General features: G+C 42.2%; 2 protein-coding genes across 2 annotated transcripts; one reads left to right on the forward strand and one right to left on the reverse strand.

Moving 5' to 3' along the window:
• Nucleotides 1–1265: 1265 nt before the first annotated feature.
• Nucleotides 1266–88537, reverse strand: tbc1d22a (TBC1 domain family, member 22a). Its single transcript, XM_068755065.1, has 15 exons — nucleotides 88388–88537; nucleotides 87875–87931; nucleotides 86618–86801; nucleotides 86149–86398; nucleotides 82995–83177; nucleotides 65513–65583; nucleotides 56948–57076; nucleotides 55056–55118; nucleotides 54519–54584; nucleotides 50929–51043; nucleotides 36107–36213; nucleotides 27731–27806; nucleotides 24223–24350; nucleotides 15452–15547; nucleotides 1266–2462 (listed from the first exon to the last, which is right to left on the reverse strand). The coding sequence occupies exons 1-15, from the start codon at nucleotides 88447–88449 to the stop codon at nucleotides 2334–2336; spliced, it is 1716 nt and encodes a 571-aa protein (XP_068611166.1). The 5' UTR covers nucleotides 88450–88537; the 3' UTR covers nucleotides 1266–2333.
• Nucleotides 88538–90535: 1998 nt separating this feature from the next.
• On the forward strand, nucleotides 90536–119883 carry cerk (ceramide kinase). The gene is made up of 13 exons (XM_068755474.1): nucleotides 90536–90683; nucleotides 101478–101612; nucleotides 102723–102845; nucleotides 104991–105116; nucleotides 105778–105844; nucleotides 107627–107772; nucleotides 110473–110547; nucleotides 110716–110868; nucleotides 111302–111407; nucleotides 111868–111950; nucleotides 114467–114672; nucleotides 117435–117640; nucleotides 119775–119883. Exons 1-13 carry the CDS (start codon nucleotides 90536–90538, stop codon nucleotides 119881–119883), a joined length of 1683 nt encoding a protein of 560 aa, XP_068611575.1.
• The last annotated feature ends 24296 nt before the right edge of the window (nucleotides 119884–144179 follow it).

A 144179-nucleotide genomic window follows, 5' to 3' on the forward strand; every position in this document is an offset into this window, starting at 1 on the left:
TTAGATGCCATAAATTCAACGCTTCCCCCCCCCCAGAAGGATCATACCACCCACACATTCTCATATGTCACATATAGAAAACGATCTACTGCCATGTTTGAAATCTAAATGCCCCATTTTATTGTATAGCTAATGGTGACTAACGTACCCAGAAACAGATTTGCACATCCATATTTTTTCTTTTCTCAAACTCCTGTCTGCAGAACAATAACATCCTTCAAGTCCACCTGAGGTCAAAAAACAAAACCCTCGGATCTCCAGTCAGGCACAGCTTAACAGGCGTGTCATTGTAAACAGCACAAAGGAACCAAACCACAAACAGGAGAAGACATCTTTTAAAATGCTGACTGAAAGAATACATCTCATACCATAAAAATAAAAAATAGAGCGAGGAAATGTAGGCTATTATTAAATTAAGTCCAGTTTTTCCATGACGGAGAGCGTTGGAGATGAGGAGCTTGCATTAAAAACAAAATCCCCATGTGATCAAAGAATGACGGCGTCTCGAAAGAAATCACAAACTCCTGAAACCCCTGTCCCTCTTCTTCCATTTCCCCTCCACACACACACACACACACCATCTTTGTCATGTCATAGATGTCTCATTACTCTCACCACACCGCCCTTCTCCCAATATCATAGCAACATGTTGTTACTGGCTGTAAACAGAGCAAAGTACGTAACAAGGAGGGAAAATAATCCTTGTTGAGCAGCAGGTCATCTGCAGATAGGCCGTAGCTAAATAAACTTTCTATCTGTGATTGTTCATGTTCAGCTATATGCACAAATTACATTTGGTTTAAATCCTTTCCAATAGGGGTTAGGATTTATCTGAATTTCTGGCAAAGGGAGCAGTACTTCTGAAAAAAGGTGAAGGTACAGATTACTTTTTTTTTTTTGAGACACTTACGCTCCTAAATAAAAAGAGCACTTTGTTTTCGAGTGTGTCTAATAAAATCTCCAGGATGTCACAGCTTTTAATCTGATGATATGCCCTGGATCAACTTGGAATCTGTGCAGAATCTTAAGAACAAACTGCACACAAATAGTTAATAGTTACTGCGTTGATCATGTGACAGCGGCTGACGCTGCCGACGCACAATTCAGTTAAGATGGACCAAATATGAGTTATTACTTTGCTATAACTCATAATAACCTGCTTCTTACGTGTTCATAGGCATTAAGATTGATCAGGAGGAAGGACAGCATGAAAAGCACAGACTGAGCGCAGACGCTTTTGATAGTGTGGAGCTTTTCTTCGCGGAACATTACAGGACTGTGTTTGAGAAGGAGAGAGAAGCATAAAGTAACAATCAATAATCTTAATTAAAGGCAAAAATTGTTCAGATGGGATCTTCTGTGCAAGAACAAATTTAAGCTTTCCGAATCGGAATGCAGATTTATTTATTTTTTTACGACCCTATGAATCCATTTGTTTCGCACCACGGTAAGCACACAGTCAGTGCATCGTGTTACCGAGTGGATTTCTGGCTCTCGCCACTTGTGTGTTCTGAGGTAGTCCTTGTTTCAGAGTGGCGGGGGGGCCCGGTTCATAGATTTTTCTCCAGTGGGTCTGAGGGGAAACCTAACAAGCTGTTTTACTCATAATGGCCAAAAGGAGCCTATCTGACTGTGTTTGTCTTACACTCTACGTTGAAGATTCATGTGTCTGGTTTATGGAAGGAGATGCCGGTCCACTCGTGGACTGATGCAAACTGGCACAAACCAGGCGGAGGAGGCGCCACGGCCCGAAGGAGTCACGTTCCTCCAAGCTGTGCTGTAACAAGGAGAGAGGGATGAAATATGTAAACCGGCGAGCGCAACGCCCTTTCTCCATCTTTTCTTGTCTTTATAAAACAGGAAAAAGGTGACATATCTACCTCTGGTAAAGAAAACCAATGCACTGCCATAGCACTGGCAATACCAATAAGTGCGTTTTTTGTTTTTTTCTGATCCAAGGCCTGCAATGATGAGCAACGTGTCCCTTCATCAGGTCTGAGGCTGCCAGCTGGGACGGACTGACCCCCCAACAAATAGCTGCAATGAAGAGGATTCAGCTCTGGACTGATGGAGTGCACGTTTCAGAGCTAATCCAAGAAAAGAAGAAAAAAAAAAAAGGCTCCACATCAACATGTTCGAATGTTACGCCCACACGTCCTCTCAGTGGTTGATTCAAATCTCTTAGAAGCAGAAAGGCCCACTGGGCGATACAGGTAAGGGAGGTTTCAAGGTTCTTCCGCAATAGAATTCTTTGAGTTTACCAGAAGACTGCAAGACCAGAAGGGAATGGGAAGGGGGGGGGGGGGGGGGGTGACTGCAGGGAGCCACGCTCATCATCTCTTGTAGTGGTTGGGCGCATCGGCGAACGCAAACTTCAACCTGTACGCTTCAGCCAGCAGTACGCTCACTTCTTCATTGCCCCAGTGCATTGTGGGAAGGTTCTGCAGGAGGATCATCAAACCCTGTTGAGAGAAAAAGAGAGGAAAATATAGTTTGGGGAATTGCATGAAAAATAAAAAAGGCGAGAAATCAGTTTTGAGAGTTGCGAAAAACAGAAGTATTTCAGAAGGAGATGAATCCACGCCCGTGAACAACACAAGACGAGGAAAGACGGGCGCGTCACAATAGTTCGTATTTAATTAGACCACAGAGCTACATCCCACTTTGTCTTAACAGCAGGAATGAATGAAGACAGAAATGAAATTGGTTTTGAGCAACCGTACAGTCCTTAATTATCTAAACGCAAAAAAAATAAAAGGTGCAAAATCTCCTCGCATCACGATACACAGGTGCCGGGGTAGCAGACCGGTGGAGCCATGCGTCTATCGCTTTGATTTCCTTCCCTCCTCTTTGAGCGACACAGATGTTTGGGTACAGGGGAAAAGAAAATCAGGAGAATAAAGTGTCAGGTTTAATTCGGCGGAGCTCAAGCCTTTCCCTCGATTCCTGTTCAGTACATTACGATGCGAGTAAGAAGACAGCCAACAGTGACACCCCCCCCCCACACACACACACACACGCACGCACAGGTTCAATCTCACTGGCTAATGCCTCCCCTCTCAAAGGGGAATGAGACTGTTAGCACTGAGACAGGCTGAGTCTGCGCGCGAGTACGTGCGTGTTATGGATCAGCGTCCCGGGAGCTTTCATCATCCGGGCTGAAATCATTGCCGTGACAACAAGGTTTACAACCAATCATGGCGCTGATAATCACAATGAAGGACAAATCACGTCGGGTCGTCTGGTGTCAACAATCATCTGACTCCTGAGCAGGACGCTGGCATCTCGGAGGTTAGCGACAGTGTTGCAAAAAGTATTTTGACACCGCTGTAAAGTATTTGAATGTACTTCTAATGAATGCTAAAGTGCTTCTAAATCTTTATGCATATCACACTCGGCTTTCTCCAACTGATTACAAAGTCAAACTACACAAAACTTTGAGCGGGCATACACACACACACACAAAAAAGCAGGAGCACTTTGTATTGTTTTACCCACCCAGGTATTAAACTTGAGACGCTCCATTATTTTCCCCTCCATGAACGTTTTTAATGAGCCATCGAGACGACCCATTAAGACTTTTCAACAAACAGCATTTGTATTCTGAGCGAGGGTGGAAGAGAACAAGGTTTTTTTCTTCTTCAGTTAATTAAGCTCCAGCCTGGCATCCCAGCCTGATTTTAGAGATTACTCGGTGGCTGTTTCACCTCCTTCTGAATAACGAAACTCAGCTGCATCTCAGTTTTGATGTGTAAGAATATGATATATATATATATATATATATATACCCTCTCTTCGTTAAATTGTAGCCGGTGATTATTTCTTGGCTGACAATCCGGAGCCTCCGGCCCCAACAAAGTGCACCCCCCCCTACTGCAACAATATAAAAAATTATAATTAAATAAACTTACGAGTGTTTAAAACATTCAGAGAGCAACCGCCTCCAGAGTCGTCAAACATGAAACAAGCCACTTTATATCACTCTCATTAAAATGTTTGTTCAAGAGCTTAAAAAAAAGAATAGACACCCCTTCCAGGAGAAGACCTGCACCCTGACTTTGAAAAGGATGATCTAATGATGTACCCCTTTAGTTTCTGTGAAGGATGAAGAGAGAAGGGGAGCGGAAGAAAGAGCAGGAGGCAGCCCGATCAGAATTCAGCTCGGCTTCCTCTCATCTGTATTCAGTGGAACATCACTTTATCAGTTCTCTCCTTTCAACGCTCACTCCTGTCTGCCGTTCACACGTGCATACACGCATTCACAATCCGCCAGCGCTGCTTACGGCTAAAAGGGATGCATGGGTGCCTTCGTCTGCTGGAAATGTGCGTTTGTGTTGCTTGCGTCTTCTGGGGCGAGAACAATCAAGGTTAAAAAAAAAAAAAAAAAAGAAGGGAACAATTCTTGAGCTGCAGATGCCTTGCTAAAAAAAAACATGGCAGGCTAATTAAGCTGGATGCTAAAAGGCAATAACAACGAAGGAGCTTGGCGTGTTTGCCTGTCTGAGAGCACACAGTTCATGAGTATGTACGCTATGGATTTATATGAACGTGTGCATAGTATTCTCTGCATCGCCCTCGTAGCCTGAACGCCCGCGGCGAGACATCGTGTACATCCCCTATTGCTGCAGGGCCTCAGGCATGTCAGGAAAGAGGAACGCTTCCCTGTGAAATAGCAACAATTCAGTTCGCATGCTCGCCGAAGACAGCGGAACAGGAATGCCGCCATACTGTGTCGGTTTAGCTTGAACAGGTTAGACTAGATCAGGGGTGGGCAAACTTTTTGATTCGCGGGCCACAATAGGTTCCAAAATTTGACAGAGGGGCCGAACCAAGAACAGATGGATGGAGTGTTTGTGTGAGCTAATATAAATGACACATGAAAGCTATTGCATTAAAGGATTTGGCCTTTTACAGGCAGCATTACAGGGAAAGGTCAAATGAATGAGGTTTAATTAGAATACAATTTTATTTAATTATATCATTTGGACAAGTTTGGCGGGCCGGATTAAAAAGACCAACGGGCCGCATATGGCCCCCGGGCCTGGGTTTGCCCATGTCTGGACTAGATGCTACTTTGTGTGCAATGGTTGACTTCTTAAACGCAGCCCTGTGTGGACACCGTTGCAGAGCTCTACATTCAGGAGTACGTTTCAACGATGGCGTGGCATTGCTGCAATTAATGGTTGCACTTAGCGATGCAAATATAAAGCTGTATAAACAAATGTCAGACAAAAAACGCCATCAATAACTTCAGCTATATCGCTCTATTACTCAACCTGAGATCGACATACACTTCTCATCTGGTCCTAGCTTGTGCTCGTCACACTGTGCATTGGATAACAACAAACGGTCGTCTTTCTGAACCCAGGGGGAAGTCTTTAGTCATTTGACCTCTTTTTCCTGCTCCAAAAGGCTGCTTTTCATCTTTGCAATTTGCTCTTGGCGAAACCTGAATAGAACTCCAATGAGGGTGTTTGGTAGGTCTGAACCTTGGAGGAGCTTCCTTATTCATTCAGAGATGTTCCTTGAAATAAGGACAGTCCAGTCAAACACTACCTGGCTTGTCGTTTGTGATGTACCAGACCCGTCCATCCTCTCTGTGAAGCTGCTGAGGTGGAAACTTTTCGGCAAAACCCTCCTAAACCTTTTCAACACCAATTGTTGTACTCCAGAAGAAAGACCTCCCACAGTCTAATCAGGTGTTTCAGCCAACAGGCGACACACCCAAACGAACGGCGTACACGTGAGCACACTCGCATATGCTCCGCCACACAAGTACGCACCCTCGGTGACTGAGGAGCTTCATTAAAAGCATAATTCTGTGTGGTAACCATCTGCTGGCTATCACTTCTGTTGGGCTAATGACTTTAATACGGGTTTAATCGCATACATCTCGCTGTCAGAGGGGAATGCTGCAGTCGCTCCACTCCACACAGGTGGCAACACTCCACCCTGAGAGGCCTTAAGTGTCTGCATGAACGAGCACGAGAGTGTGCATTTGCACAATGCATGAAATTCAATGTATGTTTAGTGTTTGTTTGGTGTTTGTGGATAGTTGTGCATGCAATTAGAAGCCAAGAGTGGAATGCAAGCTTTAAAGACGTGGAGTTGCATGTGGAGATGTATGCATGCGTGTCTGCTTTGCTGTTAGAAACCAGTGAAAGAGATGATACATCAAATTGACACACAGGCAAGGCATGAAAAGAGACAGAAATGTGTGTTCAAGGCAAAAACTGTGTACATCGAAAGCTTTGGAGTGAGTGTGCTTTCTCAGTAATTCAGGAATGAATAGGAAGAAATATCCCACAATATGAACACATACTTTGATTTGTCTTTACTGTATATATCGAGCAAAAAAAAAAAAAGCCACACCTCTCCGTCTCATCTCTCAAACACCTGGCAAGGCATAAAGTGGTTGATGGTTATTGATACAGAGATCTTTCCCTCAAAAGCAGAATGAGAAAAATGGTTTCACAGACAGACAAGGCCACTGTCAAGTGGAATTTATTTGCTGTTCCTCTTTTTATCGTTTTAACCTGCATGTGGCTGGAGCAGCTGATTTAATGCGCTCATATCCTGAGTCAAAGACATTAAGACACTTATTTTTTTTGTCAAGAAGGTGTTTGTGAACACACAGTTAAATGTAGGTGACCGTAGGAGGTGAAGCCTCACACTCTAAAAACTATGAAATGTAAATGGAGCTGCCTGCTGTAAGGGCATCTGCAGAAGTTATACACGTAGGAATACACACCCTCACACCTACACACACACACACACACACACAACCCCCCCCCCCCCCCATAAAATGACAGATCACTTTTTATCAGTCCATTCTTGTGAACTAAGCAGGTTTTTGCTGGTCCAATGAGAGGGTGAAGAGTGAAGTGAGTAGAAGGACCTGCAAGGTGCCTTTCTGCCTCTCCAGTAGGGACAACTTCACGTCCCTGCAGCAAGCAACAAAAGCCCTGGAGAAATTAATGGGGCAGAGATGATAGGTGTTGATATGCACACAAATGCCCAAAGACAGACGTGCGGACACAAAATGGAAAACGCCCGGAGTAGTTCTTGTGTTTCCTTGACGTGTAATCATTCCACCTTGGACCTCCTTCAACTGGCATGAACTTGCACATAGACACACCGTTGCACACATGCATGCACACCCTTACACGTATGTGCTAATATACCTTGGTAGCTGATACTGGTAATAGTGTTTCCCAGCACCCTGAGGTGTAATGGCCCTCGGCACGGCTCTGTTGGGGCCATTAGCTTTCTGTAGCTCGTATAATTACACAAAATGTGGCACTCTGGCGAACAGTAGGTGCTAATGCAGGTGTGTGAGTACAAAGTAGCTCTGTGAGGCTGACACATCTCTGCGGCAGCTGCCTACCGTGTGTCACTATGCGTGTCAGTAGGGTGCGTGAAGTGGGGGGGTGACATAGAACACAGGGCTAAAGACATGATATCATGCTTAAATGCTTATTGTTACTTAATGCTGCACATCATTCTGGAACCATTCTGTTTCACAATATTCATCGGTAGAAAATTACATCTCCGCAGAATAATTTTGCAACAGACAGCTGCCCATCAGTAGGAAACGGATGCATGCTTAAAAAAACGGCCCTCAGCAGAGCACATAACTCCGCCAAGACGCAGCAGGACTATCAAGATTGCTCATCAGTTTAGGCAATGTGAGTAATGTAAATATGAGTGTTATTGTAAAATCCATACAATATGCTCCGAGAAAAAAATAAAGAACAAATCAAAGTCATAGGGTTTAAAAATGTTTGTTCATTCATGAGAGAGAGGCTTTAACAGCTGCCTGTCGGAGAGGTCGGGAGGTTCGAGACATCTAAAGCGCATATTGAATTCCCACGGCGGTAATCCGGCTTTTCTCTGAGGAAATATTTTAGCAGCAAAACATAATTTGACAGAATTGCAATAAACAAAAGTTAAAGACAACAGCTGTGGCGTGTCACAAGTTATGTTTAGCAATAGCGGCTACATCTTGAGGCGCGCTCATGCTAGTTTGTCGCAAGACACTGAATCCAAAAGTGATAAACACGGTTCATCCCGAGCTGCCGTAACAGAAAATCAATGGGGCCACTGTCTCTGTCCAAGGTGCTGAACCTGGCATGATGAGACGCTGCTGCTTTGAAGCTGTGGGTGATTTGGTTCAGTGCCTTGAATAGAAATAACACCCCAGTTTCTTCATCACAGCACTGCCAAGACACACACACACACACACACACCTATTTCATGTGGCTTCCTATTTATATCTGGGACATCTGAGAGGGAGGTGTTTAAGGCTGTACTATATTATCAAGTTTATCACTCATACTCACTAATTAATAACAATAAAACTTCAAATCCACAAATGGACCATTGATGCAGCACTCTCCCTTCGACAGTGGCAATCAGCCCCCACAATACAAGCAGTCATGCATAAATATTCAAATTATTTGATTAAACTCAGGTACGCACTGCTATGAATGACAAAATGTTGTGTACAATGTTTCACAGTACTTTGTAGGATTCAAATGGACGGATGGATGTCAGCTCTGCCTTGGGAGTCTTTTAAACATTTATGCCGTGTAGCTTCTGCTTCAGCACAAACAAAGGACTGATTAGATGCAAAAGGAGTGTTTTTATAAATCTGGAAGCGGCTCTGCCTTTATACCCACAGAGTGACGGAAGAAAGAAGATGCTAATAATGAATTAAGACTGCGCATGCGGATACATACATGATTTGAGTAACATTTATGTTTTCGGCTTGGGGTTATTGTTTCCCTTAAGGGTGTATTTATCTTAAACGGAAGTGAAATATATCTTACTGGTAGAGTCAGCTTTCTTATTTCATTTAGATATAGTCACTGTAATTGTCTTGCCAAATAACATTTCCAAGACATGACTGTGTTTGTGTCACATGTTTCATTATACTAGTCTAGATTTAGTTAGTGTGTGTTGTTTTCAAGTAACAGAGACACTGAGAAACACATTTGTGTTCTTGCCAACAATTAACAATTTTGGTAAGCATGGACCAAAATGTGTGGGTGTTATTGTGCTGAGGTTATTATTTCGGACAACCCATCCTCTTCTACATCTTACAGAAGCAACTATTTTGTTGATTTAATTTTAAACATTAAATTATTTTATGAGACAATAAACGTATATTTCTCTGCTCTCCACAGTTCAGTTCCGTGAGCAGAATTTATCTTGTGCCAGTCCCCCACCAGTCAGTGCCTTCTTCAATGACACGTTTTTCACCTTTGCAAAAACGCAGCCAGAAGCAACAAGTATGAAAACATTACTACTGCTCCTCCGTGTATTCAAGCATTCACAGTATTTTTTCACTCTGCTTGTCGTAGTTTCACTTTTCAAGACCTTCAACATCAGAGTTCAAGAGTAGTCAATATTTTAAAAATTGCCCATTAGCAAAGAAAAGTCTTGAAAATGTCCAGTTTCACAGTTTCAAACATGCAAGATCAATAATGCAAATATAAATAAACTGCTAATCCGCTGCAGAGCATTTCTTTTGTTTATCTTTCTTGATATATGCCTTGATTCAGGGTTAAAGAGATCTTCAAATTAACATTTTAAATCAGATGCTCCAGTCCATTCCACAAATCCCCATTCCTCCTCCTTCCTTAAAAATATATTTCATCTTCACTTTTGCTTGCCACTCCTGATTGTTTATTCCCAACATGTGGGTTCATACTGATGTTTATTTGGCATTTTTGCACTAATTTATGCACTAAAGGGCATGCAGTGGGCTTGAAAGCCAATCATCCCACACAGGATTGTTTGAGGTGATAAATGCTTTTAATAGACTACTGGCAGTAGCAAACCAGTGCATTGGTAAACCAAGCATGCTGTACCACATCTGACGACTGCAGACTTCCACACCGATTCGGCACATGAGTAAATGGGATTTAATTTAAAGCTCACTTGAGTGGTCAGTAATGAAGAGCACGTAGGTGAAGAGACACTAGTGAAAGACAAATGTCTCAGAATAAGAGCCAAGTAATTCCTTATACAGTATTAATTCTGATGCTTTCCTCAGATTTGTTCCTATTGTTTCGCACAAGTAGATTCATTCAACAGATCGAGAGCAGCACTCAATCAACTGGGTGATTATTAAAAGTTGTTTACCAGGGGTGGTCTTGTCTCATTTTCAACACTATTGTCTACAGTGCCATCCATCAGAGGAGCTGCAGAACTCTGAGTGGTGCACTTGATTCAAGCCAAGTTTGGGAATAAAGTCAAGGGAGAAAAATGAGGACATCTGGTCATGATGAATCTGTGAAAATGATGGAATTAATCAGAGCAAGGACCCTGCCTTTTTCTGGAAATTGTCGGGCGGTAATGTTAATGGGTGCCATTAAGCTATTAGTTTTGCACACATATGCAGTGAAGTGTTTCAGAAGAGCCTCCATGGAAAGCAACAAGCATCCACAGTTTAGGTGGCCATTCTCTATATGGTCATTTCTATTTTTACAAGTTACTACACAAAGTACATTTCTAGTGGAGGGTTCTATGGACTTCACTGGTGACATTTCCTCTGGCATAACATTGGTTAAAAGCGATGTGCACACTGAAATAAGTCCACTTAAATGGGTACATATCCAATCATTTGTCTTGATGTCTGTCAAGGACATGCTTTATTCTGATAATTCCACAGAATGACCCGATAACAGACTAAGCGGTTTAGAAAATGAATGAGTACTTAAATTACAGTAAATCTAACTAGCAAGCGAGCATTTCCCAGAAAGTGAAACTGGAACGTGCTTAAGCTAGAAGTTGAGGACTCACTTCTCTGTATAATAGAACAATTAATCCTAGACAAAGTTGTGTCCTCAGTCAAAATGATTGAAATAGAGCTGACATTTGTAGAACACGTTGCTTCCACTGGAGTGCCCTCCATTCCTTTTTTGTCAAGGCAGCCTAACCCAAGACATTCTCCACAGATAACTGATCTGAGGACAGACGTTGATATTTAAAAAAGGTCCACAGTTTTTCACACACCATTAATTAAAGTGAAAGCAAACCTTTGTCTCCTCCTTTCTATCCTCTACCTCTCATTTCCCTTCCTCACTCCAGCTCCTATTTAGCACCAGATTACATCATCTTTGATAAAACATGTATTTTCTTGTATTTGGAAACTACCGATAAGTGAGATAGTTGCATTGCAAAAGCAGGCACTGTTGACTAATTTTTTACAAACTTTTGTGCAACAACCCGAAAGAACCCTTGTGTACTCAAATTTCAAAATATAAAAAAAAACAAGAAATAAACTTTACATAAAGTTCAAATGTAGAAAATACAAAAAAGCTTAAAATATTATATTTATATCACATATGCCTAAACTGCTATGTAGAGTTAGCAAGATATGCTGTGGTGCAAAAATAATATTATGAACTAACAGAAAGAGAGACAGACATATAATAACTAAATCCATAGTAATTTTTTATTATTATTTTATCAGGGGTCAAATAAAAATATACTTAACAATTTTAGATTTCCAAGACTCCAGTGTAGGTCCACAAATGAAGCTGCAGGTTTCGCTCAGACATTTAGTGGCGTTAGCACAGACTGTTAGGAGATGTTGCTGACTGTGCTGTCTCTACTAAAAACAGAGCATGCCGGCATAAAATCTCGCCATTTGACACAGTCTATGAATGTGGGAATAAAATGGTTAATTATTGCATGTTTTTTTTTTTGTTGAGCATATGCTTTGATTGACAGAGGAAACGCATGAAAAACTTAGCCATGCAGTTCAGGTCTGCAGTTAGCTGAGGCGGAACGGTGAAAGGTAGATTGCTTGGGGAGTGCCATGTTCCTCCCCGCTTTTCATTTAGCAACCCAATCCAATCCCAAAACTAGGAGATGCACAGTTACTCTTAAACTACATTCGATAATATTGCATGAATGATTCTTTTATGCATAAAAAATAAAAAATAAAACTATTAAAGATCTAATAAGTCAGTCATGTGGTGTCATGCAGTTCTGCTCCTCACATTCTGCATTTTATATAAAAGACAATAAGCGACACTTTTTTTTCTCCCCGAGTTGGAAAGCTGCGCTGCACACATTCAGGGTTGTGCCTATTAGCAGACATCCTTTAAAATAACTTGTTTTTTTCCCCCAATACATTTAAAAATATGCATTTTTCAAAAATAACTCCACAGCATTGAGAAGTGGTGATAGCTATGAGAAAGTAGTAATGTATCAATACAAGTAATTAATTAATACACAGGTTTCCATTACATTACTGTTAAAACAAAATCAAACACTTTACTGATTTGTCACTCAATAATCGTGGTGTGACATGCAGTAAGCTTGTAAAATAATAATAATAACAATAATTCCTTTCAGGAATGAATACAACTAAACAAATGTTAGAAATGAGCAACACAGGAATAAAGAAACACAGTGTCTTGAAATTTGAAATAGAGAAAAAACAAAACAGTGACATAAACACGGAAAAAAGAGATGATAACAATGCCACGAGGGCTGCTGGCCAAAGCGTGCGGAGATAAGAGCCATTCAACAGGCTCTGAAGAACCTGGCAGCCAACGTTTGAACTTCAAGGCACAGTGGATCAGAGGCAGAATTCTCTTGGAATTAAACCACTAAATCTGAGCAGAGCAGAATCCTTTACTTCTTCACTTTCCCCAAAGACTCTAATCTGATACTAAAAAGATATTTACTTGGTCAATTCATGTAAAAATTAATAAAAAAATCTTATATCAAAGCACTATTAGGACGGGAAAGAATAACAAACCAGTTTGGGTGTTTTAGTAGATTAATATCTGAATGTTGTATGAATGAAAAACAATACAGACAAACTGAGCCAGATTACATACATACGAACAAACCAACCTAAAAGACAGGTGTGCAGACCACTTCTCAGAAAGGCACAATTAAACAAGTGATAGAGAAACATTTTCCGTTTACTGTGTGTGTGTGTGTGTGTGTACATGATGTGACTGTCGTATTGAAGGGATTAATGAGATCCATTATACTGACAGTATTTATTGAATTTAATTTCCCCATCCCTTCTGTCAGAGTTCCCATTGTACTCTTACTGTACAGTATTTGGTCTCTTCCCCATCCCTTCTGCCAGAGTTCCTGTTGTACTCGTACTGTATTTGGTCTCTTCCCCAACCCTAATGTTGCAGTCTTTGTTGTACCTTTGTGTCCTCACAGGTTTTGGAACAATATAGGCTTCAAAAGAGCAAACTGGTGTGCACACATCCAACAGTAGAACAGGCTGCAGGAGAAGAAAGAAAAAAGGTCGGCACACAACATGTGCTTCCATCGAGACACTTCTTTTCAGGGATAGCCTTTGTTATTCCAGCAACACAATGCCAAGTCTCAGTCAGCATTCATATTTACACAGCATCCTGCTTTTTGGAAGCACAACTAACACTGCTTTTTATTTTCTTTGAGAATCCTCAGTCCTCTACAATGACTGCAGGAACATACATACATAACATTGCAGTCAATTGAGGTTAAAATCAGTTCAATATCTTGGTTGATTATTGAATTTGACACAGTCATGTAGGGTGGGGACCTCTATTTAACAACCGAATTACATCTGGATTGGATACTGTCACATTTTTTTAAATGGGGGTATGTTTCGATTTAGCAGGATTACGGAAAAAGTGAGTGATCCGGAAACCTGTCTGGATACAAAAAAAAAGCATGATTTTCCAATTTAGTCAGAAAGGGGTCCGATATGCTCTATAATGGAAAATGTCTTCCGGATTCTAATCCAGAATAACGGCAGGAAAAAATATGACATTTTAACATTAAAATCCATTTGCGTATTCAAAAATCAACAATTTAGAACCTAGACCCAGATACGCGGTTGAAAATGGATGGATGGATGGAATTTAGAACCTTTTGATGATGATCCAGATCACTATGTGGACTGTGTAAATCCAAATATGAGGGGAATGAGCTGCTTGGCGAAGGTCTGTGCTCTCTGAGTGGTTTTCTACTTCTGAATGTATCCATATAGAGTGTATTACATATTTAAATTGGACCAAATTTGAAACTGCATTTCTTCCTAACCCCAGTAGCTCGAAGAACACAGAAGCACAAACTCTGATGCATGTCTCAATAGGCTGAAGAAAAAAACCCAAGCATCTTCAGATAAATCAGAAATGGAAGAAAAAGTGATGATTTCAAATGTGCTTGAACTTCAGTTAAGATGAGAAAATTAGTCGCTCCATGTCTCATTTTCAAACTCAGACAGTCTCCAACATCTGTCAGTGTGTATCGGCTCTAATCAACTCCATCTCCATCTAACGCTCGGATTCTAAAGATCTGTAACCGCAGCCTGCTGGCACTAAGGATTTATTCTGAATCACGACATGAAAGGAGTGACATAAAAGATTGTGTGATGGCACTTACTTAGCTGAAATTGTATTAGCATTGAACTCTCTTGTTCAGTTTGAACCCCAGAGGCCAGATGTCTGAGGTGAGACATTCATCATTCAAGTCAGCGGTAATATACCTCGAGAATGATTTTCATAAATACAAATTTACAACTTGAACTATAATCCAGGGTATCATCTAAAATTATGTTGTCCTTAAAGAGGGCATATTCTACCCTTTTTCCACAAGTTAACACAGTTCCCAGACACTTGTATGAAATATCTGACAGTCTGTGGTCAAAATAGCAAACCGATTCTGCCATTTGCTGCCTCGTCTCCACGTCTGACTTTGTAGTTTGTTTGGTGATCTAGCCAGTAAGAGTAGCGATATTGGGGTGGGTGAAAAGTGTGGCTCCAGTTGTGGTATTTGTGTCAAATGTTCCAGTTTGCAAGGTAATAAAAATAATACAGCTGGCCACAGTGCACAGCCATGAATGAAGACCAAGACAAAGGCACGCTTTGAGCTATACGATGATGTTAGCTTGATAATCACCAGCTGGACACGTGTTTTACTTGGTATTGTCTGTGATACAGCAGGTCTATTTGCTCGAATGCCTAATCTGTTCTTTTTCATTCATCTCTTCTTTAATTGTAACTTTTTTTTAAAAGTTTTCTTTAGGTGGGCACTGAAAAGAACAAACAAAAAGAGCAATACAAAGATCACGAAACAAAGGGACCAGCCCAAAGAACAAAGTGGATGTTAGAATGAGATGATATACGAATGTGCTGCGACTGTTAAGAAGTTGGGTCCCCCAGCGATCTGGCAACCAAAGTCACCTTCTGCCAGCTGTCTACTGTCATCTACTAATGCACTCACAATGACTTTTGAACCTCACAGTTAATGACCAGGGAGGTAATGGAGAGGAATATAGGTCAGGCAGCTCCGCAACTGCAGTCTGCTGGACTGGGTAGATGCTTTTTTTGCACTCATCTCAGGATAAAGCTTGGTGGAGAATATCACCACCACCAGATGGAAACATGCAAAGTTTGTCTTTATGCACACACATTACCTGAAAATCCCGTTCCTCTAGAATTTCTTTCCTCCACCTCACCAGGAAGGCAGCACACACATAGAGGTGGAAATGGGAGAAGCCCTCAGGTTCAGCCTAGTGAGGGAGAGATCATAGGCTTGATTTATGACAAGTCTAGCATTTCATCGGCAATAAATTAAAAAGGTACCATCATAGCACTGTAGTTTTGTAGAAATTGAAGCCGAAGGATTCAAGCGAAGCGTGAAAGTACCGTTCCTTTTATGTTCGATTTATGAATGAAATGTCATCTCACTTTCAATCCAAACATTTTAATTTTCAGAATGACAGAAATGAAGAAAGCTACAAATCCCGTACTCTCAGCACAGCCTTTTAAAAATTTATTTCAGGCCGGCTCACTTTTTTTTTTATCACCAGGCAATGAGAGAGATAATTCAATATGAAGAAATGAAAAGGTTAAGATGTTACTTTTTCTATTCATTTTTTCTTTCAATGTCATGTCACAGAGAACTACCAGGCCCTTTACATGCCAGTAAACAAGGTGCTCCCATAAAGGTGGAATTCAGTGTCCAAATGTGTGATGTTTCTTTTCGTTAGTTAGCGACCCATTAATTGTAAATTGTACAATGTGGTGTTAAAGAAGCATTGCCACACTAAACCATACTCTTTATACTACAGGTACTCTTTTTTTTTAATATTTTTGTTTCTTTAAAAACAAACACAATTAATTCTATGTTATGCTCTGAAATTACTAAAGAACCTAATGTAAAGCAGTCATGTTTATTCCTCACATTTCCATTTACAGGATTCCAAGCTGTCGTAGTAGTCCGTCCTATTTTGAGTATCGAGACATGCACGTTGCTCTTTAATCACCATATTCATCTGTGTACATCAATGAGCAATAACTCTGCAGGAATGAACGGAAACGGCCTTTTCTGCTGTGTTAATTGAATTCCCCTTGAGGGAAGACAGAACGAATAAATAGATGAAAAGAGGATGGACAGATTCAAACACTGAGCATCATCATACTTGATTCTATTGCCGTTCATTCTTGGCAAATCCTCCGTACAGCTTTTTGTGCACCTTTTGATTGGGTTTCCTCTTGTTCTACTTATCATTGAGATGAATCCATTTTCAAAATTTTAAAGTGTGTGTTTCTTTGAGTGTGTATAAAAAAAAAAGAGAGAAACTGAGGACTACAAAGAGCAACAAGCATCGCATTGAGAGTAAATTCCTTTTATTTAAAAAGCAGGGTGTTTGTGAACAGTGAAGCGTAGCGTGATGTGTGCTGTAAAATGGCAGGTGACTGGCTTGTTAGTTTAACCCTGCAGCTCCAGTCCAGACAACAGAGGAAAGCAAACACACAAACACAGATAATTGAGTGTACTTCTGGCAGACCACAATGTCTACCTCTCACAGAAGATTTGTACAGATTGAATTTTTCATTCTTTCATTCTCTGCCTCTTCATCTATCCCCTGCCTTCGCAGCTTGTCCCCATCAATTTATCAATCCTTCTTTACTATTTCTAATCAACACGAGGAATATTTCACAAAATATAAAGTGGCTGATTCCATATTGAAAAAAAACCCTTGATTTTCATAAAATCAAAGATTTCAGTCAAGCATTCTTGCAATTGAGATACATTTAAAGTTGGTTCCACAATGAATTTCAAATCTTTTGCGTCTCTTTTGTTCAATGGAAGCCCGGCTAATGACACCATATGTGAGCTGCTTTATGTGGTGAAACCCATTCATTTAGTATATCACTGTGTTTCAGGGGGAATGCCTGTGGTTCCATTGCTTCAGTAGTCAAAGTACATATTGATTTAGTAACACTATGTATGGGACAATTATTCAGCTGGATTATTATCAAAATGTGTGCGCATGTATTATCTGTTAATATAATATTGTTGATAAATTGGTCTTTAGCTGACTGATAGTGAAGCTCTTTTAGGTATTAATCAGAAAGCTTATTCCTGCTGAAGCAATCAGATTAGTTTACGGGAACGCGTTGAGAACTGATTAATCGTTTAAGTCATTCGTCAAGCAAAATGCCAAATGTTCCTTCTAGAAATGAAAATTTTCCAGTTCCTCATTTAACCTCATCGCACCCTCAAAATATTAATATCTGTGGGTTTTGGACTGTTTGGGACTGTCAACATTGATCTCCGGCTTTCCGATCACCCATCACTCTCTTAGTCCACCTTCTACCTTTAATTTCACCGGTTCCGCCCCAACTGTCCCCACCTAGCCCCATCCCACCACTCAAGGCTTAACGCCTTCCTCATCATTATGATTTGCAAAATAAAGTTTGTCATGTGAGTCAAGGTGACTCTGTCTAACTTGTCTCTACCTCTTTTCCTTCTACATTGTTATGTTTGGTCATCCCCCACACTCCCACCCCCCGCGTCAGGGCAGCCATATTGGCTGAGGCAGGCGAGACTGCCTGACAAGCGCTGCTGATCAAGGAACAGAGGAAAAAGGGAAGTGGGAAAAAGCAGTGAGGGAAATAGGGTTATGGAGCCAGCAGGAGAAGAGCCAAGGGAAAATATGATGGGGAATGCATGAGAGACGAAGAAGGTGGGAGGGTAAAGGTAAAAAGAGTAGGCAAAGGGAGTGTGGAATATCAAATGAAAGCGAGAGGCTTTATTGCAATGTCAGAGTGTCTTTAAACTGCTGCGCTGGCTGTGCCACTAGTCTCATCCCTCCAAAACAAACCAGCCTGATGTGGGACTAACTTGATAGCCTGACAAAACAACTTCAGACAAGGTGAAAAGGTGACAGCACTGGGGAGTAAAGCAACATGAAAAATGAGCACACTTAAATCAGTTTAGACTTAAAGGGGTAGCAGTTTTGTTATTTTTTTTTACATTTATTCAATTCTGCATAATGCTACATGCAGTGGCGTCATTATTGATATTAACTATAAAATGATGTCCTTCAGTAAGTTATCCCCTTTGCTGGCAGTGAGACATAGCGCAGAGAGGAGAAAAGAAAATGTCATAGTAGACAGAATTTATAGAGGAAAACTAGAACACTTCCATCCCAAACTGTGCTTCTCCTTCTCCCTGCCTCTCCATACACATTTTAATTTGGAGAGTATTAAAGTAAACCAAAGTCCATCCATCCAACCATCTATCATAACAAAGATATATGAAAATAGAACTTTCTGAAGCTGTTCAGCATCTTTTTAAATTTGACAGAATTACTTTCATAGGTTCCTATGAGAAACAACACAATGAGAAATTTTGACATTATAATGCAACCTGGTACTGTACATTAAATCTGCCATAAATGCTACCATGGTGACGTGTAATATTATGTCATATTTATGCTGCAAGTGTGACAGACCGACAATGAAAGAGTGGGTGTGTGCATTTGAGGATGTGGACTTTATCATCTGGGTCCTCGGCCTGCATGACGCCTCAAGCTTCAAAAACGTCTAGTGGTGAAATATAATGGTTTTAAAAGCTTTCTATGTAAAACCAAACCAGGAAAAGCTGGGTCAAGTACATAGATGTAATATTTTACCTATTATTTAATATGTTGGTCAATAAGAAAAAGCAAAAATGGTACATAATACAATACTCATCACTGGTAAATTACTAGTAAGATTCAAATTGTATGGTATTTAAGTTGAAGTTCAGCTTTCATGCAGCCACAAATTTAAGGCATATTTTAATAATATCTGCTGTGAGCAACACACAGTGAACGTACGAAATACACAGCTGATTCCCTCTGCTTTATAATAAAAAAGAATTCCAGCAGGAGCTGACACATCTGATTACATCTTACACAGTGTCTTTTTTTAATATGCCTCGAAACAACACTAAACAGCTCCCTGCCTCTCAAACTCAGCCATCCATTTAGAAAAGGACCATATTTCACAACCTTAAAATGTCACAGTATCTCATGGAAGGCATACTAATTCCGCCACACTGAGCTACTTGCTAATTTCATGCTCCATGCAACAGGGATAATTTGGTCTCTGTCTTGTCCAACTTGTATGTATGTCTGCTGAATGGAAGAGATGTCTGTGAAAGTTCACTCATTTTTAATTCTCCTTTTTCCTCTTCTGAAGATAGATAATGTCAAAAATAGGCAAAAAGTGTAAAAATAAATAAATGGAGAGTGAGGCTTAGGGTTAAATATACCAAAATGGAGGGTAGAAAAAAGAGAAAAAAAAGAAAAGATAATGAGCAGTGACTGCAGATAGAAAGGCAGAAAGAGATGAGAGAAATGAAGAGAAGATGGCCTATGCTGGATCAGGCTACTGAACAGATGGCCACGCCACAGCGGAGATGTTAGAACACTCAGGTTAAAATCTCCCCTGGAACACACAGACAGGCTCAGTGGCAAAAGGCTGGTAATAAACAGGTCTTCCTGTTTATTACCAGCATTTGTCAGACACACCACTCGAGTTTTCGGTGCTTTTTTTCTGTTTTATTGTGATTGAATGCTGTCAGGATGTTCGTCTAAAATCGTGTTCAGAAATCCAGTTTGTTTTGAACACATGTATCAAACCAAAGGCCGGTGGAAGCGTACCCTGAAAAGAATAGCATTTGCACAATATAATTCGATTTGACATTATAAGTATAGTGCACATATACATCTTGTTGAAGAGTTTGGACTGATTACATTGGTAACTTACGACCCAGCCACATTTCAGTAGATGGAGAACATTTGGCTGAGAGGCTAAATAAGAATATAAATGACAGATAGAGTGTGACTCTCATCTCTGTAAGAGAGGCTACATTTAGCAAATGTCTATGCAGATGACATGCACATCTTCCCTGAGGAAATATCCCATCTGCAGCAACAGTCAGAGAAGACAGCTTGCCTCCAGCCAGCATTGAATTTGTTCATAAAAGGTTAAACCTAAATGAATTATTTATTTATGGGGAGAAATGACAGAATACAAGTCATGACAGGCAACGAGTGTTTTTTTTTTTTTTTTTTTTTTACATCAGCTGGCTTAGTATTTGCTGATAAGATAAGATTTGATCAGCTGTTTATGACAGACCAACATCTCTAACAGAGCACAGCTAGGTACTTTTTGTGACAGACCAAGGCCGACTTCTGTCAATGAGGAACTAATGGAAGAAATAGCCATGTACTGCACCATGACAGGAAGGGACTTGGACAAAAGCAAGCACAAAAGACCACAACAAACACTTTAGGATGTCTTAATGGAACCACTCTAATAGAGGATGATGTATAAGGCTTACAGTACTGAGCAAGCAAGGCCTTGTGATTGTGAAGGATTGACCACTGAGATAGAGTTTGGGAAAGCGCTGATGCCGTTCTAAGTAGTTTTGAATGGGTTTGGATGAGATGCATATCCAATTAACTGAAGTGGCCCAAATCTCCACTGGGTTGCATGTTGCGTTTTGTCTTTCAGAGGTGTCATCTGAATGCGAGTGTGACTGAGAAATGCAAAAAGATAAGCAAAAGATAGTCAAGCAAATCTGGGAGTTGAAGGAAGAGATGAAGATAGAGAACGATAAAAGAAGTGCTGAAAAGCAAAGAATAAAAAAAGAGCGGGTGCACTTGACATAAACAGCACTGTACCTCGCTGTCAGCACTACTGAAAGTTTCATGAGTGGAATTAGTCTAATATCCCACCAGGATAGAACAGGAGACAGGGGATTGTGACAACTCCTGCCAACTAAGGTGAATATGGGTGTTGCGTGTCGTCTGTAAGGGCGTGTGGGAGCCCTGGTTCGAACGACATTGTTAAACATCAAATATTTAGAGGATGTATTACAAGTAGAACGTGCACTCAGGTGCTGTCAAGTCACTGCAGAGCAACAGCACTGTTGAATCATTTATTCCTTGTGTGTGTTTTAGACTAAGTCGACAATGCACGCCTGAGTGTAGTCTCTGCTGCTGGGTACAATAATAAAGATTTAAGACCTGCTATGACATTGGTTTTCTTTGCTACATCCAATAAATCCAATCCCATTTCATTTGTTTAGGGGTCATCAGATACATATAAAAAGGGTCTGATGGATTGTTAACATAACCCAGTAGGACTACTCTAAAGGAAACATGACAATAAGCCTCAGTCACATGTGGCGTCGCAAAATCCGGCGGGCTAGTAGAAGGGGTCAATTGTTGAATTTTGAGGCTGTACATGCGTCTCGAACAGCGAAATCTCATTTCGACAGCGCTCTTTTAGACGTTTTGACCAAATGTTTGTTAACCCGACCATATTTCACTTGCCTCAACCATTTGTTTCCTGAATGCTAACCAACAACTTTTGGATGTCTAATATACCGGTAATCAACAGCATGAACACTCCAGGAACCGCAACAAAGTTCTAGAATTAAGTAATCAGATGAGCCTGTGCTATTGAAAGGTGTGAGATAATAATAATAGTAATTCAGTTGATAAGGACATGCATTGGATCAATCCAAAAATCATGTGTGAACAAGTGAGTACAATTCAAATGTAAGCTGTTACTTGAAATCAAAAGTTCCCACTGTTCTCTCTTCTAAATGTAGGTTATGATATGCAAATGAGAAACAAATTGTAATCAAATGTCAGGACAAAGGCTTCTTTTCTATGATGATGTGAACTCATTTGCAAATCAGAACCTTTTATGCTGTTCATTAGCATGCTGTTGTGTCTGTCTAACTTATTTTCCTCATTGCATTGTGTTTTATTCCATCTCTCTTCATATCATAGAGACTATTCTTCATCCGATCTGAGCCACTTAAAGAGACTACACCTTAATATTGGCAACAATATTAGTAAAAACTTTTATATAAAGAGCATGTTTCAGCATGACATGACCAAACCTTGAGCGTTCTCATTTCTCAATTACTCATCCTGTCAATCATTTCACCAAAAATAACTTACGGTAAGTAACAAGGGAAGCAATCCGAAGCAATGAGTCAGAGAAGCTGCCAGTGCGGCAACAGGACTCAGCTATGTGAAAGGAGAGTCGGCACTATCTGCTGCGCCACGCTCTGAAATGTGAACGCTGTACAAGTACAAGATGTTCCTCTAAAATCTACACTCGTATTTCCAGGTTCATTACCACTGCATCACCGCTGACCCAGCAGTTTCATACCATCAGAGGAAATCCTGTGCTAGCACGGATCAATTACTGCAAGTAGGATTATGGCAACGTTGTTCCTTGGAATTGAGAAATTTATTATTGAAAGTTTTTTGCATGATTCAAATTCAATAAAGCATTTAAAAAAAGATAACACAGATTCAAAGTTTCATGAAGAAAATTGTCATTTTTCAAGTGTATCAGTTTCAATAGTGCAAAGTCTGCTGAACTTGAGTTTTAAGTATTAACTATAATTAACAATACTTTTGTAGCAACTGCAACAATTTTAAACAATCACATCAAACACAAACATAAGAAGGGAACGTTTGAGCTTTTATGGGTTACGAACCTCTTAGTTACAAATATCTAATGTGGCTCAGAGTTCAATTAGAGTTCACAGATTCATGTGGTAATATCCATCTGAACTATGTTTTACTCAAGTCTGTGGATAAAGCCCTTTGTTCTTCATATTTTATGGCATCTTTCACCTTTTCTCATTCTACCCCTCTCACATACCGGTACACATTTCTGCAACTAAGTCACATATACAGTGGGCTGTTTAATTTGACTGAAGTTAATCATTTATGCTGTCAGCTTTGTGCAAATGATGGTTTATTATGCCCTCATTTATCTTCCACAACCACTTCAGATTTGTGGAAATGTCATAGCTAAGATTTATGGAAACATTAGATTGAGTTCTACAATTCAGTTTTAATAAGAAATGACAGGATGTGTGGAGGCAAAAAAAAAAAACAATTATGATATGAATTACAAATAATTAAACTATTAATCGACCAAGTTATCTCATTAGGCAACATAAAGGACTTGCTAAGATGACAACAGACTAGGAATCATTTCGTAAATTCAACAGCCTCAGTTGGACCGACAAACTATCCTATCTAATTAAACACTGTAATGTAATGTATCACACACCCCCAGCCTGGACCTGGAACATCTACACATGTTCCAGCATAGACACACACACCATAATCAATCAACAGCAGACATTAACGTTTCTGACAATGCAAACTGGTGTCTGTATAAAAAGTAGGTGCTAAGCTCTGTGCAGCAGAACAAGCAAGTTGGCACATCTTTGACTGGGCTCAGCTTCCTGGTCTAGATGACACTCCTATATCCAGTCAAAATGAAGTTATAGGCTTTGTTTATATCAATATACAAAAATAGAGCACTCAGATGTAAATAAATGTAAATAAAAAACAATTCAAATAGAGCTATAAATCAAATTGGAAAAGGCTTTACCGTGTGTGAAAGGGGCAAATTACTTTTTCTTCAAAAATATGATTGCTAAATTAACTAATGATTTACAAACCCTTGCCCACCGTTCACAGATAATTGGTTTTCTGCTCTTTAGACCAGGGTTATAAACATCAACTCAAGCAAACACAGGGCATCCAGTCATCACGCTAAACTAACTTCACAGAGTGCAGATTTGTCAGCTGCATGACTGTGATGAGTTTGAGCTGCAGAGTTAAGCTGAACTATAAGCTCTGGATAATTAGGCCTATCCCACAGAAAGCTGTCATAATTAAAATCTTCAATAGCTCATATTTTCATTAAGTTGTATCGTGACACTTGTTTTGGCCGAAATTCTGAGGCTGTGAAAGCTGCCGTTATCAAAGAGCGCTGCTGTTTTTGAGATCTCACGCAGAGCCAGTCAGAAAGGAGCAAACAATGGAACGCACAATAGCTGCGCTCTTCGTGTGTCTACCTGGTAGGTGTCCCACAGTCTTATCGTGCAGCGCAGAGGCAGCTCCCTCATCAGGAGGTTGTTCATCCAGCGGAAGGCAAACTGCAGGTACTCCACCTCGTAATGATGCATGTGGCGGTGCACAGATTCTGTCAAAAATAATGGTCACAATTAAAACAAACAAACAAATTACACATAGACAAAGGTTCTGCTTTGGGCATATTTCCTGTAAAGAACAGCAAATAAAATGAGACGCAGACGTTTAGAATTCCTATTATGGCGACAATAACAAGTGTGTACAAAAGATTAAGTCGATGTGCACACAACCATTATGTACACAAGAGGTAATTACAGACATCAAAATGTCGGAAAACAGCTACGTCGCAAAATAAGATTCATTGTTAAATAAAGCTCTGTCCAGTGACAGCCTGAATGCACATACTGTTATAAAGGTGTGTTAAAAAGGTATAGAGATTGTGTCCTTTTTTTACTTGACTTTATTGCTTCATTATGAGCTGATTAAAACTACATTTAACTTCATTTCTTCCAAACAAGGCTGGTCAGAGCAAAGATTCAATCCAACCGTGGGCAATAAATTAACTGTTTTTATCAAGAAGTTCAATGGTGATTTCCATATTTCACAAGCTCAAAGCTGATATCACCTGAAAAGCATATTGTTGTGTCATTGTGGTACCAATATCTCAATAGTTAATTTAAGTCAAAAACTATGCATGTAAATGTTGGATTTTTAAAAATATACTGGGCACTCTTGCTATTAGGGACAGTTTTCTCTGCAGATTATTGCATATTTGGTACAGACAGAAGAGTAAACTCAGAATTTTAGTTCATGTAATGAATGAGGGAATAAATCTTATAAATAATAAGCATGACTCAATGTCATGTCACAGTCAACACATTTAAGATTTAATTTTTGGTTCTAGTCCTTGAAGAGGTTTTTTTTTCCGATGCAACAAACAGAATATCAGAAGTGATGTTTACAGTAGGATATTATGAATTCTTCTGTGCACACTCATTTGACTTCTTTAGCATCAATCACAGGGGGGAAAAAAGTTTCTTTTTTCAGCTCAACTTTCCAAACACAAATATAATTTCCTATTAGATGGTCACATTTGTCTCATCATACCCATAAAATATGTTGTTGTTGTTGTTTTCAGCAAGTATGTTCTCACTTCCAGCAAGCCATACAGGAGGAAGAGCAAACGCTGCATCGGGCTGTCTCAATATGAGGATTTAAACATCAGCGTTGTGATGACATGTACCCAACCGGCCACCAGCGAAGAAGAATGAATGTCAGCTGAGACTTCCCAGCATATCATGGGGCTGTGACACAGTTGCTGCCTTTGTTCCTTTATCTCTTCTTCATAAATATTTTTGTATGCTTCTTTACATAACAAAAGATTAAAAAAATACCACTCAGTATTCAGCGGCTCCCTATTTCATTGTCGTCAAACGCGTGACACTCATTCTCTTTCACGCGAATCACAACAGAGTTGTAATGAAAGAGCTGTCAGAATCTTTGAGAGAAGCCAGGAACTATAGCATCCTCCTCCCTGACACTCTTAATCAGAGCTGACTGACAAGCCCACACCCACTCTCCCCACCCACGCAGGTACACACACAAATACAAAATCCATATTGGATCGGGACGACATTATGTAAAACATTTCTAGCTATGCACACACACGTTTGCCAGTCAAATGCACAAAGCTAACACGTGAAAGACAGTTGTCTTTCTTTCTTCTCGCATGTATGTTTAGCAATTTTGCACACAACCCACCACCTGAGTGGGGCGTGAAGTAAACACCGAGTGATTATGTCACACTCCGCGGTTCAATTATCACATGCTGCTGTTAAAGAATAAACAAGGCAAGCTCATTAATGGGAAATGCATCATGGTGACAGATCTGAGCTCGCTGCCAAACAGAGGGAGAGTGGAACAACTTAAAACAATGTTAAATCACACTAATGAACTTCCTTAGTCTAATTGTAGCGAGAGGAGAGGAGAGGAGAGGAGAACAGGGGGAAACCGAAGTGAACAACGTGACTTTTTAACCATTGGCTTCTATCCAGCTGGCAGAGTTCTCAGCATGCTGGGTAGGAGAGTCATGGGGGCCGATGACACCTCTCATAAACAACGATTGACGAATGAGTCTTGTCTTCCTTCCTACTGATGGTTAAAGTTTAGGAACCGGCCCACCATGGCAGCAAATCTGCTCTCCACAATGCACTGTAGTTGATGGCTGGTGAAGTGCGGGTGGACAGCAGGCGGTCAGAGGTCACACAGAGACTAGTGAGCAGCTCCCAGATTTCTGCCGATGAGGCCAATTGTGTCTGACTCTTTGGTTAAAAAAAACAGAAACAAAAAGAGAATTCCTGTTGCAAACCTTTTTTGCTTCCCTTGCCTACTCTTGAGGCTGTTTGTCTTTGATTTCATTTCATGTGCAGTTGATAATAAAAGAGCTTGATTTTATTTAAACTTTCTCATTTGCTCATTCCATTATTCCGATTGATCATGCACTTATTCTACTGAACAATGTGAGTCATTAGTGCTTTTATTTTAGTATTGTCAAACAAATTTAATGGGATGAAGTCTGGGCAACACAGCCTTGTTTGTCCAGCAGTGCTTGACATTTCTCCAACCACCCAACATACTTTGTGCCAGTCTCTGAATATAATTGACCTTTCACTAATCCTCGCTCACATTAGTTACTCTTACTACACGCTTTGCATTCTCATGAAGCACATGGTGCATTTTATAGTAATAATAGAATGAGAATTACCACCAGACATGGGGCTTTAATGATGTCAAATAGAGTTAGACGATGCAGGCTTGTCATTCCTGGTAATTTTGCTTGCATCAATCCAATAGCCGTATATGCTAGTATAATTTGCGAGAGTTTTATAGTGAGCATATTTCAGTGCGTGTACAGGTCTAAGGGGTCGCTTGGATGGGACCTTGCTCTTTACAACGAGTCAATGGCTGCTTCTCATGCTAAACACATTGAAAATACAGTAGAGATAAATAAAAAATAAAAAACTATTACAATTATATTTGTACATTTTAACCAAAAGAAAGACAGAAGAGGCAAATGCTTATTACTAGGGATGTCCCGATCCGATCTTTTGATCGGAAATCGGGCCGAGCTTTGTTTAATAAATCCAGCAGGTGCAGTTAAATTCCAATCCGTATCACGCCATTGTTCTAGGCTCATATTTACCCGTACGTACACACTCCACAGTCAGTCGGGGAGAATGAAAATTAGCGTGACATGAAGAAACTGTCATTCCATCATTAACGGGAAAGGTGCAAGAGACAAGTGTGAATACCATATTACCACTGGATGCCTGCATAATGCTATCAATTTAAACTATCAAATAAGATGGAGGTAGCGAGAAAAGGAGAGGAGAGGAGAGGAGAGAAGAGAAGAGGTAAAAATGGCAGCGTTGTGAAGAGAGAATAGAAAGAAACGTCATGGATGGATGAGTGGATGAGAGGCAGATGACTCACCATCAATCCTGCTGACCAGTTCTTCTAGGGCCTTCACTTTCCTCTGGATGCCTGGCTGGGCAAATGTATAGTTGTCCTGAGAAGCAGAAAAATCAGACTGTCCATCAATATGAAGTGAGCCTCCGCATACAGGGGAGAGTCTGCCATATTACATTTTTATATTTGAATAATCTGAACATCATGAAAAGTTACACTGAGAAGAAGGTGAGATGAATAGGGAGATTCCGTGTGTATGGAATGGGTCCCTACCAAATAAAGAAACAAAAAAGAAACATTCAAAAGGTTTTCAAATTTCACATTCTCACTTTGAGGATTCATTTTCAGGAATGGGGCGGCTCGGTGGCGCAGTGGTAAGCACTGTTGCCTCACAGCGAGATGGTCGCGGGTTCGTCTCCAGCTTGTGGCCATTCTGTGCGGAGTTTGCATGTTCTCCCCGTGTCTGCGTGGGTTCTCTCCGGGTTCTCCGGCTTCCTCCCGCCTCCAAAGACATGCAGCCTAGGCTGATTGGTGACCCTAAATTGTCCGTAGGTGTGGGTGTGTGTGTGGCTGGTTGTCTGTCTCTGTGTTGCCCTGCGGTGAACTGGCGGCTTGTCCAGGGTGTCCCCTGCCTCTCGCCCATTGACTGCTGGGATTGGCTCCAGCTTGGCCCGTGACCCGATAGTGGAATAAGCGGTGAGAAAAATGAAATTTTCAGGAATGTGCAGTAGGCATCATAAATGCTTACCCATTTCACACCTCATATACTCTACAGCTGGAACCAAATAGAAACAGTAAACAGAACTTTGGCTGCCCACCTTAGACGAGCAGGATAAAATATGTGTGGATGTGACCCTGAAGTCAAAGGAGAGGGTCAGCTCTTAAGGCGGCCTGAAGAAGTAATACAATAAATGGTTCTTCGCCTCAGCTTTGAAGTGAGAGATGATACTGAAATATTCCTAACCCTAACCCTCACCCTAATGGAGGCTGGTTAACAAAGCTTGATAAATAATAAGTGATAAGAGTGATGCAGAATGCAATACAAAAGAAATTAGCACATGGGCATATTGTGTGGACACACACACACGGATTAAATTTCCTTGAGGGGTCATTTTGGTGCAGTTGGAGAACAGCTGATGTTGCAAAGTATCCAACCGATGGAGAGAGAAAAATGAGAAGGAAAAAGAGAGGAGGCAGAAAGAAAGAGGGGGGGAGGTCATTTAGCAATAAACAGCTCTAGTTGTCCTTCAGGCTCAGCAGAACCGAGGCGCGCGTGTCCTCCTGAGTCCATCAGAGGCTGGCGGGGTAGAAACTGCGTTCACACTCTTTTTCTGAAATACCTCCACCAGCACCATCTCAAACCGCCATCATCCTTCAGTAGCTCCTTAATGTGCAATTACCTTTTCTTTCTACCACTCCTCAATTGGCACCTTTATCCTTCATAATTAATTGGTTCATGCTTGGTTTGATCTATCTTTGCCTACGGGATCCGTGGAGGGCAAATAAAATATATGAATTTGTGGACATATCTACGGAATCAAATTTTCATTTTCAACTTGCGCCTTTCATATTTAAATATCGCTTAGTAAAATGGCAAACATTTGACAATTTCCAAAGCAGAGTATGCCAGCTAAGGCCGGCTTACAGATACAGTACATTATATTTATATATTTTATTAGGGCCCACTCACCAAATGTGAATAATTTAAGGAATTATTATCCTCTCAAATAAATTTCCCTATTTGGGGCTTGATTATTCTCTAAATTTCTTGAAAGTTGCTATGTGTAAGTCCTGACCTGATCCTGAAATTTATGAATGAAAAGGGTTGCAAAATGCTCAGCCTTGCAGCTTTATTTTCAAATTGTTTTTACGTGAACCACAGAACAGAGCAGCTGATTGGAAGGCTAATTGGGATCCAAACAAAGAGTAAATAATGAATCAATAAAGACTATTTGTTTCTGTGGAAATGTCAGCAGAAAGGTAACAGCAGCTTTGAGGTGATATGCAAACATTGTACTAATGACTTAAAAAATACAGTCTCAGCTAGATAGTGTAATTAAAGAACCTTTGTCCAAAATCCCAACAATACTGCAGCAAAAGTAAGCAGCTCTTCAAGGCACCACTGGCCATGGCCTGTAAAGATTTAATGGTGCAGACATTTTTTTAAATAAAAAAATACAATATAAAATCATGAATGTGCACACAATTGAGAAAATCTTCAGATGTACTTTGTCAATATAGAGAAATGGATTTAGCATCTCAATACCTTAACCCAGCTGTTAGCCTGCTACTAAACACTCACACTCACTAACTACAGTAGCTTCCATTCAGTAACACATAAATTAGAGACAGGAAGTGTCTTGTTTTATTGCCCTCTACATTTTTACTCCACCACTGATTCATCTTTTCCCCTCCCTGAGGGGGTCACCCGGGCGCCCTCCTGGAGCCAAGCCTGGGGGTGGGGCACTTCATTTCCCCTTCCTCAAATTTTGACATTTCCAATCTTGCTCTTCTCGTTATTCCTGTCATTTATTTAATCAATTTCTAAGCTATTTCTTCTTTTGCCGTCTGTTTTCTATTTACATGGAATGTTATTCTACTGTGTTTTATTCCCTGGTGTCTCATTGTGTTCCATCCTGTACTCTGATATTGTGACTGACGGGTGTTTGCTTAGATCTTTTATAGAAATATATTTGTGATCAGCTCAAAATAAAAAAAAATATTCTATGTACTTTCATTGTTTGTTTGTAAAATCCAAAATGTTGGGACCTTTGATCAGCTGAAGCAACATGAGGAAATCAACTCTTACCGATTCATTATTGAACATGCTCCTTTGCTCCCACCACCTGTCCAACCATCCCATCTGACTGGGCCAGTAAGCGTAAGTGCCCTGAGTCAACCACAGGAACAAACAGACTGAGAGCAGCAGTCAGTCTGTCTCTCTTTCAGTCAGCTGAATCAATATCTCCTCTTCACCTCTTGGTTCATTCCATTAGAGAGCCACAATGACTCCATGCTGGACAAAGATTGCCTCCTATTGTGGCAATGGATGTCTATCAGCAAGCTGGACAGAACAAACAGCAGCAATACTATGGCGAGACACACTCAAGGACAGAGGTGGGAGGGACATAGAAAGGGAACGATGGAGAGAGATGACAGGTCAAGATAAAGGGTAGATAAAGGGCAATGATCTGTCATTCTCTGGTACATGGCGTGGAAGAGCAACAGAGATCAAAAAAAGTGATTGTAAAATAGAGATGACAGGTCGAGATAAGTTGGATACAAAGGTCCAGACAATTACAGTTGTTTGGAGCTACAAGAGAATTGGCCAAATGTTATAGGATAGGCAGCCTGCATGTTTGAGACAGCTCGTCATCCTGATGGTAAAGGACTCAGGACAGGTTGAGGCATAATCAACTACAGAGGATGGATATTAAAAAATATATATTTAAAATAATAATCTAATATTGTATTTTTTTGTCCAAAATTGTTACTCCATTGAGTCTAAATCTCAGCAGATCAATGAGGCAGTACTTCAACAATCTGGTGTCCTGAAAAAAAAAACATAAATAAATCCTCAGCCAGTATAATGTGTTGCCAAGTTCTTGTCATGTCAGCATACTGGCAATACTGTTCAATAGTGGCATACCTTTGTAAAACAATGTGATTTAACAACAGACAAGTTGAGTGGAGCTGAGAAGAGACCGGTTATCACAGTCCAAAACAATTACGGTATCCTAGAGAAGACACGTTATGGGTTTTTTAGAACAGGAAATCACATGCAACTTTTGAAGGTTTAGCTGTACTTGCTGCACCGCTTCGACTCACATGAGGTAACCTGCCTCAACAATGCTACGGTAACCAGTGTTTGAGGTTCTTTCGTTTCCTCATGCCACTTTCATTGTATAAATGTCTCTATATATCTTTTATTTGCCTGATTTTCCCATGTAAGCCTGGAAAAGCTTTCTTGAACAGTGACTACCTTTATTTGACAACCAATAAAGCCTGGAGGAAATATAACAGGTAAACAGACATGTTGTCAAGCATCACACACCAGCTGGTAGATTACTCCTATTGTAGATAGTGTGTGTGTGTGTGTGTGTGTGTGTATTGCCGAGAGTGTGTACATTGTGGATTGAGTGACGGCCCAAGGCGACAGTGGGGAGCCCTTGAGGAAACCAGAACAGGACATGGCGTATGTTTCAGTCTAGCTACCGTCTGCTAGATGTCACTCCTTGGACCCCTGTTCCCACTCGAGGTAGGCCCCATCTCTAGTCGGAACCTGGGAAACAGATGGTTGCCTTGACAATGACAAGGCACACTCCGATTGGCATGTGTTCTAAGGGAGGGGAAGATGGCCGCTCAGGAGTAGAGAAAGGAGAGAGGAAGCTGTTGACCATTTAATATTTGAGCTGTACGTAAACAAAATGTTATTCTAACATAACTTCAGATGTCGGTGTGATACAATTTAGTGATCTGATTTACACTCAAATACATAGCTGATTGTTTCATGCTCTGAGGCATCTCAACTTTCAATACAATAAAGATGTCACACAATTTCTGCTGCTTCACCAGTTAAACTTTCCAGCTTAACAGTTGCTAATATCCATCCTGTCATGTGTCCAATAAATGAAAATGGCTATGACACAACACTATTACATATAACGATAAACTATGGCACTTAGTAGTTCAGTGAACATGTTTAAATACTGCCGATCCCTGGTCGAATGCATAAAACTAATGGGTTCCAATATAGTGAGCAACATCACGAATTTGACTGTAAAATAAATTAAAAATCAACGAAAGAAGAGTCAGATGTATTTTCATGTTGAATCTCCATTTGTCACCATAGATAAATCAAAATTAAATCCAGGAATGGAAAAATACAGTTTCAGTAATAAAAGGCATATCTGCCTAATTAACATAAAATATATGGTTTCATCTGCTGGCTTTAAAACTGAGAGGCCTCGGGGTTCATGCTGGCAGAATAATGGGCATTCTAAATATTTTGACTCCTTTCTCTTCGTGGGGTAGAGTGGGTAAGACACAGACATCTGTTTATGTGCTGTTAAACAATGAATACATCAGGTTTTACCTGCGTCAGGCATCTATACCTGCATTCAAAATAATTTACCCCAAGGAGTACATGATGGTCCTAAATAGGAACAAAAATGATCATGTAACATGTAATTAAAAACAAGTTGAATCCATAAACACACATACTAAGCAAGTCCTGTTGTTTAAAGTGTGTTGAAATTATTTTCATTAGCATCCTGTATAGCTTTCAAACTGTTGTCAAGCACTGCAGTCACGTTGGTTTTCATCCAGCACTGATTCAGTTCTTATTGTAACCCCGGACTTTAAAAACAGACAAAACCCGAGTTGTTGTAGCATTCATTATCTGACCTACCGTAGTTTAGCCTGTACATTTACACTCAAACTGACTATTTACTGCTTTACCTTTTTATTCACACAACCCAAATTTACTGTCACTTTGCTGCTACTTGCTTTTAAACTCCCGCATTACACAATTTCAAAGGCTACCAGAAATTAAATTAACTAATCAAATTGCTCTGAATGTCAACTTTGAGCCCATTATACCGAACATTTTCTTCAGTTCATCTTCCTCTCTCTAGTCACCAGCTGTGTCTATAGTGGGATTCAGAATGCTTGTTTTTGAAAAATAATTATAAAAGATTGACGGCTGGTTAGAATCTCAACGTTCACAATGTGCTTGTAAATCATTTTGCCTTCTTGCATATAATTATTTTTCAAGGCAAACTTTGTAAAACACTTGCTCTATCAAGATGTTTCATAGAGAAAAGCTTGTCCGTTATGGCAGAGCCTCAAAGGTCATGTCCGGACTGCAAATCGGCAGTTTTAACTCATTTGCCACTGAAACTGTCAATCACTGTCTGCTGAAGCAATGGGGGGGGGAGGGGGGGGGCACCATGTAGTTTGGCTGTCAGTTTTTAGTTCGGGATGTCAACAACACTAATTACATCAATTATACACACAGAAATGTTGCCCATACATTCTCAAGCCAATAAAGAGAACATCCAACTATTCCCAATGAGTTTTTAAAAGGACAGGAACAATCAGATTACTCAAATATTTAACCAATCCTCCAACAAAAGACATTACTAAAAGCAATTTGGATTTTCCAGAGATTAAGATAAAATCTACCTGAAACTGTCAGATCTCTCTACTCTACCTTTTAGCCCGCTCAAGTGGAGGAATGGGGCAGTAATAATGCCAATTAAATCAGAAGCTTATTAGGCAAATTGCTCAAGCGAATTGACAAATTTCACTTCGAGTGGGGTGTGTGTGTGTGTGGGTAAAACCCTAAAAACTGACCTAAAGTCTGTTAAACTGTATAAAAATATAGGAAAAGAAGAACTTTTGATATTAGTTCCTCAGGTAATTGCGGCAAGTTCCAATGCATGAAGGGGTTTTAAAATCTTTACTTTATGAGTTTGTTCTGGATTTTGATGCAAGTAAGTTGCTTTAAATATTTTACACAAATTGGTCCAAAGCAAGTGGACACCAGCGTGTCACCAAGCCCAGAGAAAATACTGGATAATATATAAGGTGCTTAAAAGGCGGTGAGAAAATGTGTTTGCACTGGGAGACTCTTTTCTCCCCCCAACCTCCAGACCCCCACCTTCATTCTCTCAGTTAAGTGTAATAGTGCATAGTGGTTGTGAGAGGGTTTGTGACGAGGTCAGAGGAAGGATCACCAACTAATTACGGTGCTAAGGCACTCACCCTCCATCAGATTGTTTAGAAGGCATTAGGGGGGAAACATGGTCTTCCCTGGTGCATTGCACATAATTAGTTTGGCGCCAAGGTCACAAACAAACACGCGCACGGGACAAACAACACCAATGCGCAGACAAACACAAGCACAAAGACACACAATATTCTTCCTCTGCTCTCAAGCTCTGCGTTTTTCTCTCTGCCTTGTTCTCTCAGGGGCAACAAGGCACAGCGTCTATTAATTTCCTAAATGAATAGCTGAACCAATTGATAGTTATTTATGGATGCACATCACATGCTCCCCACCATTCATTACCTTTAGTGTAGGCCTAGACAATATATTGAGTTTGAAATATAATAAGTATATTTTAATGCTTTAAACAAGATAAATTAAACTGAATATTCAGTTAAAACTCATCATCAGGTAATGTGTTTACCGCTAAAGTACTCATTTCGATACAGCAAAAAGCATATTAATACATATATTCATTATCTTGAGCATTACTATAGATTAAGGGTCGCCTTAGCAGATGCTTCTTTAATTATACCAGAAAACAATTTAGAGTTTGTATACAACATGGTTAAATATTAATCTCGAAATATATTAAGATGTGGCTAAAATATTGATGTTTTATGAGCCTTAGAATGTACAGCACATACCATACTCATCAGGAAGATATGGTAGTTTGTTCTATTTAAGTAAAAGTGGCGATGTCGAGAGGAAATTCTCCACCAGGTCAGGGGCCATGTTTTAAACTGGCAGATGAGTCAACCATGACTATTGAGAGCAAGGTCAATCTGGAGGACTGGTTTACAAAAGGTTAGGAGGAAATTAGCTGTGGTCGGTAATGCAGTTATGTGGTCTCCAGACACACAGAGAAGCTGTTTGATAGAAATGCTCACATGGTTCGAGTCCTGCAGGTTTCACTTCAGATGTCTGAGGCCACTAACAATTCAATGTTGTGCAACCAACTGATTAAAAGTAGTGACGTGCCACATGCACAGTAAATACATCAATGTTTACTTGTAATTCCTTAAATAGAAAACCACAGATATTTCTCGCTTGATGATGATTACATTTACGTTGAACCTCTTTTTTACATGTCCACGGTAACGCTTCTTATTAAATCATTCAGTGCCAGCCATGTTCAGAACAGCCATCCCCCAGAGTTCCAGCATTTTTTGCTCATTTTACCCTATTTTTCAAGACCCACAGAATATTGTGTACTACAACTATGTAAACAACAAACCTATCTAATGCATGATTAAAGTATCTTTATTAATCAGAAACAAAATGTGTGTTCCTACCATTTTTGACAAGTTTATTTTAGAATCTTTATTTCTTCTTGATATTGGTCAAATTGTGGAAATTAATTTTGGTTTAAGTAGCAGCAAGATGAGGAGCAAGACACAAACAAATAAAAGATACAAAAACCCTCAAGAAAAAGTAAAGCAGGAAATGAAGTGTATAGGGAGAAAAGAAGCATGGAGGCAATATCGAGAAGGGAGAAAATGGGAGACTACGCATGTGCAGTACGTTGGTGTGAGTGTATAAAAGCATATGTGGGTGTTTTGAGTCGAGTTTGGTGTGAAACAACCTACATCTTTTTCACAAATGCACATACACACACACATGCTTACCTGGATGCCGTCCAGCAGTTTACTCATGCACCAAAAGCTGTCAGCCTCAATGTTCCTCAGAGCCTCTTCCTGGAGACTGGACACGTCAAAGTTTTCCACTTCCTCCTCTGGAGAAGAGGAAAGAGAAGAGAAAGAAGATGCGAGAGAGAGAGAGAGAGATTCAGTGTCTACATGCACAGCATGGGCTCCGCTACAAGCCCACAACTCAGTCAGGTGAAGAAAAAAGTCAAAACTACAGAAGGAGGACAAATCCAATGGGGACGGGTAAGAGTGGTGGGCTATGAAAGAGATGCATAGAAAGGAACAAACACACCTACAAATTGGAGCACGGGAACAAAGGACGGGTGAAGCAATGACAGGGAGGCAGCGGAACGTGTGGGAAGAAAATATAAAAGCCGGCTAATGTAGCAGCAGAGTGATAATTGCCTTTTAAAAATGGTGTTTCAACCTCTTCCCGTGACTACTTTGAAAATTTAGAAAATGTCACACAGTCCCTTTTTTAAATGCTGGGATAGCCATCTTTATTTTAAAAGTAAGAGACTATAAACCTTTAATGTCTTTCAAGATCCTTACATTAAAATGCTCCCCAAAATTCATAAAAAAAAAAAAAAAGAAGAATCACCTTAAAATGTCAATTTTTGACATATTTCTAGGACTTTATTTTTTATATTGGTATTATTACAAATCATTTGAATGTGACCATAAATGCCATTTGTAAAGATCTTTTGGAAGAGTTACATAAAGCAGAAAGTAATAGAGACGGTATAATTAGATGTATCCATAGACACACAGACGACGACACAGAAGAAACCATTTAAAAGCACAGAGCACACAGCCTTCCCAGTCGTCTCCAGCAGGTGACTTTAACGACAGGTATCATTAGGAGTCATTAATGGTAGCAGGAGGTGATTACCGATGTGGCTGCTGCTGGTGGCAACCAAGAGTGCTCGTGTGTGTGTGTGGGGGAGGGGGGGGTAAAATTGTGGTGTAATGGATATATTTCGTAATACATAGAACACACACATTCACAGGACCTCGGATCTGTGTGGTAACCATGGCAACCCCAGTATAACGCTGTCAAAGAGACAGACAGGTGGCCAAGGGCCAGGACCATAGATACAGATGTGACCAGTCATCAAGACTCATCCTGGGACGGACTCACGTGGCTTCACCGAATCCGGTTTAAACTTGCCGTAATTAGAGAGAATGATGAAACAGACTGTCTTTATGAATTTAGCTTTGTAGAAATACATCAATTATTTTTGGTCATTGAAAGTAATTAGCAGTAAGAGGACAGTGTTTGTCTATCGTGATTAAATTCTGTGACTAAACATTCTGACCGGATCTTAATTAATAGAGCTCAAAAAGAGCAAATGTTGTGTTTTTAAATCAGAGATAATCTCATAATTGCCCAATTATAATCCAGAAAATTATATTATTTGTCTCAATTTTGCCTCATCTTAATATGTATTCGTTTTGTTACTTATATTAGAGTACACTGTATTAAGCATCATTTTATGTAAAAATCTTAAATTGATTCAGTTTTAAAGCCTATAATGACAAGCAACATCAGAAACAAAAGTTAAAAAACTGGTGCTATATAAATGAAATTGAATTGAATTGAAATTGTGCTCCCAATCTGACCTAGGGACAATTTACTACAACCAATAACCATAAATTGCTAATTTTTTGAGGTGGGAGGAAGCCGGAGAGAACCCACACAGACACGCGGAGAACATGAAAACTCTGCACAGAAAAGCCCCAGGTGGAATTGAACCCAGGACCTGAGTATGGCTCTTTATAAACTAATTCAACATCTTGTCATTTAGATGGTCTCTTCATTTCTTTTATCTGCTTGAATTCCGGTGACACCTTTCACCCTATCACACCTGGACAGATCAAGGTTTCCAGACAGCACACAAATCTAATATGGTTCACATAACATACAGATTATTAATACCAGATAAGGATGGGGCAGGAGCTAGACTATAAAGAGATGTCCATGTATCTGTAGCCAACACTTAAAGCAAAATGTTATAGAATGGGCACAGCCATTATTAGCACCAACATACAGATGCAAGCTCATAAAATCCATTTTTGTGAAGGAAATCAACATTCAATATTGGGGAGAAGAAGAGGTTATCCATTCTAAAAGACAATGACATCTGATGGAATAAAGCTTCACTATATTTCTCTCCAGGAGACACAAACAGAAGTAAACTGCAATGAGCACAAGATAAATGTGGTGTCGGAGCCACTGGTGTGGATGAACAAAAGAAACCAACATCTGACAAATCATGAGATTAAACCAAGTGTTAATTTGATAGCTCCTCTATAGTGTAGGAATGAGAAAATGGCAACACTCAAATACAACCCTCTGTCTGTGATGCAACCATTCTGGGCAACAGAAATGGCATTACATTTGTAGAAGAAAAGATTTATTGTAAACAGGCTGACTGGCAGTTCGCTGATTAACAAGGTGGTGAGTGAAACATCGGTGCCTCATTCTCTGAGACCCTGAGTGTCCCAAAGGCTCAAATCAGTTTTAGTCTCAGGCTAAAGCCTTTGCCGTCAATATCAGTTCCAAACCTAGACCTTGATGAGGAACAGATTAGAATGGATGGCTTCCAGGAGTCCAGCGGTTTCTGAGAAATTGGGAATAGCTCATCACAAAAACAAGGGCACACAAGTGGAATGGCAAAGAAAAAAAGAGACTAAAGACTCTGTATCGTAACACAACAGTGCCCCCTGTGGTCACTGAGGGAATTGATATTAGCACCAAAAACCACAAAACTCACGCCATTAGTCTCTTTCATGGCCAGGTAGTCCAGACAGTCCTTTCCTTTCACTATTGGAAGGGTAAAAGAATCAAAGTTGTGTGGCCAATATCTGTAATTCAACAGATATATAATTGGATTTTGTTTTCACAAACCACTTGAGACACCTTCAAACTTCTGTGTTATTAAACACGAATGATAAAATAAAGGTCATCGTTAGGTAATCCTGAAGCCTGAAAAGACCCTGTGTCTCAGTTGACCTACCTTGAAAAGAAGAAACTGCTAATTACCTTTACGAGAGCCAGGCCTCGGAAGAGGAACTCTCTTGGGTGATTAGTTTTAGAGCACTGCCTCAACTCTAAGGACTAGCTGACAATACATGCCTGGGACATGATCCGTGTCTCATTAGAGATGTTGCCCAAATAAACTGGGGAACTCCGGGAGTTCGTGCTTCAATTAGCAGGGCACAAAGAACGAGTGGCTTTTATTTATGTTTGTGTCTGGGAAAGTATACTTTTAATAAATTGCATTCTCGGGCTGTGTAGAAGTACACAGAGCCGGGCTGACAGGAAGGTCACCTTGGTCGGAAATGAGAAATGCATCCAACTGTCCAAAAGACCAAACTGCACAGGCCTCCGAGGACAAGCATTTGTAATCAAATAGGCAGAAGAGAAGAGCAAACTTAGAAGGATGGCCAAGCAGCGTCACATGTGCCCAGATGTTTGTAACACACACGCACACACAAACACATCATCATACCTGAATACAGAACAGTGAGTAATGGCTTGAAGTGATGAAGAGAGTTTTTAAAAAGGAAAAAACAATTCTAAATCGTTAATTCTACAACAACCCAAATCTAGTAGAACTGTCTTAACATCGGCTCAGTTACACCACCAACGACTGCAGGGATCCCGCCTCCTTTTTACACATCTGCCTATACCTTTGACTAATGATCTCTTGGTCTAACTTTAACCCTCCTCACCTCCTTTCCCGATTGGCCATGGAGCCAGTGTCCTGCCAGGCTGCCGGCTTTATTTCCTGTTTGCCCTGGCGCAGGGAGACACATGTCCAGGGAGAACAACTGCTAGGGCTGCTGCCAGCTGTGAGCAATTGGCACAGTTTGGCATGCTGAGTCGGGTTACACCTCCGGAGACTGAGTGTGGGTGCCTACATGCACAGACATGTATACATGTACTTGTAGTGCACACAACACACACACACACACACACCGGTCCTGCCATCTGCCCTCTACATCTATGGGCCACAAGGTAATGTGATGTAAGATGATAAATGAGCTAGTTTAGGCTGATACAATCATAAAGTGTGTGTGCATGTCCGTCTCTGCAGACAGCAATTGGCAATAAAAAGTAGTTCTGTTCGACAACCCTCTGTTGGTTCAGAGTAATCGCAAGCAAACCTGAGTTGCAGACCACCAGAGAGTGAGACCGCCATTGGTTTTAACAAGGTTTCACCTGCCAAACGTCATAAGAAGTGGGACAGCCATTACTTATAATTTACAGCTGTATTTCAAATTAAATCTAATGGATCTCGTCACTTACGATACCAACACCAAATCAACACATCCCACAATCCAGTTTCCACCTTCAGAATGACACCCAAGTGACACAGTCGAGACCTGACACTTGAGAATGAGACACATTTTTCTGTTGAGATTACTTCCACCTCCTTGCACCTCTGACAATCCCTATCCCATCACTCAGGTATCTGCACAACTAAAAAAAAACAGTGAGTTTATCACCATGTCATATTTGTGTGATAACACCATTGCTAATGGGAGCTGAATGTTGCGTTGACTTGTGGCATTCACACTGTTGGATAACAAGTGAATCAACCCTGGTATCAGCAACACATTGAGACCACATATACATAACATGCACAGATGTAGAATATAACAGGAGGTGGAGGGTTACGTGAATGCAATTAGAGGAGTGTGCAATCTTCGGTGTGAAATTAAACAGACAGACAGCTGGAGGTGACGCATGGTGGCAGTACGAGCGTGAGCAGGTGAGAGAATAGGTGGAAATGAGCTGAAAGCATTAACCTTCTCTTAAAACAAACCCTTTAATATCAATGGAACGTTTGGGTTTGTAGAACAAAAGAACTTTCAGTCTAAATTATTGGTCAGTTGATAAAAACCACCCAAAGCCTCACACTTAGAAATTTGCAGCACGGGGATTTCTCATTGAAAGTCCTGAACTTCAGCCTCACTTGCGATTAGAAAGCTTCGGGCCATAAAATCTACAACATCACTCCAAAAATGTTCTCATCTGCCACTATCTGCACGACAAGCTGCGTGTCCATACATCAAACAGCGGGCCTCCCAGCTGCTGGCAAGATAATGTAAGTCCTTGACATGAAATGGAATACAGCTATTAATACCATATCTGCCTATGCGCAGACACATAATGATCCACTCGCCCCCCAGCTAGCACGGTGACTTGTCTGAAAAATCTCAAAGTACTCAGTGTTGGGAAGGCCACCACATCGCATTAGCTGCTGCTACTACCGCCAATACCTTTATCCACACTGGATTTCTCCCAGTCACCCCACCTCCCAGCATCCTCTGGGGTGTTTGAACAGCACAGATGTGAAGTGTGATACAACATCTGCACAGCTGGCAAACATGTTCTACTGATATGTAACCATGGAGATGGCAAAGAAACACAGCATTAACTAGTATGAGCTTCATATTCTTGGCCAGTGGGTGGTGGCAACGGTTGGGAGTGGGAACCAACAGTATGAAGCCAATGGTCCCTTTTCCTTGAACAGAAGAGCATGCTCAGCCTTGCTGTGCTCACTATGATCAAGTGAGGCACAATTTGTGAAAACCTGGTCAAGTCAATGAATCCTATGATTTTGCTAAGCATCTGGCAATACTCTCATTGTACTAATGCTTGGAGCAGCCCCAAAAAAGGAAGAGTTGCATTTCAGAAAACCTCTCTCACATTTAAATACCAGTCACATAAGATGTCAAATCCACTCAAGGCATGGTAAATGTGCCTGACTAATTCACGAGACACATTTGGGAGCTGAAGGAAAGTTGTGCGAGTGAAAGATCAGTCCATTAAGTCATTAGTGTGTGTAATCTGCCAGCTTCGTTAGGAAGAAAGAAAACATTAGGGGAACACTAATAAGCAGACATTATGAACTGCGGCAGACACGTCAAAAAAAGCTGGCAAGTCGACACGCAGACTAGTGAAAGAGGCACTACATGACACGATTACGTGACATGGATGCAGGCGGCACAAAGTCAAGATGCAACCCAAAAATGGGACACAGCATTGTGGCAACGGCACACAGTGAGACAACTAATTCAATTGCCTCCAATTGCATCAGGTCAAACAGAATGTATCTTGCTGGTGACAGAGTGATAAAACATTTTTTTTAACCCCAAATAAAAAAAATCTGATGGAGAGAACGAATAGACTATGAGATATCGGAACCTTCTCGGTCAGGACAACTTCAAGTTATGTCTTTTTATAGTCAAGTAATTAATGTAATCTAAAAATATTCAATAACCCCTTTTCACAGAAGATAAATCATTTTTTGACAGAACTATTTCTCTGGATCAGTTCAGAGCTCTATTGCTTTTCATCGGGAGCAATGAGAAATTTTCTGGTAATATGGGGAAATAATAACAGGCTGGATGCAGATGACGGCACAGCTATCGACTTTCACATTTATATATCCTGTTGTCAAGCACTGTTGATTATCTCATGCATTCAAAGGTCAATGAAATACCGCAGGCCAAAGTATGTGAGGCTGGTTAAAAAATACAATTTAAAATCAATAAGATACATGATGCAAACCCTTTGCAAATGTTCCTCACGTGGTTCAGAATGTATTTATTTTTCATTTAAAACAACATCAGATATATGTAAACATTTTTACTGTCTATACCAGTAGAGTAGGTTTGATTGACTGGTTGACCATACATTTAATTATCAGACATATTTTGATTTGAGAGAACCAATGTTCAGTCAATATAACAGTTTGGTTAAATTTAAGTATGCCATTAATAACACACACATTTGCCCAAATATTCAAATTCTATATTTATATTTAAGGAAATGCATGAACAATAAAAACAGGCCCCCAATATAAATAAACCTAAAGTGAACAAGATAATACTCATCAAATCTTAACATTTCTAAAGTTTTTGGAATTTCATGGTCACACGACAAAGAATGCTTGTGACTGCTTCATTGCAGATTTGGATGAGAGTGATGTCAGGCAGAAGCAATTATACCATTTAAAATATATCAAACATTTTAAAATGCAAAAATGCATTTCTACTGAAATACTACATGCAACCCTCTGTTACTCTCTTTTACATTAAATTTTAAAATCAGTAACAGGAAAAATCAAACTAATAATTACAATAACATAATATCGAAATTTGCACTCAAGGGGGTCCACAGGGACCAGACAATAAGTAACATTAACATTATTACTTAGCATACCAGTACATAACTCTGATGGCTCACTGGCTGGCATGTTAATTATAGCTATATTTAATAGGGAATAACACTTTGTATGAAATGCTCCAGAGTAGCATTTGATGACTAAATCAAACCAAACCAATACCTAGCAATGCAGGTTTATACAGCTTGACTGTAGCATTGTCTACTCCTGTTGAAACCTACGGGCTGCAATCAATGAATAGCAAACTGTATCACTTCCAAATACTCATCATGATTTCTCTTCAAAGAGTGATTCTTATGAGATTACTCAATTATGCATTGGAATAACTTTCAGAATATCCAATAACTGAAGATGAGAGAAGAGAAACTTAGGAAAAATGGACATTTGGACGTTATATTAATAGTCAGTCGCTGACAAAGTGGAGTGCAAAACAATAATTATTACATTAAGCTCTTCCTTCCTGGAACAAGAACTAGAATGTGAATATAAAGTACTACCAACCTCCAAAAGCCTAAAGGAGGACATGCTGTGTATTTCACATATTTCAGGGGAACGAAAGGAATCCATTTATACAGAGGAGCGTGGAGACAGACAGACGGAGGGTTAAAACGGCACAGCTGATTACATTTCTGCCAGTTCAAATGCAATTACTTAACCTAAGAAACACTGTGATTGTGTTCTAAACCAAATAACGGTATGGACATCAAGGAAAAGCTCGATCCAGAGGGAACACGAAGAGGGGCGGGGCCAAAAAAATGGACGAATTAGACTTGGATTTCTCAGAAAATAATTGTTACCTAACAAATGATTGAAACAGGAGAAATTAGAGGTAGCAAAAGTAGTAGTAGAACCAATCAGAGGACAGCATCCCTGCTGGATGTCAGCAGCTGTGCTTGTGCAATCACTAAGCAGCTCATAAGAGCTAATAACAGCAGTTAATCCAAGGGCAGGGAACAGGAGGCTCAACCAACAGTGGCTCGACCATCGACAGGGAAGCGGCCGATATTAGTTAACTTCCAACCGGCCGAGATCCACCCCACAGATTGCTCAATCTATAGAGCAAAAAAGAGGTAGATGGGTGGATATAAATACAGAGAAGGGAAGAAGCTGGTCTTCCCATTATTCACCTCGATCGTAGCAGCCCAACAAAGGCTCGACTAATTTGACTGACAACAATTTACAATGAAGCAGAAAGACTTCAATGTCGCTCGCAATAATAAGATAGATCTTTTTTCTCACCCTCTTTAAACTAAACTGACTACAGAATTTTCACAATAAAAGCAGGTTGGCTGGTTTTTACATGTTTACCTGCAGAATTTAGAATTAACAGTTATATCAAAAGTGTTTCCAGAGCATACGTGTTGGTAACTACTGTTACCGACACCAGAATTGGCACATGGCCTTTCACATGGAGCCAACCATTATTATCACCGCTCAGCACCATCATCCCCTGATGTGACCATTCAGTTGAAATACAAACGTGGGCAGCATAGCACAGCGTGGCGGAGCACAGTGTATCAGTGGACAAACAACAAATCAAAGCGATATGAGGCAAGACAATAAACCACAGATCAATGCTGAGAGGGATAAATGCATTTTTAGCCTTTATTTAATAGGTAGGTCAGTAATTTACAATGACAATCATACATTCGCATTCATGCACCAGTGTGATACACTTTTTGGCAAGGTGAGTGAAGTTAATGACTGGGATGAGGCAGGATTTGAACTGCCAAACTTAAGATTGCTGCACCACCCACTCTACCATCTAAACAACAGCCGCCCAAAGATGGTGTGCTTAAATGCCTAAAGTAAACATAACAAAAATGAAATTACAGCAGAGTATTGTCTCATCACGTGAATATACTACAGTATATCATAATACACAGACCGGGTTTATTTCGGTTACCATCTGGTCTGCAGATCCTCGCATGTGTGCGTTAGCTCACTTCACCAGTCCGTAGTCTGTGCTTTTTGTGTGTGGTCTTACACTCCTGCAGGCATTTCATCACAGCTCACTGACAGCGTGTTTCCATCTTCCAAGCCCCGTCCCTAGGTGCTCCACACAGCCAGCCTATCTGCAGTGTTACACCCCCCCCACACACACACACAGCGACAACACAGGAGTCAGGAGGCACGATGCACGGGTCTGTGTGTATGTATGCAAGTGTAGAAGTCGGCCCGAGACTTTGACTTTGATGAGGAGGCATCCATCAGATCTCTCTTTGTTCTCAGGAATTGCACAAAGAGTGCTTTTAAATAGTAAACCGCACATCCGGTACATTAGCAGCATTTAGGCTGCCTCAGCGGGCGACCTGTCAGCTTCAATCATGAAAGCCAGCTGCCTTTATTTTCAACAAAGCGTACTGACGATGGGGAAGACGGGCATTTTTTCACTGGCACGTATGTAATGGCTCCAACAATATTAACAGCAGAGAGACACAGAGGATGGTTTGTTTCTGCATAATGAAATATTACATGCATTTCTAAATTGCATCTGAATACAGACGGGAAATGAAGCTTTAAATAGAGCTGAACTGAAATATTACCAGAAAGAGCACAAACAATGATGAACAAAACATTTAAAACCTCTAAGAACTAAAAGCTATTGTTAGCTCATATACCTACACACACAAACAGCATACACTGTGTACAAAAAGGTATACCGGACACATTTCTGCCCAAAGATATGCACATACAGAGCAAGACAGGCCCAATAAAAGGTCATTCAGTGTTATTTTATATTTTGCTCAGCCAGAATAATGACATTTAGATTATTTCTATTGTTGTAAAATAGAAAATATACATTCAAGGTTATATCTGATTTTATAAGTCATGTTCTATGCTGCCAGGACAGTTTCTTGTAACGTCAACCTGAGGTGCATTAATTTACTATGCAAAAAAACCCAAACATGAAGAAATAAACAATGCAATTTAAAATTAAACAGAGTAAACAAATGAATGTCATATCAGCAGAAAGTGTTTGACTGACTGGCTTTGAATTTCTTACAAATGATCAAATAATAAGATTGAATAAAAAAAAGACTGAGATGAAATGATGACTAACATTTGAATACTAAAGGAATACAACTAACGATAGTCAGTAAAAACATGGTAGATGATACTGACGAGTTATTCCTACAAATGCAACTTAAAAGATGTGCCAACGCACATGAAGTGTCTTCATCTTTTAAAAAAGCTGACTAAGACACACATGGTAGCACAAATACAGTACACACAAAACCTCTTCCACAGTACTCTCAGGATCTTCATCATCCAAACGAGTGGCTCTTTTTGCTCTTCATTCTCTCTAATGAGCAGAAGGACACTGTGTTTAAACCCTTTCTAACTACATTTCTGGCTCAAGTTGAGAGGACAGCTTCGCTGCCCTTTTATCCGTGTTTGCCCATCACTAAGTGATGCCAGTCGACCTGTGAGAATTTCTAAGACTTCCATTTTCAAGACCATTTCTTAGTAATTCACATTGCCATTTGGAGTTTAGCTTGTGATGCGCTAAAACTCATTTGAATTTTAAAATATACTTAAGACCATTTTGGGTTTGTCCTGATCCTTCCATCCTCAAGGGTTCCCTGCTCACTGAGCACATTATCCTACTTCTACAAGAAAGACAACACGCGTCGAGCACAAATGTTCAAAATGCATTTGGGTCTTGAGGAACTAAGAACACTTTTGCAAATGAAGAAAAAAAAAGTGCATCTTCTGGGAAGCTGCATTAGTTAATGCAAAGAAAATGGCTTTAAGAGGAATTTGAGCAGAGGACACTTATTTTTTTTCCACAAAGTGAATTGAATTTACTTGTGTACAGATGATAATGCATGCTGCCAGTATGTGTCATTTTAGCAAGCTAACTGGCAGTTAGTAACTAAAAAGGATAGGCTTATTGTGTAATTAGCCAAATTTCATTTATTTAAATTTACGTGGTCATTCATCCAATGTTGACTGCACTATAAGTTAAAGCTATACCTATTAATTGAAAACTATTTTTACTGCAGCTAACTGAAGGTTCGTTACAAATGAAGTCGGTCATATCTGAGCAAATATTCACCTTTTAGACCTGCTCTACGCTAAACCAACTCGTAGCGTAAACTTGGTTACCTGAGCTTTCCTGTCTGATTCTTCAATCAGTCAACAATAGAAGAAGAAAAAACATGTTTCACGGTGGGAGAAGTTGACAAGAGATTCAGATTAACTGCCACTCTTTGAACCCGAGTGTATATTTCTCACTCTTGGTTGAGTATTTAATCAGACAGATAAAGTGAATATTTTATAGGCACTGCTTGCGCAGTAGAAAACACTCAGCATGCTGAATTTGTCATGAAATCCTTGCAACAGTGAAGCAGTCGGTAAGCGCTTTCTGCCTGCTATGACAAATTCAGTTTCGCAGTGCAGGACGGTCATCAGCTACCCTGGGCTATTTGTCCCTTTAGTTGATTAGGAGGAGAGACGGCCCCAGCCCAGTTGTTTCCTGACAACATGGGGGTAGTTTCCAAGATGGCAATTTTCTCTCTACTGAAAATGTTGCTTTTCTTGAGTTCTTTTTCTGTCTCAGGCACTCATTCACCATATTCTCACTCTTTTGAACTTTTGAGTCCGTCAGGAGACACATTGGCTGTTAAATTCGTTCTCATTCACTAACGTTTTTCAATCTCGTTTTCCATACACTCCGTTTTATTTTTGCCTAGTCTTTTAATCCGTCCCTCAGTCTTGATATGTTACAAAGTGGATCCAAGCGTTGACACTGGCATGCATTATGTGTCGGCAGGCCAATCGATGGTGACTCCACATAAAAGGATGAGCGGGGTCTGGCTCCTTGGCCCATCATGGCCCATTCTGCCCTTAATTAAATTACTTCTACTGTTGGCGAAGAAGACTAAAGCAGAGCAATGCCTCATAGTTGGAGAACAAGAGCGAAAGACTCTCAAAATCAATTTTTCTTTGACATGAGGCAGACCTTATAGATTTGTCGGTGTGGAATTGTCTTTTCTACAGCATCAGGAGAGATTCAATAATTTATTTATTGGGACTTTTTTTTATTTGGATTAAGAGACAGGTGTTAATGAAAGTTGGTATTAGGAGATAAAGGAGGGGAGTGGTGTGAAGATGATGGGTTTAAGAGGTCAAGCCATCACACCACATTGCACCAGCCAAATGTAAATGAAGGGTATTGATGGCTGAACGAGCATTGTCATGCCAGACCAAGACTGTTTGCAACTTTTGAAATAGAATCCAGTGAACAGAAGACAGGGAAACAAAGGGATGCAAACAAAGAGAAGGATAAGAAGAGTAGAACTAAAGGAGAACAAGAAACTTATACAGGCACCAAATTTCCCTTATCTACTTCTCAGGACACGGCCTATCAAGACTGCAATGTAGAGTCTGAGAGTAAATCAATAAAGTATCTTAGAAGCAACAAGTAGAGCAAGACAAAGAGCGAATGAATGAGGAAAAAGAAGAGAACAGAAGTGACGAGCGACGCCGCTAACAATGCTTCCTGGATCTCTGTTGCAAGTTAAATTCATGCCAAAAAGAGAAATTGATGCTTTACCAATTCCAACCTACAAGATGACAAATATAATACAGTAATACCTTGACATATGAGCATAATTCGTTCCTGGAGCGAGCCGGATCTCAAATTGCTCATATGTCAAATAAATGTTTCCCCATTTAAAATAACTGAAAACAATTTCATCTGTATTTCACACTGTTGCTGCCAAGTGTTCAAAGTTTACAGTTATTGTTTGCATTTTTTTTTAAATAAAAGCAATTTAAGTCATCTTTTTCTGCCTTTTATGTAACAAAAATAAACCGGACTGAGCACCTCAAGAAACCGAACCGAAATGACATTGCAGTGTACCGTTACAACCCTAGTGGATACAAATTGACAACATTTTCTTGCAGATTCTGTGTGGACAAATATGATTAATGACAACAACTAAAAATGCTTGATTATCCGTAAGAAACCTGATGGTGAAATCAAAGAAATGAATTTGATTTGATTCTTTCTATTGTGCAGACTTTCATGTTTACGATTATGTAACGAAGGCCGTGTACAACTCAACAGTTTGTGATTTGAGTCTGACTGTTTTCCAACAAATGTGCCAACAGATAAAAGAGAATCTATTTCTGGTATAAATTATTAACAATTCATTTTCATATTTCTTCCCTCGTATTTTTTTTCTGTTCTTGTAAATACACACGAATAAACCAAGAAAAGGTTTCCAAATGATGACTCACTGATTTGCAGGGGGAAGATAAGACCGACATTTGTTTAAACATCATCACGTATTGGTCGCAGGGACTCAATATGTTGAAACTCAACATGTCACACCACACTGAGCACAACATTGACAAGTAATACGTTACTCAGGGTAGATTAAACAACTGCAAACACCTTAAATCTGGATCGTGCTCCTAATCGGTGAACTGGCTCATATTCCCAGATACAGGCTGACTGACTCACAAAACAACAAGGCTTCATTTAGACACAAGCACAATATGAAATGAAATATGTAGAACATTAAAAGGAAGAAAACTCTTAAAAGGTTTTGCTCTGGGTTTTCAGGTGCCTTGTAATTTCATTTAGCTTTGCAAGACAAAAGCTGATGCTGACCTTTTTTTTTTTGCTGCAGGCCGATACAATCCACTGTTTTCACCACTTCACTTCTCATTTTGTTGAACAGCGTTTGGGCCACTGATTAGACTATTGATCCATAATGTGTGAACTGTCAAGGCCCTAACAACAGCCAGAATTGTTCCCATTAAATAAACATTTGCGCAGGATAAAAACGCATAGGGCTTTCAGCTTCAAATAGACACAGGATGTAACACACACACACAGAAGGTTAGTCTAAAACATGACCACTGTGACACCCAAATAAATACATCTACAATCAGTTTTTCTTATAAATACTTTTTTTGAAGTAGGATGCTAAAGAGGACAAATTCAAATAGAATTATTCCATTTTAGCAACTCTCAGTTCAGTTACACGTTTCCTTCCCAACCGTCTCATCAGCACCGAATGTGGACCCCGAAAATCACAAACAGAAAAGGTTAGAAAGATATTATCTGATAAATAAGAGTTGATGAAAACGAAAAAAAGAGTTGAAAGTGGATATTAAGTTTGGAGAAAAATAAATACAACTAAATGTGCTGTTTGCTCTTTGCTAAGCAAATAAGCAGCTCTGTGCTAATGAGTACACCAGATCAGATCAAACAGTTGATCTGGTGACCTTTTCAAGCTTTCAAAACTCTTTTGGAGCTCATTTCCATTAACTCCATGCATTTTATTTATATAGCGCTTTTCTGGAAACTCAAAGACGCTTTCAGCACTTAAAATAAAGGAACACTAACTGCTTTCAGTTATATCATATTCTGATAATCCTCCATTAGATGCTCATTTTTTCAACTCTTTGACAGTTTCTTTTCATTCAGAGCCTGTGCTTAGAATCTGGTAGAGTACTTTATACTGTTAAACAGATTAAAATGCGTGATTCCATCAGTAGTATTTTGAAGGAATCAGAAATGAGGGGAGTTTTTCAGTGGGAGTGAGATGGAGAAAGATGAGTGTAGATGTTGCTTACCGATGTACTCAAAGACGTAGACAACGAAGAATGGCGTGACCAGGTCATTGATGCCCTGCACGTAGCCGCTGGCTGGGTGTCGGATGGCCCAGATAAACAGAATCCGCTCAAAAATCTTGTGCGTAAGCAGAAACACAAATACATTAATGTCAAAAGAGTTTGCAGAAGACAAAACACAAATAATGCGTAAAAAGAAAAACATTTCATTAAACTCTGTGAATATTCAGCATAAAACTAATAATAATAACCAATGTGTTAAGTTTTCTTGACAAACTACCGGTAATCAGTTCCCTCATGAAGGACAACCATGAAGCCAATCCTCAAGATCACAGACAGCTTTTGAATAACAGGGTCATGGGAAGAGGCGCTGCTGTTGATGTTTTTTTCTGTTTTCATTTTGAATGTTTTGAACCAAAAGAGTTAATTTGGGTTAGAGAGAAAACAGAAATCTCCAAGGCTGCAAACGCCAAAACTTAACAACCTCATCCCGCAGTGCATTCCAGAAGGATGAAAGGCAATGCAGAGAAAATGAACTATAAGTACGTCTGATTTTGAGTTGAACTCTCATCTTTATTTAAACTGGCATTTTCTGCCTAAATATATTGAAGATCAGTCTGAAATCTGTTCTGAAATCTTCCGTTGTTGGTTTCAGATGTTCAGATTAGGAAACGACAGAATAGAAAGTTGACATCTGAGAAATTAACTATTTCTGTCTCAGCACAGAACAACACCTTGACTTTCTATGCATCCCCCCCCCAGCATCAAAGCCATCTTTGAACTTTGTACTCTACTGGTGTCAGCCTCCTCCCCCTCCTCACCTTTGTTCATTCACTTTGTTCCCGTCTCTTCCCCCTCTTGATTCCATCTCCCTCCTTGATTCTCAATATTTCTTTGCAAGGCAAACACTTCGATCTTCGTTATGGGTGACTGTTTAATGGCGTCAGCCGCACTGAATTAGAAGGAGGCTTGACTTGTTCTATTCTGGCGTGCAAATGGTTTCTCCCCAAAAGCGCTCACTCACACACACTTTCTCACATCTTGCTGTATCGCGCCCCATCAAGAGCTTTCTTAATTTTCAAGGATTTGTCATGCTTCTGTCAATTTCTAAATAACCTCATACCTCATTGTTCCACAGGGAAATGTCAGATTTTTAAAGCTTTGCATGGAAACCCTTTCATTTTTATTTTAGGTTATTCAATCACAGCTAAAACAGTCATACAGATTGGAAAGCTGCAACTCTGTCTGGCTTCCCCCCCCCCCCCCACATTTACTTCTCAAATGTCTTTTGCCCGTCTCCACACATCACACTCCCTCTTCCCAAATCAAAGCCCATCTATCAAACAGGGAGAGATGCTGCTGCTTGCAGCGGGAGTGGGTAATGGGACTTTCTTTTCATGATACCTCAAAAGCCGACGTGCATATTTCACACTGGCACCTTACACATAGCAGCATTTTTAGCGAACCCCGTGCACTGTGGTGTGTTTGTGTGAGAAAGGCAGTAAACAAAGGTACAGAGAATCGTCACAGTTCCAAACAGGAACAACATACTGCCAAGCGGGTTTAAACAAAGTTCACCTACCGCTCAAAATACGGACAATTAAATTCTGGTGAATGGCATAAATGTCCCAGTAATTTCATATGTTTGTTATAACAAGGTGAATCTTGAGGAAGGGAAATTGGGCTTCCATATTAAATTAGCCCCGAGGTCCACAATAAAAGGTAATCTAACACAATTAAAAAGTCAGAGCTTTTGAACTTCTGACACACAAAATAAAAAAACACAAAGGCTCAATCAAGCTTTCAAAGCATTCATCAGCACACATTAAATTGCATCTTCGAAGCCTGTTCCCGAGTTATACACTGAACAATGCAGATAAGATCTTCAAATGGACAAAAAAAATCTGAGTTTCTTAACGTGAAGTCGCTGATGTCGACTGATAAAATCCTGCCGTCAGCCTCTAATGATTATTCGGTGGGAAAATTCAACTATTTTCACCTTGGTAACCTGTAATTGATTATAATCATCTCTTAAAGAATTTGCTGTTAATAATATGCAGATCAAAGTCTGCATGTTAGTATATCGTCGTCTATGCATGTATTTATAGCCTCGTCTTTTCCTTTGCTCAAATGACATTCTTCAGGGCTGTTTGTGTGTTTAGTCACCTGTGTGGAGGCGAGTACACGGAGCAGTCCATAAACCCTGGCCACCTCATTAACCTGCAAGCTCATTATGGGATTTTTCCACTGGGTTTTCAGCTCTCTGTTTCTCAGGTTAGTGATTCTAGGCATGGCAGGTCCTGCCAGAAGCACATTTAGAAAACGTAACCCCCAGTTAAATGATAAAATCTAGTTCAGTCCTGTGTTAACTTGTTTTGGGATGAACTGATCAAGCTGAAGTCTGCTGAAACAATGTCTTACACCAGACCTGGGCACTGTACGGCCCTTTGGTTGACTCGGACAAAATGGCTGAATCAACCGGTTGACTGGAAATTACAAAATAAAGACATTTTCTAATTTTACATCATGCATGGACTAAAACTGCATTCAGTGATCGTTCAATATGATGTATCTTTCTTAATGAGCACAAAGATATTATTGTGATGTCTTTAGGATGCTAAGAAACTTAACGCAACTTTCCAACAGTATATGAAACTCAAAATGTGTGTTAGAGTGAATGTGTCTGAAAAAGTTCACTAATATGAGACACAAATGGTAAAACGTTCACATTTATTTTACCCATCTTTTGAGAAATTAAATTGAATAAATGAAATTTTTTGTAAGGCAGCCTCAATTTTTCATTGCTTAATTACAACATATACTCTCAAAACAATGCTATTTACTGCTTTTTTATAAATACAATTACCATTATGTAGAATTGAGTTCAGCCTTTTGGCCTGGCCCTCCAGAATATTTTCTGTTTCTCATGTGGCCCCATGGAAAAATGAATTGCCCACCCCTGATGGGCAATGAGGGGTGGGCAAATGCCCCTTATGTTGTCTCACACCATAGCAGTTCTAAGCACATTATTTGTGTCACATTTACATTTTGAGAATTTAAGTATGACTGTTACCCCAAGCTACTCACAATGATTTAACAGCTAGGGTTTCCAATAAAAGTGTGCCTTTCTGTACGTGTTCCTGATGTGGAGAAACTACTTCTGATAATTATTATTATTATCTTGTCAAACAATGAAAATGTTTTTGAGATAATTAGTTCCAATACTGCTTTAAAACTGCATCCAACTTGAATGAACAAATTCTCTCGTATATTCAGTAGAACAACACAGAACAAAGACAGAGTCCTGACCCTGCATAGAGGATGAGCACGTGTGTCTGATCACATGCAAATATTGTTTGTGTTTGTTCGTACCCATGCCACACCATGCAGTGCGCCGAAGCGAGGGTTTTTCCTCCCAAAAGTCTGGGCCGTTTCAGTTTCATGACTATACTAATGATTTTAAACAACATCTCTGGACTGCGACACATTATCTGCCCAGAGTTAGAGGGAAAAACCCTGCTATCTGGTGCAGTGTGTGCAACACAGAGGAAGCATGGGTGGGTGGACGGAGCGGGGGGGGGGATGTCTCTCACCTCTTGGACAGAAGCTTGTTGAAAGAGAGGAATAAGAGGATTAGTTCTCGGTATGTCAATGTGAATCTGCAGAGGGAGAAAGAAAGAGAGAGAAAAAAAACATTGAAGCATCGAGCAGGTTAGAATAGATCTGATCTGGCCAATTCAGGGCAGGGACGGAGAGAGAGAGAGAGAGAGCAACAATTAGTGGATTGGTATCCTTGATTGGAGACAGACGGGGTTTGGAGTGGTCTGAAATGGATGGCAGCGGTGGTCTAGAATGTCTGTTTGATGAGATGCGTCTGTGATACAATGTTCTTGAGATTACATTTGCATGTGTTTTCCAAACCACGCTCACACCATTTCAGAGTGTCTGCCCCACAGACGAACAACAAGACAGGCAGGCAGATTCATCAGAACGGAACCGGGCCGGATGCAGGACAGCAGCTGGAGAAAAGCCCAACTGAAACCAGTCCAGACTGGGCTGGCTTGGAGAGAGCATGTGTGGGTTGTAACTGGCAGCACCGGGGACTGAGCCGCCTGCGCTATCCACCTTACCTCTGTGACCTTTGGCTGAAGCATCAAACACTCAGGATGCATCCTAGGAATGTCTATGTGGATCTGACAGCAACACGGGAGAGAAAGGTGTTAGACACACGTTTGGGTTTACACTCACCAATGTTCAAGGCCTGCTCACGCACCCGTCTGTTCTGACTGTGAATAGAAGCACGTAGCTGTGGCACTAGGAGCGAGGGTAATTTCTGTGTTTACTTTTTGTTGCCTACCTACAGGCGCCATAACACAGTTCTATTATCATCCAGACTGGTGCAGACAAAGCGTGATTACAGCATTAGAGAGAAGCAATTGAGGGCAAAACTCTAAAGTGGAGAGAATGAAACTCTCGTTGCAGAAGAGTACATATTTCAAGTGCAACCAGACTGAAACTCTGGAATATTAGCTAATCAAGTAAATGAAAATGCAAAGAATGTGGGTTGTGTTGCATATTGAACTGAATGACACTCAGAGTAATGACCGTACATCTTGTACTGCAGCTCCCAGTGGGGATCAAGAATAATACGGCACTTTAGAAAGAACTCAGCCCGCTGTTTTTATACTATATGGTCCAGTTCAACCCATAGGTATCTACGCTGCATGGCCATATGGACGCACCATCTTAATAATGCTATGATACACTGCATCAGGCTCTGCCTGCCAGTATTTCTGCAGCCGAGTGGTCGGACGTTTGTAATGCAGGTTTAACTATGGAACTGAAGCAGGTTTTTTATTCAAACACACATATTTTTTAGCAACCAGAGTGTTCCTTATGTTTTCTGTTTGAAAAAGGCTTTTAAACACTTTTTCTCTGGGGATGTAACAAAACCATAGCAGTGCTTCAAATATCTTGTAGTGTAGATGGGACTTCTACAATGGCTACATCAATATGCCAATGCATACACAACAAACACTGTTTACTCAAGGTACAAACAACATATAAAAGAGACAGATGGACAGACACGAGAAAAGATACAAACTATGGAGACAGATGGAGAGATTTAGCACCATCCCATATGGATGAAGACATAGCTAAAGGTAATGTTTGCAAATTGTCACTTGAAAAATACCATGCAAAAATAAACCTTCGCTCTAAAATTTCAGTGTTAAACCGACACGTACAAACACACAATGACTGCGAGAGAGAAATAAATTCACTCTAAATGACCGCTCACTTCGTCAACACAAACGATGTTGGAATAAGCGGCATTTGGCACAAAATGAGGCTTCAAGAAGCAATCCCAACAACCATCAAAACAAAAGCATGGCAGCTTTCTGGCGGCGTGGAGAGGAGATCAATGCGAAATCAGGGAGGATATGAGAAATGTGTGTTTTGGCTATCAACAGCCCACTGACGTTTCTGCTTTCGACCTGAAATGAATGGAAAGTAGTAAAGTGTCATAATGAAGAGAAGGTAGGGGGGGGGTTGAGATAGACTGATAAACAAAGATAGAGCATAAACGTTTTCTTACTTTCAAAGTCAAAGAAAAGCGTTTGTCTCGGCAGCCGTCCAAAACGCAGATTGGTGTTTGATACAATCCCACCATGTCAACATGGACAGACAAAAAAAAAAAACACCGTCCAGAGAGTACGTGAGAAAAGGACAGAGAGGGGAGGAAAAGGATGGATTCAGATTCCAGTGATCCCATCTGCAGGACGGAATCCTGTCAAAACACACCTCGACACACACACACACACACAGAAATGAACACCCAGGTCTCCTGGAATTGTGTGGATGAAAGAAATTGTTCCTGCAATCTGAGCTGAACCCCTTTCTAGATTGATTTGCTCAAAGTTAAAGACAGGAGAAAGACTGACAGGTTGTCTTAAAAATTCCGGTGCAATTTACTACACATTCAACACATTCAAAGGAAAACCTCCAGTGTGTTCGCATATACCTGTCTGTAAGTGTCTTGATGGTGTTCATCATTGCGGGAGTCGTAGTATTGCTGGATGAAGCCAAAATATTCTTGTCTTTTCCTCTGTAGGACGCTGTCTCTTCTTTCTGCGTTAGCTGGTAGGTAACCCTAAAAGAGGAAGAGAAGGGAAAAAAGGAAGAAGAAAAATCATTCTTTGATGCGTTACGGCTCACTGATATTCCTCTGTGGTGTCTTTCATCATCTTGGTCCTGAGAAATGAAATGTGTTTGCGCTTTGATAGCTTTCAGCAGTTTAACGGAACAACTCCAAAATAGGTTCATTCGCTTCCATTTGCGAAAATTAAATGAGACAATCCATATGTCTCACTTATCTGCACGAAATGTTCTGTTCTCTCAACTTGCAGCCAGTTAGCAAAGCTAAGCTTCGAGACTGCTGTTGTTTTCGTTGCACAAAACCGCTTAATCCTTAAATTTATATAGCTTGAAAGAAAAAACAGATATGGCATGTTTTGTGTTAGAGAAGAGCTGGAGGGTGGATTATGCCAGTCGTTGAGCTAAGCTAACAACATCCTGTTAGCTACTAGTAACAACATTTTTCATGATTCTCAGAGTAAAAAAAAAAAAAAAGGTATTTGGGAAAAATTTCGAAGCAAATTTCTGTCAAATACCCCAAATGGTAAGTTTTGATGTTGATACAGATCACCACGTGGATGGTGTAAAACCAACCAGGCGGGGAATGAGCTGCTTGGCAGAGGTTTGCGCTCACTGAGTGCTTTTCTAGTTTTTAAGTGCACTACTGTTTAAACTGTAGAAAGAAACAAGCAAACAAGCACAAAATGTGTTATACAAGAAACATATGACTAGAGGGACTCAATTATTTTAGTAAAATATTTTTTTACTGAAACTACAGTAGATCCACTCCGACGGTATAAGATACTGAATAACAGTAGGAGCCTGTAAGCAAACAAATACTTTACGTCGGTGTGCATTACGTCCCCACAGTATTACTTTTTATGGCTTGGTTAAAAAATCCTAGAGATTTAGATAAAATGTGCTAGCAAAATAATTTTTCCTCATCCCCTGCAGCGACGTCCACCTGTCTGTTTGTTCAAGTAACACATCCAGCTAAATCCTACTTTGCATAAATCCTCTTCATTTCTTTCCCCCTCTTAGTGTATTTTCAAACAGATGATGCCATTTAATGTATTTTCAAAAATGACACTTTTTAAAACACAATTCTATTAAAAAATAGTTTGATAACTTTGTTCCGCATCAAGCGTAAATATGACAACTTCAAATGTTACAAACTGTGGCGAAATACCGTGATGTTTTCTGAAATTGATATCAGTGTAGAAACCTCATCTTGTTGCAGCCCTACTCGTAGAGTTAACAGTCAGACAATCAACTTTCCATTGCAGGGCCAAATCTTTGCTGCCAGCGCTCGAGATCTGTCTGGAAGATTTTATCTTGGTGAATATTTCAGAGCCCCTGGCCCCAGCCATCTGCTTTAATAGACTTTAGATGTGTTGTACAGTTTGGAGTTGACTTTCTCCACATTGCATAAGCTTGACTGCACAAGAAGGAAACACACTTTCATAAATGTGTATACACACACACATACATATGCACAGGCATTTAAAAAAAAACCGTCGCTCCCAGAAGAGGCAGAGACCATTTGGTCAAGCAACAGAAAAGTTTCTTTGCATGGTGAAGCGTGCCATTTTAAAACTGAGTAATCCCAGGTGCGAAAGTTTGGTTTGTGATTTCACTTTGTGAGCAAACTCAAAGTCTGTCAAGGTTTTAGAATAGTTTAGGAATGAAGTCTCATTAAATAATATATACTGAAAGACAAGCAACAGACAGAAGCATGAAATCAAATTCTTTTAGACACTGAAAGACACCTTTACTGCGCATCTACAGAGCTGAATTAATGAGTCCTGCATGTGTTACTAATAGGCAAGTGCTTTAGTTTGTTGACAAATATATGACAATGAAAATAAAAGCATTCCATTCCATCTTTCTTACAGTATGTTATTATGGGCCTGTCAGCAGTACAATATAACGATGCTTGCAATAGTCAAATGTTCATGAATGTTTAGTCCATTTTACAGGTAAAATCTGAATATGTAATGTGAATAGAGCTTTTTTTGCAATACAAGCTCAATTTAATGCATCTTAATGATCAATTTTAAAGATTGCAGTTTTAATTAAAATACCATTTGGGGTAAATTTTTCCCAAATAATATTTTTTTTCTTTTACTCTGAGAATCATGAAAAATGTTGTTACTACTAGCTAACAGGATGTTGTTAGCTTAGCTCAACAACAGGCATAATCCACCCTCCGGCTGGATTGTTCTTGGGATCTTTACACACCATTTTGTGACACCCACAGCCACAATACTAGAGGGAGCACAAACAACTACCTGATTACACCCTCCTATAAGACAAACATTGGTAAATGCTCATATTACAATACTGCCACCCAAGGGTGGAACTGCTCGACTCCTGCCCTCAAAACATGCACCTCGATGGCCTCCTTCAAAACAGCCCTGAAAATTCACCTTTCAGGAGGCCAGAAATGGAGATAGTCATCACGACTCTCTCCAGATCAATCCCCCTCACCTTGCCCCCATTCCCCCAAAGAGTGTAGCATGCAGACACAAACCACAGGAGTCTGTTGCTTTCATCAGTCTCTTCCCCATATATTAGTGTTTACTTTTATTTCAAAAGGAGCATTTTTTTGACGGCTCCACTGGAATTCCCATCAAACTAAACTCATCTACCGGCACCAACAAAGTCTGAGCATCACCTTAAAGAGAAAAATATAACAAACTTGATATGGCTGATATTGACTGTAGGTGTGTACTTGTGTACAGTATGTGTTTGTTATCTATGTGTATCTTTGTCTTTGTGCAACTCAGTTGTTTGTAGTTTTCACAAGCAGGCTGTGAAGAGACTTCAAACTTCACATACAAAGTATCAATTTTGTGGAACTTTAATGAGTTTTGCAACAAGACAGTTTCTTTTGGGAGAGCAAAGCGGCCTGTTTACAGCCCACAACTGCTTTGTTTCTATACAGGAGATCTTGGACTTACGACCGCAACCGAGGGTTTTGTCGTATGCAGACTCGGTCATAAATTGGCCCATGTTAAATTACCGTAAGTATATTATTCTGCATCATGATTCTGCAAATGAGGAGCAGAAAGAGACAATTTCCTCTCGTTTGACATCGTGGGTGAGACGGCAGAAACTGCTGTCGGTATGTCGGAAAAACAGCTCGGAAACAGACCAAAAGAACCAACAACAGACGAGTGCGGTCGTAAAGTCAAACAGTCGCGCGTCGCATAGGTTGTGTGTTGACAACCCCCCCCCCCGTGCACACAAACCCACATATGATACTCTGTATATGCTAAAAAACATTGTGACAAATACACAATATCCACACATGTCTGTGTGTGTGTGTGCAGTGTCTCATGAAACTCACATTTCATCATTTCCTGACTTTTTGACCTTGCATTGTTTCATCCTTGAAACTATTTTTCATTCTCTTTATCTTCTGGAATCAGAAACCCACCTTTCAAACAGCCTATAAACCTTATGTATAAGGAAGATGCCTAAATATTGGAAAAATGCTGTTTGCAAATTGAGTAAACCGATTTTGAGATGGCTACCTTTATTCTATTTGGTGGCTATAGAGAAGAGGACGTGTACAGAGGCCATTCCCAGTTACGCATGGACCAAATGGGCAAGCAAGGGGATAACTTCTAAAAAAAAGAAAAAGTAAATCCTCTCACTCTGCAAAAACTCCAGAATTTACATACTGAAATGACTCCATTCAAAATGCTAGCAAAAACAAGCTAAACTTGGCCGGCTACAACACACTGGGCTTTGACGTTATGAGCACTCTGCCAGATGAGGGAGTGGAGAGCATGTGTGTGTTGAAGGTTAATGGACTGCTTAGTGGAGGTCAATCACACTACAGCTGCATTACTGCTGGAAAGCAGAGGACCACACGCAAACACAAAGAGCAAGCGATGGAGACTATAAAAGGGACACAAACTGTCATACACGTGGCTGTGATTTTATTACTACACTTTATTACTCATGGCAGGCTGTTGTAGGTCTGTGGACTGTGATTACCAAGGCTATAAATGTGTGATATGGTTTTTCTGGCATTGTAATGCATTTTTCTAGAATGGATGAGTGAAGGATAAGGAGAAATACAAGGGCTTTCAGTTGGAAATAAAGAACTAAAATAACTGAATATATGCAGATCCTTGGAGAAGTTTATTTATTTCCATAATTCCATTCAAAAAGTCAAACTTTCAGAGATGAAAGATTCAGAACCCACAATTGAAACAATGTTGAGTATTAATTTGTTTATTTTTACATAATTTGAGCTTTCAGCTCATAAAACCCACAAAAAATAGAATAAAAGCCACAAAGGTTCATAGCTAAGGAGGCTGGCTGTTCACAGAGTGCTGTGTCCAAGCATGTCCAATGTAAAGTCTAGTGGAAGGGCAAAATGTGGCAGGAGAAGATGCACCAGCAAAAGAGATGACCGTTGGCATAAGAGGATTATCAAACAGAAAAGATTCAAGAATCTGGCAGAGATCCAGAAAGAGTGGAAAGAGGTGGGAGTCACAGCTTCACAAACCACTACATTCATTCCAAGGTCACAGCAACAGTCCACCAGAATGTTTTAGAGGACTTCATGATTCCTTCTGCTGAGGATCTGTATGCAGATGCAGATTTCATCTTGCAGCAGGACCTGGCACCCGTCCATACGGCCAGAAGCACCAAAGTCTGGTTTGATGCCCATGCCATCAGTGCTTGACTAGCCAGCCAACTCACCGGACCTAAACCCCATTGAGAATCTATGGCGTGTTCTCAAGAGGAAGATGAAGGACACCAGACACAACAACAAAGAAGAGCTGACAGCAAGCATCAAGGCAATCTGGGCTTCCATAACTCCCAGGCTGACTGCCTCACTGCCACGGCGAATCAAGGCAAAATGATTCCCAACCAAGTATTGAAGATTAACATATCGTTTTGGAAGTATCACATTTTGATTGATTTTATCCTAATTTATTTATTTTGCAAAAACTCAAATTATGTAAAAATGAACAAATGAATACCGGTAGTTGGAAATTGTGGGCCCTGAATCTATAATCTATCAAAGTTTGACTTTTTGAATGGAATTATGGAAATAAAAACACTTTTCCATGATATTAAAATTATGTGGAAAGGGTCTGTTTAATGTTTATTGAATGAATCCCCATTATCCTGATCAGGATAATGTTCCTAAAGAACGATAGTAGACTGAAAATCAGGTTGTTGTTTTTTCAAGAGATCACCATGAAAGGTGTAAATGCATTTATGAAATATTGGGTGCGTGTTGAACAATTATGTGCCAGTCGGGTGGCCATCCGTGAGTTAGAGTTGGAAATATTGATGCTATTTAACATTATCCGTGGACCAAACCACAGGATTCTTTATCCTGACCAAAACCCTTTTGAAAACATGAGAAAAAAAAAAAAAAAACTAAGTATCTTATTTTCAAACTTCAGTCATCAAAAAGGATATAATTAAACATGTACGATGGCCTCATCTAAAGTTAGCAATGTATATTGTGTACCCGGCCGACCACACAATATACCCGGGCCACCTTTTCCCATTCATCTGTGATCCATTTCTGATCGTCTTGGGGTCCCCTGTAGGAAATCTTGTCGGTGCAAAGGTATCAACATTGTCACTTGGCTAATTGTCTACAGCTCATTGCATATGCAACACAAAGTTGTGAAGCACCAGCATGAATCTCTTTGATAATTTGTGTTAGTTCAGCTCTTCTGCAGGATCAGACAACACAGGTCGGCCATTTTGGCACTGTAGATCCAAGCTACCGCAGGCAGTTGTCGAAATACTCTAAGTGTCACAATTTGACCATGTCATTCAATTTGCTAACCCTTTTTGCAGTAAACGGCTGGAAAACAACATTCTGATCTGGTATTAGAGGCTATCAAGACTGGATTTAGACACCACAAGGACTACAGGCAATATAAACAAACTGAATGAAACGTAACAAATCGTCAAAGCTAAAGAATGACATGCCTCCAATCCTGACAAAGAGTCTGCCTCTGCATGTACAACTGAAAGGTTGAAAGATAATAAATAATTTATCTCGTGTCTCAGCTGCCACTGCTTCTTGCTGCATGATATGTCTGGCATACACATTAGCCTTATCGATATTTTCCCAGCCAATTACTTTTCTCCCCTCCCATTACTTCATATTTAACAGCCACACTCCGTTAGTAAATGTACAGTACGTATTGCCACCGGCTGACATTCTTCCACAAAGCAGAAAAGCAATTTCATTTTCTATTCCCCTTTTGGCTTGGTCACAAAGTGCTCTTTCCAAAAAGTGAAAGAAGATGGCATAATTTCTGAAATAGGTTTAACTGGAGCCATTTGAATTCAAGGACCTGTGGAGCCTCTAAAATATTGAACATAGTTTTGAGAGAGAGAGAGAGAGAGATCCAGTGATGCCACAACTTGGTCTTTAAAAAATATATATTTAAAAGAAAAAACATGTTTTAATGTCCTAGCTAATTTTTTATTTTATTTTATTTAACCTTTATATAACCAGGTAAGTCAGTTGAGAGTGAATTATCTTTTGCAATAACGACCTGGAGCCTAAGTTGCATGTTTTTGGTGGTGGGAGGAAGCTGGAGAGAACCCACACACGGGGAGAACATGCAAACTCCTCACAGAAAAGATGCAAGATTTGAACCTGCGACCTTCTTGCTGTGAGGCAAAAGTGCTAAGCACTGGGCCACCGTGCTGCCCAAACGAAGGCAGAGACAGTCCCGGACAATTGTTGTGATGTTGTATTAGATTTGAACAGTGGGGGGGGGGGGGGGGGTAAAGCATAAAGAGTAAAGAGGAGTGTGGCACAAGCATACCTGTTGGAGAAGAGAGAAAAAGTGAACAAGATGGTGCCTTCTGGTGACCAGAAGAAATAAACAAGGGACCTCACTGGAGTGTTGGACTGTTGAAGATGTGTTAGCAAACCTCTGCAAAGTTTGTAGAATATAAGGGGGGGCTGTGTATGTGAACCAGACAGAGAATATATACTGGTATATACTTTTTTTAGCCTGATCCATCCTATCTATTTCTCCACTGGATCATAACCACAGTCAGGATAGAGAAGGCAGTCAAGTGTTATGAGACTTCAGAAGATACGAGTGCCTTTGACACCGTGCCCACTTTTGATTTTAATCCAAACATTGGATTTGACCCTGAGATAATTCACGCTGCAGGAGGCTTGGAAATCTAGAAATCTATTGAAAAGCCTCCAAGGTGGGTCTTGAGATAAGGATATGGATCTTAAGTTTTCAGGACAGAACAACCCCTGCATGTTTTATCAAAGTCATCTAGAAACACATGTCCTTAATTAGGATATGAGCTGGAACTCACCACATTTAACCGTAGAGTTTATGATGACCAAAAACACACATATTTGCACCAAAATAAAAATCAAAGACTATCCTGACCTGAGGAATCTGGATATTCCCCGATTTCATTATCCAAACATTATTTATCCCGCCCTCCTCCCTTGTATCTTTCTTTCTTTGGTGTTTCTTTTTGCTCTTCGGGGGGTCCAACTACTATTTTTATTGGCCACAAGACTGCCGTGCGTTACTGTGTATATGACACATGCAAACATAGTTATACGCATGTGATCACTCAATAGAAACACACACATGCAGAAACAATGTGTATACTCACAAAGCCATCAATGCACAATCAAACAGCTCAAAAAAAATGATGGGGTGTTTTCTACGGTACATTAGCTCAACACACAAACCGTTGAAGTGATTTGCCCCCCCACCCACCCCACCCACCGTGCACGCCTGCCAACACTGATTCAATTCTGTGCAACTTCTTACAGCACAGATGCCTTTCTTCAGTAGACAACCAAAGCGGTTGCTTTTCATGGTTTAAAAGACCATCGTACAATTTCCCACCACCAAAACTACACAAACTGGTGCACATGTTCACGTACACACAAACAAGCACGTACACACACCTTTAATTACATCTTTTCTGCGGGACATTAACTATAGTGCAGTAATTAATGGGAGAGACACGGTGTTCAAAAAGACAGCCTTCTCTCAGCCGACTGGATAATGCACACCAAAACAATGGCTTAATGAGTAAACACGCTGCACGTCGCATGAATAAATTGCTCGTGCATTCGCCATTCATTTTCCATATTATAGTCTGAAAAAATAAATCATAAATCAAATGGTCGGGAAAGAGAAAATTAGAGCAACTTTTAGTGCATTTGTGTGCATGCATGCTTTAGGACCCTCTGTAACGTGTTCTTTTATTAGAATTATTTGGTTGTTTGTGCCCTTACATCTATTCATGAAGGAGTTTGTGTGCATCTGATGAATCTGTGCTCTCGCTTGTGGGTAAAGTAGGAGGTTATGTAGTATTTATATTTGTGTTACACTTGCGTTTCTGAGTGTTTTACAGTACCAGTACATATGTAGCACATCTATGTAGGTATGTAACTCACTGAGAGGAGCTTCCACGTGATAGGTCGGACTTGTCGTGGTATACCAGACCAGCTGAGTTTCCGTAGTTCCTCTGTTAAATGACAAAAATATTAGAGAGACATATTAGATTCACCATAGAGACCTTTAACACAGACTTTCAGTTCCCTCGGGAACCCAATAAACATTTAAACGGCAGGACCGTAACTTTTGCAGCCGTTTTATTTCCTAACTTCTTGTCACATGTTATGATAATTAACAGAATAATGAGCATATATCGTGTGTCAGTAGCTACTGTTACATTGTCTGGAAGCCAGATTTTCTTTGAATAACACCTAACTTTTGAATTTAAAGATTTTAATCTCAAATCTTGATTTTGAAAACAGCATCAAAAATTCTTCACAATATTTTTCCCTTCAAGCTTTTTTTGTACAGAAACTATGTTGCTAGTTATCGCAACAAATAAAACCTGTGTTTTTATAATAATATCTATTCCCCTGCACGTAGCTATGTCCAACTAGCTCCTGAGGTAATTACATGAGCGAAGGCTTTAAAATCTTCCAATAACATTTAGTAATTTAAACCCAAAAAACTACATTTTCCAAACGATTAACCAGTCAGTCATTCTTGGACATCATTCATTCAACAACAACCATAACCTCGCTTACCAAATTTCCATTTATATCTCTTTTCTTTCACCAAAAAGATCTGATGGGGTTAGGAGTGGATTATCATCTACAGCGCTCCCCAGACGAGTGGGAGAGCCGCAAGGCTATTACGGAAAATAAATCTGATGGAAATGTGCAAATTGAACTTTTAAATTGTCGGAGTAGTTCCCTTTGGGTTCATGAAGACCCAGAAAATATGGCTTAATGTTAGGTGCTCCACATTATATCTAGCCCTTATCCCTCGGTCCCTCTAACACAGGCACACACACACATTGGCGCTAGGAGAGGATGGGAGTGTGCAGAGACTGAAGAGAAAATGTTCTTCTGGTATTTAGACCAGCTGTGTTTTCCATTTCATTTCATTTTTAGTGAATAAAGCTTGACATGGGGACTACAGTAAAGACCTCCTATTGAAATAGATTTTAAAAAAGTCATTAAAAGAAGAGGTTAAGCTACTGTCACTAACAGTGATCCAACCAAATGACTTAAACGCAGTCCACAAGCAAGTTCATAAAACATTTCAGATGTTGGCGGGTGGATAATACATGACGCATTATATTTGCAACATGTTCTTCGCCCAAATAAATGTGCCTAGAGGGAGGTGAAAATCACTGAATGCTGAAAAACAATTTAGTGTGAACAATTCACCTAAGCAGGTGAGGGGGAAGCCGGCGAACCGGGAGTTAACCCATGAGTCACGGGGAGAACACGTGAACTCCACACAGAAATAATTGAACCCGGAACCTTCTTGCTGTGAGGCAACAGCGCAACCCACTACTCCAGCGTGCCGCCCCATTCATTAAATCGATTAAATTCATTAAAACAACTTGCTTCACCCGAACTGAGACAAACGCACAATTGCAATGGAAATCTCTTCAGTTGTAATTGCACTGACTATTTATCTGCATTCCAAGGCTGAAGGAAAGACGGAAATTGATTTATTTGCAAATGAAGTGGCGCTGCCTTAACATACTTTTCTGGGGGGGGGGGAGGAAGTAATGAACAAGCTAAGTTCTCTCTCTACTCTTATTCAAGGCGCCGGGTGGAAATAGATGGGCCTTTCGCACAGAGTGAACATTATTGATTAGCAGTGCCAAATGACTCATTCATTCACAGCGCCTGTTCTTCAAAGCAAATGCAAATGCAGAGCCAGTGACAGATAGCAGAATAGAAAATAGTAATCAGCTAAACAGCAATGGGCTAAGTCCATTGGCTAAATTGAGTGAAATGCATCGGAGCTTGTTCAACTCACGGTAGTAGCTATTTATTCACTACACTTGCTGTGCATCTTCCACTTGAAATTTCTCCCTCACCTTGTCCCCCCCAGTGACTTTAATTACATAGAAATTCAATACTGTGATCTAGTGCACAACACTTGGAGTCACAGCCCCGCCGTAAAGGGAAGGTTTTGATTACCCCGAGGTCACATGTGCAGCAGCAAGTCACATTTATAAAGAAAAACTCACTCAGACATGACAGACATTTAAATCTGCAAAGCAAAGTTGCCGCAGGGTTTTTCCAGGCATATTCTGTCATTGTGTTGCTCCAAGGGTTTCTCTTACACTAATTTGTTCCAAAGCACCAATAACGAACACAGCCCACAACATTGTGTTTGTTATTGGTGGTTTTCTAGTTCATTCATGTACTTCATTTGACTTTCTTGATGGATTAAACTGGTCGTGTGGTCTTCCACAAAGTTTGTTCCAACCCAGACATTTCTCAGAGTTGGTTTTCCTTTTATTGAAGGGAATAAACCATACACCACAAAAGTGTTATGTGAGTGTTGTACATAATCGTTGCTTCCGTCCATTGTGTGTCCTAAATGGCATGTTCATACCATCTGCAAATACAGGTATCCATTAGGTTGCATTTAATCACATCTACCCTCTACACACGAGTGGGACAGCTGCAGAGAAATTAGGCAGAAGCTATTTCCAACAAATGCAAGTATGAATTTATGTGAGCCTCTACATTCATTAACAGCTAGTCAAGGATGTCTTCCTCCTGCTTCGCACACTTTGAACATTCATTTTGCACTGACAAAGAGACGAGTCCATGAATCCTGTTGATTTGGGTTTAATTATACTATGTACTATTCCCTACCCATTTATCAAGGTAAAAAAGGATTGTAACATCCAGTCCCATTCCGGTATGCAGTCAGACAAGTTTGGCTCAGGGATGAGGATGCCCCTGCCGTGCAGAGTCCAGTGCACTTTGGGTGATAACACCATATCCTGTGTTTGTAAAACTGATCATCTGGATAAACCAGTGACTGCTGGGAAAGATCAGCTGGCAACTAGGGAAAGACCTTGTGACAGCTTGGAAAGACTGCAGACAGGAGGGAAAGACCCCGCCGGGCCTGCCACAGGCTAGCTCCCTGTGGTGGGAGGGGTATGGCACTGTAGTGCACATATCCCACCCAATATTGGCTACGAAAAATCTAAATGAGAAAATACCCCTAGAATCTGCGAGAGCGGGGGCGGAAGATGATTCAATGGCAGACCACACGGTAATTGACCCTGGAATGAACTCGACAATGAACATGATGATCAGCACTTTACCTGAGAAAACAACATCAACTCCAGGAAAAACGCTCCAGAGTTGCATTTGTGGCTGGGCGAAGGTTACATCTGCTGCAGGCCTAAAGATACATCAAGGCAGGAAAAAATGTTTGAAGAAAGTGGTGCAGGGATCTCGCATCGACCACTACTTCTTAAGAAGCAAGTCGAGTCAGTCAAGTGAAGTTCAGCGGCAGGACGTAAACCATAGTCCGCAGGACATCAATCCCCCTGTCCAAGAGGAGGAGGAATCAAGCACAGCAGAGTACCATGAGCCTAGCATACAACATCATGCAACAGAAACGAAGACCCAGGAGCGGAAGTCACCCATTAACTGGCCAAAATCCTGTGACAAAAAGGTATGGGAAACAGTCAACACAGACCTCATATTGCTGTTGGAGCAGCTTCGTGGAAATGCAGTGAAGAAACTGGATAGAATGGGAGAGCTCATTTACAACTATGGAGCTGAACGCTTCGGCGCTGCAAGCAAAAGGAAGAAAACACCATCCATCCCTATTCAATCCAGGAGACAGCAGGAAATAATTCAACTGGTCAAAGAAAGAAGGCAGCTGAAGAAACAGTGGAGGAAAACCACAGAGGAAGAGAAGGAGGGCATAAACGTGCTGCAGGCAGAAATTAAGAACCGGCTATCAGTACTGAGAAGAGCTGAAAACCTGAGAAAGAGGCGTAGAAAGAAGGAATGGGCAAGAGCTAACTTCTTCAAAGACCCTTTCAAGTTTGTAAAGGGTCTGTTCACGAAGGAGAAAAATGGAAATCTCCAAACAACAAGGGAAGACCTCGAAGCCCACCTATCACAAATATACTCCGACAGCCGCCGACATGAACAGGTCTCACTACCACATGACATGCCACCGTTACATCCTCCAAAACATCAGCTAGACGTCAGCCCTCCCAAGTGGAGTGAAGTAGAAAGAACTGTACGCCGAGCAAGAGCAGCATCCTCCCCCGGGATCAACGGGGTGCCATACAAACTCTATAAGTATGCACCAGATGTCCTGCGTTTCCTATGGCGACTGATGAGGCTGGTATGGCTGAAGCAGACGATACCAACAGCCTGGCGAAGGGCAGGGAGCATCCTGATCCCAAAGGAAAAGGACTCTACTGATATTAGCCAGTTCCGCCAAATCAGTCTCCTGAATGTAGAGGGTAAAATCTTCTTCAGTGTAGTGGCTCACAGGCTGACTAACTATCTGGAAGTGAACAACTTCATTGACACATCTGTGCAGAAAGCGGGGATGCCAGGCTTTCCCGGGTGCATGGAGCACCTGAGCATGATATGGCACCAAGTCCAGGCTGCAAAAAGGGATGGAAGAGACCTCCATGTTGTTTTCCTTGATTTGGCCAATGCCTTTGGCTCGGTTCCACACAACATCTTATGGTTGGCATTTAGCTATTTTCAAGTTCCAGATGCTATCACTGCCCTCGTCAGGGCCTACTTCCGAGATGTGCAGATATGCCTGTCAACAGCAGAGTACACCACGGCTTGGCAGCATCTGGAGGTGGGCATCATGGCAGGATGCACCATTTCCCCACTTGTCTTCACCATGGCCATGGAAGTCATTATCCGTGCATCTCGATGGGTGGTGGGAGGAGAGCGGCTAAAACCAGGCTTGCGCCTCCCTCCCATTAGGGCATACATGGATGATATGACCACTCTAACCTCGACCATTCCATGCACAAGACGGCTGCTGAAGAAGTTGCAGGAGAACATCGAATGGGCCCGGATGAGGTTTAAACCGAGCAAGTCCAGGAGCTTATCTGTGGTGAAAGGGAAGCTATCAGACCAGCGCTTTAACATCGGCGAGGAGCCCATACCAACTGTGTTAGAGAAGCCAATCAAGAGCCTCGGGCGTTGGTACGATGCAACCCTTAAGGATATGGTTCAAGTGGAGCAGCTTAGACGGGATGCCATCAGCGGTCTTCAGAGCATTGACAGGACCATGCTCCCTGGGAGGCTGAAGCTTTGGTGTCTGCAGTTTGGTCTCATACCTCGGCTGATGTGGCCTCTGACCATTTATGAGGTACCGTGCTCGAAGGTTGAGAAGCTGGAGAGGGTCATCAGCTCTTTTGCCAGGAAATGGCTTGGGCTTCCCAGGTGCCTTACCAACATAGCACTGTATGGTAAAGGCATCCTGGAGCTTCCTCTATGTAGCCTCACAGAGGAATACAAGAGCAGCAAAGTCAGGCTGGAGATGATGCTGACAGATTCTCGAGACCCCTGTGTAGCTCAAACCGCTCCTGCAATTGCAACTGGGAGGAAGTGGACTCCAACTGTAGCTATACACCAGGCTAAATCAGCCCTTAAGCACCGGGATATTGTCGGCCACGTGCAAATGGGAAGAGGAGGCATTGGCCTAGAGGAGGGTAAACCATCCTGGTGCAAGGCATCTCCAGCTCAGCGACGTGGGCTGGTGGTCGAGGAGGTTCGCCGAGAGGAGCAGGCTGCAAGGTGTGCAAAGGCTGTCTCACAAGGAAAGCAAGGTCAATGGATGCGTTGGGAAGATGTCGAGAAGCGCAAGCTCTCTTGGAGAGAGATGTGGGACATGGAAGCTTATCGAACCAGCTTTATCCTGCGAGCGACATATGATGTGCTACCATCACCACAGAACCTCAACCAATGGTACGGAGAAGATCCTACATGCCCCCTCTGTCCATCTCCAGCAAACTTGAAGCACATTCTAGTTGGCTGCAAGACAAGCCTTATACAAGGCCGTTACACCTGGCGGCACAATCAAGTCCTGAAGTGTCTGGCAGCTGCACTGGAGAATAGAAGAATGGTCGTCAATGCCCTGCCCCCCCTTTCCTCCCATCTTACATCATTAGGACATTTTGTCCGTGAAGGGGAAAAACAACAAAAAAGATGTATTCCAAAATCAGAGGTAGGACAGATGGGAGCAGCACGGGACTGGAAGCTCCTTGTTGATCTGGAGCAGAGACTCTGCTTTCCAGTGGAGATCGCCACGACCAACCTCAGGCCAGATCTTGTGTTGTGGTCTACCTCAATTCGAAGTGTTTACATCATAGAGCTCACAGTGCCATGGGAGGATAATATAGGCGAGGCCTTTGAGCGGAAGAAGCTTCGGTATGCTGAGCTGGCAGCGGATGCTGAACAACGGGGCTGGAAGACCACAGTCCTCCCTGTAGAAGTGGGCTGCAGAGGCTTTGTAGGCAGGACTGCTACTAGTCTCCTCAGGGGCATGGGAATCCGGGGCCAGGCCCAACGGCAAAACATCAAAGCCCTGTCCAGTGCTGCTGAACGAGCAAGCCAGTGGCTCTGGATCAGGAGAAGAGACAACAGCTGGGCCCCAAAATGACAGAGACAACATCAGGGGGTATAGAAGGGGGTAAGGCAGAGGGGGGCACACCCGGGACGCCAGGTGTTGCTGCTGAACCCTCTTGAGGTGTCGTGGGCCTGTTCAGTGAAACACCTATGATGGAGGGTGCCCACCTGATGACCCCAATGAAACCCTTAGCCCCTTCTATCCTGCCCTGTGATGACTATAATCCCTACCCATTTATCAAGGTAAAAAAGGATTGTAACATCCAGTCCCATTCCGGTATGCAGTCAGACAAGTTTGGCTCAGGGATGAGGATGCCCCTGCCGTGCAGAGTCCAGTGCACTTTGGGTGATAACACCATATCCTGTGTTTGTAAAACTGTTACATTTCCACCACAGAGCATTAATCTCACCATGTGACGCTCTAGAGAGGAGGGGTGAAGTTAAGTGAGGCACAAGTCAGCTAATGGGCTTTACATCCTGATGCAACAGTGAACTCCCGAACTCTCGATGTCGTCCTTTACCATCAAGGGGTTTGCATTGCAGGGCTAGTGAGCACGAAAGACATATATATTCAGGATAATTGCTGTACTTGTATAAAAAAAAAAAAGGTTGTGGCAAGGGAAAGGGGCCAATATTTACTTGACACCATGTGGTGAGCAGAACAAACAAGTACACATTTCAGACACAGACGTCACGTACGGCAGCCTCTACTACCAATCACCCTCCAGCAGCGAACCAAACCACTACAGAATCCAAATTACAGTTACCCAAAATGAGCCCACACGACTTAGTTCCAGAGGTGCTGATGCACTGCAGCGGCACAGTCCATGAAGGCGTGATAATAAGTTGTTGCATAAAAGACGGTTTCTTTTAATGCATCCTTTCAGTTGCACAGATTTAAATTAGTGCTGCGCTAAAATGGTTTGAGATAATGTTATGCAGAAACCATCTTCGATGCAAATACATTCTCACAGGAAATGTGCAGCCTCTTGTTTTATAATTGTTGTGTGTGTGTGTGTGTGTGTGTGTGTGTATAGCCATTGTTATCACAGCCAAAATTCCTGAGTAATAAAACTCCATTCCCTACACGTGGCAGAAAGGGAGTGTGACAAGAGCATAGCTATCATGCAGGCTAAATTGCAGATGTCGTTTCATAAGCGGAAGGCGAGCTCATTTCTCAGAATACATATCCGACTCTCCAGGGCATCTCTTGTTCATTATGAATGAGACAGCCATGACCCTAGCTCCACCTGAATAAATTACTGCATTTCATGACATTTGAAAATTAATCTGTTGTTGTTGCTCAGCAGGCACTTGTCACAATGTGGGTGAAAAAGGTTTCTGTGACTGTCCCAGAGGTGACCGCCTGTCCCCGTCAGATTCAGCAAACAAACTTCAAGCAAAGGAAGACTCTTATACTATTACATCTACTTCAAATTATCGCGTTAATTGTGATTAATTAATTACAGTCCTATTTAGCACATTATGGGTTTTTTTAATGGCGTTAATCTAATATTTAATCTCTAATTTTACTGCTTCATGCCGCCATTCTTTGTAAGGAGTTTGTTTACTACCGAAGCAGCCCAAATTTAGCACATCAATGCAAAGCACCCAGTTGCTAATGCAGCCACAGCTAATGTTAGCAGCAAAGACATCAGCAACTTCGCGAGCCATAGTAAAGCTCTTCACCAAACTAAACTGGAGGAGACGCCCCGCGTATGAGCAAGCTGACAAATGCACCTGCCAAGTGGATAGTGATGAACGAGGGGTTAACAGAGGCGTTGCAATCTGCGTCCAGCGACGCATCACTTATACTTTAAACAAATAGTTTCATTACACTGTTTGTGAATTATTTGGTATTTAGTATTTTGCAACAATGATATTATGCAACCTCTTCCCCGATGGCAGGACAAAAATCTGATATTTGTTTTTATTATATTATTTTATTAGTTAGGATCATATTACATCCTATTAAATGTAATAATGAGAAAGTGAGCATGGAAAACACTCAGAAAACACATGTAATGCACCTACAGCCAGTCTTCCGACCAAACAGATGACGTTTTAACACTAGCCCTACCTAACAACCTACATTTGATGTATTTTAAGTTGTTAGGCACCATCAAAATCAGTTGTCAAAAGTTTGTGCCCAGTGTGCTTTGATTTAAAAGAAAGAATGTGTCTTCTTAGTTATGACTAGAGCAAAAAATGTAAATGCAGGATCAGGTTCACCTTCAAGTATATGATGGTGTACCTAATTTAATAAAAAAAAGGTTTGTCTCAGCAGTGCCACAAGTGTAAAAAGTCGGTCAAGAGCCTTGTAATCTGTAGGACTAAAAAAAGATTAGAAACTCTAGATGTTATTTTAACAGCTCTCTGCAGAAAAAAAATGCAGCGGAAACTCATTAAAGCAAAAACTCAATTTAGAGTCAATTCACCCCACAGGCAATCATTCCAAAGCATACATTTAGAAGTACAAGCGGGGGCATGCGGAAACAGAATTTCCCTTTCGGGACCAATAAAATATCACATTATTATTATATACATGCTCTGGAATTAGTGCGATACGTATTGTGGGTGTTTATCATGCTGGCAAGCTGAAACCTCAGAGGGATCGGTCTGGAGAGTCCGTCTCAACCCCGGAGGAAACTGGATCCTGGCATGACAAACACCTGTAACATCAGCAATGTGCAACTCAAGGGCAATTGCTGCTATTCCTTCTACTGCGCGCCTACTATTCCATTATGCATGAACTTAGAAGGGTGCACTTTGTCTTGGCTTAAGTTAGGCTGAGGACCACAGGGGGTGATTAGGACACCATGTACCTTCTGTTGAACACCCACAACAGCTGCTCTGACGTGGGACCCTCAGAGGTAATGAATGCTCAATGACTCTTGCAACATTCAGAGGGCAAAATATAACTAAGCATCACGTTTGCATTACTTTAAAACTCATTTCATTAGCTAGCTACGGAACCAAAAGTGTTTCCCAGTGCATGCAGTCCACACCTCTCATCCCTCGTCAAAGTTTGGTGACTTTATAAAGTCCGCTTCAACTTTACTTCAGAGAATGTGCGTATTCATCTTTCTAGACTTTTCTGAATTAAGCTATTAACGATTATAGATTTTCTTTAGGAATTGGAAATTATGACAAATGCATACCGCATGATATCTGAAGCACATAAACACAAAGCACCTTACATTTTATTGTAAAATGAACTAGCTGAAAAGAAAAAAAATGTGCATTTTTCATAGAATGTTAAAATTGGCCCCTTGCAACCCGTTTTATATTTGAAAATTTTATTAAGATGTATTTGCAGAGCAGAGGGTATAGCATAGACACAATGTCAGCACTTCAATTGAATCAAAGGATTCATTCATCTAGTTCTTATTACAACAGGCAAGGGCCCCCACTAGAATTATGCACACCTTCATAAAGGACTGTTCCTTTCTGTAGACCAACCCAATGGAGCTTCATTAGTCGAGGGTCGAGGGTTCTGACTAGAAATGACAACGCAAAATGCGGAATTGCGGTGAAGGGGAAAAAAAAAAGCCTCAATCAAGCAGTTATGAGTGCGTGTGAGTGTGCATTCCTACAATTCTTGTGTCTGCCTGTCTGCCTGCCCGTCAGTCAGTCCACCTGCCTGTGCGCACAAATCTGTGTGAAGGCCAGTTAAAAGAATAGAAGAAGTGCTGTCAGTCAGTGCCGGCTGAGCAGGAAGTTGATATGATCACGAGGGAAGATGCTTGGCAGGCCAGAGCCATGCACTATTCAAGCATCATTCAGACGGAGCGCGACCACTCAGGCAAAACCCCACAAGGTTCTTGGCCACACACACACACACACACACACACATACCTGCCAAAAGAGGGTTTTGTATTCTTCAGCAATGGTTATGTCAGCAAATCTAAAATCAAGATTGCAGCGCTCCAAGTTTAACCAAAAGTTGCACAACTGTAAGTGATGTTTGGAAGAAAAAAAAATCAAAACACTCAAAAGTCGATACTTAGTGTAAGATGTCTTTAAACACCCGTGTAATATTCATGGAGGCCAGGGATGAAACTGCAGGGTTAAAAGAGGAGGTACCTGACCTGCAAGCAATGTGCCTCTGTCATTTTGAGTTTTGTTTTTATGGCCAGGGAGTTCAGAAAAACAATACAATGGGGACAGACACCTTTATCAAGCAGGGTATTAAAAAGTTAAGCTCCCTTCCTATAAACCTTGAATGCCGTGAGAGCGTCCTGAACGGTCTATCTCATCTAAAGGACAAAGCGATGGCACAAGGGAACAGGCGGCTCGTAAACAAATGGGACTCTTGTATAAAAAAATAAAATAAAAAAAAGGTACCCCTCCCTGGATTATACCTGCTCTGGAGGCCTGATGGATGGCCCAGATGGCTGCGAGAGGACAACGCACACAGAGGAGTGTACAGGTGTGTGTGTGTGTGTGTCATTTCTGACCACAAATAACTCTGTTATTGGAAAATCAATATCTAAAATTTCAATTTGGAAACATGTTTTATACACGACTGTGCACACACAGTCGTGTATAAAACAGTCAACATGATGAGGTAGCTAAAAATCGGGATTCAGGCCATTGATCAAAAACAACAAGCAATTTGAAGATGTTCCTGTTGGATGGACTTTTCATTTTCATTGGTTGGTCAATATATTAGAAGAGATATAAGAATAATTGTTAAGATGACTGTTAATGATGAATAAAAACCTTCATTAACACATTTCTTTTACCGTAATCTTCTCATCGGAAAGAAAGGGTGTAAAATTCCCAATAACGGCAATTACGTAATACGAATAAACTCAGACAGACGACCTGGGAGTCTGGAGACGGCTGGTGGGCAGAGCAACCTTATTAGGTCAGGTGTTTTGCCCAGGGATGTGCACGGAGGCAACACACACATGAGCAATCATGCATAGCGCATAGTTAATAAAATAATATTTTGCTTTCAGATGTGATTGGGGGGGGGGGGAGAAATAGACATAAATGTCAATGACATGGAAACTTTCGCTGTGTGAAGCCGTTTACTGTATATTTACCCATGTAGACCGTCTAATTCTCTATCATTGCTTGTGATACACGCCTCTGAAATTGTCACACATGGACAGTACTTTCAAGCGAGGCATTAGGACTGCGTTAAATTGAATTACATGACCACTTCCCCCCCTTTGATGGTGGCTATTAACTTTGCAAACAGTGTTGACGGTAAGCCTATCATATGGTGGCTGCTGTATAACAGGATTGCGGATTGTGGCAGTGCAGCGTGAGCCAGTCAGACAGGAAGTAGCATGCCTCCTAACCGCAGCTGCAGTCAGGGCGATGACTGTTGGGAGAAGTGTACAATAGTGGTGGAGGTTGAACTAAAAGCTGCAGCACCCCCCCAACAGAGGGCAGAGACACACCAGCAGGCAGCAGGGCAATAAGAGGAAGTGGAATGTGTTCTTATCCTCATCTTTATTGTTATGCTATACAACTACCCTATGGTGTAGCATGTGAACATGTGTGGGAGCGCACGTATGACGTGGGTATAATGGCTGAACAAAGAGCGAAAACAAAGCGAGATGAAAGAAGAGAAGACAGAAGAATAAGGAAAGGAGAGAAACGGGGTGCGAAAGATAGAGCAAGGATAAATAGCAGAGGAGGAGGGAGAAAATACCATTGCCATAGCAACAGCAGTATTTCTGCCATCCAGCAATAACGGCTTGATTTCAGATGCCAACTCTTTGTTTTGAGAATCAAATAAAAAGAAAAAGAAAAAACTTTCAGTAAAATCCGGCCTGATGAGCTGCAATAATAACATAACAAGCGTCTCCAGAAAGCAAACGACTGCACATTAGTCTCGTGGTGAAAAGAACTCACACACAGGCTTACTTACTTGACCACACAAAAACCAAACCTCAAAAACAAGCATACCTTCATCCTGATGTTGCACACGCTTGCATGAAAAATAAATAGATAAAACTTTCCAACTTGTTTTTATAAACTAGTTTCTGCTCATTGCCACCATTTGACAATATTGACAATATAACCTTCAGTGTTATTTACGTTTATGGTTGTCTCGTTGCTGCCAGCTCATTTGAACATTCTCTCTTTATCAAGCTTGTGTTTTTTAAACACGCTGGAAAGCTCTTCCTTGTATTGAGGAGGAAACAGTACAAAAGTTGCTTATTTTTTTGTCCAATCAGTGAGAGTCAGCCCGGACATCCTCCTTACTGACCCAATACTTCCTGAATCAGCAGTTACTGCCACCATGGGGCTGTTTATTTATTTATCTTGCAGCTGGAACAATCCAAGAAGTAAATTTAGCCAGATGGGGCTTTTTTTTTGGTCAAAGTGCACAATCAGTTCCTCAAAACAGTGAAATGATGGAAATCTTTCTTTTAAACAATACAGCTTCAGTTTTAAATTATTCTGATGAACCTATTTTAATGTAAAATTTGGCAATTAGGAACTAGATCTGTACGAATGGCTCTAGAGTAGACTGGGAAAAACTATGCTTGTTTAAAAAACTGACTAAATGACTTTCTCTCCCAGCTGAAGTGGCTCAGCGAGCGTTCTGCGGGTGCTGCGTTCAGGTTCGCTCAACAGACGAGTTCGCCTCAGGACATCAGGAATAATTAGCAGAGATCAACCTGGCATCAATCATCCCTCCCTCTCACAGGTTATCATCGCCTTCTATGTGACCTTACATGCTAAACGGACTGCTGTCACAGTTTGTCGCAAGGTTCAACGGAGATGCGAGTCGAGATGGTGGTGGAGGTGATGGAGGGTGGGTGGGGGAGGTGGTCAAGATGTCAGTGCAATGGAGATTTGGAAGGTAAGTTGAGCAGATATAACATGATCAAAAAGCAGAAAGGAAAAAGAAACACACACAAATGAAAAGTGAGTAACTGTATGGACGGCTGCACCAGCTGTTCCATCACCCTTCACCTGCTGCACCCTCTGAGGTCAACCGAGCTACAACACGACCTGGAGGGAGCTACGGTGCAAAGTTATCATCCTGCTTTAGAAAAATGAAACACATTAACCGACTCAGAAAGACAAAAACACGGCTGGACCCCAGTGACCAGCAGGCATGACGCATCGGGGGGGGGGGGGCTCAGCCCAAATACGCGGAGCGTGCCCGCAATTAATTCCTCCGCCGTTCAAATGACTAACCGGCGAATCAGCTCCCCTCTCCATCAAGCCAAGGACAGTTGGTCAACTTCCTCTTTTAAACCCGTCATCCCTGTAATCTCTTAAGTAAAAAACAAGAAGGCAATAAATAATGAAATACTCAATGTAAAATAATTAAACTCCAAGGTCTAAAAATGTCTCATGACTCCAATAAAGCAATATTATTTATTTGTGTCACAGAAATATTTTGTTACTGAGGCCTAAAATTCCATCAGATGGAGGTGATTTCATTCATTTCTCTTGAGCAGTCTCATCAATATCCCATTTTTCCTTGCTGCTGCAATGACCCGATTTCCCCATGGGGATCATTAAAGTTTAATCTTATCTTATCTGGCCCTATCCCTCTACCCCCCCCCCCCCCCCCAACCCCTCCCACCAATCTTTCACTTAATTATGTCCCGTGAATGAAGTTCATCTTTCATGCTGCCAGCAGCCAGGAGCGTTACTCGCCCGGTTCTGGGTCTGTCTAATCATGGCGCAGAGACTAAACTAAATTTAGACAGTCGGCTTGTGATGCCTGGAAGGCCTTAATGGGGGCTGACACCTCAAGACACTCTGCTGATGTACAGGATACACTCTGCCCAAGCGTGCGCAAAACCCAGCAGTGACTAACAGTGACGACTTGTGCACAAGTTTTGTTTCGTTCAAAAAGTTTTCAAGGGGATCCTGGCATTGTGGTGAGGCGCTGCTTTGCTGACTAAAGTCATTCGTCGTCTCGTTAATGCCTCTCTAGCGTGAGCAATTCCAAGTTGGGAACATGTGGCGAGAAAAGTAAAGGGAGCAAAATCACATTCTCTTCATGAAATTGTCGCCGATTCATTCTGTAAACTCACAGAGTATAATTTGTCTGTGTGGGTTTTCACAGCGGTCTAGAAAGCCCATCAGTAATTGGTATAATTAATCTTTTATAGTACAGTAAATATATTGAGGAATTTTTGAGGGCATATTTAGGCCTTCTGCTTAAAAGCAAATGATTAAAAATAGAAGTTGGATGCTTTCTGTAAATTAGAACCTGACTGACAAATCAGCCACCAGAAAGCAGCGATCGGGTAAACTCTTTCATACCTGTCAACTAATACGGTTTGCCCGTATTTTCGTACGGGAACATTTGATTTTTGAGCATACGGCGTACTGTGGAAAATAGTACGGGGAATCTATAAATAGGGGGAAATTAAAGATAAAGCAGGTATTCTGAAAATACCGTGGCAAAATGAAAAAGCGAAGCCGCGAAAGGAAATGTTCTAGAATCAAGTCACAGTTAGCAGACGAACTTCTCATTTTACACTTCCGTTGCATTCATGAACACATGCGAAGAAGCATTTCCACCACTTTCCAACTGCGATTCTACACCACCCACCACCGTTGCTACATTGGGGAGGCAGTTAATTTGTACGGCTTTAAATGGGTCCCGAGTCCGGCTGGCAGTGAAAAAGTGGTGTGCTCGTTGATTTATCATTAACTATGTATATCTTATCCATCATTAGATATATGTATATAATACATTCAAACCTGCCAGCAACAGAGCTATGTCTTCTGAAACACTGTAAGGCTGATGAAGCACAGCTGAGGAGGCAGAATCCCGCTGGAGTACGATGCAAAGATCTGATTCAAAGGCTTGTTTCTTTAAAATAGCTTGTGTCAAATTAACGCCTGGTACCCTTTGAGAACAGAGGATCCGGTGATTAAAGTGCCGTTTCAAACTGGAAATATCTCGGGCATTCCTTTGCGTTTCCTTGGCACATATCTCGGGCATTCATTTCCTTTCCTTGGCACATTTAAGGTACCGTATTCGGACATTGCAAACAACCCATTCCTGCTAACCAAGCACTTTTTTTAGTTCTCTCCCCCCGGTCTCACTTCATGGCCCCCCTTGTGTCAGGTGCACACAAATTTACACACACACACACACACAATACAACTATATGCAAGCACACACACAAAAGCACTAAAGGACAACAGATGTATATTTCACGGAAACACAGAACAGAACCCTGTGGGGTTCTTCACGGAGGTTCAACGAAGAGTTTAATGGTCCGTCCTCCCAGAGTAATACACACAACGGCAATCATTTTTATGAGTCCGTCTCTTTGCTTTTGTCACAAACTAACTGATATCGTGGGACAACAACATTGTGAAGGACGTTTGCCAGATATTTATGAAATATAATCTATAGGACTTGTATGACAAACTTTTATTCGTTCCTCACAACACAGTTTTTGCTCATGCCTCTTCTATTTGAGTCGGACACGGACATGGATGCTGTGATGATTACCTGATGAGTGGCCAAACACGTTCTACTAAAGCTACTGGAGCAACATCAATTATTGGTGATGCTTTTGCAAAAATATTTAAAGGTGGTAGCTTCAGCAATCTAGCAAGAATACAGAAATATGTCCAAAAGTAAATTACTACAAAAAAAAAATGTAACCGGGCTATGAGCTCGAATGTTTGTCTGAGTTGCAGCTTGTATTGTCCAACTTTCTGTTGTTTCCTGAATGCAGCATAGGCAGCCAGGCATACACAGTCAATGCACCAGATGCGTCCCAGAAGGTGGACACTGCTGCCGTTAAACAAAGCTCGACGAGCAACTTCACCAACTCCTAACAAACCGCCGCTTAGAATACAAAGAACATGAAAGGCGTCGGTTTAAAACAGATGTAAGGTTTAAACCAGCAAAAGTGCCAGCATACAAACACACTGAGCAAACTTCAGCTAGAACAGACAAGACTAAAGCTGTCACCAAGTACATCACAAAACTGAATGATTCACTTTTATCGTATAATTAATATACAATCTCCTTGACCAAGCAGTTTCCATTGATATCATTAGTGGACAAGAATGAATGCCCTGTTAACAGGACAGAGCTAGCGCAACATCCTGGTCAGACAGATGGCCGTCCACCGTGAGCCTTAGGTTCTGTCCAAGGTTTCTGCCTGTTAACGGGAAGTTTTTCCTCGCCTCCGTTGCCAAAGTGCTTGCTTTTGTGGGTCAAGTTGGGTTCTGTCTTTCCCTGCTACTCCTGTAAAGTGCCTTAAGATGACTTTCTGTTGAGATCTGGCGCTATAGAAACAAAATTGAACATGTGAATTTTATAAACAAATATAAAATATTATTGCTTTCTCACTTTCATTCTTGTAAACGTAGCCTTAAAGATTGTACAGAACCGCTAAAGATGCAGCCATCATTGGTCCTTAACAAGATACTTGTCGAATAATATCCTGTTTGAAAGTAAAAGAATGATCGCTGAATCAAACTCGACATTCAACACAGTGACTCGAAAAGGTTCAGCCCACAATCTCATTCAACGGCTTTGATACAGTGAATTAACAGTCAACAAGTTGACCTGTAGCACTTTCTAGAACATCTCAAGTTAATTCAGTTTCAGAGGACAAAAGTTTAACTGTAAAGAAGAGGTCCGTGAGGGTTTCTTGGCCCCTGGAGGACAGCGGTAGAAAACCGTCTCTGTGGTTGGACAAACAATAAAGGCCTGTCATTTTGTTAGAACAAAGGCCTGTCATTTGGCTTTGTTGTTGGAGGTCCTCCCCACCCCCCACTTGTAATCTGCATGTCCAGATGGTGGGATGACTTTACAGCTCACAGCATCGTTAAAAGTGCAGCACAGCTGGCAGATGAAGTGAGCGAAGAACGAGTGAGAAAAGAAAGTGAACAAAGGAAATGAAAAGGCATGAGACCTCCGAGAATAAAAAAAAGGAAAAACATCAAGTGAGCAACAAGGAAACAAATGGTAACACAAGCTGAGAAATGAGTAGAACGGAGTATCTCGTACCCAGTTCTGTGTTGGGCCCAGCCAGCAACTGCTTAAACTTATCCAGACGGGAGGCTTCCCTCTCGGTCATGGCCGGGGTGCCAGATGTGTTCTGGTCAGCCATGCGAGCCACGAGTGGGATGACGGGCGGCCGGTGGGGCAGAGACCGCTGTCTGTGGAGCGCTGCATGCTCGCCTGCTGCATCTGGAGGGAGGATAGAGAGTTTAAACAAGTAAAACCATCACAAAAACACGCAAAACACACGAAAGGCCCTCCGCCAAGAGAGTGCATGCTAATGTTTGGCAAGGATAATTAACCCTGTCTGCACAAAACATATGTGGCAACAATCATGGACATACCAATGTAACATTGTTTTGACTACTGTATTTTAGCATATATTTTTTGAATTATTGTTAAAGGCTTGTTTTACAAGGAGCCTCCAGGGACGCAGCTGCTGTGGTTTCTAATTCAAATGCAAAGCTTTCGTAAATTGCAGATAAACACATTCATTCAGTCTGCAGAGGGCCACATGCCGCCCCCCCCCCCCCCCCCCCCCCAGATGTCCAAGAAACAGTGCAGTGAAAACCACATAAACAAGTTATGAACAAGCAGGTCAGGTCGGGGCTTAAGAAAACTAGAAAGCCATCTCATTTAATATCCTTTTCAGTTTTTACAGGAACAAATAAAAAGGAACAAATCTGCTCTTGACTGCTTTATTTGCACTTGGAAAAATTAAAAAAAAAGATCGTTACAGCTGAAGAAAGCTTCTCTGCAATTGAACCTTCTGTGCGATTTCCACAGTAACCCATTTTTATAGTCTATTTAATAACCTTAAAAGGTTTATAAAAAAGAAACCCAAGCTAGAGAAAGTTAATAATATTAAATTGTCATCTCAATATACCACATCAGTTATTTAATACTAGGCGCTCACATGAAAATACACAGATAGAGTACTTCCCCTAAACTCCCATTTCAGTAGCAGAAATCAATGTACAAAAGAGGTTTACCACTCTGAATGGAAACGGAAGGAGGAGAGGAGAGGAGACTGTAAGTACAGTCACCGTGCATGAATTAAAGTTTGTGTGTGTCGCTTTTTTTCACAGCATGCTCACTGGAGAAGCAAAACCTGTTGTCTTGCATATCTCAGCGCACGACGCGGCGTGTCTTTGCATCATCCTTTCTGAGGCGATAAGAGGAATTGCCAGGAGGCAACGGTTATCAGCAGCAACAGAGGGAATGGCAGACAAGCAGGCGGCTGACCTGCCAGACAGGAAAACATCAGCGGTGTATTGTGATTGAGAAGTTATTTACTGCTGCTGCGTTACGTCTTTCTTTCTTTATGTTTACAAGGAGGGGACAACGCAGGCAGGAACTAGATTCCGCCTCATGCCCGGTTTAAAGACGGGGGGGGGAAAAAAAAACAGAATCGCATTCGGAGAAGGTTTTGAACAACAATAGAGCAACAACTCGAGCCATCAAGGGAAACACAGACCCAAACTAAACAGGAGGAGGAGGATGAGGAGGAAGAGAGAGTCATCTGATGTTATGATAGCAGAGGAAGGAAGAGGAGAGGAAGGGTCAGAAACAAATGGCTCAAGGATTATTAAGGAAGACTATTCACGACAGCATATTCCTTCTTCCGCGTTCATATTTTGATTATGAGAGGCAACAGGATGACATGGTGTGACATTACATTTCCTACGTTTCCCACAGATTTAGCATTTATTCCAATTGCTAAACAATGTTTTAGTGACTCTAAAAACGTAATGAGAACATTCACAAAATGAACAGAATTTACATGACTTTATGGGCCGGGGAAAATTGTTAAGAACTATTTAAAATTTGTTTTACACAGATATTGTACATTAGTGCCAGATCAAAAACACCAGCAGCACATGCCCACTCCAGTGTGTGATTTTAAACAGCAAGCAAGCTGGTGTTACATGAGAAAAACAGCACGACAGCAGCCGTGGTGAACGGCGGAATAACATGGAATGAACGGTTATTCAAGAGGCGCTGTTAAACGACTGATGGTAGCTGATCAGAGGATCAGAGGATCAGCTACTCCTGGACTTCACATCATCTCTCCAGTCTGAAGACATTTTTGGTTTGTTTCCTTGAGTTAGCCCAGGCATGGGCAAACCCAGGCCCGGGGGCCATATGCGGCCCGTTGGTCTTTTTAATCCGGCCCGCCAAACTTGTCCAAATTATATCATTACATAAAATTGCATTATAATTAAACCTCATTCATTTGACCTTTTCCCTGTAATGCTACCTGTAAAAGGCCAAATCCTTTAATGCAATAGCTTTCATGTGTCATTTATATTAGCGCACACAAATACTCTAGCCTTGTTCCGGCCACTCTGTCAAATTTTAGAACCCATTGTGGCCCGTGAGTCAAAAGGTTTGCCCACCCCTGAGTTAGCCGCTAACTGCTTTGTAAATCCATCGGTAACACACATAACACACTATCAACCCGTCACGTCTGTCCTGCCTAGAATACAGGCATACCAGTCTCATCTTCAGAAAACTGTGTGTAGAACTGGGCTTTTCTCCACTATCCCGCCTGCCCAGCAACAATAAGTGGAACTCCAAAGAGAGTTTACAATGTTTACATTTCAAGTGATGCCGACACTAATATTGAAAGAGGTGGAAACAATTTGTGAGTTTACTGCAACAGTCAGAATGTCAACAGCGCAGAGGCCACAGTTGTACAATAATTAACATTTAAAAAGAGGGTGCGTGATTTGATTTAATGACTCCATAATGACTCAGAGACAAATAAAAAAGATATTTTAAACTTTCTGCCTCAGAACCTGAATATGTCCAGCTGCAACAAACAAGACTGTGACCCGACCCCCCCAATGAAAATGATGTATCCTCTTCTATTCAGTCGATCATGAATTAACCACAAGTTCATACTGTCCCCTAATTATTATGAACTACATTTAAAGTGAGGCTCATTTTGGATCTCTCCAGCAGCAGAAGGTTAAGTCTGTGTCTGGCCACCATCAAAGGTGAAATACACAACCACACGAGGATCTCGGTCCCTGTAAAAGTCCAAAGTCCTTGTCATTGGTCCTAAAAACATCCCCGGGGTAAACTTTAGATGTCTTCCATGACACTACTGGTGCATTAGAAGCTTTCAGTAGGCAGAGCAACGGTGACCACTAACCTTTAGGTGACCCAATTGGAGCTTCGCTGTGGGACTTCACTAAGCGGCCATCAGTATAGGGGCTACTGTGGGAGCCAAACGACATTTCGGGGCTTGTTACATCTCCATCTCCAATCCTGTCCTCTTCTTCCTCCTCGTCCTCATACTCATCATCTGCACAGTCCTCCTGCGTGTCCTCCTGTCTCTGTTCCACCTCTGTAGCGTCATCCTGCCTCTGTCTCTCCTGCTGCTTGCTGTGATTCTCAATCACCTGTTTAGATGTTAGAACAAACAAGGCATGCGCCAGGTGAGCCTGGGCTTTTGTTGATAACAGACAGAAATGTAAATCACCATGCAGAGTATTGAAGGAGAGTGAAAAAGAAGAATCTACTGGACTTGTTTAAGTTTGAAGATGTTTCACCTCTCATCCAAGAGGCAACTTCAGTTCTAACTGGTAGAGAGTCCAGATACTGTAGGTTGATTGATTTACCTTATTTGCCGTCTCCATGACCACCTCAATATTAAGGTTCTGTGCCGCCATGGCCAGCAACTCATCGTCATCATCGCCAACATCCCAGGCGTCACTTGTGATGCTCTCAAACTCCTGAAAGGTGGTGGCCTTCTTGGGTTTACCTGGTGTGGCTGGAGGAGGCTTATTGCCTGCTTTAATCAGGCTGGAGGACAAAAACAGGGCAGTGGAATTAGCAGTGATAAGGATGCTATTTCATTCACTGAGATCAAGGGATGCTTACAAAATCAGAATTCAACTGCACTCAACATTTGCCGTTTCATCATGCAATGCAGAAAAAGGAAGATGAGACAAAGGCAAAGGGAGGTGGAGAAAAGAACCTGCGGTGATTCCTTGTCACGTTTATTTTAATAAAGAAAAATTATTTTCAATAATTGTTTAATTCTAGTAAAATGAAGTCTTATGAAATACCCTATCTATAACACAATTGAATTCAAATTGAGGAATATAAATAAATAACAGTCAGAAGAAAATAAAGTATCAATAAGCTGATTAGATGTATGGGTGTGTGTGTGTGTGTGTGTGCGTGCGCGTAATAAAAGCTAGGTGAACGCAGAAATAAAATATATAATGAAAAACACGAACACAAACTTTTCACATTTGAAAATGTTCTTTGGTATTTTTAAGCTGTACATGCAATATTGTAAGTTCACTCTTTTTATTTCAATTAAACATTAATTCACACACATCAAAATCTTTTTCCCTTGATTTGAATTTGAATTTTTATTTTAATCTTTAGGCTGTCAACCCAGGTAACTATTAACTACATTTTATTGTGTGTTCACTTTCACTGACGCTGAAGAGCAGGACAGGACACACAGGAAAAACAAGAAGCTACTAAGGTTATGCTACTAGTCCTTATATGACATTCCATGATATCACAATTGGTTTCTGGCATCATCTTTCACGTTACCAACTGGGATGTAACAATTTTATAGCATTAATCAATCGCAACTATTAGTCCTCTATGAGTGATGTGTAATAACACTGTTGGGCTGTTGTGCAAACACACCCAATTCAGCCAAATGGTGCTTTTAAAGAATTGAGATGAAATAAAACAAAGACAGTCCCAGTGAATACATAAAGTAAAGTCGGAATATAACAGAAGTTAGGGTGTCATAAAATGTATTTAACATATTAACAGGAATTTTCAAGAATCAAAACAAGCTACACTTTTCCAGCCTAACAGAGCACAATGATGAAATTCATTTTACTTACTTAGCATGGAGGAGTGGGTCGAAAGGTGGATGCTGTGCCCCATAAACATGCTGAATACTGAGGAAGTGAACACAGAATGAATGAGACAATTCATAAGTTATTGTCAAGATAGCCGTGCTAGCTTCTAGTAATAAAACAATACAAATCAATTTTAAATTACAACAACTTAGTGCGATGAAAGGGCTTATGTTTATTTTAAGGCCTTATAATATGGCCATGGTAATATAGTGCCCATTAAATCACTTGTGACAACTCTGTGATTGTGGTGTTGGTAAATTGTAAGTGTTAGCAATGTAGCTCTTATCCAGCTAACAGCAGAACGGTATGGACTGTGACTGCGACGCTACTTTACCTAAGAAATTGCCATTTTGCAAATAATAAAAGTCGCCAACTGTGCAATAAGACAGGGCAGGCAATGAAAGCGAAAGCCGCGTATGAAGCTCAAGTATAAAGCCCCAGTTGAGTCAAGCTAGCTATACTAAGCTAGCCGAAAGAAGATAACACGTCACTCACCTGCCAGGAACCTTCGCTGCGTTTCTTTTCCAGAACTGTTTTTTATTTCCGTCAGTCGACATTTTCACTCTACGGTCCAAACAGTCCCGAACACAAACACGCGAATGGTGTCGTTACGCGCAAAACGTGCAGTTTGTGTTTATTTACACCAAGTCCCTTCCTCCAAAACTCAGAAAGCTGCCATGTTGGTCCCGATTAAGCAAAGGCTGCTATGATTGGACGAACAGGCACTTCCTCCTTGTGAGCCAATCACAAGTGAGATCTGCCGTGAGGCGACGTGACGTCTTTGGTCGACTGTCATTCCGACAAGAGAGCTGTCAATCAAAGGAGAAGACCACCGCCAGCATCAGAACCAGAGACAGCGAATAAAAAATCACGACCTGCTCTCACCAAGCGCAATGTTCACTGGAGTTTACAGGCGCTGGGTGAAATAAAGAAAACAGAGTTTCATAAGATTCACAGTTGATTTACAGTTGTTTGTATTGCAAAGTCACACAAGTCCAACAAAATAAAAGGATAATTTTATTGAATACAAGAATGAATAGTCACGCACAAATCAGCCCATTCATTCATAATAATAATAATAATAAAATTTATATAAAGGCACCTTTCACGGCACTCAAGGACACTGTACAAATACATACCAAAATAACATATATAGAATAAGAATTTAACTGAATAGAAATGAGTAAAACCAAAAAAAAATTAACGGAAATAAATCAAGAAAGTAATATGGTAATAAAAAAAAAATTGACCGTTGGCATCAGATGTAGTCGGCAGTTTTAAACAGAGTTTGATTTGTGATTTGAAATGGTGGAAAGAATCAATGTTTCTGAGTTGGGGTGGTAATGAGTTCCAGAGACGGGGAGCAGAGCGGCTGAATGCTCTGCTCCCCATTGTGATGAGACGGGCGGATTTATGTGGTCAGATGTGCAAGAGATCCTGAAGTAATTTGTCATCAGCATAATGTCATTGACAGAGTAATGATAGATTCCTGTAGTTTGACTGAATAGAGATTCTGATCATTAATAAGTGTTTGTCTCCTATTAGCAAAATTCAGCAGTTTGTTTGACCATTATCTTACCAAAACCATAAGTTTTCTTCCTTCATTTATTTTTAACCATTTGAATGACCTTTGGAGGTATGAACATTAACATGTATTATTTATATAGTGCCATGTGCTGGTTCACTGTGATTCCTAGTGGCATACAGCAAAATCCTGAACCTCAAAAAAGCACAAAACAAAGTTCTACAGCGAAACTATTCACCCCAGTCCTACACAGCTGCGGAATTCTTATGTGTTTTTCTTTGCAGTGAATTCCAAAAAGAGAGAAACAAATCTTTATGATTTCTTTTTTTGACTGCCCTTAGTCATGAATTAAACGGCATAGGTGTTTACTAAACATGCTGATGATGTGATTGTTCAGCAGGATTGAGGTGGGCCAACTCTTTGACTCGCGGGCCACAATGGGTACTAAAATTTGGTAGAGTTGCCGGGCCAGGAAAAGACGGATGGAGTTTTTATGTGAATGAATATAAATAACATGTAAAAGCTATTACATGAAAGGATTTGTCCTTTTACAGGTAGCAAAGCATGAATATGCAAGTCTCGTTGTACAAATTACAGGGAAAATGTCAAATGAATAAGGTTTAATTATAATAAAATTTAATTTAACGATATAATTTGGACAAGTTCGGCGGGCTGGATTAAATAGCCCAACGGGCCTTATATGGCCCGTGGGCCTTAGTTTGCCCATGCCTGAGTTAGACAGAATTACTGGTAAAAGCTCTCACTCTGTCACTATATTGATACAGCAGATATTCAGATATGCTTTGTTAAAACATTTAAGATTAAAAGTTTTTAAAATGAAAAGAAAACAGTTCAAACAATAAATTCCTGGTTATTAAAATCAGTTAAGATTGCTATTTGTGCGTCCGTGCGTGCGTCTAAGCGCACCTTGTACCTTGGGAAGGAGGTGGTTTCTATTTCAATAATGAGTGCAACGTCTGTCTAATACACGATCTTTGTGCTGAATCACCTCATAGCTCACAGGAACACGTTGGTAACCGGCTGACTGACTCAGACTGTTGTAGACGGTGGACGCAGTCTTGTCATAAAAGTATTTAACAACACTTCTGGGTAGTATTATGGACAATCAACCCAGATTATTTTCCTCAAATCTTTTTCAGGCGCAAAGGCAGGTAGAGGCCATTCTAAATTGTTGTGTTTTGGCGTGGAAGGAAACTGACACGAGCAGGACACCAAACTGTGGCATCAGCAGCATTCCTGTAACAGGTGAGTCTGACATGGAGGAGCCAATGGGTTGAAAAGCTTTGTTGCACTGCCAAGCGCGGCAGATTTTATTCTTGGTTTAAAAGTTCACAAACTAATCCCGTTAAAACTGAAAACAATATAAGATCCATCCAGCAGTTTTCCAATAATCCTAACAAACAGGCAGACAGACATGGTCATCTCCGTTGCTGTGGAAACCTTTGTGTCTTCATAACCTTCTTGTGGATGTAACAATGCATGAAAACGTGTGCATTTTTTTGGGTACGGACTTTGAAACGGTTGTATTTATTTCCATAAAGTATAAGAATCATAAATGAGCCTTATCGCTCCCTCCAGTGAGTTGTCCCCCATGTCAAAGAAAATGCCCCAGGCAGCTGTCTTCCCACTCGGCCCTCATTATCAGGATCGTGCACATGTTGAACAGTCGCTGTCAGGTCATGTTGTGTACTGTAGTTCGGGGTCTGACAAAAGCAAGTCACACAGTCTTCAGTCGAACATACTTAAGAGGCTTATTTCTCACAAGGCAACACTGACTAGGGGTTGACTGCTCATTTGTTCCCCAGGATATGGTTCACTTATTTTTCCGCAAACTCAACAACTCTTTCCTAAATAGGAGTAGTCAGCCTCGGCGACCTTTGTGGAAAAAAACTCTTGGCTTTGGATCTTCTCTCAGATCTTCAGATTTTTAAGGAGCTCATCCTTGAAATCTTGTGTTGTTTTAAATAGAGATTGAAAAGGACAAACATGAGCACAAAACTTTAGTTTGTGTATGACATCAGGTGACATAAGTGAGCCCTTTATGTCGACAGAGGGAGGCAGGTTCTGCCAAGAACGGGAAAAAAAAAAACACTCGAGAGTATCTTTCATGTTTTCAGTGGCCACAGTAGGGGAGGAGGGGGCGAGGCAATGGATATTCAGTCGGTTGCAATCTGAAACCTCATTGCAACTTCCAACAACATCATTGAACTCTGAGTGAGCTTTCTAATGTCTGTTTAGAGAGAAGGGTTCGGCCATAAGCAGGAAAACTGCCAGACAGACGTTTGAAACCATCAAAGAAATTGAGGGAAAGAATCCCCAAATAGCCATTCTTATAGACGCTCTTTTTTATGACAATAAAAAGAGAACAACGCTCCTTCACCTGGAGTCGAGGATTGCCACTGCCTAACAGACTGTACAGGGTTTTTTTTTGATGATCCATCCTGTGCTTTAATAACAATATTACAAAATTACAAAACATGATCATGAAGTTAGTCACCTATATTCTAAGAGACTATATCGGTAGAAGGATGGAACTGCCAGGGAACAGGGCTAGAGGTCAACCCAGGAGAAGATACATGGACGTAGTGAGGGAGGACATGAGAGTGGCTGGTGTTGGGGAGGACGATGCAAAGGACAGGGTGAAGTGGAGAAAGTTGATTTACTGTGGTTACCCATGACGGGACAAGAAGAAAGTACAGTCGTAGTAGATAATGAGGTTAGACAAAAGGTTAGCATTATTCTGAAAAGTAATAAAACATATGTTTTTTATTGCAGCTATAATTTGGAGTCTTTCCATCATTTGCTAATTTCCTCGTCATGTAGACATCCTTACTCCTGAAGCTGGTGTTTGTTTGTAGAGACGACTGGTCTGTAATTACAGCTGGCTTTACACACTGGGGTTAAAACCTGCGTGGGCATTGACCTTTCTAAAAGTGGTACCAAGTGCCCTGTAGTAACCTGTCATAAAGACTTCCCTTTATTGAGTCAATGTTCAACATGGCAGCATCCAAACCACCCCCCCGTGACATGAGCGGGTCGGTTTACCCTGGAGGTGCCATTCAAGGAGGCCTTTAATAAATAACCAATGAATTCAACATCAAGCACCACCGTTAAACAAGACCAATAAAGCCCCATCCTTTCTGGGAAAATAAAATGACTTCAAGTGCTGAAGTGTAGTTACCTTTTCCAGGCTTTGCACAAACTGGATATCATTAGTAGTTAAATAGTCCAGTTAATAAGTCACGACAGAAAAATAATTATCCCTTGATGCTTTTGCAAAATGCCGTATTTCCTTCTTTCCTTCTCCAGGAGCCGACCTCAGATTTGAAGCTATTTATGCCACATTAGACTAATTAGTAAAATATCTTTCGGGCACTTGCGCTGGAGGCGACATGGCAAGTGTGGTAATTTCACGAAGTCAGTTTATCCGCGTGGTCACCGATGCAATTTACCAGAAATAGCCGGAATAAATCAAATGGATCGAACCAGGAGGAGAGCGGATTACGTTATGTTGTTGGTTACATTTTGCAATTCATTTTTATTTAAAATGAAAAATGGAAACATTTGACCGAGCAATCTGCGATATCGGGAGGAGACGTGTTAGTTGGCACAAACATTTGCCCAAAAAATAATATTTAAACTGCAAGAGAAAGTCAGTGAAGCCGCCGCAGCGCTGGGAAGACGGATAAAGTTAATCCCAGCTGATGGCAGGGAATCATGCAGCGTGACTCAAATGTGACAGGTCTTCTTCAGCTCACATTTCCCACCCACCCCACCACCACTACCACTAGATTTACCCAATCATCAAGCTGAGACACAACTGCTATAAATGCCAAGGAGGACTTGTTTTGAGCTGGAAGCCTCCCTCTGGACTCGCTGCTTCCGTTTAGACAACATTAGTGGACGTTACTGCTTGACATTTGAGTGGATTTGGTCGTATCAGAGCATCTGTCAGTCAAATGGAGAGCATGACAGGGGGGGGGGGGGTCGTTATTTATTTATATACTGTACATATTCACCCTCACAGACACGCCAAGAAAAAAAAACATTCAGTGGCACAGCCTCTGAGGCTAGAGCAAATCTCAAGATACATAAAGCCATTTCTCTGATACGATGCAAAATCCCATCTTGGTGGAAAATCTAGAATAAATCACAGCGTATGCTCCTAAGAGGCTCCCTCCAAATACCTACACTTCATGAGTAGTACTTCCTCTAAGCCCAGATATCCCTCTATTGGCCAGGAGAGGTTAGATATTTACTTTCCTATATGGTGGAGATGGATGCAGATGCAGTATGTCACAGTCAGGGATTCACTTATAGCCGTCCTGGAAGTATTGGAGATCAGGATTAAAATAGGGGTGCCAGCATAACAGAAATTCCTCTGCAGTAAAATCCACCTTTCACGAGTAAAGAAGCAAAACAAAGCTACCGGTACTTGATTTTGTGCATCAGGCATGAATGGAAAAACAACAGCTCTAAAAAGATAGCAGTAGCTCTTAACAGATTTCCAGTAAAAACAAAAAGGTATGAGAGTATTCCTCATGGTTGGACTGGAAAAAAGAAATGGGTTTCATCCTCTGGGATCATGAAAAAAAGAATTCCTAGTGTTTCACTCGGAAAATAATGGCTTGAACTGGATTATGAGTCACTGGGAGTGAACTGGCAGGATCACTCCACCCCGAGTGACTCTTCCGGTTCTGCCTTTTCCCTTTCCCTTCCCGTCCATCTGTTTGCCTAAGCATTGGCTTAACAAGCCCATTGAGCCTCAGAGAAAATCCATGTCTTGTTTGAAAGCGCTCCGTCCTGTGTACCCTGGCAGATCTGTGCTTTGTAATCTGAACTGATCCTCATTGCACAGCCCTGTCTGTACATTGAGAGACAGCTGCAGAGCTATAAATGCAGCCAAAAAGAAAATACAGCTGGAGATTGGGTAGCCTCTGGTTTATACCAGCCCTTTCATTCTATTGATTGTATTTATTTACCCGAGGCTCAGGTCAATAGGAGTAAATACTAAGACCTCGAAAGCTAATCGCACAATAAATCAGTCGTTCGTGTGTGTGTGTGTGTGGGGGGGGGGCGCATCTTGCTTGACAATAACACGCGTTTGCTGATATCTTGCAATACAACACTTTCATACACTAATATGTCATGATGGGCAGCTCAGCGGCGCAGTGGGTAGCGCTGTTGCCTCACAGCAAGAAGGTCACAGGTTCAAACCTGTGCATGTTCTCCCTGCGTGGGTTTTCTCCAGGTTCCTCCCACCGCCAACAAACATGCAAATGAGGTGAACTGGTTACATTAAAGTCTGTGTGTGTGTGAGAATGATTGTCCATGTGTGGCCCTGCGATGAAATGCCGGCTTGTCCGGGGTGCACCCTGCCTCTCGCCCGCTGACTGCTGGGATAGGCAATACCAGCAACCCGGATGTCGGATAAAGCAGTCAGGAAAATAAATGAATGTTATAATTATATCACCAAACAAGTTTGATTTGTTCCCCCCACTTGTTCAAATGTGATCCCCTCTCTTCCACCCATGTTCACACGTCACTCGGAAAACAGCACAACACAACAAGAAGGGCATAAGGAAACATGATAAATTACGTGTAAGCGCCTAAGAGCAAAAGCATTTCTTCAAAGCGCGCTTGTCCTCCAGCACATTGTCAGTGCCAAGCTGCAGTAACAATGACGGGATTACGTACCAACTGAGCCACTGCGTGCAGGGAGGGGGTGCAGAGAACAACAGAAGAATATAAAGATGACTGAAAAAAAAGGGTGAGGCCGGGTGCTGCTCTGTCAGAGATATCATACACAAAGTCTCTGGAGCAAACAAGTGGGAGTCCATGTGCTGTATCAAGTCAAGATCAACTGTTTAAGATAAATACACATACTGTATCAGCTAAAAATGTTCTGCAGTTGGAACTTTTTTTTACCACTTAAGTGTGTGACCAGATTGAGTCGTCGTGCCGACATTACTCGCCGAGCACACGTTAGGTGGAATCCTGTCAGGCGAGATTCCGCCCAGTCGTAGGGAAGCAGGATGAGCAGGATCATCAATCGAGTCAAAGCACTTTCCATAGATGTGCTTGTTCTTTCACAATGAACAAACAAACAAACCAGTCAATGGAGGTCAGAGTTTGCATGTTCTCTCTGTGTCTGAGTGGGTTCGCTTCAGATTCGCCGGCTTCCTCCCAACACTAAAAACCTGCGACCCTAGGTGGATTGGACACGCTACAAATATCTGTAGGTGGAGAAATGGGAGTGCAAATGTTTGTTCGTCTACCCTGCGGTAAGCTGGGACCCATCCCAGTTGTGCCCCACCTCTCACCCATAGCCAGCCGGGTTTGGCTCCAGGACAACCCGTGACCCCACACTCCAAATAAGCACCTGTAGGCAAGATAATTATTATCATTTCATCTTAAAGAAGACATGAATGAACAAATGAATGAATGAGCAAGCGAGCACTACCGGATCCGTTTAGCCCTCAGGTCCCCAAGAGGGAATAATAACTTCGTTTTAACTATTCAGAATCTATTGACATATGAAACTGTCACGACCCGAACTCGGACTTGAACCCAAATGCACCACTCCAGAAGCAATGTCCAATTCAATAACATTTTAATGCAAAGTATTCGCAGAAATCACTCTCACAGAGAAATATAATTATGACCGTGATAAAGAACAAAGTCACAAACCAAGAATAGCAAAGAATCAAATCTCACTTGCATGGCATGGATTGGCTTGGTGCTGGTTCTCTGTTTCAAACATACATGACAAAGGGAGACACAAACAATTTATACGTGAGGTAGGGGAACACAGGTGGAACCAATCGGGCTGGGATTGACAAACACCCAAAGGCAGGAAGTCAAGGTCAGAAAGGAGAGAGGAGGGGTGAGTGCCAAAATAAAACAGGAAGTGGGGAAAAACACAGGCACAAGACAAAAACCAAACATGACCGAGCACGTTTTCCTGGACATGACAGAAACCTGTGACAAGACAAATATTAAGAAATTCCAAGAAGAACCTGTAGGGAGCCTGGTGCATACAATCCTCAGTACAAATCAAATCAATACAAATGATGTAAAAAAAATAAATAAAAAAAATCTAGACACTGGTCCTGGCCCTTTAACAGTCACAACAGTGGATTGCAGGTTTTAATCCATCTCATGTGGTTTGAATGGAAACTAGCAGCTCCCCCGAGGACTTGGATGTTTCTGGCTCAGCAGAGAAAGACTCTAACAAAGCCAGAGTGAGGGATTACATTCACACTTGGGGCAAGGTGGCGCACTGCCATTGACAGAATTTGAGGTTAATTTCCTGTCTTGAACATGAAGATCCACATGCCAGGGTCAGGGAATCATTGTCCTAATTCAATGTGAATGTCTGTTTCGACTTGGCCTTGGTTGCACGTCAGTCGACCTTGTGAGGATTCAGTCCCGGCCTTTCTCTTTATTTTTTTCCTTAGTATTTAACTATTCAGAATATATTTACATATATAGATAGTATATTGATGCGTTGGCAAAAGTCAACTAGTTTACCAGGCTTAGTTAACCGCCTGTTTTGGTGGATTGATATTTCACGGCAGTTTCGGTCATGTACAATGTACAAGTTTGGCACTTGAGAGTTTCTTTCTTTCTGCTGAGAACCATCCATCCATCCATAACACAATTTTAATCAGACATACCTTGAATGTTGTTGATGTGGAAATAGGATTTGTGCATCCATTTGAAATAACACTTTTTTGGAGGAAGTGATATAGCTGATTGAGCACTGGCTGGGTTGCCACACATTTTGAGTTTACACACACACACACACACACACACAGCTTTGATATCAGTTTCAGGTTCCTCTACCCTCGCAGTAGCAGCAGTAACATCAACATCAATGCATTCTCCAAGAGGAGACTTTCCCTTCAGTTTCTCAAAAGCAGACCGCTCTAGCTCACAGTTACTTATAAGCATTGTTGCATGAATAGAATCAGAATACTTTTAGCATTTGCTGGCAAGCTGCCAGAACGAGGGTTCTTTCCGAACACAGAGCTCCAGTATGCAATGCATGTCAGAGTGGAAGCAGGCCTGACCTGTTCTTTACGGTCGAGCAATTAGCGCATATCTAAGGGTCAGCATATACCTAAGAAGTACTGGCAACGTTTTGTGTGTCGACATTTGGGATTGCTGTGCACTTGTGTGCATCTCTGTGAATGTGTATCTGGGTTACTGGACCAGTGAGGCCAGTAGAATATTCTGCTCAACTAGGATACAAGTCTTTGAAATGAGCAGCAAATCCAGGATTAACAAAGATTTTCATACAGTTGTTTATCTTGGGTTACCTCCGGCCATAGCTTTAAAAGCCAATATGCTTAAAAGTCATTATATAATGAAGACGTAGCTAATTTGCTCGGAGGATCCTCACACCGCCTTTGCAACACCACGGTAAAATTATTATCATAGCTTGTTACGTAACTGGTATAAAATTAAAAGTAGATATGACTTTTCATAATCTGGTAAAGTATGCTTTTAAACAACATCTCAGAACCTGTTTGTTCCACATAATCCCATGAGATTTGCTGTACATTCATTGACAGGTATTAGACTGAGTGTTTGTCATCTTTTAACCCGCCACGGTGGGTGTAAATGATCAAATGTGCGATGGCTGCTGGCCCGCTGTCCACACCGTCAGGGCTCACAATGGCGGCTGACAAGAACCGAGCTGCTGTTGATGTCGCTGGTAACCCTTTTGCTCTTTCTCTCCGGGCTTGTCTCAATGTGCGCTGTGAAGAACAGACATCGCAACTGAGGAAAGGGCATGGAATATAGAGCCTGTCTCTACTTTTGCTCACCTGCAGAAACTGTTGAAGCTAAAAGGTCGTACAAGACTAGAAGAGGAGGAAATGGTAGAAGAAGAGCCATTAAGTCCTTATAAAATACAAAGCCTTACTATATATATCTAAAGGTTAGCTCGGTCTTTATCGCATCCATATATTAATTAGAGAATAGGTTGAATTTTATTGTGGAGTGTGAAATACTGTATTATCTAAATCTTTAGTGAGGTCATTAATAGTGTTGCATGTGGGGTGGCTGTTTTTATGTTTTACCAAGGGCTAGATGGATAGTTTATAGAGCTGCACGTATTAGTTTGGCGGAGGGACTGGACATGCGCTCTCTCAAATCTTGCACTTCTGTCAGTATAGATGTGCAACAACATCTATACTAACTTCAGTACACGATTGCATAGTGCATTAACTTCGACTATGTGGCATTTCAGCTCGAGCTTCTTTCACGCCACACGCCATTTGCAGGGCTACGCTTACGCTCGCTGCTCATTCCATAGCTCTGAACGCGGCTTCAGTGAGCCACATCGTCAAATCACAATAGCTCATTTTCAATTCCAATTCTTTTAAATATTGAAGTTATGACACTGCCACCCCAGTAATGTTTGACCTGCACTCTTAGTATTAATAATATTCCCTTCCCTTTCTTGTTCATCCACTTCACCACAAGTAAGGTGCAATAATGCGAAAGTATCGCAGTACAAAGCGACTCAGTCAAGAACCTGCTTTTTTGTATCCCTTTTAATCTCCAAGAACCAGAACGTTTCAGGTCCAGTACGCCAACACAAAAAGAAGGAGCAGTCAGTATAAAATATGCACCTGTAAACTTCCCTGAACTGCTCCCACGCCGGCCCTCCCCCGACGCTGAACCCGAACCTTAAACCCCATCGGGGAGCGAGAAGCTGGGAACAGCATGGACAAAGTGGCAGTTCATTACGAGGTGATGATGATGAATATATTTATTAGATAGTAGCATGTATTACAGTACAAACACATTATGTATTTTTAATTAATTGCTAAAAGGCAATTGTCAAATACCTGAAAAAAACTTTCCTTTTTCTTTTTGTGAAATGAATTTTTATTTTATTTTACCCATGTACTCACTATTTATCAAAGTGTGAATATCAATGGCCATTAAAGTTGTTATTTCCCCAAAAGGTACGTCGTTTCTTATTTGGGGAAGAAGTGGAAACTTATTCTCGCTCACACCAAAGAGATAATATGTCAGGAATCCCTCCCAACCATTTCACCAGAGCTGATGAATAAATCTCCAGGAGATTCTGGAGTGAGTCTTTATCTAGCGTATATATATATATATATAGTTGAATATATTTATTTTTACTCATTTCAAGTAATATTGTCCTTTCCTGGTATGAAGTCGGCTTTTGAATGTCATATATCAGTAGTATAGCCGTCCACTGATCCTCCACGCTTAGGATTTCTGGATTTAATTAGAAGCAGTTGATGGATGAACGCTGCAGCTTCAGATGAATATTTAGTCATCACTTTCCGAGTATTGAGTATCTCCATTATACGGTCCATATCTTTGGTTTTAAGTCATTTGATGGTTCCAGTGGTCCCTTTAAGTTCCGTCATTCTAGTGCCAATGGACTCTCAATTACCAGAATGGGTATGAAAGAAAAATACATTTTCTCAATAGTTCTCCACATTTTCCCAACTTGGCTTTCAAAAGCATTAAATTAATACCTGTTCATTCCTTTGATGTCACTTAAACGCTCTTTAAGGCCGCTGATCCGTCCCATCACTGCCAGGAGGAAGCCGATCACGCCACACTAGACAAATTCTGTTAATGAACAGACCATTCAAACGCTGCCAAAGTCTTTCAGTCCAAAGTCATTTTTAGCCGGCAGGATGAATACCTGTCCCATGGGAAAGCAGAACAGGAAGGCACAGTTACTTCAGTTCCAACACTCACCGCTCTCGGGATAGAACGGTTTCATTCCTGCTCAGCTTGTCATTCTCAGGTCATTGATTTAGCGACTGAATGGATTAATATGATGACTAAACTTTAACAATCATTCACTTAGCCCAAGCTTGAAATGCAATGCCACTGTTACGCTTTCAAATTTGAAATTGAACCTTAATTAAACATCAAATAGAAACAATATCTGGATTATTACATAACCTCTGCCAAGGCGAGGCGGAGTTTTCGTCTGTTTGCAAGATAACTCAAAAGGTTCTGGATGGATCTTGAAGAAATTTTCAGGAAATGTTGGGAATGTTACCACGAACAGATGATTACATTTTGGTCCCGGATTCTGGATCACTTTGAAATTTTCATTAACATTGCAGTCAATGGAGCCTCATAATCTGTTCCTCAATACCTCGGTTAATTATTGACAATCTTATATGTCTATGGAATTTGACAGTCATGTAGGGTGTGGGGGGGGGGGGGCTCTATCTCACCACCGAATTTCATCCTGATCGGATCCAGAAAGGAGTCAGTAAAAAAGTATTTAATTTTAACATTGAAAACTCCATTTACGGATTCAAAAATATGTTAAAAACACACATCAACTCTGATTCACTTTTACTTTTCACGGTTGGTGGATAAAGCTACCAAGAACAATTTAGAACCTTTTGAAGATGATCCAGATCACCATGTGGACGGTGTAAATCCAATTAGGAGGAGAACGAGCTGCTCGGCGGAGGTCCGTGCTCTTCTAGTTTTAAGTTGCATCTTTTAACTGATTGAGTCTCCACCAACACGAGGAAAGTATTTGGACCATTAGCCGCTAGATGTTGCAACTCTGTTTTTGTGCCATTAAAAAGAAGTGGATAGCGTGCTTATCTGAGCCGTTTCAACGATACAGCTGCGTATTACATCTGGAGATGAGGATGACTAGAGTGGGGAGACTGAAAACGGTAAATGCTTCGGACCACAAAACTGAAACAGCGATCTGAAAAGGAGGTTGGCAGAGCTGCAGAGTCAGGCGGTGATTCTTCATGCGCTTGTCTCTATGAGCAATCTGTCCATGTCAGGCGATCCACTGCTGACACAGACATATTTGTCCTCACTTTAACTTTAACTCAACTTATGCATCACGTCTGCAGTTGCTTTGGTTTTCTAATGTTTACCCGTACATGTGATAATTGATCATACAGAACAACTCTTAAATATCGAAGTAGCACCATGTATTTCTCGCGATGTAATATGGTTGAGGTAAATATTAAAGAGTTGTTCTCTCTGCAGCATGCAGCCAGGTAGTCCAGGTGTGTGATATAGTGGCCGTCCGCAGCATCAAAGATGATGATCAGGACGGTGTAAAGACCAGGAGGAGTCAGAAGAAAGCTAAGTGTGATCAGCTGTATCCCCATTCCTTCACAGGTATGCCAATTAATTTATACTGCTTTTACATACATGTGTTCTTGTATGTCTGTGAAATCACATGTTTACGGTCTTTTCGTGGCAAAACACGAATGAGACTTTGTTGGATCCCATGTTTTTGGGACTTGACCCACATTAGGGACAAAACGACAGGATAGCTCTTAAATTTTTAACTCATTTGATCTTTTTTTCAAACTTCCTAATCAGGTTTGACACCAGAATTAATCCTGAAAGTGAGTCTTAAACAAGAGAAGCCACTCACAGCTTAGCCGACTGCGTCTCAGGTGGCAGAATGTCAGTTCCTTATGCACTGATGCTTTATTTTGAGCCAGCAGATTTGATCCAAACAAGAGGAGAGTTGCATTTATCACCAAAAACAAATCTGAAAACAACTCAACTGCGTCCCCACAGCCTGTGGTTAAACCTGTCAGAGATAGATTGCATCATTTACATCTTGATTAAAGGATGATTTAGGTCTACCATAAATGTCCCTCTGCTTACCCCACTGTGAAGGCACTGTAAGTCATTTGGACTGAAGAACTTGCCTGAAAAGTTAACTTTTCTCTCAGATGGAAACAATGCTTCATGTGATAAAGTGAAATGCCCCGTGAGTGAATCTGCTGTTGAAGTACTTCCTGTCGAATTGTAGACTCTTTTGGTCCTTAACGTAAATACTTCCCCAACGTTCCCTTGAAGGATATTATATGACTCGACTATCAGCAGAGCCCTGTTTTACTTCAATGATTTCTTCCTCCTACATGGCCTACTTTGTAATCCATGAATCTGATTGAACTGGCTGGTAAAGATAAGGCTGGAGTTCAATTTCATTTCCAATTCTGCAGTGTAGCAAAACAAGATGGTAGTGAATGCAATCTATGCCAAATAAAGAAATGGACTATTACACCTCTTAAAGATATCTAAAAAAAAGATCCTCCCATGAGCCCAGCAAATATTGGCCTGTTACAGCTAACAAGTATTTCATAGTGATGCAAATCCCATAAGGTAAAGGCTGGTAACACAAAACCTTAAATTCGAGAATACCAATGACAAATCTGTTTTTGTGTTCCTGCTTCTTACACTGCTCCTTCCTTTGGTTTTGTGCCATTACAGTTTCCTACGTCAGAAGGACGAGGCGGCACCAGTGGTGCTGCAGCGATGTCACCTTCCACTGCACCAGTCTGGGACTCTGCGAGCTGTGGATCCAAGTCATCAATGAGCAGCTGTCATTATTCAGTATGTAGAATTCAATGATGGCGTCTGACAGATGCAGCAGCTTAATTACTTAATCATCAGGATCAGCTTATTGACTGGGCGGAAATAAAAAGTCACATGCCGAAAATAGAGAGAGTGTTTCCACTCACACACACACATAATAGTTGACATACATTCATTAAATTATACTGCTCAGAGCTAATGTGTGATGTAACTGTGAGGAAGTATAGTCAGTAGTTCCAAAGTTAAATGATTGATCCGTACCACACAATTAAATGTTATTTAACAATTTATTGCCAAACGTATCATATTTGATACACATGGCCTTTCAGGATTTTGAGACTTCTACTTCAGAAGTTTGATATATTTTCATTTTTATTCCCCCGAAAAAGCTGATAGATACACGCAAACACATGCATATCTGCATTTTCCATGAAAAAATTCCGGCATTTGCAAAAGTTGCATAAATTAGAGCACTTCTATAAAAAAATATGGGGTTTTTTTGTGTGTTTTTTGGCAAATTTGTCACAAGGTTCCATTAAGACCTTATTTCCTGACGATTACTTCATGGTGCGGGCTTTAAAGGGTTAATATATATGGCGGCTTTGAGGCTGAATTGTCAGATTGGACTGGAAGTGACAGTCCAATCTGTACATTCTGGAGGCAACAGGTGTCTCATGCGGGACGGGCTTTTTATCTGTCGTGACATTTGAATAGCTGGGACAATAGAATACAATCCTGTTTTATGGACTACTTCATTGGGACACCACCTTGCAGTACTTGACATAAGTTACTGTAGCGCCCGAGGGAAAACCTGCACACACTGCGCCAACAAGACGCTGCCTCCAAGTTAGATATCAAAATACTTTTGTTTTATTTCGTTATTAAGGGCTACCGTCACTGGAGAACGAGGCGACCTGGAGGGAAATGTCAACAGTTCACAGATCAACATTTAAAAGTGTTTCGTTTACACCGACGTGTTCACGTTTCTGTGATCGAAAAGACTTTTCATTCATCTCGATCAAATTTTTCTAGTAACTTGACGTGCTGGTTTATAAGTCGTCTCGAAGCTCCGTGAGAAGTCACAAAGACGAATTATAAAATAAAATAAAAAAGCATTAAATTTAACTACTCTCATAAAGCATGCAGTAAGTACTTCAACAACTGTACTTTAATACACGAGCACATTTAATACTCATCAATTAAGACAATATCTATTGCTGTATGAGTGCTTTTCCCTCTTTTGCCAAGTGTAAAGACATGATATGAAATGCACTATGTCAGATTGTTCTTCAAACATCCTTATCCTGAATATCACGCACACATTTCAAACAAGTTGGGACAATTGGTGATGCAAAGCTAAGGGAAGGGTTGAGGGATTAACACCTGATGAGTCATCATCACCCACTCCTGCCCTCAGGAGCTCGAGCAACTGGTGTACAGTTAACGTTGTCTGTTATTAAATGATGACTCTTCATTTCGATTTGCCTCCATGATTGCATTGTGCAGACTTTAGTGTGTGTGTGTGTGTGTTTGTAGCATGTAGTACCTGGTGTCTAGGAGCTTTATCTCATTCGAAATGATCTTCTCGGCCTCAGGTTTTGCGGCGGGGTTAATCAATTCGAGAAAATTACCTGAAGTCATTGGGAAGATAAAGGTTTAGTGTTTTCAGGCGTGCCCGCCTCCTCCAAAGTACGCCTTTACATCACCCGCTGACAAATCAATTTATGTAATCTAATGGAACTTTTGTCTTATTGCCAAACAATTTTGCGCCCCATATTTCTTTGTGCTCATTTAACACTTGATCCCAATCCATTTATTTTCAATTTGCGCAGATGCTGCATCTCAGTTTGTTGTCCTAAATGCAGTCTTCCATAGCCGCCATAAACAAGCCATTTAGCATCCTCCACTGCAGCACTCTGTTGGTTTATCACCAAACGATGCAAGCGCCTCTGCATCGCTTCACACTCCTCCAATAGTCCGTAGACGCACCATTTATTTCGTGAGCGCCGAGTTTTGAGCGCCAGTCGGATTGAGAAAGGGTCTCTGGTTAGTGAAAGCTTAATTAAACCGCTGTCAGTTACACATTTGCTAAATAAAGAGAAGGAACAAATGTGCAAAGTGAGTCCTGTAATGACCGTCTCACCGGCCTGCCTGTCTTTGCAGCCAACCGACCAAAGAGCCTTCTGGTGTTCATCAATCCCTACGGGGGGAAGCAGCTCGGGAAGCGTATTTATGAGCAGAAGGTGGCCCCGCTCTTTCGCCGCGCCTGCATCTCCACCGACGTGATTGGTGGGTTCCAATCAGCTGGCGTATTTTAGCATTTAAATAAAAAATGAGCCTCGACGGCCACCTTATAGATCTCCACTGCCACTGCGGCCTCTCGGAGGGACCGAGGAGGCTCGCAAGGATATGATTTGGCTTATAGCGCCATTAATCACGCCGCCGCCTTAATGGAAGCTGTGATAGTTGATCAGCTTGGGTATCCAAACACATCTATTATTCAATAACTGTTTGCCGCAAGTACACATAGTCTGGGGGTATTGATGGTCCATCAGAGCGAATGCTATTCACTCTGGAGTTCCTACAGTTGCTATGGATTGCAGAATTGTATTTGTGTTGATATTATATGCCTGGTAAACAGATTTGCTCCTGAAATATTATTGTTTTTGCTTTTGTGGACCCCAGCCTGGTTCATTTTGCGTACTAATACACTATTTCTGAATTAGGCTGTTTTGTGCCGCTGCTGCCTTTGCGTTTTCCGAACATTAATCTGCATGACAGGCTCCGCATGAATGTTTCAAAACTGCAGTCATTTTTCTGAGGTTATAGTTCCAATTGCCAGTAATAGCCTGGCCCCGTTGTCTGGTCGCCAGTTACGGGCGCATGCAAGCCCGCGTTCTCATTCGCTGAGGCCTGTGCTCGTGCTTGATCTTTTAATTTGTCTCCATAGTCACAGAGCGAGCCAATCACGCCAGGGACCACTTGAGAGCAGAAGCAGATCTAGATAAATATGACGGGTGAGTAATCAGCCTTGGTAACTGCTGCTTTCAGGGGCCGAACACTTGTTCTTCATTGTGACATGGAGTTTAATCTGATCTGTTCATGTTGCAATAAAAACCATTGAGAGACTCGGCCACGAGCTGCGTATCAATTATCGCACTCTATAGGAGTTTTTTTTTTTTTATGAGGCCCTGTCCTGCTATAATCTGTGCAATCTCATTTTGTAATCTCTGAGGCAAACCCCCTGTGTGGTTCGAGCATTCAGCAGAGGGACTCTTTGATCACATGCCCTCGTGTGTTTTGTTCTGTGTCACGCGCCTTCGATCAGGATTTACTCGCCAGTCTGCAAGCGTGCCGGTTTCATCCTCTCTGTTGAGATATATTCATATTCTCATACTTAATTAATCCAATTACATCAACGAACAAATAAATTGAACCAGTACACAGTGTGCACAATCAACAGTTAAACGCTGACAGGAGGTGATCAATGATCAAGTCTGAAGTTTATCATGTTTACGCTAACATTAGCCATTGATCGGTTTACGCACTCTGTGCTTTATGTAAAGTCCTTCTGAGGCAGACTGGGAAATATAAAGGACTGGCCAAATCGAAATTGGAGCTGATAAGCATTTCAAGCTAAAGGCACAGATGCCAACTTTGAGTCTGTAGGATTTATCATCTGGGAACTTTTAATGTCTGCACAGATTACTGTAACATCCCAGTCGAAGAGAGATTTCACCTTAAATGGAAAGCTTCCTTGATTGGAAAAAGTATTCACGATAGCTATGATAATGGGCCCAGAGTTTATTATCATTCATTCATCTTCTGAACCGCTGAGTCCATTACCGACTCGCCGGTCGTGCTGCAGGAGCCTGTCCCAGCAGTCAAAGGGCGAGCGGCGGGGAACAGTCAGCGTGCAGGCGCCAGTTCATCGCACACACACTCACACCTATGGTGGCGGGAGGAACCCGCAGAACCCGAAGAGAACCCACGCAGACACGGGAAGAGCATGCAAACTCACAGAAAGGCCGCTAGTCGGATTCGAAACTGTGACCTTCTTGCGGTGGGGCAACAGCGCTCACGAATGCGCCACCGTTACTTAGCGGAGTTTAAAACACAGGCCTGGGGGGGCTCAGTTGACATCAAGTTGATACAAGTTCAGTCCATGTGAGTCTGAACCACATCTACATGAAAGGAAAGCGCTAAGAACCAATTTTAAGACCGCTCGTATAGACAGATAATTGTAAATGAAAAGAAAGCAGATCCCTGAGGTACTCCATGGAGGAAATGGATAGTGTGAGATTTACGGTCCCTGCAGCCTCACAAAAAGGTTATTTCAGAGAACTAGGAGTCAAATCAATCTCACTCTACCCAGCATGCTTGCTGTAATGATTTATACAATCAATGAAAATCAAGTTACCTATACAGTGTAGGAATTACCACATTTTACAACCATCTCTGGCAAGTAGCAGTTTCTGTCTCTAGAAGCTGTAAAATGACTGCTCTTATATAAGTAGCTACGCTGGTCACATGCTTTCAATGTAAATAATATGCACTTCATACCAGTAAAGGCAGAATATGAGGTTAAAATGCAGCTGATATTATGAAAGATTTGTTGCTGCGGTCAGCTTTGTCTCTGTAGGATGAGATGAACAAAAGAAAAAAGAAAAAAAGTTGTAAAGCTCTGCGGAACGCTTATCTTATCGACAGACGTTTATCACAATTTCCACTCTTGATGTAATTGAGTTAATTGTGCATCGCCCATCTGCACCCTTTAACAACGGTTAATGTCTATGCAGGGTGGTGTGCGTGGGGGGAGACGGGATGTTCAGTGAAATCCTTCACGGTTTGGTCACCAGGACTCAGATGGACAACGGCGTGGACCAGAACCAGCCAGATGCTGAGCTGGTGCCGTGTTCCCTACGCATAGGGATCATTCCTGCAGGTCAGCGCCGGCCTCTACGATCACATCACACTCTCAATTCATTACAATCTGTGAATGGAATAGTTCATCTCAGAAATGACACTAACATTTGTTTGGTCTTTTTTCTTGCTCTGCTAGATGAGAACATAGATAGAAATATGAATATATGATATATATATCACAGTAAATTTTCACGAGGGTAGTTGCATAGTGCGTTGAGACCACCGTGAGGCTACCTGGTGCACCGCTTGATGAAACGATGGTGGCTGGGGATGATTTTTAGGGCAAATCTTACAATGATTTAGGTGTTTTTTTGTGACAAATTAAGTTCCTTTGACAGATAATCATTAAAACCTTAACATAACTCTAATTGTTTCCTTTAGCTATATGCAGATCTTTTATTCTTGAATGAATCCTTTTTTAAATGGATGTTATATTTTCAAATGACAATGTTTTTTAAATGAATGAAACACTAAGTGTTAAATATAATACTAAAAGCGCCTTGAATTGTTTCTTTTTTTTTGTCATCCTGCTAAAATGCAGTCATGCTATTCACTGCTGCTCACCATCGCGGTAACAAACTTCATCTTGTTGGTTGAACGTCTATTTCCATTTCCATAAGTTGAAACTCAAAGCTGGAGTAAATGCAAAGGCCTCATGCTTAAAGTATGAGGGTTATGTCAAATAGGCAATAGCTAATATTCTTCTCATTGCATAGCCTGCACCTGCTGCCCTGAGTAATATTGCATTGGGTGACATGACCCTTTATAACCCCCCCATCCTACTGGAGCACCAACTGCGTGTTAATCCTCAGCAGATGCACAGCATGCACTTATTTGTGGGCTATTTGTTTAAAATGCAGAACCTGCCGTTTTATTTAGTCCTTTTTATTTGTTACTTCTACATTTTCATCTCTGGTGGCAATAAAACGAGTATGAGAGCTGCAGAACTTTGAACGCACAGACAATAAAATATATCACTCATATATCAGTTTGAGTCGAGGCCTTCGACCTGTGTTGTGTCACTCCCATCGCTCTTTCTCTGTCTCTATGTCACTCTTCTCTCTGCCCTCAGTTCACTAATAAAGACATAAAACAGCCCACTAATGCCAGCCATTTATCTCATCGCCAAGACGCCTTTTTACAGATAATGTCTCAAATAATGCCGATAATGTAAAGTGTCTCTAACGTGCTGGCGTAGTAGCAGTTTCTGAGCTGAGCTATTCCACGCTATCACATGTACATCTATATGTCAGGACTAGAGAGTGTGTCTTTGCACGCTGGAGGTATTTTACGATTATTATCAAAAGCCCCTGCCAAGGCTATGTAATGTCTCTATAAGGTATCAAAGTCCCGTGTGCCAAGGTTCAGACGTCAGAGAGCCATTACTTAATTTATGGTGCTACCACACACAGAAAATATCACACACACACGTTCAAAAATCAAATTTCAGTTGTAAAACATTAATGCATGGAGGGTTCTACAACAATGTCCTGATCGGTGGGGGGGGGGGGGGGGTGCACAGAAAAGCATCCAGATTGTACTATAAGGATGATTTAACTGCCAAAACTGTTCCAGAGAAAATAGGAATAGAATAATCTCTTGCTCTTCGGTAGTTGAGTAACTTAAGTGGAATAAAACACTGATCATCTGCGGACTGAACATCTGCGTGCACCACTTAAACTCATTCAAAGTCAGTTGGCTTTTACTGGGTATAGCTTTCGAATAGTCAGAGGCATACGCCAAGCACAATGGTAGGTAATTCAGCGCCGTCGGGAGTAAATGGAAATCGCTTGGAGGAGACGCAAAAGGCCACAGAAGAAGAGATATTCACAGGGAGCGCAGGAGCAAATCAGAGAAAGTGAAGGAGGGAGCACATCTTCATATTCATCTGTGCGTCCGCCACTGAATGACAACCCTGATCCCCCCCACCCCCACCCCGCCACGCCACGCTTCTGTGAGCCAAATCAAAACATCACTCGTTAGATTTCCCTCTCCTCCCTCCCTCCCTCCATCATTTATCAGAGGCAGTCGGTCCATTTCTCTGCTCGGAAATGATCAAAGTCGGGCAGATGGGTCTGAGATTCCGCCGTGTGGTGCAGAAAGAGCGACAGACCCTTATTATCGCTCAAGTTGAAAGATTGAATATCAACCTCAGCATTTCATCCCAGGCAGAGGATGTCTCTTATCCTTCATTTGCCGGGTAAAGAGAGCTGGCGACGGTCCGGGGGGGGCCCTGCTGCGATCCGATTAGTTAACTCCATGACTTCTTACTTTCCACCCAATACGATCTTCCGGCTGAATTCTTTACCTTTGACAGGCATGTAACTCCAGCATGGGGGGGGGGGGGGCACGTCATTTATGGCTAATTGGAACTATTGATTATGGGTTTACACACTCAGTTTACAGCTTTGCCTACAGTCGGCACGCCTTAATCGGTTCAGATTGCTGTAGATTGCAGCGCATTAATGTTTAACGACACACAGTAATGGCACAATTGTCTCCAGGAAGTGTGCCACTCCCGAGCAAGCCTGTTATTTGATCTCACTTAAGCCGGACGAGCCACCGGTGTCTTTGCGTCCTCGTTCAACACGTGGGTCAGAGGGTGTCTAACACAATTACACTGCAACCCCAGAGAGAGAGAGCTCAATATACTCATATAAAGAAATCACATATAGAACGTATTTTGTAAAATGTCTGACCATTGATCTGCGCCCGACAGGGTCCACGGACTGCATCTGCTTTGCCACGGTGGGATCCATCGATCCGGTTACGTCTGCTTTGCACATCGTTGTCGGTTAGTAGAAGCCACCGGCTGCGCCGCGTGTCACCAGGGCGGAATCCTGGTTTGTTTCTGGACGCCATCAGTCCTGTGGAAACAACCTTTCATTGTTTTAGAGTAACGGCTTTTATTTCATCATTGCACGCATGCGCTTAACAATCCATCCGGGTGTCCGTTTTACAGGCGATTCCCAACCAATGGACGTGTGTTCCGTTCATCACGACGACGTCTTTCTCAGGTACTCCGTCTCGTTGCTGGGCTATGGTTTCTATGGCGATCTGCTGACAGACAGCGAGAGGAAACGATGGCTGGGCCCTGCTAGATATGACCTGTCAGGTAAGAAAGCGCTGTTTTTCAGGGTAAGCCTATTTACAGCTTCAGCCCGCATCTCTGGATCCAGACTTCAGAGGATTTAACATACACGTTTTACACAGGAGCTCAAGCTCGTGGATTTAGGAGGACCCAGTAACAACAACATTCCTGTCCCCAGTGGCTGAATGTCCACATAGCCTCAAAAACAAAACAAATATCATACAGGCTATTAAAATAATGCATCTCATAATTGACTCATTAATATTAATTTATTAGAGGTTATTAATGGTCTATTTGCATCGGTACAAATAGCTTTTTCCAGTGCACTAGGGCATCTCTGTCCTTTGGGCCAGAGTTTTCTAGTTTCCTCATTGTGCTGCACAAGAGTTTAATTAAACGCATAAAGAAAAGCACATTGATGTGCGTCCTGTGGCTCCGATTGGGCTTTGTGTTCCAGGAGCGAAAACCTTCCTGGATCATAACTATTACGAAGGCGCCGTCTCTTTCCTCCCGGCTGAAAACAACGTGGGGACCCCCAGAGACAAGCTGCTGTGTCGATCCGGGTAAATAAACCGTCAATTCCCATGTTTGAACTTATCTGGTGCAGTTCAACAGTAGCGCACCTGCTGGAGCATAAATGGGGTAGTTTACGTTGTCAGGAAGCCTCTCTGATTTATTGCGGACTGAGAACCCGTTCAGTCTTCTCCTAAAGTTGCTTGAATAAGTGCTTTGGGTTTTTGTTTTTTGAGCGCAGGCATTGTTTGCATTTGTTATGGGTGCTGAAAGGCGCTGGGAACCATTAATCTGCAAAATGCTACGCTCCCCTGACAACTTATTTTATCATAAAAAGTGACACGGCTCTGCTACAAAAGGCTTATCTGACTGCAGACTTCTTAGAGCTTTTCCCAACAGAAACTAAAGATGGACTGGATGTCGACACGCCTAAAGGCTCATCCGGGCTTGTTCAAACCTTGGCACAGACGGGTTTGATGATGGTAAAACAAGGTGACGCTGTTATTTCAGGTGCCGAGTGTGTCGCCGCGAACCCTCATCAAAGGGCAGCGAGCAGAGGGAGATGTCAGAGGAGCTGGAAGCCTCTGATAAAGGTACGGATTTGAGGTTATTACTCAAAAGGTGTCGAATTATTGTGCATCTCATTTTTTTTCCGCCTCGTTATCGTGCGTGTTTGTATATTTTGACTCGACTTCTGAGATGCGAGAATACGTCGTTTTTTATGTGGTTTGAACGATGAGACAAAAGGAGGAGACGATCCCTCACTAGGAGATTTACATTCTGCTCTACCTGACTGCAAATAGCTGCGTTTTCTTCTCCAAATTCCCTTCATCTACTGTTTCTATCAGGGGGGGGGGGGGGTGTTTAGCTCCTGCGCCCTCGATGAGTTATTAATGAGGGAATATAAACTTATTTTAGCGACTCTGCTGAGGGCCTGTTTTGCCTATCGATTTCCAGTCCCCCTATCATCCACCCCCCCGCGAATGCTTGATGGGATTTTCTTCCCACAATGAGGCTGGTGTCCGTCCAATCAGCCTCGAGCCTCGAGCAGGGAAGCGTCGCCTTCTTCTTATTCATTTTTTCACCCCCCCCAGAAACACATACTCGTACTTCATTATCCACATTCCTCTCAACTCACAAACATACCCTGAGCTGCCGATGAGCTGTGTGTGTTTCTCTAATTAGCGTCATGATATTAAATTCAAGATTGTATATCTTGGCTACTGCGTTTTTTGTGAGTGTGTGTATGATGTGTGGCAGATTTACTAATCAGGAAGCGGTTTGGTTGAGCAACCTCTCATGGGGGGGAGGGGGGGGGGGGCTTCCGTCTCACCAGCGCTGCCGTTTGTTTAGCGTCTTCTTTCTACTTCCTGGGAGGGAAATCTCAGACAACTGCAAAAATCAATGAGACGCGACACACTCGCCCGCTCTCCGAAAGCAAATACTCATCCGCCAGCAGTCTCCAAACCCAGAGCTGACGGTCCGGTGTCGGATTTGTTTTTTTTATATAGGGATCTTTTTTTTAAACTCAACTTTAATCACTGCTTCTAAATTAGAATATTGTTGCTTTATGCAGCCTCAGAGGGCTTATTATCCACGGTCGGCGTTATCGCTTCTCTAAGTTTGTGTTTGCAAAATCAGGAGGAAAGGTAATGAATCGTTTTGCTTTCCGAGATCACATAATTTTCCCTCTGAGGTTTGGACGTGTGAATTTTTATTTATTTATTTTTTACTCCAATGACTATCACCCTGGCGACAGACGCTGGTGTTCCCGCGGGTAACATCACTTGTAAACAGTTGCTAATCTCAGTGGAGCAGAGTGGAGGTTTGTGAAGTACGACCATCGCATCTGTTGTCTGAGATCTGGAGGCCGGTCATATAATCAGAACAAGCTCGATTCTAAGGTTAAGTAAGGCAGATTTTTTATCCATACAACCTCCCGTTAAGATATTGTGAGCTCATCCTCGGCCATACTCATTGTATAATTGAAAAAGACATGAGACACAGCTGTCTCGCAGAGGAAACAGACATCACGTTCAGCATCAGAGTTCCTATCTTGGCTCGGGCATCAGGGCAACTAGGCTCTGAAAATTCCTGCCAAGGCACCTGGATCATAATGGGCTCTCATCAGCATCGCCGCTGTCATGTGAAAAACGATGAGAGGCTCAACGTTAAGGGCGCAGCATCCTCTTTCAAATTGCACCATGTGATTTCAAACGCCACGTTCCTGATGGCGCACAGATTATCATCAGCACATGAGGGGGGAAATCTGAGGGTGGAACCAGAACGCTCCTCCGATCCCTCATCGAACTGAGACACACCAGTGGCTTTAAAACTGACAAAGAAATGCAAGCCGCAGCAGATAGTCGTTTTTGCAAATGATGTGGATCTGCTTATTAATGCCGCAGCATGTTGCGTTCACTGCAGCTTCGGGTCCGCTTGCTTGTGTCGGTGTGAAATGGATGAGATTTAGATCAGTGTAAACTAAACAGTCACATTGTGAGCGGTGGACTGGATTTTTTTTTTTATGATGGCAGATTATTGTGCACCAGGTGGTCGTAAGTGAGGTGCTTAAGTATTTGATTTTGTTGCTCAGTCAATTTTTCCTTTGTGAAAATGAAAAAAACTCGATAGTTGAACAGAGGTTATGTAATTTGAAGTCTTCTGTCAGCTTGGATCTTCTACATCATTAATTTTAAGCTTTGAAACCTTTAAGAATGTCATTTTCCAACACTGCGCCTGCCAACAGAACCGATTGCACATAATGACGCTCACGATTTACTTTTGGAATGGTAACTTCATTTACAGCTAAATTAACCCTATAAACTGTAATAATAAGATAAATATAACTTTGTTTGATGACGTCATAATTGCTACAATCATTTCCCAAAATTAAAAAAAAAATGTTAAGAAAGGTGGGGGAAATAAAATTACTTACATAGACAGTATGAATCTATTTCCTTAAAATGCTTGTTCGATATTTGATTTGACTCATTTATAAAGTCTAAAAAGCGTGTGTAAAGTGGCCCCGTCAAAATGCTCCAAAAATTACAGATGACTTGTGCCCATCAAATAAAAACTAAAGATCGTGTCCTGAATCTCGTTTCAGAAGGCGGCCATGGTTGGAGCGTGATCCACGGAAAGTTTCTTGCTATAAATGCGGCCAACATGAGCTGCGCGTGTCCTCGCAGCCCCAAAGGCCTGTCGCCCTCCGCTCACCTCGCTGACGGTACCATGGACCTCATCCTCGTCCGGAAGTGTTCCCGCCTGGGCTTCCTGAGACACCTCCTCCGACACACCAACAAAGACGACCAGGTGGGCGTGAAGGATTCGCCTTTCGAGTATGTAACCTTCAAGCGGCTCCGTGTGATTTAGCTTCCAGAGCACTTTCCAAGTTATTACCCAATGGCAATAACAGTCAATTTATGATTTCTTTCCCCCCACCCTCATGCTTTTATAGTAGTCTAAGTGTGCATAAACAGTGTGTGAATCATGCTGTGCAGAATAATTCCGAATTCAAATGAGCGGGAAGAACTGATGTGATTTAGATGGAAGAGGCATGAGGGAAAAAAAACATCCCCTTCAAAGCGTGAAGAAATCTCCATAATACTGCAAAAGATTTCCGTTAACTTCATCCTCTCCAAAAGCCTCCTGTCAATCACAATCCTTCTCACGACATCAGGATTACTTCGGGCTCTGCGCTAGATAAATCGACAGTGTGTTTATTCTGCAAACGAACGAGCATAAGGTAGAGTTTCTGCTCCTGCTGTGCTGGCACCTCAATTTGCTGACTCGGCTCAATTTCCAAACTATGGCTCACTTTAGTTCAAATGCCTCAGCCCTTGTGCCTTCCCACGTATCATAAATAACATCCACCCTCGTCCAGAGAGGCGCAAGATAATCGCTGCATCAGGGATATGCTGTATGGGAGAACAGGAGGATACCAGACTAATGCCCTCTCCGGATTGCACAAGTTATTACCAGGGGAAGTCTAGTGATTAGTAATTATTACCTCAGGAAGGACCTTGGGAAGTTTATCCCATTTAGAAGACTCTTTGTCAGTAATTTCATCCACGGGAGCAGCAATGGTAAAAAGTATTCCGTTGCAAAACTGTGTTTTGAGCAAACACTGACATCCTGAGGTGAGATGAAGAGTTGGATTCCTGGATTCCGCGGACACACATTCCCGCGATGAGATCTGATTGGATTGTGGCGCTAATTGATTTCCTTATTGACAAAATAAAATGTATAGGATTCCAACATTACGAAAAGCAAACCATTTAACAAACACCAAGAGGAAGAGAAGATGCTACAGAAAAGCCGCGACGTGTGAAATGAAGCGAGCCCCCGGAATGCCAGTCCCCGAAACCGGATTTCTACATTGCGAGGACTGAATGAAATGACTTCATGTGAGGAGAGAATCCAATTACCAACATCGCCTTGTGACACTAATGCGAAGAGGCCTGAAAAATGATTCTGTGATGGAGAATTTTCCCAAAATACTGAGCTTCACCAGTCAGATGTTGCTCTTCCACTCTGCAGTAAAACTATTTAAGCTCTAGTAATGACAATGTTTAATGTCATTTCACAGCAGCTGCAGCGGCGTGTTTTATGCAGATAATCATATTTTCCAGGTGACAAATCGGATTTCTGTTTTTAATGATCAATTCCTTTTTTTTTTTCCCTCTACATTGAAATCATTCTCCTCATTGACGACGCACCCACGAAGGAGAACAAAGAGCGGAAGAGGGTTTGGTGAACTCTCACACCTGCTTTATCTTGAATTCAAGGCACGTTTTGGACGCGTCTTTGCAAAAACTCAATTATTGTTAAAGTTCATTCATGAGTAGGTTCTTATCGTGTAGGTAACATTGTGAGCATGTTAGCTTGTTCAATTAGCATTTAGCTCAATGCTCTGCTACATCCAAGTGCATGCTCAGTGGGCTATTAGTGCAGCTGTAAGCTCTTAGAGAAAAGAGGCAAATAAAATGGGGCCACATCGCACCTGCAACATGTCTCACGGGGCGTATTAATGTTTTCAAGCCGGTAAGTAGCTTCCTCGTTAGCAAAAGCCGCGCTACCTTTGTCAATGATCATGGCACCGCCGCCCCCCAGTGGATCTCCTGTCTTCAAGGCTTTGGCTGATCAGGTGTCAGATCCATCTAATGGGAGAAAATCAAATGATGTTTCACCTCATCGTTTAGCGTTGGCTGTGAAAACACGTGACGTGCATCAGTAGTTTGGGGGCTGCCTTCCTTGACACATAGAAAGGTAGAAAGGCAGCAGTACGACGACGGCGAGCGGGTCTTTATCTAAGTGTTCACTTAATGTCAGCGTCGCTGTCCAGCCGAGCAGAAGAAGACGAGGAGTGAGGAGCCGCTAAGCATATTCATGGCCTTGTCAGAAAGTCTCCTCGGCAGTGTGAATACAAAGCTGTTGCAGTCATAAAGTGGATCTGATGCGAAATAAATGGCTGTCATTCAGCTTTTTGGGACGAGAGAGGGTGAGAAGGATGTGAGAGAGAGAGAGGGAGAGAAACGCAGAAGAAAGAGGGGGATGGAGAGAAAGTGGCAACCCACGAAGCAGCGTGCTGGACAGAGCTGAAACGCTCTGCAGAGATGAAAGGGGATTTTGACAGCGTATTTGTTTTCATCTCCTCTTTCTTCTCCTCACTCCTCTGACGTTCACAGTTTCGATGCGCCTCAATTTCACCTGACCTCTTCCCTCACTTTGTTTTTGCATTTCGCTGCATGTTTTTCGATTTTCCTCTCTCAAAATGGAAAGAAAGGGTACGCCTGCAGATATTTTTTTGTTTTCTTTCCAAAATCAGCACGAGTTCATTAAATGACAAGAGAGAGAGAAATTAGCTTTTCCCGCTCAGCCACCAAGAAGCCAGTAAGCAAATAAGAACTGCATGGCGAGAAGAATTTTACCGACAAATTTAATAATCATATTTCATAGAAATTTACCACAGAACAGGATCGGGATGTTTTGTAAAAACAAAATATTATTATTATTTTCTTTTTTAAAGTGAGTTATACCTATTTTGGTCATAATTGATGCCTTTCCTCCAACAGTTTGACCACTCGTTCGTGGAGGTCCACCGAGTGAGGACGTTCCACTTCCAGCCGCGACACCACGACCTGGTTTCACTAGAAGACCTGAGCGAGAAGACGGCCTTCAGTCCGCTATGCTCCCTCCACGCGGCCTGCAGCTACAGCGCCGCCCACAGCAGCTGGACCTGCGACGGGGAGATCCTGCCTCATGCTGACATCCAAGTCAGGTAACAAGAGGATCAGCAGTGACTGTGCAGAAACAGCTTTTCCGCGTTTTTGTTAGCGATGATGTCAAAAACAATCAAATGCAGTGGGCACGTGACTTTGAATCGGCTCAAATGATATTACAGAAACAGTATGACGGGAAAGGCTTTTGCAAGGCTCAAACCATCATAACGGTATTCACAGTAAAGGCCGATGTTGTGCTGGGAATTAGGCAAAGAACCTCCTTTTTATATTCCATTCAGATACTCGAGAGCATCAAACCCTAAGTAGGAATAAATCATTCTCTTCGTGCTCGAGAAGCTCCTCATCCTCAGTGCATTACAGTAATTCACATCTAAGTGTAGCCAAGCTCCACGCCTGCTGTACAGATGTCCACAGGCTACACATCGCCTTAGTGCTGCGGTGGACAGAGGATTCTCTTTTCCAAATTAGGGGTCCTGAAAGGGGCCACATTTTACACAGCGGGTTCCTAATGTACCGGTACATCAAACATCAGTTCCATACTCGGTGAAACGTTCAACCGTACCGTGCATGTCAAAAAAAGCTTCAGACATAATAGCTGATAAAATATTTAGTTTCATTCACTATGGAAAGAAAAACTTAAAAATACTCATTTTCATGAAATGTAAAAAAAAAAAAACTTTTAAATGTTTAACTCAAAGTTGACAGATCTTTCCGTTGAATAAAGTCAATTCAATTAGTAGGAAAAGCTTGATGTTAGTGCCACCTCCCATCCGAGGGGAATATTCAGTATGAGGGGAGATCCAGATGTGCAACCCGGTGGGAGCTGTTGAGGCCACAAAGTCATGAAGGGTCCTGATGAAACCCATTCATCCACCAAGTGGGTGGCTCAGCATTAAGGCCTCAGCGCAGGACTCGGCAGTCCATTTACGCCTGAAGGGCAAAGGCCATTCCCTCAACAGAGGAGAACGCCTTCATCATCATCCGTCCTCCACATAACAATGTGTTTTTGGGTTCCCTTCCCAAGAATGTCAAATCTCATTTGAGTGGCACGACCGTCCTCCAGACGATCGCCGGCTGAACCTCCCAGGGATGTTCTCAACCACGCCAACTCTTTTAATCTGTACAGTCATTTCTGTTGTTATTAATGGAAAGTAAATCATCCTGATGCCTTGCGGCTAACGATAGCTAGGAATAGAACAGTTCTCCTAGTAGCACAGGCTGCAGCATGAGCATCAGCGCTATTAGCACTGCTGCTCACGTCAAACAGTCTCTCGTCAGGAGCCTCTTCAATTCTTCCCTGCTGGACAACTCTGGAATCGGCCCCTGTCATTAGTCCATCCCTCGCCACACTTCAACCCCCCCCCCCCCCCCCCACTATCGGATCTCTATAAAGCCAGTGTGGCTCTGCTTCATGTGTCCTATATTTCACGCTCCATTGTACTTTGCCAATGATGCATGGTGCCATAATGTTGCTAATTTAACGGCCCTCCCCATGTTAAAAGGCTACTCCCCTTTAATTAAAGCACAAGTCCATCCTTTTATTGCCTCTTCCTCTCGACTAATCATTCCTGGAGTGAGCCGCAGTGCTGCTGGTGTAATTAATGCTAATAACTCAGGCAAAACGGAAAGGACGCGGCAAGGAAAGGAGCGTCTTGCTTCAATAGAGAGAAGTACACGTGTAAAAATGTGTGTGTGTATATATATATATATTGATCTGTGTTTTACTTGAAGCAGTAACTGAAAGAAGCTAAGGTCCTTTCATGTACTTATGCGTATAGGTCATGAATAACCCTTTTCTTCTGTATGATTAGCATTCAGGAAAGAATCCTGGGCCAAAAACTGCAATTTGCTTTTTCTCTTCCGTGATATAAATTATAGGAGAAGCATTCAAGTAAACAAATGGCCGTTCAAGTCATACCGCAAGCCATTCAGCAGTAGAAACATAGTGTTGCATAACAGTCATCAGGCCTTTTCATTGCCTCTATAATCGGTCTGTAAGAATTGACCACATCTTCATTGGGCTCCGATACACATGTCATTAACGTGTGTATTTCCCCATCTGTTTTCGGTGTCTTAAAAGTTTACATGCCACAAAGACTATCGCCACACAGTTTCACTGAAATGAGCAGTCATTAAGTTGTGTGTGTGTGTGTATGCTCATCCTCTCTGCAGTGTGCAGCACCAGTTGATCCGGCTCTTTGCCCGTGGTATTGAGGAGGAGCAGCAGCAGCAGCGCACGTCTGAAGACCCCTTTGCACCGTGGACCCTGGAGAAAAGCTGATGGAGGGCAGATCTAATCATAATGTGTTCGTTATCCGAACATCTTTGTGCAAGATATGGTGGACTGACAGAATCCATGGAGAAGTGGGAACAGAAGTCGCATTGCACGTTTTGCTGTTACAGAAATCAACCGATTTCCTTCTTACTCTTTGGAGCTAAATTGCCTCATGCAGCGTTAACAAACATGAAACACATTGTGCAACGGCGGCCGGCGCTGGCGCTGCCACATTCAGGCTTACATCTCAGGGTTGTACATGAACTTTATGAAAGAAGAATACGTCGACACTCAGAGGATGCCAAAGCAATCTCAGAGCTCGCGAAGATGAAACGGAGACGGACCGGACTGAGCCGGGCTGATCCGCAACGATTGGCAGAAGGCTTTTTATTCTGGCATGAAGGAGAAACGTAATAGGATTTCACCCGGGGTTGTCGAGAGCGGGGGGGTGGGGGGGTACTGCTTTGTAAGGATGACAAAGAATGCCTGTGAAGTACACTGATAAACTGAGAAGTCTTCGCCAGAGTCTCAAAGCAGACATGCAATAGAATCCTTTTGGGGGGGGTAGAAACAACATTTTCGACTGTGACCCGGATGAAACTAGATATGAGCCATGGACACTAATGAAAAGAGTGGAAAACTTGCTAATGTGCAAACAGGACTCCAGTGGCTTCTGGGTAATAAGGCTGAGTGGATGCTAAGTGATTCGGTGTGGCTCAGCACTGCTGCAGCGCACCTGTGGCTCAGAGCTCAGCTCCTCACTGGCTAGCAGCTCAGGCACCGCCTGGGATTAGCCAGAATTATGCATTGTTAACTTAATTAGAGATAATCTATTGTACTGCTTTGAAATTAGCCTCATTAGCTCAGTTTGTAGTTCAAGGAGGACCGTTGGAGGAGGAAGGCAATAGCTTTTACTTTGCGACTAGCGCTTTCTCGCTTGCCTCTGTGTTGTTGAGACTGGATTAAAGCCCATGCATATTAATATGGAGCAAATCGTCTCCATGTAATGTGCAGTGTGTTTTCCAAAATCCCTCCAGAAATGTGTAATTATCGGTGTGTGTGTGTGTGCGCGTGTGTGTGCGCGTGTGTGTGTGTGTGTGGATGCTAATGTGTTTGTTAAGGTACCAATGTGATGAGTTCGCTTGATCACAATTAGCCTCATGGCTGCCATTTTGCTGACGCACTCTCACTGCAGCAAACGCACACACACACACACATACACACACACCCACACACACACTCTAAGCTATTTCTAATATTCAGTGTCTGTTTCACACTCCTACACTTTTCCATCATAAAACGGCTTTTCTTCATCCCATTTTTTGAATAGTCAGACACTTTTAAATTATTTCATATAAATGAAATGTATATCCACAAACTCTGTTTCTTTTTTCAGATGTATGAGCCCCAAAAAATAGTAATTATGACTGACAAGTAAAGTTACAGCGCCCCCTAGTGTCACTCAAGATTATTATCTTGCATTGAACAGGAGTGCACAGATTGCGCCTCTCTTCTCACATGTCTGCAGTCCCCTCATTCTTCCTCGTGATCATACTTAGTTCACATTTGTTTTACATTGTGAGGCGCGAATTAATACGCCATAATAAAAACGATCACCTGTAAGTCCGAACAGCCAAACGCAGGTGTCATGGACATTAGCGGCAGGCGTAAGCATGACATAGAATGAAACATTGACAATGATAAATCATGATGGAAACCCCCATTAGAGAATCTGAGGCTTTACTGTGTCTCCACTGATGGAGCAGCGAGCCATCGCTCCATTCCAGCACCTTTTACCTGAATGAATACTGACAGGGGAAAGGTGAAAAGATATATCTATGAGCATGGATTATAAACCACGCACAGATTAGTAAATCGAGCACCAGGAGTGCTGTGCAGAAAGCATCCGAGTGAGATTAGCTTGGCTTGCAAATGGTTCACATTACCTTGAATGCTTTACTGTACCAACTGATGTCTTTAATCATTTTTCATTTCAGTTTGACTTTTATTTTCTTGCTTGCTGTGTCCTCCGTAATCGAGCGAGCAACAAAAAAGAGCTGTGATGTGAGTAGAGGGTGAAAATGCTGAATAAAATCTTTTCTTTTTTTTTCCAATTATGGGTCTTTTTTGTTCCAATGCCAGCGCACACAAACTCCAGCACTCCTTTGCTCCGGCTTTCTCAGTCCCGCTCGGGCTTTGGTTCGTTCTCGGCCTTGTCAGTATGTGTGAAATTTAAAAGGGTGCTCAGATGTGAGCGAGATGTTTCATTTAATAAACGCAGCATATCAAAAGGTCTCTGCAGAGATGGATCGTGTTTCATGCTGTGCTCATTTTGCACAGTCTGGGTTTTTGCCACTTTTTTTTCGAGACCATAAAGTTTGAATTATTGAAGCGAGCCTGGTTAGACTTTGTAACTTTGGTTGGAAAACATCTCCAAATGAATGGCTATGTGTCAACTTTATAAGGTGGTAACAGATCAAAATGTCCAGCCTGTTTCTCTTATTCTGAGTGGATTGAAACATTTTCATATAAATTGAACTGCAATGCCAAGTTGTGTGTTTTATGTGTATTTTGACGCATATCTTCAAATCTGAAAATTAGTACTTAAAATAAATCTAGTGAAAGTTGCAGTGTTCTATTAGGCTGTTTTCACACCTACCGATACCTTATTTGGTCGGGACGTTCCGTCATCTCAGTTCCATTTGGAACAAACGTGCATGTTTGAAACCTCTGGAAGACCACGGTCCGGATAAACAACCCAACAGTTGGACTTTCTCACCACCTGCAGGAAGTTAATAGGCCACCGTCGCCACAAACAAAAGAAGAAACACACGACCGCTTTGTCCGTTTACCTGGTCGCGGGTAGTGATGGAGCCTATCCCAGCAGTGGTACACCCCGGACAAGCCGACATGTACATCGCAGGGCCACACACTGACGGACAATCATTCACACACACACACACACACACACACACACACACACACACACAGACAATTTAGCCAGAGAGAACCCATGCAGACACGGGACGAACATGCAAACTCCTCCCAGAAAGGCCCCTAGTCGGATTTAATTTCTTTGATTTAAAAACACCTCATCATGCCCTCATCTCTACCGAACGCAACATGACATGAGATGAAGTGGTGCAAACAACATTTACGACACACCGAAGGCTGGCAGTGTGTTGCTGTCGACCACCATTTGAAGACGTTTGCCCAAAGGCCCACCTTCACACACACACACACACGCACACACACACACTGTTTGCTTGCATCAACATCCCCATGTCCTTTTCCACATGAAGCTTCATGCCACAAAAGAAACTCACCTCCTTCCCTTTTCTTCCTTCATGCCCACACATAAATCCATTAGCGTGATGTGGCCCAGCTCGAGGACCGTTCCCATCATTCGGCCTTTTCAAACAGTTCTTCCAATCCCCACTTTTGCACCTCACTGGTTATGCTTTTTTTACATAGCCGTCTTTTGCTGCAGAATCACCGAGAATAGGCACGCACACACAACCTGCTCCGAGGTGATGACAGGTAGCGTTACACACGGCTATGATTGTTTGATACTAATAATTAAAGCAGTCGTGTCTGTGAAAACCGCCGCTTTCCCCACAGCAGGTCAGTAACAAAAGCCAAACAACAAGTATTTGCTTGTGTGATAATCTGCTGGGAATAAGGTGGGCGGTGTGTGAAAACACTCGAAGTGAGAAGCAGAGATGGGGGGGGGGGCAGATGTTGTAGACATGGTAGTCCAAACAGAGGCGGTGTTATTGCCTGCATCTCTCCCTATTGATCAGAATGGGTTCCCTGTGAGGGCTTGAGATCAATGAGGCCATAACAGTCCATCTTCTCAGACAGGAGCCACAGCCAGCCTCGCATCTCACCCCGCAATCTCCCATTCTCACATTCACTCACACATTTCAACTCAATGACGCATTCACACGTCAGCGCCCGAAGCATGTGGGGATTTTATTCATTCTTTCAATGTCTGCATTTGTTGAGAATGAATATTTTTCCATTATTATTTGTTTTGTTGTTTACCTGACCAACTTTGGGTTTCATCCCAACCAGCTAACCAAACCGGTGATTCGACCTTAGAGACACCGCCGAGAGGCGGAACATATTTTCATGATATTTTTTTCAGAATCCTGAGACTCATTTATCGTTTCTGCTGCCGAGGATCACTGCAGGTAATTAATACCCGCCCCCCCCATGATGAGGAATTATTTCATCCACCTGCACCCGATCCACTATTAATCAGAGGGAACATTTTACCGGGTCAGATCAAAATGGGGTTCTTAATGGGACAAAGATTTGGAGGACAGCAGAGGCAGAGGGTCCACCGTCAAAAGACCACATACCTGAACTGTGGTGCAGCGAGCGCTGCCGTTTAAATAGCAACACGCCGGCGCACCTGCTTGGAATGCAAATGAGAGGACACTGACTGGTAAAAGTTAACGCTACGCCTAAAACACACCAATGGCTTGGACAGGCCCTTATGCACATCAGAGCCTCCGACAACAGGAGAGGCTCCCTCCACAGTTCCAGATGAGGAGTGTCTACGAGTGGAAAGGCCATGGTCTCCACAGGGTGGGTGGTGTCTGCCCTCCCACACATAAAGAGCCGGGGAAAACATGTGCAGTCCATCCCTGTGGACACAGTGGCCGTCCACTCTGGTAAGCCCAGAGACAACGAAAGAACAAAGGGCAGCCCTGCAGGCACAATGAGCCAGAGAAGTGTCAGTGTCTACTGCCGACCAGGCATTCTCTAATCTGATGCTCCATCTCCATCTCAACAGCGCCACTTTAAATGCCTCCAAATACAGTTCATGGATTTTAAAAAGAGAGATCTACACAGCGTCAGTCAGACTTCATTTGCAAGTGCTTTAACAGAGACACAGACAGAATCCAATAACAAGACATTAAGGACATTAAAACAAAATAGTACATGAAGAGCATGAGAGACTGTTAAAAACAGGATATCAGAAAACATGAACATTTAAAAAAAAAAAAAAAAAGCAAAATGCAATGATGAGCAAATAGAGATAAATGTAAGCAGAGAAATGTTGTGATTTTCCGGGGAAGCCGCGGCACCAGCAGCATTTTAGGACTAATTTATCTGAGCTGACAGTTTGAGCAGATCTTGGTTTGTTTGTTCCACATGTGAGAAGAAAGTCAAAGACGCTTCAAGACTTAAGTTGAAATTTATATTTAAAATGAGTAAGGACATTTAAAAAAAAACATATCTAAAGGCTGATGAAGATTAAGGTCAAATGCTCTGGAACAAATGCCTGATGGGACGTGATGCTACATCTATTTACACAGTAACAGTCCATAAAATGGTCAGATTTGAGGCTGTCAAACTAGATGGCCTCATTCTAGCAGGGCAATGCTTGAGTTTCCCTTTTCTTATCGATAAAATCAAGACAAGTGACACAGAGTTTCGTTGACAGCATGATATGCATTAACAGGTTCAATCAGAAACTCCGTTTTTAGACTGGCCTAATTTATTAAGCACTTGCCACTATGGTAATAGCCAATATTCAAAGTAAGAGGCACTTTCATTGATTAAAGCAGAAGCCAAGGCCACATTAACCACCCATCATCCTCTTCATCTTGGAAATCATAATAATCTCCTGAAGACCGACTTTATTTTTACACTACTGGTGAAAATGCACCACCTGTGGTGCTACAGGTATGAGCCAGTTTAGTTTTCACTTGGCTACATTAAATCACACGTCTTCCTGAATTTACACTGCGCTGAAAATAGGCCTTCTTCACATCTCAACGCGACGTCCGACGAGTGTTTCTCCTCACGGCAGGCTTGTCAGAGTGTCTGTAAAGTGACCGAACACGGACCCATCAGCATGTTCAGGGCGGGCGAGTGACAACGTAACAGAGCGCCATCAAGATGCGATACTCAGTCTCAAAAGAGGCTTTATCTCCGCCACAGGAAATATGCATCAACTGTAAAAAAAAAAATCATTGTTGAGGAAACATTTAAGTGTAACTCGGGGAAAAAAACAGAATCATTGCTTTTAACACAAATATTTGAAAAGTTGGCTCAAATAAATCCGCATCAAAGTGCTTCGTCAATAGACGATGAGGAGCTGTTAATTATAAACTAATGTCTAATGACCCCTCCGATCATTAGGAAACTCTCTCTCTCTCTCTAATCTAACACATCATTTAATAGTGCAGCGGCGCCGCGGCGGAAAAAACACATGTAAATGACACAACATGCCGATACGCCCGTCATGCAGAGATGAGCAACATAAACCCCAACTGGATGTGACGAAGGCCTTCGATAGCACGATCGATGCAGGAAAGAGATTCCTCCAGAGTCTGACAAATCAGTGGAGCCATCAATAAGAAAGGCCTTCAATCAGGAGTCGGCCGCGGTTTAGCCTAAGTAAGAAAGTTACGCCTATTTTAGCCTCATGCATGTGCTGTCGATGTTCCCACAAGGATGAAGGTGAAGGAAAACGACATGCACAAGCAATTAAAAACACTCCACGTCCGGACTCTGGAGTCGGGAGCAGGAGCTCCAAATGCAGAATCCACAGCGGCTCTTTGGCCTCCGCCGGCGGCGCGGCGCGGCGCAGTGACAAGTCATTACCTCAGCTGGCGCTTTGTTAGCAAACAAGGAATCTGTTGCTGGAGCAATCTACTCATTACTTGTTAATCACTCGAATAGGAGTAGCCGTTTGCATAGACACATAAAGCGAGTCGCGCATGCACAAACACATTCGCCGCTGGATTTCGCTTTGTGCTAAGCGCAGATGTTATTGTGTTGCTAATGGCGCTTGAAGTAATTACACCCCGTAATGTTACTCGCCATCTAGACCTCACCAGCAAGCCTCGGCATCGCCACTCAGAAGTACCACACACACACACACACACACACACACACACACCTCCCATAACTGCCTCCATTAGCCAGAATGCATCTGCAATAGCTTCTTATTATGCAAGAATATGAGGTATGCTTCACAGACAGCCTAACTGGCTGCATAAAATGGGTTGTTGGTCATTGGGAGCAAACACACAAATTATTCGTTATTATTATATGTATTTATATGGAAGGGTAGACAATCTGGAAGCCAAACTCAGCCCCGACAAAGGGATTGAGGATTTTCATTCACTCGTGCCCCCCCCCCCCCCCCCAACAAAAAAATCCCTCAAAACACTGTTAATTCAGATTTAACTGTAGTGGTGACTCAGACGTCTCCCCTCAAGGTCAACTGTAATGACCTTGGTTAACCGTTGACTTAAGTAAAACAAATCGTTACTTTTACACTAAAAACTATCTACCCACACTTTGACCTTCATTCTTTACCGTTTCACCATGAATATTCTGCGTTGTGCCGTTTCTTCAAGATTTAAAGCCGAGTTTTCCAAGTAAAGTTGGAGACTCACACGGAGTCACCTTTGCTGCCTTCGTTCTGTACGACCTTCAGCCTTGCTCTTAACGTGGCGCGGCGTTGTCTATTGTGCCGTCTCGCAGCATCGGATAGAAGCGCTCCTTCCCTCCGTGCGTTGCTCTGTGTCAAGGCAAGATGCAGCACAATCCAATATTAATGCAGCTCAGCCAGCGTGACTGAAATGACTACCGCTGTAAGGCAGCTTTGCCCTCCAGAAAACTCAGGCTGATACCTTCTCTCTCTCTCACCCTCGTGACCTCTCTCAACACCCCTACGGGATATTTGGTTTCAGTGATTTTCTCCTGCGTGTACGCATCGCCTCCCTCCTCCCCGCTTCTTCTTTCTTTATCCATTTGAAGTCGCAGACTCGTCTTCCGTTTATGACTGTGGATGATCGAGGCGCACCGGTCCCGCGCCCGTCCCGCCTCAGGGGAGGGACACGGCGGGACATGAGCAAACAAAAACTGTCACCTTCTAAAAGGAGTTCAACAGCACATCGGGCCGCGAGGACGATCATTTCAGTGCGTTTCTGACTATGTGCTAGCTCTTCTCCCCGGGGGGGGGGTCGAGTCGACATCTTGGCAGCAGCAAAGTGAAAATAAAAACAAGCCAATATCTCGGTGCGCTTGAAGGAAAGAAAGAATATGAGCGCTTGTGATTTACCCACAGTGACACGGCCATGGGGGTGTCCTACTTTACCATGCAACCAGCCATTTGCTGTCCAACTCAGACAGACAGGGACAAGTAAGTGACAAAAAAAAAGGAAGGAAAGACTGTTGTGAGATCCTCTAGAATATTCAAGCATGTCACGGGATAACATATCATCTTTGTCTGGGAGTGTGAAATTGCGCCGTCATACACAAATAGAAAGTGTGCGTTCGAGGCTTCCCCAAGCTGTTGTGAGATGTCATGTCGTGAGTCCAAACATGGCGGTGGCGGCTGATGACTCCATCCACACCGATGAACCAGGTGATGGATGGATGTGTTTGAATTTTCAGGGTGGTAATTGGGGAGGTGACGGATGTGCCTTATTGCAGCAGGACAAGAGGACAAGACAAAAAAAAAAAAAACAGCACCAAGGTGATTGGTGAACTCAGCTGGTATTTAAATCAACAGCACCCCCCCCCTCCCACATTGACAGCAGCAGATGATTAACACTGAACTTGCATGAATGATGTGAATGAAAAGATGGTACGGAAATAAACTACATGCCAAAGACTTCCTCCCTGTCACATAATTATAATTAATTATAAAACAATGATACATTTGGTTAATTTCTTTGACTACACCCCTATTGTTAAGCTACAATAAGCATCTCCCATCTATTTCCTGAGCTAATCACGTCTCAAGGAAGAGGAAAGGTGGAATTGACCAATGACTGAGGAAAAGGAAGCCTCCAAATATATATTTAAAAAAAGTGGCTCAAAGTGGTGAACATTTCTAGAGTGTAATAAGTTGCTTATTGCCCCAATATATACTGACAAATATGCTTGAAGCTCAGCCTCCAAGTGAAGGTTGAGTATGCTTGAAAGATGGCTGGACTCAAAGACAAGGTGAAAACGCCACTGAACGCTGTCAGAGAGGCCCGACGTGGATAATGGAGCAGGATTTGGGCAAAGGCATTCATGATAGGAGTGAGCAAGGAATAGAAAGACTCACTCGAGAGTCCTTTAAAGCGAGACTATCCTCTCATTTTTCCACACCTAGCTAAATCGATGCGTGAAGTGCGTGTCCTTGTCATAAGAAAATCTCATGCAATTCTGATGTGAGAAAATAGTGCGCCTCAACAACTGATCTGCTAAAGCCGTGGATCGATGAGTGTGCCGTTGGAAGGACGGCTGTAGCTTCAGTTTCAAGTCGACCCGCCTTAACGACGAGCCAATCCGGCCATTAATCCTGATACAAAGAAGGCAGTGAGACGCTTAAACAGCTCCGGCATACAAGAGCTACCATGAAAAGGCATCAGGAAACATCATCCAGCTCTATTGAAGTACAGCAAGTTATCACTAATAATATTTAGTGTCCGCATGTCTCGAGTCGCCTTACCAGGTCATTTTCTTACTTTGGTAATCTCATGATAAATTGTTGACTGATGCAGCAACACACAGAGAAAAAGACGAACGGTACCGAGCAGTCTTCAGACAGTAAGGCCTCCTTCAGCCCCTCACTCATAATCGCAGCCATCGCTTACCAAACTCCAAATCTCAAAAGAGCGATCAACCCCCAAGCAGCGCTTTATCATCCCCCCCCCCCCCCCCCGAGCTGCATCCGGATCTCTCTGACCAGCCGAGTAGCTCCTTTTGGAAGGCCTTTAAAACAAACTGCCACGATGCAGAACGCAGGAAAACAACATGATTTGTATTTCCTATAAACTCGCTCGTTCCCCAATCACAGATCTTTTGAGCATGTGATTGCGCAGCCATTTCCACGGCTTTCCCTGAACTCGCCGGAAAATGACGGCAGGTCTTCAGTGCCCCCTTCAGGATTCCTTTCTGCACCTCCAAGCCCGCCTCTCGTTGCGTTTTACCTCCTATCTAATATGCCTGCCCCTCCCATAACACATCTTCCGTCTTCTCTTCTTCTCCCATCTCTTCGCCGTGCGACTGACGAACGTCCGGAATACTCCCGTTGTGGGCTGTGGGAAGGGGGTGTGTGTGGGGGGGGGGGGGCATTATGGACCGGCAAACAGAGGCTTGCGTGTCTGCAAACACTGGTGTACGTACAGGTGGTGCAGAGCCAACAGACAGGAATAATTACACTGCTCCGCCGGGACGCTCCACATCCAGGCTGAACTCCCATATGGCGAGCGGGAACGCAGTCATTGTTTGCATACAGGTGCAGGAAAGCGAATATCTGTCAGCGAGGATTATTATTGCTTCGTCTCAGCTCTGCAATAACTCACGGAAAAAAAAAAAGAGGACAGCGAAACGGAAGGAGAGGAAGAAGAGGATGCAAAGGCAACAAAACGAGAGACAACAGAGAAAAGCGCAAAGTCAACTTGTTATTGCACCGGAGGCCAGAGCGTCACCTCGCGCTGCAGCACGGCTAATGGCGCGACGCTCCCCTAGCATATATCACCGGACACGTTTACATTCGCTACGGCTCTCTGACCTAGCCAGAGCACATTGCTCCCTCGTTTGTCCCCCACGTATAGCGAGAATAATGACTGCATTGATCAGAGACGTCCCCAATGGGTGGTCTTGTGCCGTCAAGGCTGCGAGACAAAAGAAAGAGAGCAAGGACCGGAACGGGGTGCCCTCTGTGGCCGTACCCGCCTCATCACATTAGCCAATCAAATATCAATCTTCCCTGTCGCCTTCCTGCTCCTTTGCACGCCATCAAAAAAATGCCATGTTTTTATCCCCCGCCACGTCTCCGTTCCCTCCTTCCTTCCTTCCCCCTCCTTGTCCTCGCCACCCCTGAACTTCTGCGGGCTTTCGGATAGTTTGCAAACCTGGACACATTTATTAAAAATTAGACCAACGTTTTAGAAAATAACTAACTAGCACCGATTGGTGCATTAATTATTTGAGATGAAAGCGTACAGCAGAGACATTCCAATCAACAATATGAGAGGCAGTTTACATTGGCTACATCATACCAGCTTGCGGTGCCTTGATGTTGAACTGGTAGAACTCCTGCTTCCTTATTGAGCGGCCCCCGCTGGAGGTCCGTCTGGACTGAGCTGCTGCCGCTCCAGCACCGTTTTTATATAAAAATCAATCTGCAGCTGGGGCTCCTTGTCAAGCTTCAGATGTTGATGAGTTGCTTGCAGCTCCTCAGAGACGGTCCCCCTTCAGAATGTCTCACATGGTTTCATTTTTTATCTGAAATTCTCCAAAGAATAAACTTTGTTTTCCTCTCATCCAACAGTATTTATCCCTTGGCCTCTTCGGGAAGACAACTACTGGAATACACGATTTCAATGTAAATAAAGTAGCTAAATCAGTAAGATATTGCCTGCACATTGAAACGGATATAAAAATCAAAGAAAAGTCAAATTAAATGAGTCTTTCTGATTCGTCGAGATTTCTTTGTACTTCTTATTCCTGTCTAGCAATTAAAATCATTGTAATTTGTACAGGAGGATCTTTAATATTTGAGATAAAAAAATAATTTCCAGCTCTCAACTAAAACTTTGGTTAACCTTGTTTCAGGGATCCAATTAATTCTTCATGCAAGAAACTGCTTTTCTCAACCATTCTGCTAAAGATTTCCAAAAATAGGCTGATTTCAATCACATTTAAATATAAAATATTTGTGATATTTTTTTGTTTGTTTAATACTAGATTGTTAGGACTCATGACAGAAATGTATGGGGAAAGGCTTTTGGGTTAACAGATACTGAAGACAGTGCTTCAACACCAGAAATTCAAGCATCTTCAACGCCTTCGTAACATCAGACTGAGTTTTACTGAGGAGAACTGTACAAAAAGAATTGCCGTAGTAGTGAGGGAATAGTTTCTCGATGACATTGCGATATGCTTACATACGGCCCTGCTGATGCATTACGTCTCAAGGCACTGAGAATAAAGTTTCATAAAGGTGTGATCTCTGCATCACGCTCTTATTGAAAGAAAAAGATTCAACGCCGGGATCCGACAGCTGCAGAGTTCCATTAAGGATTCCTTTAAATTTACAGTGAGAGTGAACCGCCACAGCTTGCTGCCCACAGAAACAAGGCAATCATTCACCCCAGCCCCTCAGCACGCACAGACACACACTTAGATTCAAAGATGAACATTCACACACACACACACACATGCAGACATATAGACGCACACACACAAACACGGTGGAGGCCATTGGAGATCACAGATGATAGTGCTGATGACTTCATGTTGCTGACAGTTGGCTTCCCCTCTGAGTCCTCTGTGTGTGTGTGTGTGTGTGTGTGTGTGTAGGTGTGTGTGCAGATGAGGATACGTCACGGAAAAGGTTATGTCTGGTGCAAGTGCAAACAAGAGGTGCAGGATCTGGCCTCAAACCACAAGCCAATCTAGAATACACCTTGGAGACGCATGCACGATGGAGAGAAATGCACACTTTTTTTTTAATATGCAGAAAGGAAACACACACACACACACACACACACACAGTCTGCAATATATCAGCAATGCATTTCTGTGGTTAGGACTCAGAGAATGTTCAAGCAACAGGAAGTGGGGGAAAGATGAACGCCAACAGAGAAAGTGAGATAATTGAGATTCAAAAGAGGATGGGTTTGGAATGAGACGAAATAAGTTTGACCAAATTCAATCTCAGATACAGAACCAAGAAGGATAGAAAGCCAATAAATCTGCAGCTATCTCTAGAGAGTTTAGCCGATGTCTCGCTGGGATGCATGAATATTAAACGGCCTCTTGTAAATCAAAACAGCGGCGTTTTATTGAGAGTCAAAACAGAATCGGGTAGAAAAGGGCACGTAATAAAGCAACTATTTTCACGGCTAAATGCAGCTAATGGCTTCGATTGCTCTCTCTCTCTCTTCCTACACACTCCTGTACCGATACACAAACACAAAGCATAGATTTTAAATTAGGGCTATTAAAGACAACAAGGGTTTTTCCAAAGTTTCACGTTCTGAACAGCAGAAATATTCGGTGTGCTTCTGAGCCTCGGGATGACAGGAAAGTGAAAGCAAGGCCAGCGAATACAGAGGGAGGAAGAGGGGCTCAGGTAGGAGCATACGAGAAAAAACGGTTTGAATAGAAAACTCACTTTGCGATATTTATTCCGGTTCGTTTAGCTTCAGATTAGCGACCATCCAGGGCTTCTACAAATGGAGCACGAAGGTGATTAGGCTCAACCTCCGTGCAAAGGCCTGGGAGCGATGCTAAACGATTTGATGCTTGCAAGGGAGGGATTCAAAAACCACATTCAAAGTGCAATAATTGCAACAAAAGAGCAATAAATGCGATGCAATATTTTGACATCAGAGATATTCGGCGAATTCTCTCGAGACTTCGCAGCAGCTAACAGCTGAGCTAATAGGAGAGGAAACGCTGGATTGAATTCATTACGTGGTCACGCGAGTCCAAATGAAGGCTAACATGGACAAGCAAACAATGTGAACTTTACGAGGTTCTGCTGTGACCAAAAATAATCCATCCTGCTTAAATAATAACATTAATAATCTGAGCTCGGAACTTTTCATGATTGAAGCTAAATCTAATGGCAGTTGCTCCTTTATCTGACAATATGTAGAATATAGCAAATGAAAGAAACCCCCTGAATTATGCATCTCGTTAAAGAAAGGAACTCATTCCAGGCTGTGAGGCCGAGTGATGTGAGGACTTTGGTTCTGCACACAGCTTTCATTTCATTTAATGACATGTCATTCACTTATTTACATCTACTTGTTCATTCCACAGTCCCTTCTCAACAAGAGTATGATTAAACTCACATCTCAGAGTTTCCACGCATCGTGCCTCGACCTGTCCGTCTGAATCTCCACCAGGAGCAGGAAATAAAAACCCAGCGTGACACACGGGGGATGACGAAGGTGGAATTTCCACTCCAGTGCAGGTGAACCCGATGATTCATTAAAAGGAATGAGCAAGTCAGCAGGAGCCCTGCAAGCGAGGGGGGGGGGGGGGTAATCGGGGAGGTGAAGAGGGTGAGTGTAGGTTTCCATCCATATGGTCTGCCAGTTGGTTGTTGGGCAAGAACTTGGGTCTAGAATCCAGAGCTTTGCCATGCATGAACGACCCCCCCCCGGAGCAGCCCCAACGTGCTTTACATTCGTCAGTAAGGTCTCGATGGAGCTGTGGGTTTTTATCTTCCCTTGAAAAGACAGAACAAATAGAAAAAATATCAAATCCCGTCTCCTGATAAACGAGGGTCACGGCCTGATTGGGCCCAATTCTTCATCGCTGCTTGACTTTAGTGAGGCTCATCATCACGAGCATGAAAAAAAAAAAAAGCACGAAAAGCAACTTAGAATTAACGAAACGCACGTTCTCGCTTCCTCGATTGTGACTAATAGGATTTTGACAGAGCACACAGCTGGTGAATAGACCGTATGGGGTAGCACATCTGTTATCCTTCTCAACTTCCGCCTGACCTCTCTGAGGGAGGCTGACACACACACACACACACACACACACACACACACATTGCAGGAGGCCGCCGCCCCACGCAGAGCGAGCGAGCTAACAGCCTCTGACCACGCAGTAATTAAAGGCCGTTTTCTAATTACGCGCCACTCCGGCGGCTGTGTCTCCATCACTTCAACTTTGTCTTGTAAAAATATTTATTTCATAGCCAGCAGGACCAATGACCAAAAAAAAAAAAAACTAACTTAAGATTGAAGGAGAATGATGGATAATGGTGGAGGGCTAGAGAGAAAAGCAAAGCCAAGGAGGAAACGACTGGAGACGTTCAGAAATGAGAGAACGAACGAAGAGAACAAATCGTGAACGCAGACTTCCCGGCAAGAAAGGTATGGTATGGTATGGTATGGTATGTATTTATTTCAGGCAATGACAAAAGCACACAAAACAAAACTACCCGTGCCACATCGCACGAGCCACATTTAAACAATAAGTAATAGTGCCAATTCAGCCTGAAAGGGAGTGGGAAGAAGAAAACTTATTTAATCCCACCCCCATTTCTCATAAACGTAGTAAGCTCCTCAATTTCAAGCTCCAAATCATATTAACAACTATATACACTGCATGATTTCAAAAATACAAAAAAATATTGGATGAAACTAGCGAAATTACAAAATTATATATATATATATATATTATATTTTTTATTCATTATTATTTTTATTTTATTTTTTTTATTATGGTGTTACCACAGATAACATGACAGTTTAGACAGTCATGCCAACATTAATAATAAACAATACCAGCAATGGTAACAAACATATACCAACAATGGTAATGGAAACAATAAATACTTTCAAGACCCTCTGTTTGAATATTGCGAGTAAACCAGCTGTCTATATACTAGCTTAAATTGATGAATACCTTGACATTGCTTGTGGTGTGTATCCAGACTGTTCCAAAGTTTAACCCCACGTACAGACAAACAAAAACTTTTGAGTGTGGTTCGAACTTGAGGAAGTTTAAAAACTCCAAATCCTCTCAAATCATGTGCAGCTCTTCGAACAGTAAAAAAACGTTGCAGGTTAATGGGTAATGATTTGTTAAATGCCTTGAACAGAACTACCAGAGTGTTGTATTTCACAAGATCCATAAATTTGAGCAACTTTGACTGAAAAAATAAGTTATGAGTATGATCCCGAAATCCGACCTTATGAATGATCCGTACTGCTCGTTTCTGTAATATGCATAATGGATTTGTTGTGTTCTGATAAGTATTCCCCCACACTTCAATGCAGTATGTAAAGTATGGAAGCACCAGCGTGCAATACAAGGTACGGAGAGCATTCACGTCTAGGTATGGTTTTACTTTGTTCATTATTGAGAGACTTTTGGAGATCTTAGTTTTTATATGTCCGACGTGAGGTTTCCATGACAATTTATTATCAATAATAACACCCAAAAATTTGATCTTATTTACCCTTTCAATTGGGATACCTTCAATAGTTATTTGCAGTTCTGAATCCATTTTTAGATGACTAAACATCATTACTTTAGCTTTATGAATATTTAAAGATAATTTATTTGTGTCCATCCACTTCTTTATTGCACTTAGTTCCTTGTTCACCGTATTTACAAGCTCCTTATAATTATCACTACTATAGAATATATTTGTGTCATCTGCAAACAGGATGAGTTTTAATGTTTGAGATACATTAAAAATATCATTTATAAATATACTGAACAACTTTGGACCCAAAACCGACCCCTGGGGGACACCACACGCAATGTCAAGTGTATGAGACAAGCAGGAAGCAGTGAGCCGCCTGTAGAACAGAATCTCCGCTCTGTCAACCCCCCCCAATCCATCTCCATTTAACCGCTCTCAGTCAAGACACCATGGAGCTTCTCAAAGCTGATTGTGGAAATGGGCTGGAGCGAGGTCGATGACAATAAAGCATCCCTCACACACACACACACACGCCCTTGAGCCCGGCCATGGTCAGGAACGACAGCGACCCCTGACCTCCCCTTCCTTCTCTGGATCTGCGTTCGGGTGCGGCAACGAGAGCCGACTTGCAGGCCGATTGTGATTCACGCGGGCGGAGGGTCCGGCTGTGCAGGAGGGGCGGGGAGAAGATGGATCCGAGGCGTGAGCGGAGGAGACAATCAGATTCTAGCCTTCTACCCTCCTTTCATCCTCATCTTCAATACTCGCCGGTTCACTCGCTCTTTCGCCCACGTTGGGTCGCTATGGTAACCTGAAACCTTGGCAAGATGCCAAGCGACTGACCTTATGGTCAGGGAAGCGATGGGCGTACGAGGACGGGCTTCGGTTTAGGAGTCGCACATCTATCGAGAGAGAGCATTTTAAAGACAGGTGGACGCAGATCCTCCTCTGCATGTCACAGAACCCTCTGAAAGGTCCACGGGGGGGGGGGGGGGGGTGCATTTACACAGCCATAGTTTTAGGATTAGAGTTTAACGTAAAGCAATCAACAATCATGCTGCTCTGTTTCCCTTGTTCTGGAAAGAAGCTACGATTAAAAATCCAGTGAAACGAGAATTCACGCAAGAGCAGCTAAATAAAAGGAGTTTTTTTTTTCTTTTTTTTTTACAATGAAAAGGTTTTGCCTTCACTTTCTCTCTGCACACTTTTGCCTTCAGGTTCTTCTTCTGACTTCTGACGCCAACATTTCCACTGCGTTAAAGCGCTTCACACGCCCAGCCGCCACCTTGTTGGAGGGTGCGCGCTTGAAGTCGCATTAATGTTGTTAAACCGACTCTCAGTTAGCGTTCTGACTCAGACTGTCAGCGTCACGGAATCTTTGAGATCTGTTATGCCAAACTTCCCTCAGCAATCATATCCAGAGGGAGCCTTGCATTTGTGTCTGTCAAATGAACGCCAACCATTTGGGGAGTTTCCACTGCAGAACGGCAGCAACTCTTGGCTATTCTGGCCTCGGTGAATCAGGTTGTTTCTTTATGTTTAAATCCCTCCTTTACATTTAGATAATTGGACATTTTAAAGAAATTGTAGGTGGTCTAAAATGATATGGTTTCACAAAATCCATGAAGCAGTCAAGAGGACTCCTCTATTGCTCACACATTGGACCTGCAGGTATGTCTCCACATGCTCAAACATTGCAGTGTTCTTGCACTGCCACCGTGTGTTCAGGTGTGGTATTGGTGAAGGATGCTCCGTCCTTTCATTTTTCCGCAGCATAGCAAAACACAGGTTTAAGTCAGAAAGATAATAATGAAGACGATGAATCGAGACTTGGGACGATGTCTCCAAGCAGGAGAACAACAGGAGACAAAGTTACTTTCAGCCATAATGATAAAGGTAAGCAGTTTCCAGCAAACATCCCACTCCCCTCTAAATCACAACACAAGACATAAATACGAGGAGGTGATTGTCTCGTCTGCTGCGCAGAGGGAGTGGCAAAATGCTGGTCTCAGATCATATGTCAGATAAAGTGTGTATTACAGTGCTGCTGAGAGATGTAAAAAAAAATAGCCGACCTCAGAGTGCAATCTACTCCTAAGACTTTGTAAGAGACACAAAAGTGCACCAACTCTTGTCAAAAGGTTGCTGGGTCCAGCAGTTTTAGCAGCAATAGATCATGGCCACTATCATTTGAGACATTACAGCCACTTTTAAGATGAAAGTTACAAACGGCTCCCGGATGGAGGGAGATGAAAGACTAACCGAGGGGCGAGACGCAATCAGAAGGAATGAAATAGAGCGAGCCGCAAAAGTAAATAATTTCTCTTGAGATGAAGAAAGGAGAAGAAAGAGAAAAGCATAAATAAACAGGATCCGTCAGTTAGTCTGGATCCATATACCAAAAAGGAATTGGGTTGTTTCCTGGCTCACTGTCAGCAGATGCCGCTGGTTGGAGGCCCCTCCCGAGGACCCCCCCATGCGTCTAGGACAGCCACTGCACGCCCGTTCCTCTATCCGCTATTCTGGAAGTCCCATCCAGGAGTGTGAAAGAAATCTTTAATAATAAAAAAAGCACAAACAAAAGGGCATAAGCGAAAACAGCCTGCTTTCAAAAAGGATCAAAAATCTGAGTGGAGAAATGACTCGTTAGCAATGAAAGGCAGGATCAATATAGTTATTGATCAGACACATGAGTGTAAAAAAAAAAAACACATGTCAAAGGAGAGTTACATGATGCCAGAAGACTTAAACACGGGGACTGTATGTTAACGGATTGATATGCTGTGGTTGAGAAAATCTGTTGGAAAATATATTCATTTGACTCAATAATGAAATTAAGATTGAAACATTAGCTCATTGAGTGCCAGCCATTTTTCCCCGATGTTCCATGCCCCACAGAATATTCTTTACTATGTCCATGCAAACCTAAGATGAGACGTAAGATCAAAGTCTCTTCTTTCATCAGAAAAAGAAAGTGTGCGCCGAACATTTTACATTCCGGAGTTACTGGCCATTGAAGAGAGGCAGAATTCAGGGTTGGCGGTGAATGCAAAAAAAAAAAAAAGAAAAAACGTCTTTCGACATGAATGGCACTCAAAGAGTTAAAACTGTTCATAAAAACTTCAGGATGAGGAGGAAGCCATAAAGTATTCATAACAAACATTATGTAACAGGGATTTTAATTGGTGCGGGAATGGAAGCACATCCATGTTACTTCATCTGATGTTTTCAAGCCTGTCAAACTACTTTGACAAAGGACCCCCCCCCCCCCCCCCCCAATGCATTATACACAAAGGCCCACACATTGACAGACAGGTCAACGCTTCTGCTCATCGCCCTCAGCGGAGGGACGTGTCTGCAGCGGACTTCCTCCCGCCTTCCTTCCTTCCCTCCTTCCTTTGGATGTGACATGAAAACCCACATTATGATTACCTTCAGCTCCGGGAGGCGCGCAGCCCCTCCCCCACTCAAGACCTTTTGCGTAATTAAAGGCAAGACGGCAAAAAGCTTGGGAAATAACCGGCGTCTTGGTGTCAGGATGGAAAGTGGAAGGTGAGAAAGACGCGAGGGGATGTATGGAAACCAAATAAAACTCATCTGCCAGCTCGCATGCATCTCCAGCTTGCATCTTTAAACTCCCTCCGTGTTGCCGAGCCAACGCACATCTTTCACCGGAAAGAGATTTAAATGTATGGAAATCCCAGCCATCTGCGGTCCCACACCCCTGAAACATTGATTCACCGCCACGCTTGGGTACAGGAGACATTTTTCTGCCCTTGGTCTGACTCAATATATGATCAAATAGTCAAAGGACTCCAGCAATCAGATATACGAGGACACTTTTTCACATTAATATGAACAGGAGATTTCAAGGAAAAACAGATACACCTGAAAGACCAAAATCTGGGAATCAAGACCCATTAAACGACAGATTATAAAATATTACGTTGGTTTTCTGACATGCCATGTTTTTTACTAAACATCCACTACAACATTCAAATACAATGATTAAATTCTGAATTCATTCATTATCAAAATTCAGTTTCAACTCTTCCTCAAACAGCGTTCCATTCCACCCGGCCCCCATCAATCAACCCCCCCCCCCCACCCAACGGGCTCAGAGGGCCGCGCCTCGCCGCCTACCGTACAAAAACACAGCTCCCAGACTGGAACGCCTTTGATCTAAAAACGCTTTATGGTTTCCTCCGACGTCCTGCAGGCTCACCTTTACTGAACTCATCGGTGATTTATGGAGTTCCAGATGAACAGACGGCTTCACTTATTGCTCCAATAACTGCTAAGTGCTGGACGAAGGGGCGAGTGGACACGGCCCAGCCTGCGAGACAAAACTCAGGCGGATGACGGGGATCCAGTTCCTGATTGTCAGACGGATTTAAAATGACCTGTTTTTGCCATGCAGCTAAAGCTAGCTGTCCTATTCGCTGACTCAGCGGGGGGGTGAAGGGTCAAACATTCCCCCTCTGGCCAAGATGGCCTCCATCAGTCTAGAGATGGGTGTTACATAGGGCAGCTGCCCACTTACTGGAAGGTCAATGGTTCGATCCCCCTGCAGTGCCTGATATCAATATGTCAAAAGAGCCCTTGAGCAAAGCACCCTCCATCATAGTTTGACATCTTCGTGTAATGTCCGTTCAACGCTCTGGCTGGGGGACCATGAAGGGAACGATCCTCTTCATCACAGGGGACTTAATAATAACACAAAGTCATCTGGAAAACGATCAATCAGCGCAGCTTGAAAGAGTCTCCTCTCAGCATCACGGGGGGACACACCTGTGGACGTCCATCGATGTCTCGTCTCACACGTCCCGCCTCGTGTGTCTCCTGTGTGATTGTCATTCATCTTTCTTAACCACTTGGTCCGATACCGTGTTGTGCTGGAGCCTATCCCGGCCAGTCAACGGGCGAGAGGCCGGGGGGGGGGGCGACACACACCATCACACAGACAAACAATCATTCACACACACACATTCATACCTGTGGACCATTTAGCGTAACCAATTTGCCTAATTTTTTGTGTTTTTTAGTGGCAGGAGGAACCCGGAGAGAACCCACGCGGACACGGGGGAGAACATGCAAACAGAAAGGCACGCAAGTCGGATTGGAACCTGGAACATTCTTGCTGTGAGGCTACAGCACTAACCACTGCACCACCGTGATGCTCTTTGATTCTCATGTAGAAAAAAAAAAATCAGGCAAATTGTGGCTTTTTCAGAGTCGTCTGCTTGATGTCTTTCCTCCGTCATTTTAAACATCTGCCAGCGCGTACGCACGCACCAGCGCACGCACACGCGCACGTCGTGATCCCCTCGTTTGCTCCTCAGACTTGTGCCAAATAAACATCATTAAAAGCAGGCAGTGGTTGCCCCCCCCCCCCCCCCCCATGCGACGCCCACCGTGCGTGTCGGGTAAACACCACAACAGCTCATTAGCATCCAAAGTCACCAAATTATGGTGTGTGTGTGCGAGTGAGATGACTTGAGTATATGCGTGTGGAGGAACCTGCACCTGTAGGCAGGTGTGCAGTCATGTGATGCAGCTCATTTGTTCGTGTGTGTGTGTGTGTGTGTGCGCGAGCGCTTGAATTTTAGCAGGTGGAGTCGGGAGCTCATCGCGGGAAACGACAACATGTGAAGGCTCGCGTCACAATCGTAAAAATTTCCAAGAGGCCTTTTCCCTTCCGTTTGTCAGGTGGAGCGCGTTTCATCCCCGAGAGAAACCCGGTTCTGTTGGGGACGAACGCCACGTGGCGTTGGCTCCTCTGACCCCGCTGGAGGCCCCGAAGGGCCGAACTGAGGAGGGGGGGGGGGGGAGGCCGCTCACACAAATAATCACGACTCAGTGGTAATTGACTGAAACAGCTTCGCGCTGCAGTTTTTAGGGAGAGCAGAATATTTATCTGCAGAGTCATTTCTCATTTGGCGCCGCGTTAACGGCAGCGGAGGAACGAGCTTTATCCGGCTCTGGCAGCACCGACGGAGCTCATTAATATAAGAGCCATTAATTACTGACCCTTTAATGGCCTTTCATGCAGAATCCTCTTCTACACCTTCAGAATGAGCTTGGAACACTTTTCATTTGATGCCGAATTTTGCTTCACACCCTCCGGATTCACCTGGTGTGTTTCCACAGGCACTAGTTCAGGTCACGTGATCCGCACCGTCCCCCCAAGGGCAACCCTACACCGCCATCGTCCCACGTCCCACTGGTTGGTTGCAAGAATTGCACAACAACGACCGGATGGGTGACGGACAACGAGGAGGAGAAGCCTCACCTGTCCAGGTAGACGGTCATCGGCCTCAAAGCATGAACGTTAGAATATTTTAATATACTTGAAGATTGAAAGTGGGGAAACGCCCGACCCAATTGGTTGCCTTTTGTTTGCCAGAACCAGCTAGCGGCACCAAACAAAATAAGAATGGTGATTTCTTATGATCCTATTCGTGTCCGTCTCATTAGGAATGATGTGGCTAAAGGCCAGATGAAGACGGCAGCACGTTATAAACACAGCTTAGGAGGGGGAGCTGCTGCTGCTGCATCGTTACAGAGTGTGATGGAGTTCATAAGAGCGTGAAGAAAGAGCTGTTTAACGCAAGAGCCCAGCAGAGCAAACAGAAAGGGCCTCATTAAGGAGAAGCCAAAAAGGAGTCTCAGCAAGAGTTCCGAAGTTCAAGCAAAAGCTCGTGGAAGTTTATCTAATGTTCGGGTCTGATGATGATGGCTGACCTCAGACGGAGCTTCATCCGATCCTGGACCAGCATAAACTTGAGCTGTTACACATCAAATACGCTTCTCCACCTCCTCCTTGACACACTTTCATTATGCGGCAAACAGCTGGAGCTGAAGGTTGTCAGAGTGTGTGTGTGAGCGAGAGAGAGAGAGGTGAAGGTTTTGGACCTAATTGGCACGGGCGTGTCGGACATTTCCGGCATACGTCAAAACTCCCCCCGTCCGCAAACAAAGCGGAGCGTGAATCCAAATAAGTCTGCTTGACCCCCCCCCCCCCCCCCCCCTTCAAATGGAGTGGCAGAGCGAGCCATAAAGACTGTCCATCATGCATAAAATGTTGATGGGGAGGGGTCCAGCAATGCACTCGGGCAGTCGACCCCGAAAGACATTCACCTCAAAATGAAAGATACTCCGATCAGCGTGCGAAACCACCACCAGGCCCAAACACAGCGTGGCTGGGAGCCAGCAGCCCTCATCCGCCAGACCCCCCCCCCCCCCCCCCCCCCCACGGTCCCTCCGGCGGGAAGAATGCTCAGGAGGGACCAGAAGACATCTAAGGAAGATACACCCCCCCCAGTCTGTCCAGAGACACTTTGATCGGTGGACAATCTGACTCAGAAACCTGGAACAACGCATGTGATCGATCTTCATCCGATTAAACTATGAAACACCTCCCCGGGTAAATTTAGATATTAATGTGGAAGAGAAACAATTTTATCGAAGCCTCTGTAACTCCTGAAGTTAAGACGCTCCCTTCTTTTTTACGTTGGCCATTATGGGGGGGGGGGGGGGGTGATGCTGACACAGAGCTATTTTCTAATGAGTGAGAATGTGTTTAATTAATGACCTCGTTAACACCAACTTCTTAGATTCAATGCATCACACAGACGTGGGTTTTATAGACATTAAGCGGCTGAATTGCCTCACATTTATTACGTTTCCACCTATTGCATATTTTAATACACCGCGACATGTTCTGCTGGAGTATTTCATGTTTTTCTCTGGTAGTTAATCTGTAGAAGCTAATGTTAGCGTTTCTATTGAAGGGACCGTGTGGAAATTACTCGGCACAGAGAAGGGCTTTATCATCTTCAGTAAGGATGGGGAGACTCTTTTTTTTTGATAGAGGGGGTTTGAATAATTTCTTCCCCTTGAACTACCAATTTATCGTTGTGGGGGGGGGGGGTGTTTGAGTGCCTGAATGAGCTGGTAGGGTCTCCCATTGCAATCGGGTCCTGGGTGGCAGGTCAGGCCAAGGCCCCGGGATCGTATGCGAGCTTCTGGTGGCCGGATGGATGACGTGGGACTGACCTCTGGTGGACTCGCCACCCGCCGAGGGAACAATAGGGGGTGGGAGGTGCACCTCCACACGGCTTTGCAATCTTAAAATGTGGAAAAGGCAGAAGGTTCACTGTGAGGATAGGGCTGACACCAGATCTGCGTCACCCGTAAAACAGGGAGAGAGAGACCAGTTTGCTGCTGCTCCTCAGAGCCGGGTTCTGATCCGGGTGACATTCGGCAAGCAGTGTCTAGCGAAAGAAGGATGGAACATCCTGTGATCAAAGGAGGAGGCCAGACGGCTGATATTACTGCATATTCATGTGTGTTGTCCAGAAGAGAA

This window comes from Brachionichthys hirsutus, chromosome 22, assembly GCF_040956055.1.
Source record: "Brachionichthys hirsutus isolate HB-005 chromosome 22, CSIRO-AGI_Bhir_v1, whole genome shotgun sequence".
Classification (NCBI taxonomy): domain Eukaryota; kingdom Metazoa; phylum Chordata; class Actinopteri; order Lophiiformes; family Brachionichthyidae; genus Brachionichthys; species Brachionichthys hirsutus.

What these genes read in the sequence shown, in the direction of transcription:
- cerk (XM_068755474.1), top strand. Translation starts at nt 90,536, where the DNA reads ATGGACAATCAACCCAGATTATTTTCCTCAAATCTTTTTCAGGCGCAA. An exon ending in TGAGCAGCTGTCATTATTCA is followed by an intron (nt 102,846 to 104,990) that starts GTATGTAGAATT and finishes CTGTCTTTGCAG; the next exon opens with CCAACCGACCAAAGAGCCTT. An exon ending in CATCTCCACCGACGTGATTG is followed by an intron (nt 105,117 to 105,777) that starts GTGGGTTCCAAT and finishes TTGTCTCCATAG; the next exon opens with TCACAGAGCGAGCCAATCAC.
- tbc1d22a (XM_068755065.1), bottom strand. Translation starts at nt 88,449, where the DNA reads ATGTCGACTGACGGAAATAAAAAACAGTTCTGGAAAAGAAACGCAGCG. An exon ending in TCATGGAGACGGCAAATAAG is followed by an intron (nt 86,399 to 86,617) that starts GTAAATCAATCA and finishes ACATCTAAACAG; the next exon opens with GTGATTGAGAATCACAGCAA. An exon ending in AACTGCTGGACGGCATCCAG is followed by an intron (nt 27,807 to 36,106) that starts GTAAGCATGTGT and finishes TCTGCTTCTCAG; the next exon opens with GACAACTATACATTTGCCCA.